The following is a 118,617-nucleotide window of genomic DNA, read 5'->3' as shown; positions in this document are numbered from 1 at the left end:
TCTCAGCAAGAAAATAAATGGTCATAAATTTCAAATTATGTTTTCTAAACATCGCATTAAAGGGGGATTTTAAAAAGAATATTAAACTTTGTAATCCAGAAACAACTCATTTAAAACTAGAGTGCCAATAAACTCTGATCCCGATGTTCCTGAGCCAGATGTTTGAAGTCTAATGGGGATTTGTGGATGTAAATGATAATTTTGAGTTTGAGTGGTCATTCTTTTTACAGTAGCCCTCAGGAAGGGATGCCAAAGTCACCAGAAACCAAACTCGATCATGCCAGTATTCCTAAACGTGTATTTTTAGTTTCACCTTCACATGATACAGAGGTGACATGTGAGTCTGTGTCGAGCTGTCCATGGCTGATGGGACAAACACAGTCTGGTCTCAATGAAAAGACGAGTGGCCTTTAGACAGTGTTCTTTCTTTCCCAGTTTGACAGCCAGACGGTTCACATAATAGCTGAAGGACAATGGTCTCATAATGAAGATGAGGAGAACATGCTCTGCTGTTGGCTTGTCTCTCTGACATTCTGCAGAAATACAATAAATTAATAAATACAGTACATTTTCAACAAATGCACAATGAGCAAAAATTGTATCTTAACATTTTCAGGGATCAAATACATTTGATGTTTCATATTGTTTTAGTGCTTTTATATAAATGCTGCATGATTTCAGTTTTTACTTGATAGACTGAGACTGAAAAGACATTGCTGCTGTTGCCCTGGTAACAAAAAGTCAAATAATATAAAGTAAGATAATTATTGATGTTAGAAATTTAAAGGTATAATCCCTTTTCATTTAGTTTAGCACATGCGTTTTATTTTGCTTGAGTGTGTAATTAATTATCCAGCTAACTTTGATCCATCTGTGCAGCAGCCTGACATGAGAAGCTCACGGCATACATTTAGGATTTTCTGGGTTGGAAGAGGAATATGTTTTAAAATTGAATACATTTAAAGTGTAATTTGGTTCACTCAGGCTTACATATGAGTTGTATTACAGTCATGTCGGGACACATCAATTTGTTTGCTTTGACTTTAATGAGGAATTTAATACCAATCTGTCTTCTGTTGGTGTCAGCAAGACTAGAAAATAATTTGTTTAGGGTTTAAACAATTGGGACATCCACAGCTAAAAGCTTTCTCCCTGCACATATGAGCATGAACAGACACCGTCATCTAAGAAGCTTTGAAATCACTTCACTGCTTCAAAAAGAAAACCAGTTAACCTCAGAGGTCTTTGAGAAACCCTAAAGTTTTTACTGTGCACCTGATCCAACAGAGATTCATACAGTTGTTGATTTTTCCTGTTGGCTGGTGCCGATGTCTGCTCTCTTCCTGTGGGTGTCAACCAGGCTCTCAAGGAGGGTGGAATTGAAGCTGATGTATGCAGACGTGAGCCCCTAAGATGGACACAACACCTGCATGGTAGCTCTGAGCTCAGCACCTCGCCAGCGCTAACTGCCTCAGACAGCCCCATGAGGTGTGTGTGTGTGTGTGTGTGTGTGTGTGTGTGTGTGTGTGTGTGTGTGTGTGTGTGTGTGTGTGTGTGTGTGTGTGTGTGTGTGTGTGTGTGTGTGTGTGTGTGTGTGTGTGTGTGTGTGTGAGTGTTTGAGATGAGGGTTATACGGCGCAGGGCCCATTAAATGTAAAATGAAGGCGAACTGGGAGTGTGACTCAACCTGGGAGTGGATTTCAAAGCTGACAGCTTCCACAGAAGCTTCATGACATCCATTATTTATTGAGTTCTCTTTGACACATTCAGCTGCTTCTTTACCTACTGCATTTAGATAACACAGGATTGTGTTCCTCTCTCTGAACAAATTGTTGCAATCAGCAAAGAATAAAGAGCATAAAAGCTGCTCTAAATATGACAAATTAAATATTATTGTATCATGTATTATGTTTAAATACATATTTTTGGTATTTATTATCAAATGAAAAATGTTTTGTTTTTTTCATCCTAGTATAACATGGGTAATGTGCAATCGCTGAATTTTACACATATATTCTAAGATATAAATATTAATTATGGTTTATTATTCTCTGGACATTGCAGGGGTGCCATTATGGTTTCCTCAAAATATCTTGAATAGCCTCAAATCTTCTGATTTGTCTTGACTCAAGTCTCATATTTCAATACGACATCAATACTGCTCAAGTAAAGCCAAACTAATAAGTAAATTTGGATTATTGAAAATTATATTTTTGTATGGCAACTAATGAGGTAAGTGATCTAATAATTCAACTGGTCTTTGGTTTGTGGAGTGCAACTAGTAAAGTGCTAAATACTTTGACAAAATGTAAAATAAATCATTTCAAAAAGTAGCACACACTTTTCGCACATACCACTGGACACAAGGGTGGCACCACTCAGCATTGCTTCTAATGTTTCCCAGTGGTTACTCACCAGAAAAATAGTCCTGTGGCCCAAAAGACCTTTTCCCCATTGACCACAATTATGGAAGGTTATATAAATGTAGATTTAGATTTGTATGAAATAAGAACATAAAGTTAATATCTAGCAGCCACTTGGGCAGCTTCTATGTAAAATGAATTTGACTTTGTTCAAATGGATGTACTTCTCGCTATAGATTAGTCTTGGAAAAACAAAATTACAGTTACTAACAAAAAGACACCAGCTAACAGGAACACAATGTCAGACTGGATTAAATTTAAAAAAAATGGCAATTTACTGTAATCTTTTAGTACCTGCCCTCTTCTGGGTCTGATTATCACTGTTGTGTTTTAATTCCTCTTTTGATGTCTGTGTTATTCACTGCTGAAAGAATAAGTTCTCTTTATTTTGCATGTTGGAATCACAGTTCATGTTTTGTATCCCCCTTGGGGGTCACCGTAGTTCTGCCTTTCCTGTCCATTAAATTCAACTCCGTCCATTAACCCTTAACTTGTTGAGCTCTGACTTTGTAACTCCTGTCACTATTTTAAAAAAGGTTAAATAAATTACAGTGTGTGTGTGATAAATGGGGTCTCGACTCTTTCTCTAGTGCTCTGTTTACTGGGTCTAATACCAATACATCTTTTGGCTCTTGAGTCTGCAGAGATTTCAGCACTTCATGAATATTAAACCAAGCTCCAAGCTCTGGAATACACATAACGGCAGCTTTAATACACAAGGTGAGGCTTGAAATGTGAATACAGCCACTAATGCTCAAATATTTGTGTTTATTCGGGCAGTTTTGGATTCCTTACACAATCCTGAGGGATTTTACTTCATGGCATATTCATGTAAATCCTGAGGCGTTTTTTCTTCACTCATCCTTTTTCCATTTGGCCAAGCTTTTTAGCATGTAGATGGTGCACATATTTCCTCCAAAAGCAAGGCTGTTTTGTGAGTCAAATGTTCCCATACCCTGGTGAAGACGTACAGGGCTTACACTCAGACTCAAATCTGTCCATCTTTGGGGTTAAGTGGAGGAGAAAATGGACTTGAACACAGACCTACGGAGCCTTAGTAATAACTGTGCATCAAAAGTACATCAAAACACCACAAAGGGAAGGCTACACTAATACTTCATATATTAAACACTAACTGCCTCGACTTGAAAACTGTAAGATGTTCAGCAGTAAAATTAAACAAAACAGAACTTGTTATGTGGTTAGAGCATCCGTCATTACAGTGGCGAAACCACCAGACTGGAAACTGTCAAACTCATCTTTTGTAGCACCAACCTATTCGACGTAATTTGCCTTGACAGGACCCTTCACAAACATTACACCATTACACTTGTTCTCAATAGAAGGAAAGTGCTTTCACACAGTTCACAGAATTCATCACCAGCCAGGCAGGTAGTTGGACAGCCTCTTCCCCTCTGTCTCCACCTGTCATCTCGGTGAACGTGTAGGAAAAATTATATGATGGCAACAAGCACGGCACCATTTCCTAGTTCACTGGATACCGCTTCGCACTCCAGCAAGTCTTTGCTGTTCATTTCTTTTACAATTTTAACTGGCTGCCGCCATGAAGCGAAGATGTCAACTAGCATCCCCGCAGCAGCAGCAGGTGCGCCACATTAAGCACCTCTCCGTTTACTGCCTCCCTCCTGAGGCTAATGTGGCCTGACAGAAACATGCAACACATGAAGAAAGATCAAAGATGAGGAATATTTTCTGCATTATATGTTACAGAAATGGTGCTGATTATTCAAAGAATTCCAAATTTGAAAAGAAGAGCTATAGTTAAATAATTTTGTTGTGTTATAAATGTGTGCAACAATGTAAGGAGTTGTGTGTTTAAATACAAAATAAGCATCATCTAAAGTTTCCTTCCACATAGAAAATGCTCATTATAAGCAAATGACTCAGCAGCCATTAGCTTTGTGATCACTTATATATAAATGCCACTTCAGTGCACTCACAAAGCCTGCAAGCTGGACAAGCAAGATCTATTCTGGCTATTAGAGTGTGCAGTGTTAATACACCCTCATTAGAGCAAGCTTTTCGCACAGGAGGTGATGCAATAGTCTTTACTCTCACTCTCAGCAGCCTTTTACAGCATTTCAGCACAGTGGGCACAGATTGCAGTCAACTGCTTTTTAATCTTCTACCAATTTTCATCAGCACCTCGGGGTCTGGTTTTTCAAGAGTCCACTCCAGCTCAGCAAGCTAAGTGACCAGCGCTTTGATCAGCATAAGCAACAGCAACCCTGACAAGACATGTCCCCCCAGTTGTGAAGCATTTTAGCCCCACATCATTATCTAATTAACTTAACATACACTTGTTCACCCACTGAGTTAGAGGTGAAGATTGACCCCACTCTCAAGTCTGTACACTAAATATGATGCGACTCTTTCCAGTACATTTCCCTAAATGTTGAACTTTAAATACTTAAAATGCAAGAAAGAGTTGAGTTCTGCTCATATATGATGCTTTGTTGAGAACTCACAGTATCATACCCTTGGATTAAGTAAAATAATTTACAACACACTACAATAGTAATTTACTGTTTCAAGTTCCTTTTGGATCTGCCTTTGGAAGAAACCCAATAAAGCCAGTTGTCTTGAAGACAGATATTTCTTATCAGAGATTATTTGTTTTGGATGCAGTGGGCTGCCTGTACATTTTTGATGGAGTGTGTCCCTATTTGAAGCAATTCAGGGAGCTCTGTTGTCACTGACGATGTCCTTTCATATCTCAAGACAAATGAAACAATAGATTTCTGAAACTAAGTTTGAACTTGAAAAATTTCCCCTGGGTACGATGTTTCTTGTCCCACTCAGCTGGCAACCATAAAGCAAACCTCCGTGCACCGCTGAAAAGTGAGAATTTTGTTAACATTTTACCACCGTGACGTGCTGAATACTCCAGCCCTCTCCGTGCATTTGCAGCATAAGTCATTCGGTTTAAATCATGTAAACGTGTTCTCCTGCAGATCGCCAATATCCAATCTCCCTGTTTCCATTCTAGCCTAAAAGTGTGGTGTGCAATATGGAGCACATGAAGAAAGATAGAGCTCCACCTGCCCTCGGCGAGCTACATTTCTTAATTTGTCAGAGGTTTCCGGAGATTGCAGGATACTGTCGTGTGCCACTCTGTGGTGAGGCTCGTGTTCATCAGCATTCCCGAAGACAGAGTGCACCATCAGGGTGCATTATGCAGAGTCAATCAATTTCACATTTGCTTGCGTGTGCAGCTACTCAATTCCATCACCTATGCCCTGTTGTCATGACAACGTTATTATACATTGCCATCACCTTCAAAAGGAAATGAGAGGTTCATCGTTGAGATTTCACAGCTGCTGAAATGCATGAGTTGTGAGGACTGTGGATCATGACAGTGTGTATAGTGAGCATGTATGCCCTTGTATTTTTATCAGCAGCAAAGGTGTAATATAATATATATAATATAGCATACTTTAGATTTTAGAAGACAAACATTTGATATTGTCACATGGTCACATGCACACACCTTCAAACAGTCATATCCAGAGAACCAGCTTCAGTTCCAGTGGACTGGCTTACCGTCAGTCAGTCGTCTAACAGATGGGTTTTTATTACAGTTTCATGTGCTGAGGTGCCAAACTCACCCAATAAACTGGCATGTGCTCCGAGCCGTCCCTCTGGCGAATTCATGCGTCTTACAAACAACAAGGCCTCTGGTGGAGAATGCCAAGCTGTAAGACAAAAAAAATCTGCTTAACTTCAGGGACAGAGAAGTGATCAGTACCACTCCAACTTTATGGTGTTGATTAAACATAGAACAGACTGGGGTTGTTTTATTTCAAGCCTGAAGATTGATGGTTTTTGTATTTTCTCTCAGACACTTTAGTGACTGAGATACAATGCTGCCCATTTTTGCAATGTGATGACCAGAAAGTGGCGTCCTGGAGTTTTACATAATTTTCATGGTAAAGCAAGATTACTGTTCCATATCTTGTATGGTACAGTTGGAAACAATGATTGTTTGTAATGTATGCCCCTGTGTTATGTAAACACAAATCCTAGGCGATTATTGTCATGGTGAGAGAGGTTAAAGAGAGAAAGGAACAATTGTCTTAGCTCATGGAGCTTACACTGCTGTCCTTCCCATCACCACTATGTCTGTTCTATTTGCTTTTAGCTACTCCCTAATCAGAACAATCCTGCTAAACGTAAACTAGTTCCTACTGCACATACGAGCTCAGCAACACCGGGTGCAGCAGTCCTCTGGTTGTTCCTTTATTTTCTTTGATCAATTTGTCAACTATGTGTCGAGATTGGAAAAAACAGATCTCTCGCTGCATTTATGGAAAAAAACAACAACTCTGCTTCAGTTACACTGAGCAAGAAATCATACACATGCAGGGTTACATATGCACCAGGGGGAGATATTAATTATTTATTGTGAGATGTACAATTTTACTGCTGCTTAGCTCATTTTATGCATGCACTGATCATAAAAGAGCAATTGTATAAACTTTCATATTTGGTAGAATAATTCAAGGACAAAAACAATCTTGGTCATTGTTTACCTCTAAGCAATGGAAAAACTAATAAAGTTATCAGTAATTAAAGATTTGACAGTTTTTGTTCCTTTGACATTCCAACAGCGTTGTTTATGAGACAACTTCAATGTCAAATAAAATACAATTCTGTTCATCTTAAAATAAGAACTTCAAAAAGAAAATGTTAGGGTGCAATAAAAAAAGGAGGGGAGGAGGAAGTGTAATTACCAAAGTTTTGTGGGCCTCTGAGGGCAAAACAAAGAAGTAAGAGAGATGATGAGATGCTGGTTTTAGGCGGTAGTCACAGTGTCCCAGTGTAATGAAAATAAATGGTGCAATATGTGCTAAGTGGAACCACTGGGAAGAGACAGAAGGAGAACAGTGAGCAAGAATCCAGGCAGCAAAACGTCTTTGTAATACATCCAGTGAAAAAGTTTTCAATGGGACTCTCATAACCTAACACCAGAGGAAAAGAAACATACGTTGTGCTTCATTGTGTATCACATCTCATGTTTTCATTTTCAGGTGTAGAATTTGTAACCACGCAGTGGTTGCAAAATGTAATAACTGTAGCTGGACTTGAAAGTATTAAATTCATTAAGAGAACTTTCAAAAGTCAGTAAACTTTTCCCGGGGGAACTTATTAGGCGTATAGTGAAAGCATTTCTGACCCTGTTTTTCTCATCATCCTCCATCACACTAATGGAGTCTGACCAAACTCTTGTTAATTTATTCCCCATCAAGCTATTTGCTCTGCTGTATAAAATGCTGAGCAGCATAAATATGGAAAGTTAAGTTGTGCATCTACTGAAAATATATACATCTTATTAGAGAGCATGTAATGATAAACTGAAATCCATGGGGTTTATTTTTCTGTGCTGATTTAGTGAAAAGCAACTGAATTTTCTCATTTATTTAATACTGTTTGTATATTTGTCATCTCAAAGCTGCTTATATTTCGACATGCATATTAATGCAATAATGTTCAATAAAACACAATTTTTATAAAAAAATATAGCACATCGATACACATTCAAATTATGCCTACCTTAATTCTTGATTAATTTAATTTGACTGTAATAAGCCCACATGTTCATTTTAACCGCTTTTGTATTTTGGTGAATTGCACTCCATGCTTGATAATTCATAAGTGTAAACTGTCGACTTTAAATCTTTTACATTACAGAGAACAATATTCCTGGTGGTCCATAAAGTCATGGAAGTTTTTTTCCCCGCATAATATGTTCTTCAAACACCATCATCCTCGGGCATATGCAAACATTCGTGAAGTTATTTTAGCTTTTCAAGAAACTACAAAATTCTAAGATATTCCAGTAATTATTCAATTCAATTCAATTTTATTTATATAGCGCCAAATCACAACATAGGTTATTTCATGGCACTTAACACATTAAAGTCCTTACAGCAAGACTTTACAATATTATACAGAGAAACCCAACAATTCCCACATAAGCTCGGAGGGAAAAAACTGCTCTTTAAGGGAGAAAAACCTCCAACAGAGGGAAGGAAAAACTCCCTCTTAACAGGAAGAAACCTCCAACAGAACCAGGCTCAGGGGTGGGCGGCCATCTGCCTCGACCGGTTGGGGTGAGAATTATAAGAAACAGTGCATCCGGAAAGTATTCACAGCGCTTCACTTTTTACACATTTTGTTATGTTACAGCCTTATTCCAAAATGGATTAAATTCATTTTTTCCTCAAAATTCTACACGCAATATCCCATAATGACAAAGTGAAAATAGTTTGTTTAAAATTTTTGCAAATCTATTAAAAATAAAGAACGAAAATATAACACGTACATAAGTATTCACAGCCTTTGCTCAATACTTTGTTGAAGCACCTTTGGCAGCAATTACAGCCACAAGTCATTTTGAGTATGATGCTATAAGCTTGGCACACCTATTTTTGGGCAGTTTCTCCCATTCTTCTTTGCAGGACCTCTCGAGCTCCATCAGGTTGGATGGGGAGTGTCGGTACACAGACATCTTCAGATCTCTCCAGAGATGTTCAATCAGGTTCAAGTCTGGGCTCTGCCTGGGCCTCTCAAAGACATTCACAGAGTTGTCCCGAAGCCATTCCTTTGTTATCTTGGCTGTGTGCTTCGGGTCGTTGTCCTGTTGGAAGATGAACCTTCGCCCCAGTCTGAGGTCCAGAGCACTCTGGAGAAGGTTTTCATCAAGGATATCTCTGTACATTGCTGCATTCATCTTTCCCTCCATCCTGACTAGTCTCCCAGTTCCTGTCGCTGAAAAACATCCCCACAGCATGATGCTGCCACCACCATGCTTCACCGTAGAGATGGTATTGGCCAGGTGATGAGCGGTGCCTGGTTTCCTCCAGACATGACGCTTGGCATTCAGGCCAAAGAGTTCAATCTTTGTTTCATCAGACCAGAGAATTTAATTTCTCATGGTCTGACAGTCCTTCAGGTGCCTTTTTCTTGTCTAAGATGACGCCGCGCTAGCAGCAGCCTGTTGCAGCAGCTCCCCTCCCCGAGTGTGTTGTTTATTAATATTTTTTAAGCCTTTCTCCTCTTCGGAGTTGTTTTGTTTTTTCTTTCTCTCGTGTGTTAAGTTAACGGTCAGACAATGGACCGTAATTTTTCCACGGTTCTGGTTGGGGGCACTGTTATTGTTTACTCGCATGATCAGCTGATCGCGCTGAGTAGGCCCCTACTGCTGCTGCCCGGAGCGAGGCCTGAGATCCCCGATGAACTTCGGAGAAGACGGCGGGGTTGCAGAGCCGGAACTAAGCTAAAGGCGGAAAGGAGGAAATACAAACCAGCGGTACCGGCGATCTTAATGGGGAACGTGAGGTCGTTGGCCAACAAGACGGACGAGCTCGGCGCGCTGGTAAAGACCCAGAGGGAATACCGGGAGTGCAGCATCATGTGTTTCACCGAGACATGGCTGCACTCACATTTCCCGGACCACAGCGCGGCCGTACCCGGCTTCAGGACTGTTCGGGTGGACAGAGACGTTGTTCGGAGCGGCAAGAAGAAAGGTGGAGGGATTGCAGTCTATGTGAACGAGAGGTGGTGCAATCCCGACCATGTGTGTGTGAAGGAACGTTTCTGTAGCCCGGACATTGAACTGCTAGCCGTGGGGATGCGCCCTTATTATTTGCCGAGGGAGTTCACGTCCGCCATTGTTATCGCTGTGTACGTTCCTCCATCAGCTGACGCAGAGGCAGCAGTGGACACCATCCACTCCACTGTGTCCAAACTTCAGACTAAGCATCCCGGTGCGTTTTTGGCAGTTACTGGAGACTTTAACCACACCAGTCTGGATAAAGTACTGCCAACTTTGCACCAGTATGTGAACTGCCCCACACGGAACAATAAAACTCTGGACTTACTGTATGATAATACCATGGATGCATACAGTACTACTGCCCTTCCCCCCCTTGGTAGATCAGACCACAACCTGGTCCTGCTGACTCCCAGGTATGTCCCCCTGGTGCAGAGGCAGCCTGTGACCACCAGGACTGTGAGGAGGTGGACACAGGAGGCTAAAGAAGCCCTGCAGGACTGCTTTGAGTCCACGGACTGGAATGCGCTGTTTGGACCACATGGGGAGGACATCAACAGCATGACGGACTGTATCACAGAATACATCAAATTCTGTGAACACACCACCGTACCATCCCAGACTGTAAAATGCTTCCCCAACAATAAGCCGTGGATCACCAGTGACCTGAAAGTTCTTCTTAATAAGAAGAAAGCAGCCTTCAGGTCTGGGGACAGGGACGAGCTCAGGAGAGTGCAGCGCCACCTGAAGGAGAAGCTCAGGGAGTGCAAGGACTCCTACAGGAAGAAGCTGGAGGCCAAACTCCAGCAGAACAACGTGAGGGAGGTGTGGACCGGTACGAAGGAGATTACTGGGTTCAAGGGGAGAGAGAGACAACCAGGGGGCTCCATGGAGAGGTCAAATGAACTAAACTGTTTCTTCAACAGGTTTAGTTCACCACCCTCATCTGTCTCCTCCACACCTCACACCTCCCAAACAGAGTGGAGTGCTGCAGAGATGGTTGTCCTTCTGGAAGGTTCTCCTCTCTTCACACAGCAACGTTGGAGCTCTGTCAGAGTGACCATCGGGTTCTTGGTCACCTCCCTGACTAAGGCCCTTCTCCCCCGATCGCTCAGTTTGGCCGGGCGACCAACTCTAAGAAGAGTCCTGGTGGTTCCAAACTTCTTCCATTTACGGATGATGGAGGCCACTGTGCTCATTGGGACCTTCAATGCTGCAGACATTTTTCTGTACCCTTCCCCAGATCTGTGTCTCGATACAATCCTGTCTCGGAGGTCTACAGACAATTCTTTGGACTTCATGGCTTGGTTTGTGCTCTGACATGCACTGTCAACTGTGGGACCTTATATAGACGGTGTGTGTCTTTCCAAATCATGTCCAATCAACTGAATTTACCACAGGTGGACTCCAATCAAGTTGTAGAAACATCTCAAGGATGATCAGTGGAAACAGGATGCACCTGAGCTCAATTTTGAGTGTAATGGCAAAGGCTGTGAATACTTATGTACATGTGATTTTTTTCATTTTTGATTTTTAATAGATTTGCAAAAATTTCAAAAAAAAATTATTTCACGTTGTCATTATGAGGTATTGTGTGTAGAATTTTGAGGGAAAAAAATGAATTTAATCCATTTTGGAATAAGGCTGTAATATAACCAAATGTGGAAAAAGTGAAGTGCTGTGAATACTTTCCGGATGCACTGTATATAATTATGTTCTAATTATCAAAAGAAATTCTATCAATATATCAATACTGTCACCTCTGTACATGTGTGTGACTTTGAAGAAATGAGCATGGATAAAGAATTTCAGGATTAATACATGCAAAACAGTTTTTCATCTGTATAATATAGAAATGGTTGAATGTGAAATTTAAAGTGTAAATGTAAAATATACAAATTATTTTGCGACAAAAATGTCCCCATATTGATGTTGACATGTTAACAGGATGTTGAGTGTGCAGATGTGTCCATCCATGTACATGTGGACTGTGTACTACTCTAGCATGCCAAGAGAAGCATCAAAGTCTGTCCATTATAATCCCATCATAAAGCTATGTGTCTCAGCAGTACACCTCTCAGGCTCCTCGCTCAAGCAAAATCCCTTTTTGCGTGAAAGATTCGCTCCAGCTATTCCTGTCCTCGTGCGCTTAATTTATGCTCCTTTTTATGCAAGAATCTTACAAACGCCTGAGTTATGGACACCTCCGCACAGTGTTTGCATTAGAAATGTGCCATAGGTGGCCGTAAAAATGCCAGCGCTGTGATAACACCATTAGTACAGATGAAGAGTGCTGAAAGGTAAAACCGAGGCAATCATTTTAGAGGTCCTGCTGCTCTGCTGACACTCTGATTAGCCTTAGCTTCCAGGTGCGTAATGACCTGCCACTGCTGCTAATCCATTGCACAGCTGAAGCAGGGTAACCCCCCCCACCTCCCCACCTCTGCCCGCCCCTCCTTCTCATCCTCCTCCTCTTCCCCCCTAAAAGACCTGTTTAGATTTTCAAGTTCAACAGGAATGACATGGAGGCCTCTAGTAAGCACATGATCATAAAAGGTGGTGCAACAACCAGCAATAACATGTTTTATAATGAATATCTGTAGGATTATTAATCCATCAATCTTAAACCTGTGATCCTCTAAACCCGTAATCTAAAATCAGTAAAATGTCAGATTTTGCTTTACAATTGACTTTATTAAAAGCTAGATTTGATGTGAAATTGTTCAAAATGATCGTGTGCATGCTAAGATAACACCACACAGGCCTGAAGCGAGTGCAGTGATGAAAGGCGCTGTAAAACAGCTGTGTGAGAAGTTGGTATGTTGTAATCACTTTAAGTGGTTCCCTCCAGCGAACGCAGAGGAACTGTGGTGAAAGTTGGCAGAGCGGTCTGAGGAAAGAAGAGGAAAAGCACGGCAACAGATTAGGAGATAATCCTGCGGAATAGAGATTGATGAGGCGCTAGAGGAAGAGAGAGGAGGAGGTTGAGTGAAAACAGATGCAGAGATGATGGTAACAAATGGTGCAGCAGTGCAAACAGTGACAAACACAAAATTGACAGCAAATTGATCAAACAGTGGGACTCATTCAGGGATGCAACACAACCGAGGAAAGTTTTCTTTTTACACCACTGAGTATAATGTCATTGGTTATATTTACATTCATTTATAAAAACATTTTTTTACCAAACAAAAAAAAGAAATTTGTCCAAATTCACACTTTTGAAAGGGATCTAGAAAGCCTGAGATATAACATTACGTTTAGGAAGCTGTTTTTTTAGACCTCTTTGGGCAAGTTGACAGTTTTGTTGCAATTATGAAATCATGATGAATATTTTCAAAACATGCAAACCTCAAAACTCCTGGCTCACAACACATTTTTTTTATTTCTCATTCACAATCCCCCAATGTATTTATGTATTTTTCTATAGTATAAGGCTGTGTACATAAATAGAAATTCAAAAGTTTCCAAGGTGTGGATATACGGATCATCTCGAGGGTCCACTGCCATACTGACTTAACATCTAAATATTTTGACCACCATTGTTTACATTACATTATTAAAGCAACTTTTTAATTTCTAAGGAGCACTAACTTTTGAGACATGAACTTTGTTTTGAAGCAGGGTTTAAATGTTTTGGGTGAGTTATTTTCTTGAGCTGTGATTTTGTGCCGCTCTATAGTCAGCTGTTTTGACATGCACCCCTGGAGCTTTAAGTGTTGATTCTGTTTAAAGAAATGAGCCAAAACATAAATGTTACCCCTCATTTCCAAATGAAAAGGTACTTTAAGACAATTAGATTTCTGATTCAGCAGATCTGCGGTGATGTTTTCAGAGGTTTAAAATCTCTGATCAAATATTCTCAAATTGAATTGGAATTACAGCTCATTTTTCCTTATAACCTCGTCACTCCCCACTGTAGTTTGTGTATGATGCTAGAACCGGGACATTCTATATATTTCTTATTATTTTAATTGTCGTTGAGTTTTGTCTACTTTTTCAAAATGAGATTTTAAAATTTAAGTAGAAGAAATTAAAATCTACTGCACCTTAAATTAAATAGTTGTTGTTGTCCTTATTTATCAAGGCTTATACTGTGTAGGCTAATTCACACAGATGTGAAACCTTAAAAACATCTTCCTGCATTCACTGTATTTTTGTTTCAGCTAAAGGAACCGTACAACAATGCACACAGTCTGTGAGACAAAGCCCAGATCCGCCCTGGGCGTGTGAACACAGTAATGTTTCATAAATCCCAGGGGGTGGCTCAGCGGTGAGGTAAGGCAGGGTTGAGCTTCACTCGCCTTCAGCCACTGTGAAATTTTTAAACACAGATTTAAAAGTATTTACATCCCTCTAAAATAGGAGTTCTGTGCCTCTCCTTGCTGCTTTACATCTTTCAAAACAAAACTACCAAATTAAAACTAAAACATTTTTTGGAAAATCTACATAGGATAACATGCAGGATAACTTTTAGTTTTCCCTGTCTCATTTGATGAATAAACCCTTTCTGTACAGACTGCACTATGCCGTGGAATGACAGCAGCTCCTCTGCAGTGTCATTTACAATGTTTTGTAGTCGGAGCTGAAATGCAACAGACTAGACGGAGCAGTAACAGAATAGACTCAAGGCTTTCAGGGAGAGACACATTGTCCCCAAGGAGGACACTGAGCATCTGTTTGTGATCCCATTACAAAATGGATTTGCACAGATTTTTGCCTTTCTGCCATTGAAGAACCAACAGCAGCCATGAAGGGAATGTAGGCACTGAGCAAAATGGACATGCACAGTGGTATTTTAGGTGGAGAAAACAGGTGGGCTGACAACTATGGGCAAAAGCAAAACCAGAAAATAACACAATTTTACAATTTGACCGTGCACTTTTTCACATTTTCCAAACCTTTTCCTTCAGTAATTTTCTCAAAACGATATTTAAGATCATGAAAGCCTGTTCTTTCATGACCGTGTACCTTCCCCTCATTATAAGCAAATCAGCACCGTGTTTAAAAGCTAGCAGTTAGCCATTTTTCCATGTTAAATTCAAATTTCTTTTCAACCAGCAGTTTGGTTGGCACCAAAGCGGGGGTTGTTTATGCATTAATCCTTTCCACCGCTGCCAGTTGTTTTTGGTTTCCTAACCCCAAACATGTGTTTTGGGTAATAGTCTTGTTTTCCTCTAAATCACATGGTTGAAAACATGCATTAGGTTTCACTTTCCTCCACTACAGGAAAACGTGTAACTTTCATGCCTAGACAGCCCTAAGCATGGACATCTGCTGTGGACAAGGCGTGTCTATTTCACACTTTACCGTGATACTGGGTTGCATTAGTTGAATCACTTACTGAGTTACAGTTTTGATTGGCTAGAGGTAATAATGGCACCTTTTACTGACTTTTTCAAATCTCACTCCGTTATCCCCAGGTTGTTCATTACAGTTGTGCAGTTTTACTGAAAACGTCCGAGTGTGATTAAAATGGAGAATTTGTCCGTCCGTGACACCGAATAGGATTCTGAGATGTATCAAAAAACCCTAATCACTCGGTTGCTATGAGAAGCACATTCCTGTACAGTCAAGATCACGAACAACACGAATTAGGGGCTGAGGATCACAGTGTGATGCTTCAATTGGAATACAGTCTGTCTGTCTGCATACCAAACAGCGTATTCTGTGGTGTGCGCGGCTGCGAATTCTCTCACATAAAGACTTCAATCACAGTTTGACCTGCAGTCACTGGAGCAGCTGCTAATGTCAGAGTGTGACTGTTAACAAGAGAAGCCAACTGGAAATTACAACGCCCTCCAGGGACTAAACTCTCCGTCATCTTACAATTCAGTCACAGCAACACTGAGTCGAGAGAGAAAACAATAAATTTTCATTAAAAGCACCATTACTTTGTCTATTAAATGTCCTCAAAACATTTCCTTCAGTAGTTCCTTTGACTTCCAGTTATCTAGCACTGCTAGCTACATTGTGATTAGCATCGGCTGGATTTTATTTTTTCTCTTGATAATCCATACTTCATCTTTGTTTTTTGCTGCAGCGTTTAACGCAATGATTACTGCTGTTTATAGAGAGTCATGACAATCACCTGAACATAGACCATTGAAATAATAGTGGAAAATCTGTGTGCAATTAAAGGCAATGAAGAGAAATATGAATACAGAACATTGTGTGGCAGATGTAATCAGCACAAGTGATAAGTGTGATGATTTGTTGTCTAAAGCAGGTTGATTATTCTCAATTTATGTAAAAAGGTCACTCTTATTATATCCTCACTGTTCCAGCCCACTGAAATGCTCTTCACATATTAGCTCTGAATATTTGTATCGCTCAGTCTTGAAATATTTATGCAGAGCACTTAAACATAAAAAGCAGACATGCTCTTGTTTACATGCAAGTGCACATTCACAACACATGTTGCCCAGCATACACCCAGTAGAGAAGAAAATGTCTTGCACACAGTCTGCAATCCATCAGCAGTCCTCCGATCTGCTCATTTCAGATAAAAGAAGTCAGGCCAGCTCTCCGGGGCATTAAGGGGCGCTTCCACATTCTACCTCTCGATTCCCCAGCATGTAATTCCTGTTAGTGCGTCTCAAAAAAATACAGCAAGAGAGAGCTTAATCCATTAAACCTAACCCAAATGAACTTAACTTGTGTGCTTCCTTTTAAATAATAGATAGCTTGAATGTGAAATTAGCGCATCGTACCTTTAAAAAGGTTTTCAAGAGATACAAAGATTTCATTATTGTTGTCGTCATTATGAACGATTTATAAATTAGATACATTCTGTCTGAAAGCTACAGAGCAAATATGTGTGAACTGGGTTAAAGAGAAATAAATAGAATAATCTTGGTATCATATGAATTAGGCTATATGTATGATAAACACGGCATGGAAACCTTTCCTTTCATTTGAGTGTAGTGTTCTTAAGAACAATCATAAACCACAAATAACTGATTTAACACAAACTAAGAATTGTTTTTGTTTAAACCTGCATATTGATTAGTTTTGGACGAGTAAAACATAGTTTCATATTAGTGTGCATGCAGGTGTGAGTCCACTGCATGTCCTCTTGGAAAAAGTAACAGTACAGTAACATTATGAATGTATTGTTGTTGTTGTTTGCTCAACCACTTCTTTCCTTCAAAAAGTCTGCCATGTTGCCCAAAAGTAAAATTTCCAGTTACAACAACTATACAATCAATTAGCAGCAGTCTGGGACCGCTACCTGCCTTGTCTTTTTTTTTTTTTACTTGCCAAGATGTTGTCAGGGCTCTTTCTCATTTGAAGGTGTGGAAAACAAGTGCTGTCAAACAGATGCATCACTTTCCATTTTATCAAGCATGTCTAATGTTTGTGAGTCAGAGCTGCCGTCTCGCCGTGAGTTGTGCAACATTTCTGGTGCACCTAACCTTGAAAGGAAGACACGATGAGGGAAAGAAGGAGGAATAATCTTTTGAAGTTGAGAAAACAGTTTACAAGTTGCCGAAGGAAAATGTTCTTCTCAAACAGTGTGTGATGCAAAAACACTGACAAAGTCTTATATTTTATTCATAATTCTAGCATACTGAATGGATGAGTATTACTCTTAATAACAAAATACAGCACTGAAAATATCATTTCAATCATTCAGTCACTTGTGACACTTGCATGTGTAACTTCTTGCAGATTTAACAACACTGTTGGACTGAATGATGAGCGACCTCAAGTATTTTATCAATGATCCCTCCCCCTTCTGAAATCTTTATAGCCAAGGTCACTCTCTTTTCCTTGCTTGTCCACATCCATGTTTCTGTTTGTCACTGTTATCTGAACCTTTTCAACATATAGTAAAATCCCAATATAGTATTAATCTAGATATTCAAAACTTGTGATCCATCTATAAAAGCTGGCACTGCTGCTACCTTCTACCTGCTGATATGTTGTTTTGAATTCAGCCTAATACCCTTCACTGATCCATTTTTTTCTCTGAAATGTCATGATTCAGGAAGCTGCAAATCTATACTTCTGGGAGTAACTAACAGAAAGAGGGGCAGTTTTTGTGTAATCCTTCTCTCATATCCATCTCATTTCCTGTCCGAACAAAATGTGAAGTAGTAGCAGGAAATTAGGTCCAGTCATTCTATTCAGTTTCTTTTTAAAAAAAAAATTTATCCGTAAGTAATTGCATTTCATACAAAGCAGAGATATCATAAACACTCTACTACAAGCTCTTAATACCTGATCCAATATTGCATTTGTGAGATATTTGCCATTGATAAATCATTACGTAGTGGCCACGAAGTGCCTACAAACTCTGCAGCCTTACATACAGAACTATTCCAATTCCTTCATCCCTCTAAGTACGTTAAAGTGCAATGTGGTGGCGGGGTGTGGTTAGCTCAGCTGCAGGGGGTAGAGAGTGGGAGGAGTGGTTCAGGGAACAGTGCCGGGCAGGTGTAATGAGCACAGCTGAGCCGAATACGGACTGATGAGCACAGCTGAGCTGGATGTGGACTAACGAGCTCTCCCCTATAAAGGGAGCAGGGAGAAGGAGGACCAGGAGAGGAAGTGGTTACACAAGTGCATGGTGTATGGGCCGGGCAAATAAAAGATTTTACACCTGAACGTACGGCTGAGTGTGTCATCTGTGTCCAGGAGAGACCCCGGTAGCACCAAGCTTGCTACATGCAACATCAGTGATGTCACCATTAGATGGTTTCAACGTACCCAGGGCTCCAAAAAATTTCAAATTCTCTCTGTGATAAGGCAATATTTTTCCTTTTAATTCAGGCTGCCTAATAAGTGTGCTGCTGGTCATGGTGGAAATTATTGCTCTGTTGATTGACACCTTAAAATGACAGGTCAGTCTTCCCACCTCTGACATTTTTTTTTAAGGAATGCTCTTTTAAATTAACAGAGTTTTCTCCAGAAACAATTTTTTTTTGTATTTGTAGTTCAACAAAACTCTCACAGGATGCTGTGATGCAACATTTTAGTGAGTTTATTGTTTGTCTTGATTATGATACATGCCATGTCAGGGCAATGTGGCTTAATTAGCAAACAATAGCTCCTGTGTGGGCTGGTTAATGTTTCCAGTAAGCTAGTATTTGTATTCATGGTAGCAGAGTGTGTGAAAGCTCCTGACTGCAAACAAAAAAAGATGGTGCCGACAATAAGATGCAAGTCCAGCCTTTAAACCAGCTCCAAAGCAAACCAATGGGTGATGTCACCCCTCAATGCGTTTATTACACTTCAATTTTTGCGAGGATTACACAAACAAATAACATGTTCCACAGCAGGCCAGTTGTTTCCATTGCATCCTTTCTTCTGATTAGACTCAAGGAGGAGAGTCGACTTTATTTAGAACGTAACACAAAAGAACATCGTATTCATCGCTCTTCTTTTAGTGCATGAAAGTGTTGACACTCTGGTATAACATACATTTGGATGTATAGTATAGCATTAATACTTTGGTACTGTGAACCATCAATTCAACTGCTTCTCTTTTCCCACAGCACAAAGTATCTACTTTGTGTTCTCAGATGAACTTGTGCCTGCTTCCAACTGAGGAGCGAACAAATTAGAGGTGCACCGTTTAAATTACATCTAATTGGCAGCCCAGGTAACTCCTCAGTGAAAATCCAATACCAGATCTCATTCAGCTGCATCCTTGTGCATCTCCATTTTAACCAGCAAATGAAGTCGCCTCAATCAGATGTGATAAAAACTCATACATTTTAACAAGTCCACTCAGGATACCTCTCTCCTCACCTTGCCAGGTTTCAGATCCATTGCCTGTCCGGCTCCATCAAGCGAACAGCCAGACACTGCGAGGTTAATCAGTGTCACTAATGGAGGCTGAGCTGCCTTGAGACATGGCCATTATAAGTGGAAGAAGGGATCCTGGGGTTTGGGATTGTACAGTCAGGAGGAATTTAAATCAGCAATCTTTCATGTGTCAAAGAATAGGGGAAAGAAAATTACACACTGAATAACTTTCCCTGGAGAGGCTGATCTGAGAGAGATTACAGATTTAATTTATGTTGATTTAACAAGAATTCAAATCTGCCTTCAGGCACTGTAACTGTTACCTTAGTGTGGTGGTGCATAACAATCACACCAAAGTGGACAGCAACACATCGAGGCAGACGTCTGCAGTGCAATCCTGAAGTCAGATTTGGTTTCTTTTCTTTAAAAGCAATAAACAGGATTTAATTTATAAATGAGTAAAAATGCTAAAAATTTGAAACGCCAACCTATAAGCTAACTGCCTCCTTGCTCTAGCTTCACAGTCAATGCACAGTAATGAAAGTGAAAACAACTTTCTTATCTCACTCTCAGCAAGGAAGGAAATACTTATATTTCTCAAAATGTCAAATTATTCCTTTAAATCAAAGTAGAATTACTGCCATGCTGTTGTGTGTCTACAGACCAGTCAGGTTGCAGTTTACATTAATCTGTCCAGAAAAATATAACGTGTAGTGAAGACTTGTTTGTGTTCACATGTTTGGCCATTAGAGCTGAGTGACAGCAGATAAATTGCAGTTTGCTGCAAAAAAGCTACTAATTCAAGGTGGAGAGTGTCACCAATTCAAGTGTGAAATAATCTGCCCTTCTGCTCCTGAGTTATGGTGTTGAATAATAGCCAGACAAGCGTTTGTACAGAACATTTTTATGTCCGTGACCTTTGACTTTTAGGATATAAAGTGTCACCAGTGTCTTCATTTCATCCATTTAGACATACATCTGTGATTTTTTTAATTGTTTTATAATTAGTGAAAATAAATTATTTGCTTATGGCCACAAACGTGATTTGTGAGGTCACTGTGACCTTTGACCACCACAAAATCATAGCAGTTCATTCTTGAGTCCAAGTGAACATTTATGCCAAATTGGAAGACATTCCTTCAGGCATATGAGACATCATGTTTACGGGCATGAGATGTACGGACGTACAAACGGACAACCCAAAAACATAATGCCTTCGGCCACAGCTGTTGTCATGACTACTTTTAGACTTGTAATAGTGACTTATTTGAACTTCTTTTTCATTAAATCTAATTATAGATACAACCGTGGCTTGTATAGAGAGCTTCAGAATCGCAGCAGTGAGCTAATGATGGTGTGAAGCATGGCATCACATCTGTATTCCAGACCTGGTCTGTCAGCAAGGACAGCCATCCTCTAGCAATTAAAATGATGTGTTTTTCAGTTAAAAGGTTATTTTTTTAAAGGTTTTTGAAGGTTTTATTATTATTAAAACATATCGTATTCTTTGGGTGCTCTGTGGTGCCCTGGTTAATAAGCCTCAGTGAGGAGACGGTGCCATTTGTTGAATGTTGAGGGAGCCGTCACTAAGATGCGGAGTGGCAGGAGGTGGAACCAGTAACGCAGCCGTCCGCCTCGTGCAGCTGGTGTGCCGGCAGAGCAGCATCAATCTAAATCAGTCAGGGCCAAATTACCTTTGCCCTGACTTCTTAATGGGTAATTAGGTTAGACATCTGTGATTAAAAAAAAAAAAAGCCTCACCTTCACTGGGGTTTTGCCCTAAAATAGAGTGCAAACCACCTTAGGCAAACTTTAATATCGCCACCACTTTAAGAGTAATATCAATATTTGTCATTGACTATGTTTCATCTCTCCTGTTTTACATTCCTTGTGTTTGACCTGAGTGCGTGTAGAGTTCAATTAGGATTCCTCCAACCTGTCAGATGCATCTCTGCTCACCTGTGATATTGACATGAGGACCAATTAAAATGAACTGACCCATGAAAAAGACGTGTCCTTCATCAATCAGTGGGAAGATAGACTGTGGACAGAGGGAGATGAGGGAATTGGTCGGCTGACAAGGCGGATCAAATAATTTTTCAATACATGTCAGCAAGGTAAAGTAACTGGTAAATGTGTGTGCATAGGGATGTGCATGGTGGGATTTTTTTTTTTAATAATCAAAATGATTAAGGGCACCAAAGCAAATAGTACATGTGTCTTAATAATAAGTAGCATACGTATATATAGTCATACTGTTAGTTCAGTGTAGAAGGTGTCACATGGTCATTGTCAGGAGATAAGCTTCATTCGTCTGTGATCATTGTAATGAAAGAATATGTCACCAGAAGCAATGATATGGTTCTTTTATGTAATTTAATACATTTTCAGCAACAGTGGAGAGCTATAGCATAAATACTTCACACAAAACACTTTAGGAAGACAACTTCTGTTGGTTTTGATCTTTATAGGAATATCAGATCATAAGTAATAATCACATTTTGGTTTATACTGACTTGGAAGGTACTCAAGCGCACAATGGACTGGATTGTGACTTATGGTGCCAAGCTGTGAAGGCACCTACAGCTGTACAGTATTACCAAAATTTTTCCTATAGTGTCAAACGTTTTAATAATCAGTGTTCGCTTGTTGATGCAGGAGAAATGCAGCCAGGTGTTCAGTTTTATTTGCTGTCATTATAGTCGGGAAACCCTGTTTAAATTAATGTTTGCTCAGCCACTCTGGAGGACAGAACAATCAATGAGGCGTCAAGGTGTCTTTTTTTTGTAAATGTACATGTAGTGGGTGCAGAGTTTCAGCCCATATGTTGGTAAATTAATTCAAAATGAGGTCTACGCTCTGTAGGACATTGCCAAACTGCACACGTGTTTACGTCTCGTGCTGCTGCTATTGTTTCACCTGTGCTACAGATGATGACAACACTTGTTACCAACATGGATCCTGAAGACATCGTTTGTGAGGAAATCTCCTCCACACTCGATTAGTTAAAACTATTCAAGAGTTCCTTTTCCAGCCCCAAACTTTGGTATCACACTGTGACACTCCTTCTTTCTCCCACTTTTATTTTAGTACATTCTTCTTGGCTGATAACCAAGATAAATGGCGCTTTACTTATTTTCATCACAAGTCACTATGGTATAGTTCAGATTGATTGGGCAATCCTGGTCAGTACTCATAGGGGAAATGGTAGTTGTGCCTCAGTTCTACTGCATGCTGGAGTCAACAGGAGAGCATGTTCCCTTTTCTGTTCTTTCTTGTGCTATTAAATCAGGTATATTTCCCTGTTATAGGTTGGGTTCTCTGTGAAGATAAGACAACATCACCACACAAACACACACACGCACACACACACACACACACACACGCACGCACGCACACACACACACACACACACACACACACACACACACACACACACACACACACACACACACACACACACACACACACACACACACACGCACACGCACACACACACACACGCACACACACGCATACACAGAACAAGTGGGTAGATCTCCGTGAAAGTTGGCCAGAGGCTGCTGAACTCCTGGTGGACCGGGACTGTCTGTATGACTGATGTTCTGTGGTTGGAGGAGAACAAATGTATTTTCTATATTTGTAGCTGATCACAAAGCAGCACTCAGTCCTCCTGGACAAAGCGGTGCACGGCAGCTCGGTGGCTCTGATCCGATTGGGAAGAGGATCAGCGAGTTGACAGAGAAACTATAATATTTATGCTTAAATGAGTTGCTAAATGAGTATCTAGCAGAGAGCTTTTAATGAGAGTTTTTGGGACTGCTTGTGCAGTGGGCTTGTTACAGAGGAAGGGCCGGTTTCACAGAAATACTTTAGCGTGAATTATGCCCCTTATTGTTTGAACAATACACTACATTATCGGTGTTTACAAAGCAGTTAAAGCCCACCGATGGACGCTGCATCTCTGCAGCCATGATAAGTAAGGCACGTCACTCTAAAGGATAGGAGGAAAATCATTTTTATTTCAATAAATGTGTTCACTTGGTTCTTATTTCTGAGTGAAGGCATTTGAGAATTGGCAAGTAATCTTTTGTTTGACAATTCCCCATAATTTGAATCATACTGTGTTTGAATGTGAAGGCTAAAGCTAAACAAGACATTCATATGCAGACAGAAGATTAGACTTTAACATAAATCATCCAAAGTTGGCTCAACTTAAAAACATACCCTGCTGTCTAAAACATTTAACTGAAATTTGGTTGGATTATGAATTTAAAGTATAATATACATTTAATATATGCAGATAATATAAAGGCATAACCTGCTGCAGGCTCATGAATCCAGCAGGAAATCACATTAAACATTCATGAGTAGCAGCCGACAGTGGTCTAGTAAAGTTACTCTTTCTAAGATTTTTTTTCAATTTTGGTCTTTAGCTCCATCTGATGTTTTTTCTTGTGAAATCACTTGAGGCATTTTATCTGCTTTTTTTTTTGCTGCTCCATCTGTGGCTTTGTACGACTTGTTTAAATATTACTCTCTTGGCCTTGCATAAAGACTTTAATAGGTCAAGTTTTAAAACACAAAATATCAATAAAGTCTTTGTAGAAACAACTTGTGCTGTGTATGGAGTTTAATTGGCCGTGTTTTTATTATAGTAAATGTGGTACATGCTGCATGTAGAGACTTTATCTCCAGCCTTTGTTGCACCACACCTGTCCACTAGGTGTCCTTGGAGACTTCCCTGACTGTAGATCACCTGACTGTCCTTGTAATGTGGCCTCAGCATATACACATATCTACTTACAAGTACATTTTTTTCACCCTTTAGATGATGTTCCTCCTTTGTGGTGACTTTGTTCATGCCTAATTAAAGTTAGGCCAAAAAAAATAAAAAATTACCTTTTAACCTGTCCACTGTGTCTGCTTCAGGCTCAAAGCTCTCCATACCATTGTTATACCCCCATTGAGAGTATCACAGGGATATTGTTGTTAAAATTGCTGGACTTTTACTCTTTGAAACTGTCCCTATACTTTTTAAAAAGTGCATCAGCATGAATACTCAAGTTACAAGCCGTGTATTTCTGCTGCCCTTCCCTCTTAAACTTTATCCTGACCAAGGTAATCATCTCTCCCTGATGGGTGCCAACGCATCGGCCTGTCACTGCCTCTTTACGGTCCCTTCCACCGCTGGCACCTCCCTGCCTGTGACACACTATCATTTTCTCCTCCAGCAGTTTTCAATTTAGATTGTTAAAACCAGCATGTTCTTTATAGACAGCAGGGAAGTAAATCTTAAAAGCTGCTATGAAAGCACAGTGACAGTGTTTTCTGTAAAGCTTTTCGCTTTGACCCCGGGTCACAAGCCGGGCAGATCTGATAGAGTCTGACATCCCATTAGTCTTGCATAACCTCACTTGCACCAACAGCGTTCTCATTTCCAGGGCATCGCATGCTGCTGTTTGGCTAAACTGCTGCTGTAACTGAAAAGTGTGCAAGGTGCCCTTTGGGTGTTAGTGCAGTGTTTACCTGTTCTGAAGAAGGAAGTAAGGTGACGGAGTAGAACGGGATGCCAACACCACACACTGTGATCTGGTTCTTTTGTTTTCTTTTGTTGGATTTGTCCTCAGCTATAAAATTAGCTTTTCCACACAAGAGAGTGCAAATCAGGGGGTCTCCAACCTTTTTTCCTCTGAGAGCTTCTTTGACTAAATGATGGAAAAATAATGAACTCATCATACTTGTCAAATGTTGGTCTATTTGTTGCACAACATGCTCCTATTGTCTCAGACAAGATGTACTCATTTATCTGTTGCACAACATGGTTCTATAGTCTCAGTTACAACGTCTCTGTACCTTTATTTTGTGACCTACGACCTCACTCAGTACTATCTACAAAATCAGATATACAGAGGAAGTGGGGGTGACTGTCAACTGTTTGTCACACTGTATGTAAGCTGAACTACAGAGGAGAGACTTCGAGCAATGCTGGACATCCTTCTTTGAGTGTACATGTATTTGCTCCTTCTTGCAAGAATAAATGTCCGATATGTTTGATTTTGAATACAGCCTCTGAGTAATTTTTCTAACACTAAATGAAAGTGTAAATGTAAGAAACAATGATTTTTTTTAAATTTTTTATAATTTGACAAAGTCAGGAGCTATTGTTGTTATGGCGTTTGCATCCTAAACTGGTTGAGTATCAATTTGGCTATTGTTCGCATAAAGTAAGCTTATTTAGCTAGTTTGGTGGAGCTCAGCTGTGTGAATAAATGTTACAGCCACATGAATAGTTGCTTAAAGACCCCTGTTGTATACAATGTATGGTTTGTCAAATTTGATTCATCATAGGCTGATAGCATTCCATATACAGTGGCAGAATTTTAACTTGGCGCATATTCAAGCTGGTGAGAGTTACAACTAGCAGATATGCATTGTGTGGTGGGAAACTGGTGAGAGATTTTATCTTGTTGCAGCTTGTGGTGGCGGGGTGTGGTTAGCTCAGCTGCAGGGGGTAGAGAGTGGGGGGGAGTGGCTCAGGGAACGGGGTCGGGAGAAGGATAAGGGTCCCAGCTGAACTAAATCAGGATGATTTGTCTCTCCTCGATAAGTGAGCAGGACCTGGAGAGAAGGAGGAGAAACCAGAGACGGGACGGCCGCTCGGAGGCAGGGCAGGAGAGTGTCGGCACAGAGACATTGGTGTGGGGTCAGGGGTGAATAAAAAGCATTTACGTATACCCAAACGGTGTGACTCAGCGAGTCATCTGTGTACAGGAGAAACCCCGGTAGCACACACACCCTGCTACACAGCTATAGCAATTGTTTGTTCCAGTGTGGGAGAAAATTATAAATAGTACTTGTTTTATTTAAGATGTTCTGTAAACATACTTTATAATTGATTTGTTTATATGGTTGTATTTTTGAGGCTAGAAACGTCCTTTCAACTTTTTTAACACACTGCTAGTAAAAAAAAACATGCCATTTCTACAGAAGAAATTTCCCCAGGCCTCTTTAGTCCTGTTACACATACAATCTATTGGAGACAAATCTTTATCACATGAAACACAAGATTAGTAGAAATGTCCTCTCAGTGGTGAGTCAGTGGTGAAGGTGTGTATGCAGTGAAGTCCAGTGAAGTTTTTCTCTTCTGCTGCCATAAAAAATGCTCAGTACAAGAGAGAAGAAAATGAAAACCAAGAACAATTACCCAACTTCCACTATGGGATATCTATTACCTGATAAGGTCAGTTCTCATTTGTCTCCCTTAAACAGCCCGTTTGCTGTTGGCGGGTGGGCGAGCAGGGAGGTTGTGCTGCGATGATCAGACACAGGGAAGAACTAGACAGAGCGCGATCACCGGGATGCCTTAATGAACACTGGGATGTTTTTTATCCGCACACGCCAGGAAAAATCCTCCATCACCGCGACAGACTGGACTCACCTGGGGCTCGCTTGTGAAATGGTTTCTTGCAGTTCATCCTGCAAGCACACTGAGCTTATCCTATTTTGTTGTTCAGTCTGGTTCTTAGTTCAGTGTACCCAGAAGGAGAATTCATTATTTGAATTTAGGTCTAGACAGATGTTTACAGACAGACCTGTGGGCCACATAAAGAAAACAATCGAGACAATACAACTGCAGAAAGTGTCTGACATAATTTTTTAGCTGAATTAATATGGAAATGAGAATTAGTGTGTTTGTGGCCTTTTCACAGATTTAAAAATGGTTGTATAAAATCTTATTGTTGCTATATAGTAGATAAGAGGTTTTCTTTTTGGAAGCTAACAATGTAGAATTTCCTTCACTGTTACTTTTCCCAAACTTGTAGTCTTGTGCACAGTTTGTTACCACTATCGCTCTCGGTCTTGATGGAGATTTTTATGCAACAGATTACAAAGTCAAAGACACCAATCAACACCAGCACGGCCATTGATTTGTCTGATAATGAGTCCATATAGCCACTTTCCAAAGGGCTCCATGGCCCATCTTATCAATACTGAATTTAAAACTTTTTGGGTACACAAACTCGGAACCTTGATAGAAGTTGGAGCCAGTTGTGATAACAATACGTACAATTTAAAGGTCAAATTTGATCACTTTCTTAAGGAAAGAGAACAATCTGCTGCTATAGAGTCATGATTTAAAATGCACTAATATGTTCATGTTCACGAAACATAATTTGACATACAGTAGGTGAATAATGTATTTACATAGTTATCAGTTTGTTACATCAGTAAAAGCTTGTTGGTGTTGCTCTGATGATCTAAAGTGTTTTACTGTGGCTGTAAAACCTAATGGTCAGGACTCATGATGGTGAATGCTGAGATAATGATTATTAAATGGTTATTAAAGTTATTTATTTGACATCAGAATTTTTTTTTATTCAGCTGTTGAGGTACATGTTACTACTGGTAAAAAGATAAGGATCAATCTGTAGTCAAATACAGTGTCCACACTATAAAATGCATTAGACTGATGTCCACTACATGATATCAGTATGGAGGCTGTTTTTTACCCCAAGCATCTCTGTTTGTGTGCAATCCACATAAATGAGTTTGTCTTGGGAGCAGATCATTGATCACAGAGGACTGCTAGAGTGCAGAGTTGTAAGGTGTAAGGTGCTGCTGAAGAGTCCCGTGGCCCTGTACCTAAATCTAAGTTTGGAGACCTACATTATTTTCTTTTGTATTTGTAGTGTTGAGTATTGTTTTAACAGAGAAAGTCTAGTTGAACGGTACATATTCAGAGGAGGAGTTTGTTGTGACCAGAGCATCCATGCATCAGTTTCTTTAAACAGTTGAGGCCACGTTAATCCAATATGAATGTCATTAGATTTGCCCCGTTTGCCCAAAAGATGTTTCTGATCTTTACCTTAAAGTTGACAGACAATGAAGAATCACACTGGGTAAGTACAAACCAGCTGCTGTGTAACTGCTAACATGCTCAAACCCGGAAGGAGGCACACTGCAGTGCAAAAACTTCTGTTAATCAGAATTTAAGAGCTTTGTCAGCTCTGGAAAGATGATCTTTTCCTAAAGGCACAAATACCAGAATGCACTGGGATTGTTACCTTCTTTCTGACTGCTCCTGTTTAGACTTTATTTTGCAAGCATAGGGCTATTACGAATAACAAGTTAGACTTCCCCAACTCCTACAAACAGCCGGTCAGAGCTACTAACGTCAGGTTTAACAGATGCAGTGTATGTGCTAAGCTTCTCTTAAACTGGCCTAATTAAAAAAAAGAAAAAGAAAGAAAAAAGGTTGTATGACCTTGCAGTCTAACATTGCAATGTTGGCTGTCACTATTGCACTTACTGTATGACCAGACATCTGCTGGGTTTGGGTTGGTTTTTTGCCAACCTTAAATATGTCTGTAGCTCATCCCTGTGTGCTGGACGTGACATCTGGCCAACCTCAGTGACATGTGTAAAACCACCTACTGTGTCACAAGCACCTGTCCCGAGCAACTCTTCAGTTTGAATAATCGCTAAAAGTCATCATTATTAAATAAAATTATATGTGTGGCAGTTGAAAGGGCACCAAAGGCATACAAAGAGACAGGTGAGTGCAGGTCTTATCTAGCCCCTCTAGCAGTGCCCCAGTTACCTATCACCGGCTTTGCCAACATAAATTTAGTTCATAGAGTTTAAAATTAGCCCGGGCATCTATCATTTCCCAGCGGCTGGATAGATTGGTGTAGGCGCCCTGGCACGGGCAATCTGTCTCCACACATCAGTCTGTCCCACCTCATGGCAGCATCACTCAAACACGCCGCCTTGTCACAAAGGACAGAGGCAGTGCCGGTGGAGAAGAGAAATATTGCAGTGGCACACATAAGCAAAGACTCAGGGAGATGCTTTAATGCATGCTCTGTGGTGAGTGGCACACATAAGCAAAGACTCAGGGAGATGCTTTAATGCATGCTCTGTGGTGAGTGTCAATAATAGAAAGAGGAAGTATCCCTTTGCATGCAACAAAAAAGAGCTGAAAGGGTGAGGAGGGAGAATAAGTCACAGTTTAAGATGTCTACAATAAAGAGCTACTAAAACATCTGTTAATACTGCACTTTTGATTATTTGAAATGCAAATGTCAAAACTGAATTGCATTGAAATTGGAGGTAGCAGAAAGAACATCTACTTTAAAAAAATAAAATAAAAAAAAAATCTCTTAAAAGTGTCTTTTTCCTCAGGCCAAAGCTGCAAGAGCACAGCTGACACTATTATAAATCTACTCGTATTTAAGAGCTAGAGAGTCTGAACACTGGACAAGAGCTGCAACACATCAGCCGGAGGGCACAGTGCCGCAGCGCTAACACAGAACAGCCCATCTCTCAGCTGCCGACGATGTGGGTTAATATACTGTGACATTACACACGTTCTTCATTTTGTTGTACCAATGGACAACGGAAGAACCTACCTGAGGTCTCACATTTTTTTAAATGCAGTCCCAAAAAGCAATTTCCTTTGAAACTACATCTTTGTTAAAATGGCTTTTGTTCGGTTAGAGCTTTATTCAATTTGCATATTTGAAATTACAGCAGCCTGTTCCTTTTGTGAAATTATTTTTGCTCTATTTGATTAATCCAGATGTATTTTATTTGCTTCAGGAGAATATTACAGGAAACATTTTAATCTCAGGAGATTTCTAATCATGAGGTAATGGTAGTAGAGGTAAATAAACTGACTTGTAGAAAGCAATAAAAGCAAACCAATATTTTTTTATTTATATGCAAAAAGTACAAAGTTGTGACCTATAAACAGTCTGAACATTAAACCAAGTCTTCATACAAAACTGCAATGATTTACATGATGTGGATTTTCTTTTTGTCCCCAAAAGAAAGGGTGTCCCAATAATGTGACTGTGTAAACAGAGTAATACACAGCTGTAATGGTCACAACCAAACATTTGGCACAACCTTTTGACCAACAACATGTAAAGAGGACACCAAACGAGAAGGACCAGTACGAAGAAAGTAAAACTTAATAAATATGATTGGAGTGTGGAGACCAGCGATAAACAATCAAATTATGTGTAGAGGTCAGGTTAGCCACTCAATCATCCATACGAACCAGTGCTTCCTGCTAACCTAATGAATAAAAACCCCAAAAGTGGACCTTTAGGCCTACATCCTCAAGAGAATAAAAAAACACACATAAATGCACAAGTCAAAGGGCTGCTTGCTCTGGGAGAGAGCTCATCTTTCTTTACCTCCCATAAATTGGCTAAAGTGGGCGGGGCCAGCTCGTCACAGGGAAAACACCTGCTGAGAGAGAAAAGAACAAACACACACACATCCACAGTGCCCCATTACCACCTGACAGCGACATGAAGTGATTTGACCCGTACTGACTCATCAGGGTTTCCAACTGTGTCTGCTGATATTCACCAGTATTGGTTGAGGTGTTGGGGTTTGTGGAAGGTGTAATGTTTATTGATGGTGCTGCTGGGCTCAGGTTAAGGGTAAGGTCAATCTTTTCAATCACTCATTCTTCAACCCCCAGCCCAATCAATAGCTCATTAATGCGCTTCTTCACGCAGCAGTAAGGGCAAAAAAACCAAAGGTCATTCTCTATTGAACGATCAGCCTCCTGATAACTTTGCTCCACTATGACTTGGATCACATGCTCACAGGTGTGTTGTCTAAAAATCAGATTTATAACAGTATATATTCTCTGAGTATGAAATTAAGTTAAACACAACAAAAAAGGGCAGATGGAATTCTAACAAGTAGTTAAATTGGATAGTGTTAATTTTTAACGTGAAAATCACCAACATGATATCAAGTTCTAGCTCCTGCTGTTGTGTTTTTTTGTGTTCGTTAAAAGTTTAAAAAAACAAGCTCAGTTGTATAATGCATGGCCTATTTTGCTTCTGTTTTTTGCCCTTTCATTATCAGTGATGTTGTCTGTATGATGTATACAGAAGCAGCAGTGGAAACGATACCAGATTATTTTTTTTAGCTGCTCATCAACGCTAGTGTTACAAAATAAGTTTAAAAATTTGGAAATATGACTTCTTATATTAAAATGTTCAAATTATATTTCTGCCTGTTTTTTCTTCATGTTGATCTTGCATTGGATCTTGTGAAATTGTATGTAAAAGCACATTATCTTGTCTCAAAGAGGCATACAGACAAAACAGTTCACTAGTTGCTCTCAATTTCATAAATTTGTTGCTTTACAAAGAGTTACTTGAAGGTGGATGAATTATTAATATACACTGCATTTGCTGTGTCCCCAACATACAATTTTTCTGTTAATGAAATGAAAACTATATAGGAAAAGTTATTTAATTCAGTCTTGTGAGTTGATCAGAGTTGTGTGTAAAGGTTCGTGTTGGCCACAGATGATTTTCAGATTTCACACTGGGTTGTGGCAAATGTGCAAATAGACAACCGACTGCTGTTGTAGCCTGTCCTCCTTCTCTTTGTCTTCTGTCTTTTGTTTGAGAACATCCTTCAAATTCTTGATCATCTGTGTTTGACTTCATGAAGAGCAGAAAGAAACAGGAGAATCCAGTTTATTAAAGCGACCTCAGGCTTTACTGTGCCTGTCTATCTCCCTAGTTTGTACACTCCTGTAAGGTTGCAGCCAACAGAGGAGGAAAACTACCGGTGTGCTGCGGCTGACAGAGATATAGTTAAATGTAGAACAATAGGACTCGTGTTCCCATTCAGGGACAAACAAACGGCTCATAGACTATCTCTCCAGGGAATGTAATGACCAGCACTTTTCCTTTCTTTGTGCCCCTCATTCTGTCATGCTCAACATTATAGATACAGTCAGTTGTAGATAAATGTTTATTAATCTATTAATTAAGGCTGTCTAAATTGTGCAGACTGACATTGTGCTGCTCAACAGGAAACATTGTGTCTCAGAGGATGATTGAACAAACAGGTATCTGATTCATGTGATAGGTATGAGTTTGAGCCCAGACTGCTGGCTCGTCTGCAGGATGAACACACAGGAAGACTGATCTCCGTCTGTCTTCCTCGGGGCGAAAAGACACATCACCTATAATTGCTGTCGTAGTGATGCAACCGGTTTGATGGCATCATGAACGCCTCCAGCTTTCAGCATTTGGCATATGTCTGGCATCGTTATTATGAACCCACGTAACTTTAATTCCTTTGGCACCAAAGTCAACAATTAAATGCACGATCACTGCCAGCACCGAGAGTCACAGGTGAAGATGAACACCGGTTTTTTTTCTATTAATCTGACAGTGCATACTTCAAAATAAACCATTATGTGTGCAGAAAATAGCACAGTTACATTAAATCAGCATTGTTTTTTTGTTTTTTTACAAATTAAGCTTTGAAAGAATAGAGGTCAAAGCACAAAATCCTGCAAGTACTTCTTGTGCAACACATTTTGGTATGTCAGTACAAGGTTTATTCTAGACTGTGAACGTTAAATTATGTGTCCTCCAGGCTCTGTGTTTTTTCCATCTCTTTATCTTGGGTGCGCAGTAAAAGTAACGTACACATGCACATTAATTGGCTCTGGATGTGAAGCAAGGAGCTGTGTGAATAGGATTTACACCATGCGGTCCAAATCGCACACTTTGTTTTTACTTTTAGTACGGACTACAGCTATCCTTAAAATGTATCTATTGTTGCATGTAGTATGCAAACAATTGGGACATACTACTTCATCATAAATATGCATCTTGAACTTTGATCTGTAGCGTGACACTTATAGTAAAAAGAAAAAGAATGCAATTTGGAATGAGTAGGCTTCCTTTTAATGCCTTTTTTTCTTCTTCTTCTTCTTCTTCTTCTTCTTCTTCTTCTTCTTCTTCTTCTTCTTCTTCTTCTTCTTCTCCATCTTCTTTTTGCGGCGGAGCATTTGCGCCATCAACTGTCTCGGCGGCTCAGCTGCACAAAGGATTGTGGGTCAGAACAGAGCGAGTAGCATGCTGGGCTGCATACTGCAAAATACGACCGGATGTAGTTGGACATCCCAATGCTTTTGGCATCCTACGTCTAACATACAAAGTATTGGGACATACAACATATTTTTTAGGCATACTAAATAGTATGGTAGTATGGATACTGGAACGCAGATACAATCTCTGGCATTTTAGTCAAACAATCCTACTTTCTGTGTGTGTGTGTGTGTGTGTGTGTGTGTGTGTGTGTGTGTGTGTGTGTGTGTGTGTGTGTGTGTGTGTGTGTGTGTGTGTGTGTCATGTGATAACATATCCAGTCATACCTCCACTGACCACTAGGTGTTCTCTTCAGAAGAATTCCCCAAGTTTACCGTCTAATTTTACTATCCACACAAGCAGTTGTAATATAACAAAATCTTCCTTCTCTATCTCTACATGGCATGCTTTGCTGCCAGGTAAGGAAACTTCAGTGGAGCTCATGGTGTAGGGTGATGAATGTCAGAGGAGTTTAAAGGAGGTGTAAATGTAGTGAAGAACGTGAGGCCACATGACAAAGGGCACGACAGTAGATGAGAACGTAAAGCAATAAAGCTCATAATAAATTTTCACATGCTCACAGGAGTGATCAAAATGTCCTCTCTTCCCTGATATTTGAACTGCTTGAACAAAGTTCATTGTAATAATAGCGTTTTTTGTGCTTTTTCCCAGAATGTTTGTGTTTGATCTCTCTGAGTGGGGATGCAATACACTTGTGATGAATCATGGCTTTGATGCTCACTAGAAATCGAACTGAGGAGTCCTCATACAGCAAAACCAAGCTGTAAAAGTAGCACAGCACTGCCCCCATGTGATATCCCAGCAAGGAAATTTAATCTTTCTGTTACAGTAAAAAAAAACAAAGCTTGAAGTTGTCAGACGTTTTCCTTTTTTCTTTTATTCACCACAACAACAATGAGAGTCAGAGGCCATTGTTTTTCATTCTCAGATCCAGTTTATTCAGATTTATTTTGTGTAATTTGCTGCAATATTTTGCTAAGAAGGCTTTTGCAAAATAAATCTGGTCTCCACATACTTTTAGCTTTAAAGTCAAGGGGAGGCAAAACTAAGCAGGGACACATTGGACAGTAAAAAACATAAAAACAAATAAAAGAGCAAACCAGTAACTAATCAGTTCAATGTTTAACTGTAAACATATAAAGTCACACAAATTTCTAAATCTTGTAGTTATCCAGCGATCAGATTCAGTCAGTGACTTGCTCCTCTTTGTTTTAACAGCAATCAAATGTAGACTTTGAGACATCAACTGAAAACAGACTACAGTGCAAAATGTTTGAGTTGACAAGATAGTACAGATGCTCAAATGCTTTCTTGCTTAGTTTTAACTCTCCATCTAAACCTTTCTTTTCCTTTTTTTTTCTTATTTATTGCATATGTCAGTGCAGAAAGAGAAGAGATTTTGCTTTGCTAGCTGACCTGGCCTGTGTGTGTTTAAAGGCTAGCCATACCTTCAGAAACTCCCATTTTACAGAGTGAAAAGTGTCCAGTTTCAAGAATCACTGTTTTTTTGGGGGATATTCAGCTCTCTTGTTGAACAGTATTGCATAGCACCATGAAAGGGTACAGATTCAGACTAAATTTATTTATTTAGTTTTTTGAGTTTCTGAAGGGAAAAGAGGGACGGCTCTCCTTTTTAAAAGACTTCAATAGAACCTATTGGAGCTGGTTGTTGTGACAGAGGACTTGGTGATGGCTCCACTCATACCGCCATAACCGGCAGACATGCTGCTGCCACCGTAGTCATATCTACCGGAGGAGCTGGACAGTGCTGGAACAGAGAACAGTCAGGAAGTGTTATTATACATTTCTGTCCTCTCTGTGTTGTGTACCATGTGTGAATACGATGTATCGAATCAAAAACTTACCACCACCTCCAGAGCTCTGCTGCACATGTATGGTTGCACTGGCGCCTCCACTCGCCAGTCTGGTGGTGGAATAATGGAGAGTTAGTGCCTCATTCAGAGGTGAAGCTAATTCTGCAGCCATGAAAGTGTAAATCATCAAGTCCAGCCCACCTGCTCTCCTCTCCTTCCAACAGTTTCCTGTAGGTGGCGATCTCGATGTCCAGGGCCAGCTTGACGTTCATGAGCTCCTGGTATTCGCGCACCTGGCGGGCCATGTCTTGCTTGGCTCTCTGCAGAGCGTCCTCCAGGTCCCTGATGCGGAGTCTGGCATCCTTCACGGCCAGCTCACCGCGCTCCTCAGCCTCAGCGATCTGTGACTCCAGGTTGGCCCGCTGTGGAAGATTATGTCACAAATTATTTAAAGATCGCACATCTTCTCGAACAATGAGGGGCCATCTGTGAGAAGTTATTGAAATATACCTGTCCCTTGACGGACTCGATCTCATTCTGCAGACGGGCAATCATGCGGTTCAGGTCGGCGATCTCAGCCTTGGTTGAGCGCAGATCCTCACCATACTGTCCGGCAGAGGACTGCATCTCCTCGTACTGTGACGCAAAACACAATGCGTATTAAGAACGTAATCCAGATGGTTGGGAAAGATGTTGCTAGTGTATATAAAAACATGAGGGGATAAACCTCAGCTTCTGACTCACCTTCTGTTTGTACCAGGTCTCTGCTTCGGCCTTGCTGCGGCTGGCAATGTCCTCGTACTGAGCACGCACTTCAGCCACAATGGAGTCCATGTCAAGGTTACGACTGTTGTCCATCTCAACAATGACAGAGGTGTCCTTGATCTGGCCCTGCAGCTCACGCAGTTCCTGCAGAATCAATAGTAGATTATTACAATGTCAGATTTACCTTAGATGGTTGTTGTTGTATTATGAAAGAAGTTTGACATTAGAAATTATACGTACAGCATCATAGACGGCCCTGAGGAAGTTGATCTCATCCTGAAGAGCATCAACCTTGGCCTCCAGCTCCACCTTGTTCATGTAGGCAGCATCAACATCCTGCAAACAAGATCACGTACAAACAAGAAGTGTTATAACTTACTACATAAATCATCAGAATAAATCAAATAAAAGGGCCATTTTTATATTTTCTCACCTTCTTCAGGAGCACAAACTCGTTCTCAGCACCTGCACGTTTGTTGATTTCATCCTCGTACCTGTCGGAACATAAGGCAGTACGTTAAGCACAGCTCCACTTTGTTCTGCTCTCAATATATCATAATTAATGACTGTGTCATGTAAACACTGACTTCATCTTGAAGTCCTCAACCAGGCCCTGCATGTTCTTCAGCTCTCCCTCCAGCTTGACCTTCTCGTTGCCCAGCCCGTCAAGCTGCCTGCGCAGGTTGGAGATGTAGGCCTCGAACATGCTGTCGATGTTGGAGCGGGTGGTGGTCTGATCCTGCAGGAGGCTCCATTTGGTCTCCAGCATCTTGTTCTGCTGCTCCAGGAAACGGACCTGTCGAGACACAAAACCAAGGAAAATTGTTAATCACTAATTTATGAAAATTCTTATTTTAATGAAGGATCAGTGCAAATTTGAAGGGTGTGTCATTTCCGGTATCAAGATGTCTCACCTTAGCTGCATGACTGAATATATAGCTACACGTCTATCTAAAATGCCACACCCTAGTCACAACCATTGTTACTAATGAAGGCATTTCTTGGACTAAATATTGTTCAAGCAGCTTTAATACTTTTGAACCTTTTAATTACACATCTTGCATTTGTCTTTTTTCAAATAATACAGAAGTCCGGTCCAGATGTTTCACAAACGTGTGTGTGGTCTTCAGTAATTTCACCTATTGTTTCTCTTATGTGGTGATGACTCATTCTGCAATCTTTGTTGAGCTATAAAAGCCACTCAGTCTCTCCAGCCATAAAAAAAAAAAAAAAAAAAAAAAAACTAGGTGTGGCAGATAAACTGCAGAAGACAAAGGAGTGTGGTATCATGAGATGAAGGCTTTGTTTTGTGTGTCTTGGTGCCAACTTGTAGTACTTAGAGAGTTTTAGTCTACATAGCGAATCACCCAACAGCTTTCATCAATGCAGGCTGAGCGATAGTAGTGTAAAAGAACAAGTGAAATCCAATTTCTGTACTTAGCATTCACGTTGCCATTAACAACCAGGTGATAGGTGCAATGTGCAAATGACAGACTTTGAACTCTGTGGACATAGTGCAGCTAGATCCCTACCAGTCTACCAAGTGAGGAATGGGTGAGTCACTGCAATATAATCGCCACCCATGTTTAGATAATGGGCAGATAGGCCCCCACAGGTTCAGACGTTGCTATAAGCCACCTGTTATTTAAGGTAGATTCACCAGTTGAAGATCAAGTCTGTCACAGTCATCGACTGACTATAGATTTTTATAAGCTCTCCTAATTCAAAAGGCTGTAAATCATTGCCGAATACACCGCAGAGATCAGATTCACAACTCACTTGCCTTGCCAGCTATTCCACTAAAAAGAACATGTTGGGGTCTCTTGAGCAGTGCTTAGCAGTTTTTTGAAACATCTAAAGCAGGGTGCTGTTACTGCGCTAGATATCTAGTCATTTCTTTACTATTATAGTTAAATATAAAAACTTGTTGCAGCGAGCTCAAAGGAACCAACCTTGTCAATGAAGGAGGCGAAGCGGTTGTTGAGGGTCTTGATCTGCTCCTTCTCCTGGGTGCGGACAGCCTGGATGGAGGGGTCGATCTCCAGGTTCAGAGGGGCCAGCAGGCTCTGGTTGACTTGGACAGCTGTGATTGGTGGTGCACCGTAATTCATCCCTGCTTGGCTGGCACTGATGCCATAACCAGATCCTCCAGACATGCTATAACCACCGCTCAAAGACCCTGCAGACATACCACCAAAACCACCGCTCATAGACCCTGCAGACATACCACCAAAACCACTACCAACACCATAGCTGGTGGTTCTTCTTGTGGAGTAGGAGACTGGTGTGGCAAAGGACTTCCTCATGTTGCTCGTAGAGCCGGAGATTGAGTATGACTTCCTCATGTTTGCAGTGGTAAAGGTTGTCAGCTGTTGGAGCCGAAAAGAGCTGAAGATGAGCGGGCTTTAAAAGGAGAGCCAAGTCCCTCTGAGTGTCTGACAGCAGACTGCAGCCTGCTTTTATGGCTGTGCTGGGCCAGGGGGAGGATCTTCATCAGACACTTTCAACCTGTCCTCTCACTTTTGCCGTCCAGCCTCCCCTCTACCTCGGCCTACACCTCTCCGGCTCTGAATGACAGGAGTGGCCGGTCCTGTAAAACAGGTAGGGAGGGATTGTCAGGAGATAAGCCGCGACACACCCTGCAACAGAGCAGGCTCAGGGGAAAGGGAGAGAGAAGTAAAGACGTGGAGTGAAAATATGATTCCGTATGGGGGGGAAAAGCCTCTTAAAGTGAGCTTAATTTGACACAATTTCACACTTTCGTAGAGGCAAAACGATGAAATTACAATGACAATAAAAAGAGCAAATACATAACCTTCCACATTACCAACACAAAATGTGGCTTCTGTTCTTAAGATGCACAAATCAATTCCTGCTCCAAATCAACATGCCTCTAAAAGACAAGTTGTAGAGAATAAACCGCACGATAAACATGTACTTGTTTATCGTGCGGTTTATTATCTTTGTTTAATCTGCACTTACATCTAATACGATTGCTTATCAGAGTCTGGTAAGGAAATTTTACATTTTATCTCAGAGACCAAAAGTAACATTGAAATGATGCATTCACATTAAACACTGTTAACTCAAATATAATTACAGAAGTCGCAATAGAGGAAATGTGTTTTAATGAACATTTAAATGTTTTCAGCTGTAATGTGATCAGTTTCACATGTCTGACTGTAATAATCCTCTCAAAGCACTATATCAGCAGTAACCTCTCACACACTGCTAGCTTTTCCTGCAGCTTATTCAGACTCTGGTTCTACTTTTAATACAATACACTAATAGGCAAGGATGCATCAAAGAAGTATCAGAAACTTTGCCAAACAAATCTGCTATTAATATGCACCAGTCAATATACTGCCAGCATGTTAGTCTCTCCTGAAGTTTTCATGGTTGTCAGAAACAAACAATCAGCCCATTCATCTACCCTGACTTCTGCTTTATGAGTTTTGCTGCCGTAGTTTGATGTCTCATCACACCTTGCTTTGCTACTGAAGAGGTTATTTTAAATGAAGAAAAAAGAAAATCTTATTTTTTGAAAGGAAGCAAAATAAAAAAATAAAAACATCAACAACACTGGTTCTCATTTAAGTACATGAATATGTTTTTATAACTACAACTTTACATGTTCTGGTAAATGTTTTGAGTGGATGTAATGACTTTGAATTAAGCAATTTTCAGTTGCTGTCAGTTGTTGCTGCCGAGGTCATTACTCAGGAAGCAGTGACATCATCTCACGTTAAGATTTGACCAATGCTGTTATTTCTCTTAAGACAGTAACATCTTTTGTCTCTTCTCTACAGAATCTGTATTTTTCTAGTAGGATGAGTTCATCGTGACTCAAGGCCTACATTTCCCTCACTATACAGTCACCCATAATCATGTCACCATCTGCATATCTCTAAACATTCAGCTGGGTCCATGCATGTGGTGTGGCTCCAAGCCAGGACCAATATACTGCTTAGTCACTGATCAACCCACTGGATCAGCTGAAGAAATATTGATTCAGACCAAAACAGAACAGCACCCTATTAGTCCAAGACAAAAAACATTCTAAATAAGATACCACAAAGCAAATCCAGTGCAGTTTCCTCATGCTAATGACAGTCAGACACGTAGATCACAACAAAAACTGGAAGGGAAACTATTAACTCAACAAAAACGTACTCACTTCAACCATTTAAGAAGTGATGCATGATCATTACACATAAAAGTAAATAGAAAACTGTTTTTACTATTGATTTTCAGACATTCATCAGATTGTGCTAGCAGTTAAATATGCATTAAACTTTACACATTTATATCTGTAACTTCTGCATTGTCTCACATTGAAATGACTAAACCAGACATTTTAAGCCTTTTGCATCAACAGTCAACATAATGAAGCCGAGCATGGATTAATACAGACAAATAACTAAAGTACAAGAATAAAGTATTATTAGAGGCAGCAATCCAAATGCCTTAAGTAGTTAGCTCATTGAAATCTTGTTCCAACAGAGAGCCAAAAAAAAGAAAAAATCGATAATGATGCCAGAAAGTTGCCTCACTAAATTCTATGCTTCAGAATTAAAGTATTTTTTGTCCTTGAGCTGGTGAAAATAGTCTTGCACGTAAAATAATAATGTGCATTACAGCTTCAGTGGTTTGATACATTTCACCACACCCACTTAGTCCAATCACACACACACACACTTGTTTCAGCCGTCTGTACCTTTCTCAGTGAGGCCCGGCATTCTTTTTCATTCTTCCCCAACTTTTCACATGCACATGCCTTTAATTTCTACCATGGTGTGGAACTTTACTCTAAAGCTCAAATCACTGCTGTCCAGCAGCTATTTGGAGAAAATTTATGTTCTCGTCTTGTTTCTCACTTAGTTTGAACTGACGCACTGCAGCCAGTTCAAAACTCTGAATTGTACGACCTTTTATCTCAACTACTGGATTATAGAATGAAGAAAACTGCAATTTATAACCTACTTATATTTTTAGTAGGCCAATAATTCATCCAGTTCACCAGCAATTGTTAAGTTTAAGTGGACAATTACATGTTCGAGCCCTAAATTACAACATTTCACAAGACAAACTTAGAGAGTACTTTTAAAAGGAGAGTAAATGAAAGTGTGAGCACCTCCGCCTATGCCTCTGACATTCCCCCGTGTTTGCTCTCACACCGCCTCTCCACCCACTCTGATTGGCTTCCTCATACCTGTCTCACATAGACCTTCTCTGTGAAGTCACAAATCAAATCGGGACATGGTGTCGGTAGTTATTTTTTAATGTGAATGCTGTCGTGAAAGCTACAAACCCGACAGCTTGATGCAGTGTCAGAATGCAAGTCATGTTTGAACGTTTGATTCACCGGAACAGAAAGCATTTTAGAAGTGATCTAATTTTATATCGGAGATTAAACAAAACTAAGTCACTTAGTGGAACCTACTTTGTAGACTTTCCTTTTGTACCGCAGCAGTATGTGTAAACTGGGTGTGGGCCCTCTCCATCATCTGAGGTGTGGCAGGCTATCCTTCTTTATACTGAATATTTCAATGAGCAGGAAACTTAAATTATAAAAAACGATTCATTAATACAGAAAGGCAGGGAATTTGCAGTGTGAATGAAAACCATGTTTAGTCTATGCGTGGATCACCGTATAGCTCTTCTGGCATCCTTCCACACTGCCTCACAGTACACGTTGTAACAGTTGCCATCCACCTCTATTGACTGCACATCATGCAAAAAAACAACCAGTTGATTACAGGATGCTGGACCTGCAGAGTCTGCTCAGTCATTTTCAAACTGCAGAAAATGAAACTGCTCAAACTGCAGTTTGAGCAGGAGGTTTGTTTTTTGGGAAACACAATGTAAATGTTGGATTTTGTATCGGCACCAGAATTAATCGAGACAAGTCGATATTTAAAGCTGTTCATTTTATGTGTTCCTCAAGCATTTTTCTTGAAAAGTGAGACCGATGTTCCTCCCTGGTGTTTGCAAGCAAGAATGTAAATTAAGTGAAGAAAGAACGTGTTTATTTATGGTTGTCAGTATCCTCACACCCAAAGGCCACTGAAGAAAATGTATGTTAAAACAAGGCCTCCTCCCTGTTAAGTGTCGCCAGCTGAATTTTTCCATTGCTGATTTCACAGCTTCGCCTCTGAATGCAAAAACCTGTCGAACAGCTCCAGTCTGAGATGTCCGGGGGTAATTTACTTTTATTTCTTGTTTGCTTAAATTCAACTGTTTGGTTAACATGAAGAATCCTGTTTAGTTGTTAATGCAGCAGGTTGCTGACACAGGAGTTACCAGAGATCATTACCCAGCTGTTTCTTATTACTAATTCAAAAAAAAGTCACTGATACTAGTAATACCCAAAGTTCCGATATCTTCCAACCACAAGCAGCTTATCTGTCCGTTGCTGTTGATCAGTCATCCTCTTATCTGATGTGCATCGTCTTTGGGTGGAGCACAGTCTTGTCAAAAAAAGCAGGTGGTGAGTCATAAGTCTTCACAAACATGTTCAGTCCGAGACTCTCACTTATAAATGAAAACAGTTCAAACTTAAACGTTTTGGCCGATAACAGTAAAATAATAATAGTAAAATTTTGATGTTGCGCTTTATTTATTGACAGAAAACTATGGCCTTCATCAATAAATTAAATTTTAATTATGCATTTAATGCTATTGTGTTTTTTCATTAAATTATTTTTCAACTACCGGCCTTTACACATGGCTCTATAGCAGCTTATTGTGCATGTAGGCAGGTAGCTCTTGAACCTTTGGGTGCACAAACATGAGCAAGCAACACCAAACTTTAATTTGAGCAGGTTTACATCATTATAGAAGGAAAACTGTGGGAGATATCGCCCTTTAACACATATTGCCTCAAGTTTAGGGGTACAAAAGTAACTGGAAAGATGCACGTGACGTCAAGTAAAGGCACTATATTTAATATTTTGTTGAAAATCCTTTTAGGGGCTGAGAGAACACCACCAGGGAAGATTTATCCTTTGCATGAACTAACATGGAAACAGCACACAACATCCCAAGCAGCCTTGCAGAGTCCTATGTGTAAAAGTGGTGCAGAGTTATTTCAACATTGAAGTAAAACTGCTCAAATTAATATCCTTTTCATTAATTTAGAAGAATTTTTTTTTTAGAACTGCCCAAATACTTACAGCCTGGATTGAATAGCAAGTACGAGAAGTATATAGATATAAATATATTGTTTTCATAGTTATAGATAATCAGCATCTTTCTTTTTATTAATAAGAACATAAACATTTGATTATTAATGGAATGTGCAGAATTGACCACAGAGTGATGGTTAAACTGGCATTTGTGATGAGAACTTTTTACTGCATGAATGTGCAGCGGTTCGTTTCTGACATACAGTATGTGTTTTATTGCTGTAATTTCTTTTTAATGATGCATGTCTCTCATACACACTTGCCTAGTTACTTTAACTCAGCAGTGAAAGAAAGACTTTGATTTGAAAGAGGATCAAATTTCTTCATGTTTCTTCATGTTTCTCCAACCTCTTTGTTCAGTATTACAGTCCAGTGCATGTTCATCATACCCTTTTCCGGGGCATAGAATTACATACATGTATTAAGTGCTCTATAATTTTTATTTGTATTTCCACGGTAACATCACAGAAGGTGACTGTGTTCAGCTTTATTAGAGCAAAGTTAAGAAAAGTCAGAGGGTATAAAGTTCAATCAGATTGAGATGAACATAATCAAACAATGCACTGACCATAAAAGTAATTATGAAAACAAAAGAGAAGATCTAAAACCTTTGGATATATAGACACACCCCTTCCTGCTTGTTTTGGCTTCTTCACAAAACTGTGGATGTGTTCATCATGAGGGAGATATGTCACACTGGATTTTAATCTGGGCCTCACAAATTTCACCACCTGCAGAAGGTACACGCCCTCACAACACAGCAACCCCAAGCCATGTATGGAAACATTTTGTGGAGGCCAAGAGAAGAGAATGTTGTTAACCTGCAATGAACGTGTAAAAGTTAGTAAACACAACAATGAGTTTCTAATGAAACTCTCAGAGGCTAACAAGCTCAGCTGCATTGCAGACTTACTACTATTTATTAATTTACAGCATGGTGGTTAAAGGTTTGTTGGCATGCTAACACGCTTACAAACACATCCACACATCCGAGGAGATTTAACTTAACAGTTCTGGACTTTAACATATTGATAACAGCCCACGCACTCACAGAAGCAAGTTTGTGCCGCTATCCTTGTGAGGACTTTGCATCATCTTCCATTGACTGTGGACAGCGTAACCCTAACCTTATTTTAACCCCAATTCACACCTCATCACTAACCCTAAACCAGGAGTTCAGAAATGTCATTTTTCCTCGTTAAGATGGAGCGCTGGTCACCATCAGGTCCTGACAGGTTGGTGTTTGTACCGGAAAAAGTCCCAATGAGGTAACAAACACACACACACACACACACACACACACACACACACACACACACACACACACACACACACACACACACACACACACACACACACACACACACACACACACGCTGCCCCACTGTGGTTGTTATGCATGGGAACACAAGCATGGACTGAACTGCAGTCCAACTTGATGACTCACTCTTTTTCAGACAGGGGAGATCATGAAAGTTGTCTAGCACCCCAAAAAAACCTAGCAACCGACTCATTTGCTTGTGTGAGTGGGCACTTGAAAACACCTGCTTCTGCATGATGTCACATACGGTGTTTGTGTCGAACATTGTTCTCCTGGTTTTGTTATTTTTCTAAACAGTTGTGCCACACTGATCATCACCAATTTCGTCTGTGGTGACGAAGGATGAACAAATATGTATGTGGGTGTGTGTGAGATCCAGAGATAAATCTAACTGAATTCTACTGACTTTGGTGATCCTGTCTTTTCATAAAGTGCTTCTTTGCCAATTACTTTGTTTTGTGATCAAATACCTGCAAATCTAAAGGCATCAGTCCACTTTGTGTTCAAAGCTAATTAACAAATGTTAGCATGCTAAGAAGTTAAACAAATATTACAAAATTGTTGATTGGGAACCTGTAGCGGAAACCTCACTCCCCCTCAGGCCTGTCAATCAAACAGACACAACCCCAAACACACCCCTTTTTTAGGCTAATCTCATATAATGATGGGATTGTTTTAAGATCTACTGCCAGCATGCTATTAAGAATGAGTGACTTTAGAGAAAAACATCATTATGACTTTTGGAAAAAAATAATTGACACCGTATTTCATGAGAGAAGTTGAATTGGACTCTATGGAGCTGGAGCCTTTTTGAAACCAACTCCTAGTGGCTGTCAGTGGTGTTGCACGTCAAAGCACTTCCACATTAGCTTCACTTTTCAGAACTGGAAACTACATCCACTTTTATATACAGTCTGTGGTGTAACTACATTCCATACCTGCTGACATGGCTCTTAGGCCACGTTCAGACTGAGCATTTAAAACAAGCATCACCCTCATTTATTGGAGTGGCACCAGTCCAGCTACACAGTGGCGGTTGCAGAGGGTTTGGGGAAAATAACTTTGTTGAGCAAAAATGTTCAGGCTCAGCCTTTGTCACAACATCAAACGGGATGTTATGGCCAATCATAAGCTCACATTGCATTACTTTGTACTTTGTATATTATAGTATCTTATTTTATATTGTGTTGTATTTCTGCTGTCTACTTTTAGATTTTTGAAGCCATGATAGTAGAGTTGTAAAGTCCTGTCTGTCAATACTGAACTGAACTTGCTGGATCATATTTCATTGTCTCACTTTAGGCTAAGTCCAAATACACAATTGTCCCTGAGGCTTTTTAAACCGGGGCCATAAGAGTCCCTCTAAACGTAATATTCCTTTTATATGTTGATTATTGTTAGTCCTGTTAAATTCCACCTAAGCTATTATATAACATGCATATTTAACGTCTCACACTGGTCGCTACATGGGCTGTAGTGCTGGGCAGTCACACAACTTGTCTAAGCAGGTGTGTCTCTGCTCATTCCTGGTACACCACCCACCCAATCAGTCAGCAGTTCAGCATTATCACTCACAGTGACTCAGTACAGCACAGTGTAGAAGGCATGCACTGCCTACTTATCAATCACAATCACTGCTCTCAAGAGACATTAGCTGAATTTATACACTGAAGCCGACAGACTAGAGTCGTGAAGGGTGTGGCTATGCAGTCGCTGCTCGGTCATCACAATCAATGGTTCATAAAGGCTCCACCAGGGAGTGAAACCTGTTTAATGTTGCAACCGGGTTTCCCATTCATAAGATTTCAGAGAGTTATAACCATGACATGTAGATTTATAGCTGATTAAGTTGGAATCACACTGGCATGTATTTGTAAGTGTGTCATAGAGTGAAGTCTGAATGTCCACCGAGTATTATTTTGGGGTTTTCTCACTTGAAGCAGGATCTGAATATTCTTTTAACAGGAGTAAAAATAAAAAGTAATTAATGAATGTGTTTCCTGGTATCAAACAGACATTACATTATTTTCCCACAATTCATTCTGACTGATGTTTAGCCATCTTTTGTTATTGTTGCTGCAGTGCCTGGTAACTACTGGCTCGTCATACTATCCACCACCATGAGTCCCTTCTTGTGGTTTGTGGTGGAGTGTGTGTGAGTGTGTGCGTAGTGAAAATATGAAAGTATGTGGGCAGAAGCAATACAAATTTGGCTTGCATCTGCTGCAAATTTCCCAGTAAAAAAGGAGGTGAAAAAAAACAATAGAAAACTGCAGCATTTAAAAGCAGACTGCTTGGCACATACATGCATACCTGCGTGTCTGAACAGGTAAAAGAAAAGTGCAAACGTGTCATCAAACCACCGCACCCTTTCAGCCTCACACCTACAGAACACCACTTTTGATAGTAGGAAATTATTAACTTAAAGCAAACTCTGCCTACAGGATGCAGGACGTTTTCTGCAGAACTCAAGTCACCATATTGTTAGACTCATGGCCATGATTCACATTATGTTAAGAAAATCATACAAAGCATGCTGGAATATAGTTAAAAAGAACTGGTGCAACAAAATAACACAGTGAGGTTGGAATAAAAGAATTAGAGGATATCGATGGGTAGAAAAAATATTTTAAAGCTCTTTTTTTAAAAGGTTGTATGTTAAACTTCATCTAAAACCTAACGTAAAGCTTCTCTCCAAATAAAGAACAAACTCTAATGATGTTTGATATCAACACTGACTATTTTAATTTTTTAATTATATATGAATTTGATATCTGTGAATTAGTGAGTTAAGCTACAAATGAGCCCACAAGCCTCCTCTTGGATGGTAATTCATTCCACACAGGACATTTTTGGATAAATAATCATGCTCTGTGTTCTAATATACTACCATACTATGCAGTATGCCAAAAAATACCATGAGGGCCTTTTGCATCCAGTCATATTTTGCAATATGGAGGCCTTTCTGACCCGCAATCCCCGGTGCAGCGGAAGACACGTCACATCAACTGAGCTGCAGGGAGAACTGGTGGTGGTGATGCTCTGCCTGGTTGCAATTTGCAAAACGACAAAGGAAAGAAGAAGAAGAGACCTTAAAAACAAGTGTAATGTACTTGTTCCAAATCACATTCTTTTTTTTTTACTTCAAATGTCGCGTGATGGACATGACCAAGGAGGTCAAAGTTCAAGGTGCATTTTAATGATGGAGTATTGTGCCCCAATTGTATGCATACTGCATTCAACAGTTCCTACTTCATCAGGCCTGGGACACACTGAATAATTTAGTTTGACACAACTGTGCATTCTTTACAATGAAAGTTAGACATGGAAAACAAATAAACAGTGACATTATTTGTGAACAGGCGCGAGCATCTCTATCAGAGCTGGACATCAGTGATTGAGTTTCAGGACAGCACCCCACCTCTGGTATCTGAGCGATCTGCAGCCAGAACACAAACAGCAACGAACCCTGAGAAGATCTGCACACATGATATGTGGGTAAATATCAGTGACCGTGAGTACCCTGTGAAGACGACTGAGCTGTGTCTCACATTGACAGCTTATGAATGTCTTCTTTTGTCATTTTTATCTTTAATGAGCATTTTCTGTTGACGTCAAATTGAACTGCAAGATACAGTATTTAATGTGGGCACACATCATACTGCATACAAAAATTCCTGACTACCAAGTTTAAAAGATAAAGTATAGACCAAGAAAATTTTAAGCAAAATACAACTATCAAAATATGATCTATATGCAAATAGGTGCAGAACATTTGACTTTTACTTGTATGATTAATTATCAGGGTGGATTGAATTGAGTTATAAAGCTGTGCTGTTACCATCTGTGGAGTAAAAGTTTGACTCTCGAAAGATTATCTCCCATTTAGAGCTACACGCCCAGTGCTTAAGATGTTACTTTCAGGCAAGGCAGCTTCGTTCTGGCAGATCATAACTTAGATACAAAGTACAGCTGAATGATTGGTCCAGCTTTTCCCCAGAGTCAAGCATTATCTTAGCTCTGCAGAGTTTTAACAACTTGTCAATCAGTATCAGCATTGCTAAACCAGCTAACATCTGTGACAGGTCGTCAGAAACCAAACACAAAATGCTTGGAATGGTTACTTGGGGTGGCACAGGGAAGGTGTGAAGAGCATAATTTGCATTTTGACATTTAGACCTTCAGTTTTTTAAAAGCATTTTTGCTTTTATATTTTATATATTTTTTTATTTTATTGCTTTTCTATTATATTATTCTATTCTATTATTATTTTATTCTATTGTTTCTATTATTGCTCCTGTATGTATGCTGCTGTGGTGAAAAAATTTCCCCTCGGGGATTAATAAAGTATATACCTACCTACCTACCTACCTACCTTACCATTGTGCAACTGTTACGGCCTGATTAATGTTGGGGAGTCATGATTCCTCCATTATTTTCTTATTACAATAATGTGCAACCTGTTAAATTTAGAGGTTGTAATTGACTGGCAATTAAGTGCACCTGTGTAGACCAATACAAAAGTTCTGCAATTAATTCTAATAAATGGCCAAGAACGTTTTACTTTATGTTGGTACAATGAGAAAGGTTATATTTCTACTTTCAATTTGTTGCAGAGATTATTGTAAGTCAGTGGGGTTTATCTGATGTGTATTCAAATATTTATATTTTGCCAGTGTGTATGTAAATGCTGAGAATCAATTAATCATTCTAAAGTTATTCAACCAAAATCCAGGCAGCTGCATTTGGCCCAAACGCAGAAGCTACATTTTTGCATTGCAACTTAATGCAACACATTTGTAAAATTGTCATCTAAATTGTAAATCTGTGAAACATAATGTAAAATCTGTAAATTTATACAAATATTGCAAAAAAAAATTTTTTTTTTTCCTATTCTATAAAATCAGATATGTAAAAGTCCTTTTTCTGTTTTGGCTGTGTTGACCATGAATTTGATTTGATCTAAGCAAAGCAATGGGTTATTTCTCTGGTTTAACTGGACAACATAGAAAAGCATTAACTTTTTTTTTGTTATTATATTTTAGATATACTGCAACTGCCCTGCAGCATAACCTAAAGAGAGTCTGACTTCTTTAGACAGCAGTAGCTGTTGTTGATGCATGCTTCAGTTCAAACAAAAGAGGCACACCTCTACCAGGCATCCAGAAAATGAAGTACCCTTTCTTTTTACTGATTCGGAACCTCCATCTGTCAGCATCCTCCGCCCCAAAAGAATTTAGACCTGTTACTCAAGCTAAGTAACAGGGTTTTTTTTTTGTTGTTGTTGTTTTTTGTTTTATTTTTAGACTTGGCAGTCTGGCACTTTTACATCTATCTTGCACAGACAGATTCTGGGTTAGACTAATTGATGTAATGATTATCTGTGTTGCCACTGGGGAAGTTTCTGTGCAGTGGGACAATTAAATCTGACAGGTTCAATCATGAAACCCTGCAGACATGAAGCCAGTCAGATTGTGTCTCTGCTGCCGTTTGATCGAATCAATCAATCACCACTGAAGGATACATTTCCGATTTGTCAAATCATTATTGTGCACAATAGGCAGATTACATTTAAACCACCTGAAACTGATGCCAAAGTGTGTGTCAGACATTTGGATAAGTCTAATAAGACAAAGGTTTGTTCTTCGATGAGCTCATGGACTGACTCATTGCTACCAGGTGCTCCGTATATGCACCTGTTTTCTCTTTGTGTTTGCATGCTTTTGGCTGTGTCCCCTAATACAAACGCATCATAAGGTGCAATGCAAGCCTGACATGTTGCATTCAAATTCAAAAGTACTGTCACAACAATTATACCAAAACAAATATATTGCATAAAGACCTCCATTACTATTAGGATGCAGTTTTAAGGCAATCAATTAAGTGCAGTGTAACAACATTTAGCTGCAGGGAGTTGAATGAAACAGAGGGACTGGCCTTCACTTTGTTTTTTCATTCAGGTGTGAACGTGTTGACTCTGCAGGGAGTTCTAGCATGCAGCAGAAGACACAGGCATATTGTATACGGTAGATTACGTAACATTAAGGTAAAATTGGTAACTGTGTCTACAAGACTCACTGTTAAAACTGGGCAATCAATCAATCATGGTGATGCTGTCAAGTTTCTTTCACTGGGCTCCTTTTAGTTTTGTCACTATAGCCTCACCCCATACCTCACACTTACATAGCTGAAAAAAATGTGTTGTATTTTGTTACAGCCTTTTTTGTTAGGACCTTTTCTGTTCTGTACTTGCTGCTCTGACAGGGTTTATTCACAGATCTGGAAAGGGTGTGCCAGCAAGCATTACATCAAGGTCAATCACAGTGGCCTGTAACATCAGTTCTTCTCAGCAGTAGCAGGAGGCCGCAGGGTCCTGGTTCAGTCTAACAATTACAAAATACTCATATGTACTATACGCCTCCAAGGGGGAACTCACACAACTGGTTGTGAATGAATGGTGCAATATTTCAGTGAATATTTTAATCCTGCAGCTGGGTTGTATTTACTGTAATCAGCAAAACTACCAGCTGCTGCAGCAGCAAGCTGTAGGTTTGAGCATCTGAGGATCTCTATGAACCAGAAAGAGCAGATTCCTGTGGAGTGCAAACAGTCGTTTCATCTCCCATAGGTTCAAGCTTCAGTCACTCAAGATAAGACCCCACCAAAAAATTGCTTTGCTTTAATGAATTAGATTTGAACATCAAAGCCACAGTCTTCATTTGTATACTTAAAACAAAATCAAATAACAAGTTATTAGAACAAATAACATCAGTTAATAACTGAGTTTGGAGGAAGTGTTAGTTGGATTTTGTTATATTTGGACAGAGCCCGCTCCCTTTTGTTTAAAGTCTTTATTTAGTATGAAATTAAGTTAAAACCAATTTATGCTCTTTGCATCCATGTGTGCATCCAAGTATCCCCTGGTGAAATCCCTCTCATTTAATATGCCACCATTACTTTCACAACCGTAGGCCCCCACGTCACCTGTTGTGCAGCCATAATGTGCAGCCATAATGTGCATCACATGCAGCTATAAGAGGAACAATGGAGTGGGTCCATTTGTAGTCGCTGTCAGACTTTGGGTATGCTTTGATTTGAACATGTTTCCATCAGTGACATTCAAACACAATGGGGAAATTCTCCAGAAATCCTGAACTGTGACTCCCTGCTGTGCCTTAAATGGGAAGGTAACAAACCCACCCACAAACCCTACATAGCAGATCCAAGTATACCCTGAAATTTTAGTATGAATGGAATTGTGTACATCTGCTCTCAGGACACACAGACACTGAAACCATAAATTGACCTTTAACTGTCTTCTGTTTTTAGTTGACTATTTTACAGAAGGATATGAGTGGTTTCACTCTTCTTATCTATCTGTCTACCAGAAAACAAATAAATGTGTTTTCCAAAATGCCCAACTGTTGTTGTAATTGCGTGAGAATGTGTTTAGTCTTTTTTAAACTGATGTAGTGTATTTAGCAAAGTAAAATCTGATGCAAATACATTTACTAAATTCTAAAGTGAAAACATTCAGTCTGAGTAAACTCAGACAGCTTTTAGTATAGGCACACTTTCTGTTTTAATATTACACTGATAAGTGTAATGATAAGGCTGAGTTTATTGTTTCTATTTCAAGCCAGCTGTTACCACCTCCAGTGGTGTATAGACTGTATGTGCTCTTTATCATTGCATTTTTGTCTAAAGAAGCTTTCAAACTTGAACATGCTCCAGTCTGTCCCAGCATACGAGAGCAGTAAGAGTGATGAACGGTGGGATTGTAGCATTTGTGTAGTTTTCTGTCTTCAGCGTAAATGGCCTTGGGCGCGGCACCCCCACCTACAACTCATGTTCAAACCTGTTGCTCCATCTGCTCAAAAGGGCTCTTAAGTAACAATAGAAAAATGTCCTATTGCTTTGATAAATCCCATGTTACTTTATTATACTCATAGATTCTCAGGTTTTACGTTGTACATGAGTTGTGCTGGATTCCTCGATACAAAATGTTTTGGGGGTTAGATTGTAAATTGGATTAGTTTGTTTTGTGCATGCTTTGTGTGAACTTTAAATACATACTATTTAAGGTGTGATATGACATTTGCTGACATTTTTTAGGAATGCATGACCTTCAGTTGATTTTGACAAAGATAAACTCCTGCATGCAACTCCTGGAGTGAGGCAGGCTGGGACCTGTTATGTTCCAGAGATTGAGTGCTGTGCTTTTTTTCTCAACGATCTCCCCTCATCCCAACCGGTCGAGGCAGATTGGCTCCCACCTCTGAGTCTTATTCTGTTGGAGGTTGTTGGGTTGCTATCTGTAGTATTGTGTCCTAAGAAGAAGAATGTTGTCATTTGGTCCTGTATAAATCAACCTTATTTGAAATGGAAGGATTATCATCTCTGCCATTTCAGAGTTTGTTGTTGAACTCTGTTGAAAGTAGAACTTGTACATGTTTCACTGTTCCCCTAATTGTTTAATATATTCTTCTAAAGGTACGGCGTAAATGTTCCCGTTAGCTTTAAAACATTTTTATTAAAAGGTGAATTTACAATGGCAACGTCTCACATGAAAAATAAAACAGAACACCATGTAAGTTTCTGTTCGAGGGAAGTTAATTATTGCTCAAACAGGACTCTGGTGTTGCCAACAGTGGCACACCAAAAAGGGGTTTCTCAGTCGAAGTCGTGAAGACTTCAGTGACTTTCATCACGTTTTTTCATTGTGCTTCTCTGTTTGAGTACAGCAGATTTAACATAGTGAGTTAATTGTGGTGATAGTTGATCTCTTCCCATATTATTCCTTTCAAAAGGTATTAATTACATTGTGAATTTTAGGCCGACGTGACAGCAGTGCTTTGTGTTGGGTAAAAGAAGAGAAGGCGCATGTAACAGTTCCCCCTGCTGGCTAAATAAGTGAGGTGCAAAACAAAAGTTTTCAGACACCTAAACATAAACTCCCAACCATTAGCACCACTCTATTAAAGATATCTGATGGACAGTTGTGTTTACACCTCACAGTTTAATCGGTGAACATTAAAGAACTGGATAATAAAGGGTGTGCAAGATCAAAATCATGAATCTGGTCAAACAGGATAAAAACATCACTCTTCAGCGACAGCTTCAGCTTCCACCTGCTCCTGCTCCTTCTTCTCCTCAGCAGCTGGCTCCTCCGGCTCAGCTGCAACCTGCGGCTCCTTTTCTTCCTCCTCCACCTTCTCCTTCTTCTTGTCGGTCTTGATCACCACAGTTTCGGTATTGGTGACTGTGGTGCTGCTCTTCACTGCTGCTCCCTCGACGGCATAGGCGGCACCACTGCTAGCTTTGACTCCATCAAAGGAGCAGCTGACGTAGGACGGAGTGCGGGAACTCTCTAGGCCGTAGGCACTGTAGTTCAAAGCTACAGAAGAAGAAGCTAAATATTAGCATAGGCATATACAGATTCCCACTTTATTAATGAAAGTGAGATTTTTCTGAATGACAAGAACCCAAATCTCTTGTCCAGGTCACTCACTGGGGTCATGGGCCTGTCCTCTGATGCAAAGGTTGTGTTTGTCACATTAACAATTTCAACGAAGGGTCTGACCAGTGAGAATATTACAGAAAGTGTGATGTAATGAAAGTATATAACCTGATGTAAATGACACAAGAGATATTGAGCAGGCAACAGTATCTGTCTTCACACTCCATGTGTGAATTCACATTTGGCTGTGCTGAAATGAGATCTTTTTGCTCTCGTTGATTAGGAGTTTTTTGTAATTTCTATTTTGAAGTATTTCAACTTATTGTATGGAGGGTTGTGTATCGTGTCACCAATCTTAAAACTACACTTTAATATCTGAAAAGTTGATCTTACTTTAAAAAATCAAATCCAATTGCCTTGAGGATGGTAAGTAAATATAACAAAAGTATTAAGTTGACCTTGTAACAACTTAAAAACCTAATTGTATTTACTTAATTTTGTTAAGTTGTTCCAACTTAAAAATGTCAAGTGAAATGAACGTTTTCTTTTGAAGTACAGGGTTTTGATTTTAAACAATCCATCATAACAGTGATATAAACTGCACTTTTCTTTAACTGTGTGTGTCTGGGTGAGCAAGAAGCTGATAGAGAAATCATCATGACTAAATTCTTTTAGAATATAAAATACCGTTTTATGTGATTATGTCAAAAATCAACAATTAAACACTTGCGTGGAGGAAGAACATGAACTTACATGTCTGCTTAGACACACTGGTCTTGATTCCAGTTGCTAACCTGTAGATAGAAACAGAAGAAGTCAAGAAAAATTAAAATAGCATGTGATATATAAAAATGGTATCACTGTGTAGAATGCTGTTATCCTTTCTGCCACAGGAGGGTGCACAACTGCTCTCACAGTAACAGTTTACCTGTCCTCCTCTCCTTCCAGCAGTTTCCTGTATGTAGCGATCTCGATGTCCAGGCCTAGCTTCACATTCATCAGTTCCTGGTACTGGCGGACCTGCAGCGCCATATCCTGCTTGGCTCTCTGCAGAGCTTCCTCCAGCTCTCTGATGCGCAGTTTGGCATCCTTCACTGCCAGTTCGCCCCGCTCCTCGGCCTCTGCGATCTGAGTTTCCAAATTGTTTCGCTAAGAGTGGAGGAAGACAAGCAGGATGAGATGCAGTACAAAAACAAGGCCAGTCTCCAGAAATACTGGAGAATGTTAAGCAATAAAGAAGCTATGTAATCTATCAAATCAACAAAATCCCTTCACAGTAAAATATTTCATCCTCACCTGTGCTTTCACCATGTCAATTTCAGACTGGAGCCTCATTATCCTGCGGTTCATGTCAGCGATCTCGGCCTTGCTTGACTTCAGGTCGTCACCGTATCTTCCTGCGGACTGCTGCATCTCTGCATACTGATACAGACCGACACAAGTCATACTGATACTTCAGAACGTGATGGCCCAGGTAAGATGATGGTGTTATGAATATCAGCTTTAATTTCAAATAACACAAAGCGGGGTCCCACCTTGGTCTGGTACCATGATTCAGCCTCTGCTCTGCTCTTGTTGGCGATGTCTTCATACTGGGCACGTACTTCAGCAACAATAGCATCCATATCAAGATTACGGCTGTTGTCCATCTCTACCACAACAGATATGTCTTTGATCTGGCTCTGCAGCTCATTGAGTTCCTACACATGAATACAAGTAGAGGAAAAATGGTCAAGAAGAAACATAACTTTGGTGACATTCAACTGTATTCACTAGTGTGAAACTAAAAAGTAAAGCAAAGTCATTACAGCGTCATAGATCTGCCTCAGGAACTCGATCTCATCAGACAGCCCATCCAGCTTGACCTCGAGCTCCACTTTGATCATGTAGGCTGCGTCTGTGTCCTTCATTGAAAAAAGATAACATTGAGAACATTCATTGTTGAATATAGGCCCCGACTCTAAAGTAAAAACAGGCTATTGTATGAGCTCATTGAGCATCAAGGTTAAATCTTGTTTCAAGATCAAGCATGTGCCAGAAATTCTGCACCGACCTTCTTTATGAGGACAAAGTTGTTCTCACACTCATTGCGCTTATTGATCTCATCCTCATACCTGGGAAAATAGACAAAACAAAGTTTTCATTGTGCTATTTAAATTAAGCTTTTGAAATCAATCTCTGCCTTTGAATATAACACAAGCAGATTAAGAGTTTACAGTATGGGAAGTTATAAAGTGTGTATGTCATCACATAAGACATGCAGTCAAATACTTCTTCAGCATGGAAAAATGCTTTGATGCTTTTTTCCAACTCCTCCCTGAATGTATGAGGTGCTTACAGCGAGTCAGATATTCAAACCCAAGGTGAGATTGTTTTTATTGTTGCTGTAGCACTACATAGTTCAGATTAGCATTATCTTATGTAAATTATTATGTTTTATAAACTTTGGGTTCCAACTAGAAGTTAAAGTAAAGTTTTGTGGGTTTGCGGAACCTCTCCCAGGTACTTTGGAGCTTTAAGTTAAAATTCTCGACTCACTTGGTTTTGAAGTCCTCAACCAGGCCCGTCATGTGATTCAGCTCAGATTCCAGTTTGACTTTTTCATGCCCCAAGTTGTCCAGCTGCTTACGCAGGTTGGCAATGTAGGCTTCGAACATGGCATCGATGTTGGAGCAGGACGTCGTTTGTTCCTGCAGAAGTTTCCACTTGGTCTCGAGCATTTTGTTTTGCTGTTCTAGGAAGCGTACCTGGAGACCAAAAAGTGGAAGGAAGGATCAGTGAAAGAAAGAGGGAAGTGAACGGTGCTGTACCTTTGCTTCATGTAGAAATGAATGGATTAATAGTGATAGCTGAGGTTCAGACTTGATGGATGGATAAATGGATAAAAATTAAACAGGTGATATTTCTGAAATATCCAAATTATTTTCTTCCCATTGTACACAAAATACTAAACAGCAGTGCATGGAAAGGATGGTCATTGAGACATATGGTAGATGGAGAAGTAATGCATCTAAAAAGTGGGTGGGAGTGACTAAAAAAGCATGAATGGCAAACAACATGAACATCAACTGAAAGAAAAATGACTAATTGAACCTCTCCCACCTCCTGTGACCTCTAAATGTCACATCAATTACTCCTCTTGCAACTTCAATCCATAGTTCTGCACTTCGACACAACGTGGCACTGTTTCCCAGCTGTGACACAATTTGCCCCTTTGCAACTTTTCTATTCAGCGTCCTGACCCTGGGTGGGGTCCTGCTACCACTCAGCAAACAAGATGAGACACATGTAGTTCTGTGTGTGTGTGTGTGTGTGTGTGTGTGTGTGTGTGTGTGTGTGTGTGTGTGTGTGTGTGTGTGTGTGTGTGTGTGTGTGTGTGTGTGTGTGTGTGTGTGTGCACGTGTGCGTGTGCGTGCGTTGGTGTGGGTGTGTGTGCTCCGTATCTCGATGGTATGTAGAGGAGTGAGCTTTGTTTTACAATGTGAGGAATTAGTCTCAGTGTGATTGATTTACCGGTTAACGTCTATCCTGCATTACTCCTGGGTGCCTCCTTCAACAAGAGGACCCATTTATGAGTTACAGTGACAGATAACTGAAGAATCAGATCAGTCTCAGTGCAAGCCTCTGTTTGTTGACTGATCCCACAATGATATTTGTAACATTGATTTATACTATACTGTCAGGCAAATGGCTTTCTTGACCATTATACAGCCTCATAAAATAAGCATTGTTCGGATTACTGGCCATCTTTGGAAGATTTTTTTTTTTCCACTCCACTCAGTCCAGCTTGTCTCATGCACCCTTTTCCTCGACTGCTCCCACTCTTCTTTTTTTTGTGTGCAGGCTGTAATTATACTTTGAAAATGAATGAGTAAAAAATACTTTGCAGAAAAGTATTCTTTGCAAGAATGCAAGAGGACGCCTGCAACTTTGTTTACTTTCATCATTTTTAAGGATATTGCTCATACAGCTGCACCCCTTCCAGCTAAATTGCTCTGCTCTTCATCCCAGTTCTGTGTGCCCTCTGTATCCAGGTTAATCCTCCTATCTGAGCTCCTCAATCTCACCTCAGAGGGAAAACATTTGCTCATATGGCATTACGCAAAACGGGCAGTATCTCTGTGTCATCTACACATTGTTGTTTCAGGGTTCATCTGAGAGATCTTTTATTTTCACTTGTTTTTCATGCAGTACACTTATTTTCTCTGCAGTCCCTGTTATTTTTCTAGTGTCATCCCCTCAGTTGTCAAGACAAATGAAACCCAAGTTAGACATGTTTGGATTGTTGATTATTACTATTTTTTACCATTTTTATGTGGCAGCATAAACTTTAAATACAAAACTTCCTGCTGGAACAGTTAAATTTGTCTTTAATGTCTCTGATTAAATATAAGCGGACTGACCTTGTCGATGAAGGAGGCAAAGCGGTTATTCAGGGTTTTGATCTGCTCCTTCTCCTGGGTGCGGATGACTTGGATGGTGGGGTCAATCTCCAGGTTCAAGGGTGCCAGCAGGCTTTTGTTGACGGTCACCGCTGTGATGGGGGCCAACATTTCATGGGCCATGCCACCTCCAAGGCCTCCACCAAAGCCGCCATAGCCATACTCCACTCCACCTCCTCTTTGTCCAGCTCCTCCAGCAACAAACCCACCCACCACCTTGAACCCCCCAGCTCCCACAGCAGCACCACTGCTGCCCACTCCTCCATAGGAGCTGCGGGCAGCGTAGCTCTGCCTGCCGGCCCCCACACTACGGCCCCCGTAGCCTGAGAAGGAGCGGCTGCTGAAGCCCTGGCTTGGGCCCCTGGAGGACGACACATTGGAGTAGGTGGTGGTCTTCATGGCTCTGACAGACATGGTCACTGATGGGAGTCTGTAGCACTGAGGTGGTGTGAGAGGAGAGACTCTGCTGAGGAAAGGAGAGTCAGGCAGATGGACCCTCCCTGGTCCTCATTGCTATTTATCCGGGCAGGGGAGGAACCCTGCTGAGGTGCGATTGGCTGGTGGCCTCAGTAGGGGAGTGAGGGATGAGGAGGGGGAGAGAGCAACAGGGGGAGAGATGAGGGAATGTCAGGGAAGAAAATTGCATCATGTTACTCATTTACAGCACTTTAGGAACACAAGAATTACATAACAACTAGTGTGGCAGCACCTATAAATCTACTGCAGGAACACTGGAAAAGTCAGGATTTTGTCCACTTTTAGACATTCGTGATATGGCATTTTTCATAACTCTTAGTGCCTATTTTCCACCTCTAAAATTATAATGTACTTCAAATGCATGATTCACACCGGGTCTAAAACTTTCCCTCGGGGATTAATAAAGTAAATACCTACCTACCTACCTACCTATATTCCCGATGCATTTTCTATACACATACACATTCACACACGCACACAGCACCAGATTATAAAGTCAAACCTTGGTTATAATGAACAAGCATATCATTTTATGACCTTCTCTTCTCCTTTACAACTGTTCTCATAGAAGTGATATATTGCAAAGTAAATTGTGGTTGGCCAGTGTGATGCCTTTTACTTGTTGGTGGGCAGTGACTGTCAGTCTCATGACTATGGGAGTAGCAGATTTACCCACTGAAGTACCACTACCGTTATGTGTTTTTTGACAAACATTACACACAAAGCCAAAAAGTGCGGTTGATTTTTCCTTCATGCATATTTTAAAAGGAAAAATCTGGATTTAAAATAAGCAGCGGTGCAGTGGGCTGGATGTTTCTATTATCAGCTATGATCGACAGACCAAACCATAATATGCACACGTACATACACACACACACACACACACACACACACACACACACACACACACACACACACACACACACACACACACACACACACACACACACACACACACACACACACACACACACACACACACACACACACACACACAATGATTATTGATAAGCATCCCTTCCATATCAGTCAAGTGAAGAGCAAACGTAGTTTGTCTTTTTCTTTTACTCCAAACCCCACCTTACCTTCATCAGAGTTCATCAGATAGATAGATAGATAGATAGATAGATAGATAGATAGATAGATAGATAGATAGATAGATAGATAGATAGATAGATAGATAGATAGATAGATAGATAGATAGATAGATAGATAGATAGATAGATAGATAGATAGATAGATAGATAGATAGATAGATAGATAGATAGATAGATAGATAGATAGATAGATAGATAGATAGATAGATAGATAGATAGATAGATAGATAGATAGATAGATAGATAGATAGATAGATAGATAGATAGATAGATAGATAGATAGATAGATAGATAGATAGATAGATAGATAGATAGATAGATAGATAGATAGATAGATAGATAGATAGATAGATAGATAGATAGATAGATAGATAGATAGATAGATAGATAGATAGATAGATAGAAAGATAGATAGATAGATAGATAGATAGATAGATAGATAGATAGATAGATAGATAGATAGATAGATAGATAGATAGATAGATAGATAGATAGATAGAGGGGGATAGATAGGCCTCATCATTTTGTCTTATTTAAAACATGGTACTCATCCACTATCTCTCACTGTGGAAATCCTGATTCATTTATCACTTGGCAGATTTATGACCCATGATCTTTTCTGAGCATTTCAGTCACTGTTGCCTAATTTAACCTACACAACCCCCCAACCCCCTCTTTTTTTTTTTTTTTTTGCTCCTGGAACCAACATTTTCACTGCACCTCTGTTCTTTTGTTTTCCCAGGTTTTATGTGTTAATGAATAAAAATACTTCACCAATTTGCCAGCTCATGAAAAGAGTCCAATCCCATTGTGCACTGCTATGTGCAAACTAAACACTGGCAGACAAGACGGGGGCACATATTGTAGAAAGTACAACAACCTGAAAGAGACTTTCAGGCTTTGGACCAATCAAAAAATGCATGTTCTCTTTGGCTAGTCTCAAACAGTGACGTGATTCTTCACAATGGAGCTCTTGTGCCGAACTTGGAGGCAACCATATATGTACAAATCAACTAGTTTTTGCTGTTGGAAGTAACTCAGTCTCTCTGATAAACACCAGCTGGTGAACAGAGCTGCATTTATTGTTTGGTGGCTTAAACATGATTGAAGTTTCTTTTCTTATGTATCCAGATAATTCCTCATTCTTTCTGTGTGAGGAAAGTAAGATGGTAATTTAAGAAGCTAACCCTCCCCGACCTTAAGTCCCCGAAGAGGCCCATGATGTTTTGGTTTGTGTGAAGCTGCTAGATGACACATCGGAAGAGGAATGTGCTGAGAGAGACACGTACATGCTACAAGTCAGAGTGGAGGGGTGGTGAGAAGATGAGCAGGTGGGGTATATGAGAAGACAATTAGCAAAGATAAGAACCAAACCTATTTCACAACCACTGACAGACTCGCTGGGATGTTGGGTGAGCACAGGGCGGAATGCATGACACACATATGCATGCACAATAATTTAAAGTAGACTGAATAACTTGAGTATACATTTCACATGAATGACCTGACAATACAATACAATACAATGACAATACAAAACATTATCATTTCATTATTAAAATAAAAAATAACAAAAGAAATTAAAATAGAAACAGAAATTTCGAAATGCCATAAACTCTTTTCTGTGTAAAAATAAAAAAATATATATTTTAAGGCATGATAATGTTGGTTTCATCTTTGGTCTGGAATTTGGACTTTGTTGTGTTCAGGAGGGTCCTGCCAAGCCTTCAAAGCTATCTGAAGTATCTGCTATAAAAGTCACATCCTGCTTCACCCTTTGATGCCTGTTCAAACAAAGAACCTCCACAACAGACATGAATGAAACCTACAATGAGGCATGGAGCACCGAGTTAAGTAAACTCAATGTACATAAACTCTCTGTAACAATGCCAAGCATGAAGAGCTCCTCTCTCGCTGCAGCAGGTTTGCTTGCTTTGAGACTACTGTCCCCTAGTGGCCGGATCATAGAGGTGAATTCAACAAAGCAAACTGCACAGGAGGAAACACCACATGATGTGGTGACATACAGTGTTGAATTTTTTTTTTTTTAGGGAATTGGCTCCAGAGATGACAGTGTTGGTCAGTCCATGTATCGCTTTGTACTGGACTAAAATAGCTCAACAACTATACGATGAATTGCAACAGCATTTAGCAGAAATCTTCATGGTTAGCCTGGTGTTACCAGATCCACATTCACTGTGTGAATATATGGGTCTGGTCTGGTTCTGGTCTGGGTATGCTCCATAGGTAATCCTTCACAGTCGCTGCATCCTTCTGGGAGTAGACTTTGGGGTAGTTTTGAAACGATTGGACCAGCTTTAGCAAATGGGTATGCACAAAGACTATCACTGCTGAAAATAATTTTTTAACAGCACTCGACTTTAACATCATCATACTTTCCCATGAACAGTGGTGGCTGATCGGTCCTCCCTTCAGAGTGGTTGAGCTAACGTAAATGTGAGTCGCATTTTCAGACTATGATCACATAAAGAAAACTGAATCTGTGAGCAATACTCTGGTAGAGTTTTGCTAATCCATAGTGCCCAGAGGATTAAAATCGATCATACTCTGACTTTTCCTCTACTGCCACTATGAGGTTATCCAGTGCAGTCTCACATAAAAATGTGTGAAAGTTGGTCCACAGCACATAACAAATTAGTTTCACAGAACAGGTTAGGCAGTCATATGATGGAGTACGACCGGCAAAGTCTACATTAGGACAGTGGAAGTGGCTGCATTGATGAAACTGAAGATTTTAATAAAGACCAGTGTTGGAATCTTTGTTAAAGTTGCTGTTAAACAGTTTTACTTCATTAAATGAAACTAGTAGGAAATGGGTGAATTGGTGACTGTCCAGAGTATCATTTCTAACAACTAGCTCCAGCTTCTTTTATGTCTTCCTGTGAAATGTCTTTGTGCTAGAAATGGACATGACATCACACAGAGAAAATGTCTCTCAGTCAACACATTTCACTAACCTCTGATGTGTGACCCTCGCATTCTGTTAATGGTCCTGGCTGGAAAACTATATAATACATCCACATTGCCTAAATGATAAATAAATTGCCTCTGCCTTTGGTGCCATTGAGCATTGTGGGTGAGTCAGCTAGGGAGGGATAAAGAGGAAGTGAGAATGAAAGGAAGGAAGTGAGTGAGTAAGAGTGCATCACACTCACATGCATGTTAGCATTCCTTCATGCATCTGTCAGAGGGCACAAAGTAGGTATAATATATATGCATGTATGCAAATGCATTTGTCTGACTTAGTATATAAGTGTGTGAGAGCACTCGACCTGCACTGAAAGCAAAAAGAAAGAGGGAGGGAAGTGAACTCCACCGAGGGCCACACCAGGCTGAGAACGGTAATCATCTGACAATGGTCCAAGATTTGTGAAGCACATAAACTCCTGTAGTAGTTTCCAGATTCCTACTGTGTGTTGCTCTGACTCACAGACTCCAGCTTGTCCAGTTTTCCTCTTCTTTTTTTTCGTATCTCTGGGGAGAGGCCACAAATTCAGATCCAAATGACTGTTTATGGAAAGAAACATCTGTGGAAAAAAATCTTCATAGTGACACATAGTGAAAGCAGAAATTCAAAATCATTTAATTTAACGCCAGCGGTATGTGCCCTAAAGATGCAACCAGATATGTTATATGATTTGTTCAGTTCCTGGTTTGAGTCTCTGCGGTCAAAGCCACATGTTGCCAACACACATTCAACCAAACAAGACAGTCATGGGGTAGGAGTCATGCCGATTAAATTTACAGTTCCTGTAATCTGTCTGTGTTGGTGTTTCCTTTGCTTTTTTGCTACTCTCTACAGTATGAGCTGTTTTTCTTTTTATTTGAAAATTACAAAAAGAAATAAGTAAAAAAAATTCACAGTGAACGACAGGGAGGAGGTGGTGGTGATGCGTGAGAGACAGTGAAAGCTGATCAACCATGAGGGTGAGGTAAGATCAGAAAAGAAAAGAACTAGGTTGTATAAGAGCTCAGGAGGGTGGTGGAGTCTTTGGAATATCTCCCTGTGGGTGGTTCACTCGGTTTTATTATTCGTTCTCTGGGGGCTCAGTTTGAAAATCCTCTCTGGCCACAACTTTGAGCACACTTAACCCTCTCCAAGTTCATGCTACACTGCATATTGACATTTCTTTCTCGTATCTTTCTTTACATGTTGAAAACATGTTTTGGGGACTATTACATTAGTATAATCAAGATTAGATTACATTTGTTCTGTGGTATCAGTGACAAAAGAGCCCTTTTTATTCTGAGATATCAAAGAGATTTCCTGAAGATACAGCTCAAAGATAATAGTTCAAAATTCTCTGTAGACTTGATTTGTGCAGACAATTGCCTGTATAGTATGACTGGTGAACGAGGGCAGCTTTTATTTCCTTTCGATTATACTCTGAGCTGGGTATCAGCTAACCTTTATTTTCAATGTTTCTCATCTTTGCAGAGCCTTTGAATATACAGTATTTGAAGCTCGGTTGTCCCTGACTTTCCTTTTAAACACGTCAGGTTTCATTGTTAATACTGTTCATCCTGCTAACTGTGCTGAAATTCGATCACACTTGGATTATGAGTAAAACAGTTCAGTCTTACTTCTAACGGCTTTCTTATTAATCTGAGTGACATTATAAATGTAGCTGTTGTATCTCATGTTTGGTTGAGTCCAGATAGAAAGGCTGGCAAAATCTGTTTGTTTTGGGGCCTGGCTGACCACAGCCTGAGAAACTATGCAGCAAATGGTAGCCATTAAGCCTTTTATGGGCAAACCAAAAGAATTTGTTGCATACTTCCGAAGTGAAACTAATTTTGCCAAGAATATTTTACCCTTTAACTTCTAGTTTTTTACCTCTCTCGATTGAAGCTTGAACTTTTTTCTGGGCAGCATGGCCATTAATGCTGTCTTCTTTTGTGAGCTTTGTTTTATGAGATTTCTGATGTTCAGTAAGAAAGTTTTTAAGTGTTTACAAAACAAAATATGTTTCACCCGTTTCCTTGGAGACAGCAAATATATATCGTAGTTAAAAAAAAAAAAAAAAAGGGAACATGTGAGTGAAAGAGTATATGAGAGAGCAGTGAGAGGGAGCAGGAAACAAAGAGTCGGGCGATGTTGAAGTGGGCAGGGTCTGAGAGACCAGCTGTCATTGGGGGAGAGAAGCAGGAGTATAAGTTCCCCACTTCCCACTGCGAGCGTCACTTTCTAAGCCAGCCAGCAGTGAGTCTCCACATCTCATTTTTCACTCCAATCTCTGCCGTGCCTTAACTTCTCCAAAATGAGCTACAGAACTACCAGCATACCTTCTTCCCGGATGTCCTTTACCCGCTCTGCACCCCAGTACCGTGCTGCCAGCATTTATGGTGGTGCTGGCGGACAGGGCTCCCGCATCTCCTCTGCCTCCGCATCTTCCCTGCGTTCTGGTGCTCCAATGTCATCTTCCTCATCTGCCTTCAAACTGAGCAGTGGAATGGGTGGTGGCATGGGCGCAGGCTTTAGTGGTGCATCCATGGCAGGTAGCAGTGGCTCCGGTGCTGGAATCCCGGGCAACGAGAAGGGAGCCATGCAGAACCTGAACGACCGCCTGGCCAATTATCTGACAACAGTGAGGAACCTGGAAAAGGCCAACAGTGAGCTGGAGATGCAGATCAGGGAGGCCCTGGAGAGGGGGGGGCCCGACATGAGAGACTACAGCAAGTATGAGCCCATCATTGAAGACCTGCGCAAAGAGGTAAGAATTACAATGAATGTTGAAAGTTGAGTATGAAATGATATATTAAAGTGGGAAGTTGTAGTTCTTTTTTGATACTGCTTGATGAGATTGACAATAAAAAAAGAAGAAGATTTGAATGTTTGGATGCTTTAGATATGCTTTATTGTGTCTGAAGTATGAGAATCAGTAAGTACATTTGATCTCACACATCACTGTGTGTTTCAAATGCAGACCTACCTCACCTAAAGTTTAAGATTAAGATTTTGAATGCCTCTGCAGGTACAGGCACCATTTCCTCTGTAAGTTATCAGATTTCTTGCAGCAGAATGAAGGGTGTGGTTGCTAAGCTCCAGCCCTCCCCCATATAAAACCCTTCAGTGCCACAAAGTGGCCTGAACTTCCTCTGATGACTCACCAACACAAGTGTATCGTCACGAGAGACAGACTGAAAAACTCTCAGACAACCAGCAAACAAAAGCATTTCCAAATGGTTCTGATTTTAAATGGCGATTCTACAAGCATGCAATGGTGTAGGAGGGCCTCAATGTGAAACAGATGTGTGGTAATGACACACACACACACACACACACACACACACACACACACACACACACACACACACACACACACACAAAGGATCTCAGACGGACAGAGTGCGTGCGCACAGAGATGCGTGTGAGTGCAGTGGTTGTATAACAATCAGCTCAGTAGGCAGAGTCAAATGTCACATTCTTCTCAAGAGTCACTGTCACATAATGACACATTGATGGTGGCACTTTGTTTTTCTTGCCACATAAAGGGACAAGAATTTCCCCCCTTTTCTCCGTGACAGGAAATCATGAACACATTATATAAAAAAAAAAAAAAGTAGAAACTCACAAACACACTCGCACATAAAGAATTCCCCCATCTGTGCACACATAAACACATACAGTGAAGTACACAAAGATAATGACAGACAGAGACATGTAGCTGCCTGAAAATTGGAGAGAAGAAAAAACTTCTCTGCATGACTTTTTCAGACAGGAAACTCATCTCTCCAACAACGCTAAAACAAACCAGATTCTATTTTGGCACAGGAACATCTCCTCTTCCTGTTCTTCAGTTTGTGGTTCTTCTTTTATGACTGAGCGTTACTATGGATGCAACAGTGTTTTGGTCCAATTGTGTAATTAGGGTTTGTGATGTTATAGAAGGGAAATAATGATTCTAGTCATATGTTTCATTCTAACTCAGTGGGAAAAATACTGTTTCAAGGCACAATCATTTGACCAGAACATTAGATTTGGCTTTGAATGCAGAGGCTTCTAGGTAAACAACTGTGTTGTCTCTAAAAACAAAAGTTCAAAACTTTATGACTCATACTGTTGAAATAATGTTTACTAATAACAATAATGTTTTTAATAAATATTTTTTTTCTGTGCAGATCTTTGATAAGATTTTGGAGAACGCTCGTTTTGTGCTCCAGATTGACAACGCCCGTCTTGCTGCCGACGACTTCAAAGTAAAGTATGTGATTATGTGTTAGTAACTCTTCAGAAGCTTTAGCGGTTCCATTTTGTAACTTTATGCCACACAGTATTGTGTTAATATTGTGTCTGTAACAGTTTGTGTTTGTTTACTCCTACAGGTTTGACAATGAGATGGCAATTCGCCAGTCTGTGGAGGCCGACATCGCTGGGCTGAAGAAAGTCATAGACGACACCAACATGAGCAGGATGAACATCGAGAGTGAGATTGAGGCTGTGAAGGAGGAGCTGCTGTTCCTGAAGAAGAACCATGAAAATGTGAGTTTGCGGTACATCCAAATTAAGAATCTCACTTTGCTATATAAGCAGCATATAGAGTCACAACTCTTGAATGTTTTGGGTAATTTTGCTCTTTCTTACGACTCCACAGGAGGTGATGGAGCTGAGAAATCAAGTCTCCCAGTCAGGCGTGCAAGTGGACGTAGATGCTCCCAAAGGTCAGGACATGTCCCAGATAATGGATGAAATGAGAGCCAACTATGAGAAGGCTGCTGTGAAAAATGGAGAGGACCTCAAACGGTGGCATGAAAATCAGGTAATGTCAAAAAAAACTTTACTATACTTGTGAACCATCTTGTCTTGTTGCCAATAAAAATTCAACATGTTTGTCCCATGTCCCTGCCAGATTGCAGATGTGCAGGTGCAGGTATCACAGAACACAGAAGCTCTCCAGGGAGCCAACATGGAGAAGAGTGACTTATCCAGACAGATACAGAACCTCCAAATTGAACTTGCATCTCAACAGAGTTTAGTAAGTATTGAAAAAAATGTATTGACCAAATATTTTCATTAGATTATAACATCACATCATTGCTACCAATGTTATAGTTCATTGTTTATTTTCTTATTTCAATAGTTAGAACTGCTTGCTTAGATTTTTTTTGACAAACTTCTCATTCCTTTTCTTAAAATCCTTTATCAGAAAGCTGCTTTAGAAGACACACTACACAACACAGAGCTCCGTAACAACATTGAAACAGAAAAGTACAACGCCATCATCGTCCGCCTGGAGGAGGAGCTGACAAACCTGCGTGGAAACATACAGCAGCAGACCCAGGACTACGAAGCGCTGCTCAACATGAAGATGAAACTGGAGGCCGAGATCAGCACTTACAAGACTCTGCTGGATGGTGGAGACTTCAAGTAAGAGTAATGATGGTGGTGGAGGTGAATACGAACATCCCTTGTTATCATGGTTTGCATGGTCGAGTATAACTGCTTCATGAAGTGAGGCGGTAGTTGCCAGTGAACAGTTCAACATGAATATTTTGATTTGTGTTTACAGGCTCCAGGATGCACTGGATGAGCTGGCGGCCACAAGCTAATTTGGAACAAAGGATCATCCCAACAATGAAAGCAAAACTGCCCACTACTATCAATTATGGAAAACATGTCACGCTGGTCCCGTCAGCTAAAGCCACTTTGTGCACCAAGACCACATGCCATGTAAACCATAAATGATTCAAACAATTCTAAATGAAGGCATTCCACACCACAGGGCTGTTTATCGCAACCACTGCCTGACAGCAAAATATAAATGAATAAAACCACTTGTTGACCCACAGCCATGGAGTGTGTGCATTTGTTATTCCAGATGTTGCATCTTGTGTTTTTTAAGAAATACCCTGAATAATAATTTAAAAAAAGAAGTTCTAAAGGAGCCTACTACTTTGATAGCTGAATGATAAGATTATTTTTATTGACAAGAAAAATTCACACCCTCTGAGAATTAGCTGGCAAATTACATGATTTTATTGGTTAGTTGGCTTTATTTTGCTAAGTAATATTATTACTGTTTTTTTGCTGGGTTTCTCATAGTTTTGATGAAATCAAAGCCACACTGTGAAGTAGCATCCTGCTAAAGCTAAAGTCATCCCTGTCCACATTCACTTAAAGAGGACTTGTTATACTTTCCTGTTGTATATAATGTTGCATGGTTGTATGTTCATATTAAACATGGGTAAAGTTACAAATAGTTAAGTATATAAAAGTAATTCCCGTGAGGAAAAAGTTCTAGTTTCAGACTGCTCTGAACATTTGGTTTGCAACAGTCTTTACTGGTCATCTGCTCTATAAACAGCAGGGACACACCCATCAATCAGTCTGTCCATAATACCAAAAGCGGTTACGCTCAAGCGATGATGTTCCAAACTAAAAGCCTGTCAGACTGCAGTTTAATGCACTTCCCACATGTACAACTTTAAGAGGGGCATTTATAGAAATATATATATATATATATATATATATATATATATATATATATATATATATATAAGGCTTGTGCTTAGAAGACTAAATTCACGAGAGAAATAGTACCCAATGTCCTGCAGTAATCTTCGATGTTGCACATTTGTTGCTGTCCACTCTCATACTCCGGATCGGATCCGAGCTCCAACATGTGGATCAGGCAAAGCTACTCAAGTGGAGTCACACAATAAAAATATAAACCTGAAAATTAACATAAAGGGTTTCCTTTAAAGGTGCATTGATCAATGTTTGGCCACTAGGAGGCAGAAGAATGACAAAACTAGGACGTATGGAGTCCTGACATGGTGTTAGGATAACACTAAATCATTTTCATATTAATTTGCCTCAGTACTCAAAATACCTTTTTCTGGGTATAGACTTATACAATATTAAGTTGTAGAATAAACAAAATACCTAATTGGCAACTAATAGCTCTCTGGCCTTGAATTTTATGTTTTCATGTAAAAAATAAACCCATTTCCATGACTCTATAAAGCTTACTAAGAACAATGTATATTCTTGGAGTAAAGTTCAGGGACTTGGGCTGGTGCTTTTGCTGAAACTTACTTTAATACGTTATTTTTAGGAGTTCACAATTCTGTCTCTCATTTCTGGGTTTAACTCAGAATTTAAACAAATAGCCTAGATGTGATAGGAGGGCAGGTTTTTTTAAAAATATTTTTTATCCATTGCATAATTTCTACAAAGGAAAAACACATGAACGACAGGAGTTCAGGGACACATATGACAGAAATTAAAGCTCAGAGGAATCTTCAGTCATTCAATGAGTCGATGTGGGTCAGTAAGTAAACAAGGGAGGAGACACAGGCCCGTGAACGGCGATGCGCGCTCCCGATAATAAACCTCTGACGCTTTCATCCGGGAACTACTACGAACTCGCTCTCCAACATGGCGGCGTCAGGTGAGGTTTATGTGGGTGAAAGATCTGGGTCGGTTGGGGGGAAATTTCAGAGGATTTTACCTTGATTAAATGTCGCACATGAAGTTTGAGGATGGCTATTTCTTCGGTTTATCAACCCGCGTCGTTGTCTTGTGTGTGGAAATGAATTTGTCGGTTGTTTTGGCCCGGTGAGGACGTAACTGCAAGAGGAAGGCAAATGAACGAAGCAACGACTTGCTAAAATCTTAACATTTTACCTACAAATTACACGCTAGCTTTTCCGTCACAATTGTTACGACTGTATCTGGCGTGTTTGCTTTGGGGTTTATACAGTATTTCAAGTACCGGGCAGCGGGTACCATGTTAAGAGGTGTTGCTAACTGCGTGCAGAGCTGGCACATTGAAGTCCGCGGCGGGCTCGCCGTGGCGCTCAGAGCAGATCAGCTACCGGCGCAAGCGCGATTTGTGGAGGAGGGGTTGGGCCGAAGAGTACGGGCTGCCCGAGGAGGCTCCCCCACGTGTGCGGCGTGGCTTCCCGGTATCAGTGTTTGATAAAACGGGGCAGCTGGGCCCGGTTGGGTCGCGTCCCAAACACTTCTCTAGTAGCTTCACAACTTTGAGCAGTCTTTTCTATCCGGCTAAGTCTCGCTCCGTCGATGGCGCACTTGGATCCTGGCGCTGCGATGCGCACTAGGCCCTAAACCCAGCCAGCTAAGCAGGGATACTTCCCCCGTCAGCAGTCCTTTGCTGACTAAGCCCGCATAGGCACAAAGACAAAAGCGATCAGCGTAGATAACAAATCAACAACCTGTATGGTTAGCCCAACATTTTGCAGCTGTTATGCATTTATAGCTTTAGCCGGAGTGCCTTCTGCCAAAACTTGCTGTTACGCAGCTCTTAGCTTGCTAATGTCACATTAATGTGGAGGGAAGCTACCACAGGCTGTATATGGCGATCTGCTGGTAAGGAGCACAAGCAGTTAAGGCCAGTTAGTTTGGCCTGATAATAGTAAACAATGACAACCTTATGTTGTGTGACCCAGGTGTAAACATTGTGCTGCTCCATGTATGTTTTATATCGATGTGTAAAGAATGTCCTGACAGCTGGGATTTTCGCAATAAAGGTCACAAGCCAGAGTCTGCTTTGTTGCACCCCTTTTTTTTCTACCTCAGACCAAAACAAACCAGACCTGTTCTGTGAAGGGTGTGAAGCCCCTCCGTCGGCAGCTCGTGGTAACAGACAGCATGAGGAATATTCTGCATGTGGGTATATGACTCATAAATGCAAACTTCATGGTATATTCGTCAAAGCACGTAGCAAACATGCAGTCTGATGGTTTCAATATGTCACAGTTCTCACCAGTCTTGTGGAGCTGAACAAATGGCGGCAGGTCTTTTCTGGCCTGCTGCAGAGTAGCAGTTGGACAGACCACTCCCTGTGTGTGTGCTTTCCAGTAGGAAAATAAGTGTGTTTTGGTTATCGCGCACACACTTCGGCCCCCTTATCTGGCCTGGCTGGACAACATCTCACTGCTCAACCTTAAAAATAGTGTTTGTCTACACAGAGAAGTAGCTCTGCATGAGTGGAGGAGACACACTCCTCAGTCCTTTTATTTTATTGGTGTTTTATAAAATACGTCTTTCACTGGTGCAACACTCCACTGGTTAAGTGCCTGTGTTTTGTAATGTTTCAAATTGCAGTGAAGCCACAGCAGTTTCTGACTATAATTATTATATTTTTACAAGCCTATTGCAACATCTGCTGCTATTCCCCCAAGCCAACAGTGTATGTGTGTGCTTATAATACTTCCAGGACAGGCATCCAAATGGGCAACTAGCTCATTGCCTCGAAGTTCCCTCCATGGCTGACTATGTCCTAACTTCTTCCTTTTAGCTAAGAAGAAGAATAAGAAGGGGAAGACCCTCACTCTGACTGACTTCCTGGCGGAGGACAGTGGAGGCAGCACCCCGGCCCCCAGCTACCCGACCAAGTCTACAAGCTGGGCCGATGAGACTGATGACCTGGATGGTGATGGTGAGCAAACATTAAAAAAAAAAAAACTATGGTAAAATCGGTATCATGTCTCTTTAGCTCAGACTGCATTTTAGATTAGGGGGAGAAATAAACATGCAATGAAGAATGCAGTCAAACTTGTTTTGTTACATTAGATTTTATTTTTCCCACAATAGGGAAATTTAGTCGTAATAGCAGCATGTACGCAGTATGAACAAATTTACGAATACGTATGAAATAAACAAAATAAGAGATAAAAAAATATATATTTTAGAAAGAAATGAAAGAATAAATACACACAGAGACTATATACACAAATATATGTTGTCACCATATGTGGTCTAACACATGACTGAAGGTAAAATGAACCACTGGGAATTTGTACACATTATTATAAATGTGTTCGGGCAAAGTGGTATAGGCTTTTATTTTGATTAAACAAAAGCAAGAAAAGGTCAGCCAACCATATAATAGTTTTTCTGTAAAAAATATGGTGTGTGTCTGCCAGGGATAAAAAGGTTCCAAGTAAAAAAAAAATCCAGGCCATTCAGTTCGGTGCTGACGGCTCGGGGGCCGGTCTGTTTCATTGGTTCATTTGAAATAGGATGAGGCATGTGCAAGAAAGAAGAAAGAAAAAAAGTGCTAATAACGCAGAGAAACATCCGCCAACATCGTTTGGGTCTGCTGTATGGCAGCATTACGGGTTTAGTGTAACCTTTTGAAGATGATGGAAAAAAGTAGTGGATAAAACAGGGACTGTGTGCAAGCATTGTAGCACATGTTGCTTATGCTAGCACCAGTAAGACAGAATGATTTCCGTGACAGTGCAAGAAGGAGAGTGTCAGGTAGGAAAGAGCATTGGGGGTGTTAATAAAAAATGATATGCCTCTATATGCAGTTGTGGATGATGTCCAAAATTCAGCATATCATAAAGGGAGGTGGAGGTAAAAAGCTCACTTTTGCAGACCCCATTCCCTTCCCACAGGATCATCTCGTTGATCGCTCACTTAACGTTAATGCCATTTATATCTCCAATTCCTTTTTTGTGGCAATTTAAACAAAAGAAAGCTTTTACTTTGCACTAATTAGATAACATATTCTTTGAATTAACATGACAATGAAGAATGTTTATGTTCCTTATCTTTGTAGCCATAATTTTGTTAAGGCAAACAGTTGTCAATTTGTTTTTTTATTTTTTGTCAAAAGTTTGTAAAAAAAAAAAAAAAAATCACTGCGACAGAATAACAAACCTGTTCTATCACCTGAAGCGAAAGCATGCAGCGAAGTGTGCGTCTTCATAGATTTAGGTACGAATAATCTGTACCGTGCCGAGTACGGTAGCTTTACGGCTGCTTCTGCTTTGGATGCACAGACAAGGGAAATACACTCGCCAGTCTTCAAACCTCAGCTGCAATGCGAGTGTGTCTTTATATGCAAATTTCTGGGCGAGGCCGTGCAGAGAAAACTTTTTTTCAGTAATGTTGTCATATCACCATCAGTGGTACAATACCTGATTTTGGCTCAACTTGCTTTCACACCTGATGTGTACCACACCTGGGTATGCCTGATCTGGACCTGAGTAGGCCAAACCTTGCCCGCGTACTGTATACAGGGTTCACACTTATCAAACATAATATACTTTTGGTTCAAACGTACTCAAGTCTGGAGCAGAGTACTAAGTGTAAAAGCACTCTCGCATGCTAACTCCAGTTTCGGTTCAAAAACCACAGCAACAAAGCTGTTGATGGCCGCTGATGTTCACTGCCTCACTTTCCATTGAAGAGACGGCGCACCAACAGAAGGACTTCACAGACATTTTATATCACAAAATACATTTTACCTATTTAGACAGTCAATAGGTCTGGTTTTACTGGGACTTCAAATAAACAATCATTCCCAGGTATGAACCATCAAGCGTCAAAAATTTAGTACAGACAGCATTGACCTGTTTGTTTATTCAGTTGTTGAGGCCAGCTGTTTTTAGTGTGTTCTTTACAGTGCTTATGATATGTAAAAGGATAATATCATTGCGAGCATTGATGTGTCACTGTGGCTCCTGGGGTATAGTTAAATTAAAGGAAACTAATTATTTTTTAGAGCTCAATTCAACGACTTCAGGAATTGAAGAGAAAATAATTGGTTGTCTTAAGGAAAGTTTTGTTTTTAGATTTAGTTTGAACATTTTCCTTCTCCTTACACTTCAGTCTCGACTTCGTGGCACACGGAGGAGGATTCGTTCCGGGCACCACCCATCGACCGCTCCATCCTGCCCACAGCACCCCGCTCGGCCCGCGAGCCCAACGTTGACCGGTCCAGGCTGCCCCGCAGCCCGCCTTACACGGCCTTCCTGGGCAACCTGCCCTACGATGTCACCGAGGACTCCATCAAAGACTTCTTCCGTGGCTTGGCAGTAGGTGTTGCAAACACATACACAAAGTAGAGGATATAACATTTAGTGCAGCTCTTTGTTTTGCAAATCAACACAACAGTGAAACTGAAGTGGCGGTTTGAGTTTAGCTTGTCCGAGTCTCATCAATATCAAGTTACTTGTGCAATAAAGATGTTATTTCTGAAGTCTTTCAGTCTACAGTGACAGCTGTTTTCACTGCTGTTGTTTTCACTGCTGTTGTTTACACACTGTAGGCAGAGGGAATTTGTTTAGTAATAAAGGAGGCAGAAGGGAATTTGTCTAGTAATAAAGGACAGGACACGCAGGTCAGCTTTGTCCCCCTCCCCGCCCCCCCTTTGTTTGTATAGACAGATGTTTAAATAGCATCCTAATGTTGCTGAGCTGGTTTATGATATTGCAAGGTTTCAAAAGTAATACTCAAAGTTCCATTGTTTTTTGTGTGTGTTTACTAATGTAGCTTCCAAAAGCCTCACTGGTCCGTCCTGTATTGTAAGAACTAAAAAGTTTTAGAAAAACGGTTAACCTACCAATTAAGGATGCTTGGTGTTTCTTAAACACATACCACATAAATTGAAATATTGGCCTCTTCAGCCATAGCTGTTAAGGTCCATATTATGTTGAATAGTTAAAACCATGCAAGACAGCTAAAGGGGGAAAGATAGATTTCTACAGACATTGATGATTTGTCAGACTAATGTTACCTGCAGCAGTGTCAGTCACAGTCCCGACCTCGCAATAAAGAGCAGAAATCCTTCTCGTTTATATGTTTGGCAAAGTCGAGTCAGTCTCACTCATCTGGTGTTTCCTCTATTCCATGCACTCCTTCCCAATTTTATATTTACATGCTACGCTTAGCTGAACGTGGCTGTCTGTCTGTTGTCTGCACTCAAATTAGAGTATTGACTTTCATATGTTGCTCTGTCTTCAGATCAGTGCAGTGCGTCTGCCTCGAGAGCCCAGTAACCCAGAGAGGCTGAAGGGCTTTGGCTATGCTGAATTTGACGATGTGGATTCCCTCCTGAGGGCCCTCAGTCTCAACGAGGAGGTGAGAGGAACAATTGCAACATCAAACTCAACCAAAGCATGAGTCTATGAAATATTTTGTAACAATTGCATTTCATAAAAAAATATCAAGTGAAAGCTTATTTTATTGTGTTGGAGATGGCAAAAACAGTTTAAATCTTAATGAGAATTAATTAATATTCCTCCTCTGTTCATGCAAACAGAACCTAGGTAATCGAAGGATTCGTGTGGATATTGCAGACCAGTCTAATGATAAAGGTAAGACACCTTTTTTTTTTTTTTTTTCTGGACATTTTGAAATGCTCCTCTGCCTCACTAGTTACTTACCATTCAGTCTTCCTTGTTTAATCCAAAGAGTTTCATAATTAAATGTAACATCTTCTCTGCTTCTTCACATCTCAGAAAGAGACAGTGGACTTATGGGAGGCAGAGACAGGGGTGGACGGATGGCAGACATGGGTCCTGACAAGACAGACAGTGACTGGAGAGCTCGGCCGAGTGCGGACTCTGATGATGGACCGCCCAAGAGAGATGATGCCTTTGGAGAGAGTGAGTCAGAAATAGCTTTGTCGACGCTTTATTGTCCTTACTAAAAGTCTTCCAGACATGTTGAAAAATGCTTTGAATAAAAAGCTGCTTTTCTACGGCTTGATCTTATGGGTAAAAACCTCGGGGAGAACATTTTCAGTGCCACTTTAACTAGGTTCCAATGTATATCTTTTATGTCCTTCAGAAATACGAGTTGAATAAAACATTTTTAACGTATACTCACTATTCTAAAGTGTCTAAACTTGCTGCTTTTGCAAAAATGTACATTTTATTGATTTTTGGTTCTGGGGTTGAGAAGGCTTCAATTTCCAGCTGTAAAACATGCTAACGTGCTATTTATACAGTTTTGTAAAATGTTGACAGACCAGCAGTTATTTAGCAGAGGACTGACGTGTCACACGGCATCACTTTTGTCCTGTTGTAGGATCAAGGGACCGTTACGAGTCCGATCGCTACAAAGACGGGCCGCGGCGGGACAATGATCGTTACGACGGAGGAAGAGACCGCTACCGCGAACGCTATGACGATAGGGACCGCAGAGACTACGATAGAGGAGGTAAGCAGTTGTCATTCTTTAGGGCCTGTGTTTTACATCACGTTGGCTGCTTCCCAATCTTAATAGCCAAATTTCTTTCATAAAATTCCCATGCTAATCAAATTTCAGGTTTACATGACACTCCCCCCCCACCCACCCCCCACCCCCCCCCCCCCCCACCCACACACACACACACACACGCACACACCCGATTGCATAGCTGCAACTTGGATTGGGCTTGTGGTGTCATTTCCTGTTTATAGCATCATGTGTCCAGGTTTCTCTTGTCTCTTAACTCTTCTGTCCTGCTAGGTTTTGACTCCCGTGGTGGTGGAGGAGGAGGAGGAGGTCGTCGTGCCTTTGGCAGTGGCTTCCGCCGTGATTATGATGACAATCGCGGTAGCAGTGATCGCTATGGGGACCGGGACCGGGATCGTTATGGTGAACGTGATGACCGGTACGATAGGCGGGATGAGAAGCGTGATGAGAGAGGTGAGTTATTTTCTATGAATTGATGTTAGGAAATAATTCTACATTTACTTAAATGAAGTTAATATGATGTATATGGACAGTCATGTTTACTCTCCTCTTGGGATATGTAGATCAGAATTTTATCTTCTGATATTAACTATTTTCTTTCAATGTTTCCGTGTGCTGATCCCTCCGAAGCTCCTCAGCAGAGACCCAAGTTGAACCTGAAGCCCCGTAGCGTACCCAAGGAGGAGGAAGGTACCGGCGGTGGCGGTGGCGGCGGTGGTGGTGGCGGTGGTGGTACTTCCCCTGCCGCTGCTCCAAGCTCTGGCAGCAGGACCTCATCCATCTTCGGTGCAGCAAAGCCAGTTGACACAGCAGCCAAGGAGAGGGAGGTAGAGGAGAGGCTGAAGAAGGAGGAAGAGAGGCTGCATAGGCAGCTGGAGGAGGACAAAGGCCGGGGACCCGACAGGAAGATGAGAGACAGGTCAGGGGGTGACTTCTAACATTTATATTTTACGGTCATATGCAATGTTACATATTTTGTTGATTTTTTTAAAATAAAAGAAGGGAATACAATCCGTGCAGAAAAGACATTAAAGTTGAGCCTTTTTTCAAATGTTGATGCCAGTTGTGTCATGTGAAATGGTTCAGGCGTCTACAAGGCAATACTGGTTCAATACCATGGTTTCCAAATGCTACTTGAAGCCAGCTAAGAGTTTATTTTAATTAAAGAATTTTTCCTTTTTCTTCCTTCCTGCTCACTTCAAGTTCTGACATGTTTGTAGCATTTTGAAGATGCACCGATAGATTCTTAACGATGTTTAAGTCAGGGGAAGGCGAGAGCCGTGGGGAAACCTTCAGCTTGCAATTTTTGAAGTAGGTCATTCTGAGGTATGCTTTGGATCAGTGTCCTTTTCTGGATGTCGGTCTTGTCAGTGACTGGTTAATACAGTTTTACTTTTACTAGGGTGCTAAAACTTGCACGTTACTATTGCTGTTTCCCCCCCGTCTGTTTAAAGTTATAATGTAGAATGTAACTCCGCAATAACATTGAAAGAGAGGCTCATTTTAATGTTATTTTTCTACAAGGATTGTGTGTACTATAGAATGATTAAAAAAAAAAATCTGCTAAAATGTAATTTGCAAAGATACCTGCACATATTTAGTGGTTTTATTAGCATAAGGTTTACACATTTTAGTTTTTATATTAATATTCACTGTTCTGAGTGGAGTTTGTTAATTTTTTGTTTTTAGGGATCCAAGCTGGCGCAATGAGGAACCTCCTACTGAGCGATCCCGCACAGGAAGCGAGTCTTCACAGCAGGGAAGCTCTTCTGGAAGAGGTAAATTTATGGTCAGGAATCTGGTTGTTTTATACCAGAAAGCCAAAGCTTCTTTTTTCACTCGGTTTTATATCAGATTTTTTTTTAAATCTTTCTACATACACATTTTTTACCTGTGTTCTTTAAGTTAGGGACACAGGGGACTGAAATACTGGCCTCTTCTGCACGCAGAGCAACTTTTATTTTCAGTGTTCATGTTAAAAACATTGAAGTATTGTGATTTCTTTTTTTTTCCATCAGTGTCACGGTGTCGAGATAATGAGCGCTCTGGAGAGAATGAGGTTTTCACTGGGAGAGAAGGTAACACTTCCCCTGTGCCCTCACCCCGGGCCCCCTCTACCAGCTCCTCCAAAGAGCCACTGAAGGTGATGCCCGCTCCTCCTCCTAAGGAGAACGCATGGGCCAAGAGAAGTGCTGTCAGCACGGGCTCTAGCGAGGGCGATGGACGGCCTCCAGTCTCCCCGGTCTCCCCAAGTGATTCAGCTCCTCCCAAGTTCAGGTGAGAAGACAAGAGATATACGGAGTGTCTGGAAGCCTTTCAGAAATGTGATGTTCATTTAAAAACAGTATTTTTTAAATGAATAAACAAAACTTTTATACCCAGAATTGGCTATTAAAGGCTTATAGAAAATGTACACGTGTTTTTATACCCTTCTCTGACTGTTGCTTTTCTCTTTAGCTCCTCAAATTCTGCTGATGAGAGAGGATCTGAAAAGGGTAAGGACAGCGAGTGAGTGCCAAACATAATGGGGATTTTACCTAAACCAAACCTTACTGTTAACAAAACTGAACATGTCTGTGTGACATGACACAAATGTAAAAGGACTCAACAAAAATGAATAAAAGTGTGAAAGAAAACACGCATTCACAGCATTCTCCAGTGATAATGGAGACTTTGAATCTCAATAAAACTGAAAATCTGTATCTACATCAGAAACTGTGCAAAAAATGGTGGATAAATGAAAAATATCACATGATCTTTTCTTAGATCCATGTTGTTTTCCTTTAATCAAAGCAGTCTAACCTGCATCCTGTCGCTGTTTTCTTAACAGGCTCTGCTTTACATTGTCCAATGATGTTCAGCTTTCATCCGCCTTTGTTATGCTGTAATTGATTGATTAATTACTTAATCAGCCTCGGTTGTACTTCCTTATCTGTGTTAAGCGCTAACATAGGAATGTTAACATGCCTGTCCACGACTATTGTAGCTAACATGCTAACAGCATGTTGAATGGTGACGTTGTAATTTGAGCATATTAAACATCAGCAATAATTGGGGAAAAAAATCCTCTATACTCAAACTGTCAATTGTTTCTGAAAGTGTATTTTTTAAAACATCTGACAGCCATATAAAATTGGGCACCATAGTCCAAAACACAGTCTACACGGTGTCTTTGTTTTTTTGTTTTGTTTGGTTGTGGACTTGTTTTGATAGCTCTAGTCAAGTGTGCACTATACAAGAACATCACTGAACGATTTCGTCTTGTAACTATTCACACGAGACAGCTGAAATCAGTGATTTTCAAGCTCTTGATTGGTCTGGGAATGATGAGGTTCGCATGAGAGCAAAGATCTGGGTTGTTCAAATCGTTCAGAAAAATCCATAAAATGTGCAGAAACAAACCATAAGTTGAATAGTTGAGGACCTCATTCATTATGATACATGTGCAGTGTTATTGCATTTACAGATTATATTAGTGAATTCCTTTTTTTTTTTTTTTTTTAATGGATGCTCATTTAGTTACATAATTGGGTGTCTCCACTTTCTACTCTATTTCTTAACAAACATATTTGGCAAATGGAGAACTCAGACTCAAGGAATCTGTCAATGTGAAAACTTTACACCGATCAGTCACAATGTTAAACCACTGACAGGTGAAGTGAATCATATTGATTATCTGGTTACAATAGCACCTATGAAGCAAGTGGACAGTCAGCTCTTGAAGTTGATGCATTTGAAGCAGGAAAAAATAGGCCAGCATAAAGATCTGAGTGACTAACAAGGGGCCAAATTGTAACGTCTAGACGACCGGGTCAGTGCATCTCCAATGCGGTCTTGTGGGGTGTTCCCTGTGTGAAGTGGTTCCTACCTACCAAAAGGGATCCGAGGAAGAGATAACCAGTTGATGCGTGTTGGGAGTGATGGCTGGTCTGCTTCGATGCTACAGAAGAGCTGCTGAAACATAGATTACAGCTGTCAGAACACACCGTACATCGCAGTTTGCTGTGTGTGTGGTGCTGCATAGCTTCAGACTGTCCGTGCTGACCCGTTTACCACCAACCGCACCTACATGTAAACGTCAGAACAGAAGGTGGCCAAGTCTGATGAATTACGTTTTCTGTGTGTGTGTGTGTGTGTGTGTGTGTGTGTGTGTGTGTGTGTGTGTGTGTGTGTGTGTGTGTGTGTGTGTGTGAGAGAGAGAGAGAGAGAGAGAGAGAGATGTCAGCAGGATGCACTGGGGAAAATACTAGCTGGCGGAGTTAGTTTGATGTTCGAGGAAAAGTTCTGCTGGGAAACCTTTTGGGTCCTCATCCATGTGGCTGTCAACTTTGACGCTTACGACTCAGCTAAACATTGTTACAGACTTCATGGTAACGGTATTCCCTAATGGCAGTGGCCTCCAAGTTTCCCAGATCTTATTCCGATCAAACATTTGTGGGATGGGCGGGAAAAAGAAGTCCAACTTCCAGGACTTAACTACTACCTAATATCGGCCAGATGGTTTTAACGCTGTGGCTGATCGGTGTATCTACATGACCTGCAGTGCTGGATCAGAAGAGCCCTTTTTATCTGATTGTTTTGGAAAAGTTTGGTGCATTAGTAAGCCACTGTCAAATTCAAAAGAAAACTGTTCTGCTGTAGAATCTCAGCTCACAGTGAAGCAGTTGTGCACCTCTCATTTGGCCCTTCTTCAGTGACTAACACACTTTGAATCCAACCCAGTGGCTTTTCGTGCTGCAGTGTGTTGTGAGTGTAGTCTACTGTACAAAGTCCACCGAACTTCCCTTCACTCAACTGTCTGGCTTCTCCTTTAAGATGAGAACAAGGCTGAAGGTGTGCGTCGGGACCGGGGGCCCCCACGGCCTGGAGCTGGGCGGGGCCGAGGAGAGGGGCCCAACAAAGACCGAAGAAAGGAGGCCGACAGGTCAGCCATCCAAAGCTAGCAACTGCAAAGCTCTTAATGAGACGGGGAGGACATGTCCTGGGCATCTGTAAAGAGTGGCCTTTGCTCACTTACACAACTGATGTTGTACTTACTGTTTCTGGTGTAGTGGACACTGGGAAGCTTTGGACCCGCGGGTTTTGATGTGCACATTAATGGCTTACCCTTTCCACCCCAGATCGTTACAATCGCCATGATCTAGCACACAAAATGTTCAAAGTCTGAGCTAAGACGTCATCCAGCTGAAATTAGACTTGAAATTTGTGAATTTCACGTGAGGTTTGTCTTCTGACACCGAGGACTGAGCACAGTGTGAACTCGGATGATGAAAATAAACAGAACTTGTGGTCCTTAAATGTGTTGTCTATTTGTGTGTATGTTTGAGTGTTGGCTTTCCAGTGTCGATATATTTTAACCTGACTATTCCTTCTGATTGTAGAAAGGACAGCAGAAGAGACCGAGAGCGAGACCGAGACTCCAGACCACCTCCAGAGCCAAAGAAATACGAAGAGTCCCCAACCCCCGTAAGTCTTTCACCGGGTGATTTCAAAATCTGCCAAAACTTTTCTAAAGTTTTATAATTCAGTAAAAAGTTTAAAGTGACTCACCCTGTATGTTGGTTTTTAACAACATCTCTATTTTACCATCGATAGACAGCCCATCCACTTTTGAATTTTCCAAAGCTGCTGTACTGATTCTTTAGCTTTCTTTTGTTTTGCTTTTTTTTTTTCAGAAGTTCAGCTCAGCCAGTAAGTACGCCGCTTTGCTAATGGACGGAGACCAAGGAGACGACGCAGAAGACGTCGAATAGAGGAAATAACCAGATGAGGCCTGAGAGCACAAGAAGAGGAGAAAATGACGAACGCAGGAAAAAATGAAAAATAATCTCACATAGCTTATGAAAAATATCCTCACATGGAAGTGGCTCCTGGGAGGACCTCAATCCTGCCCTCCTTTTTCTTCCCCACAAACCTGTCCTTTTTACTCTCAAACCCCACTCCCCCGCACCCCACTCCCCGCACCCTCTCATCCTCCTCCTTCTCCTTCTCCTCCTTCTCCTCCTCCTTCTTCTCCTTCTTCTCCTTCTTCTTCTTCCCCCGCCCCACCTGCAGGACTTTTCAGGTTCTAAGGAATAGTCACATACTGGACTTGTTTTAAATGGAAAAGAGGAAAAAGCTGACACATGGAAACGTGATGGAATACATGAATCAATTGTAATAAATAAATGGAAAAAGTGGGGAAAAAAATGAATTTGTATATTTGTGGATGAAAGGGGTGGTTATATGGGGTCTAATAATATGTAGCTTACCGAGTGGAACCTTTTTGTAGTTAGAAAATAATTTGGTATTATAAAGCCCATCTCTTAGCAAATTTATTGATGAAATTTAATCATGAAAATCCTGTCTTCCAATAATCTTGAATGTTGAGACTCTGCTAAAACCATTTTCCAATCATGTATTTGACAAAATCCTTGTTGAATTTGTTCTGATCTGATCTGAATCACAGTATTAAGAGAAAGAACTTTCTAATACAGACAGCAGGATTGATTTGTATGTCGTGACTGAAAGAAAAGCAGCCACCACATGTTTCTCCCCGAGAATCCAAGTGCCATTACAATTTTCCCCTGTCACTGTACACATGTCCATCCACTGCTCCACCTTCTGATGAAGTAATCACATCAATTATAGGCTCATAATGCTCTTGTTTCCAGCTGTGTTCAAGCTCTTTCACAGCTGTCTAAATCATTCATTCTTCTTAAAGTGAGGAACACAAATACATAGAGGAAGTCTAGTCTTGCCTCCAGTGGGGTTGTGAGGATTTTATGTGAGATTACGTGAACTTGTCTTCTGATTTCCAATAAATTGGGGTCATTATGTACAGTCACATAGTATGTGGTCATTGTTTATATAGGTGTTAGTATTTCAGGCCAAAGGTTCAACAAAACCCGAGTTCAAGTGTGTAAAATACTCTTAAAGCAGATCTTCTGTTTATCTTTTGACAGTTTTACTTACAGGCCAAACTGAAGCTGCTCGTCTTTGAGTAAACCCGACACATTACTGTGACAGCATGGCATTTTAATTTAACCATGAAATGTTTGCCTTTTGTAGGATGGCAAGTTGCATCATCAGACTTTATTTTTGATGTACATCAACAAAGTATTTGTCCTCCTCTAACTGTCGGTGTGGTCTGAGACAGCAGATTTCCTCAGTGTTTCTTCAGTCTCAGCCCCCTGCTGAGAGCCGGACTCCAGGTGGCAGCTGGTCCGAGTCCTGCTGAGCTTTACATCCCACACACACACTCCAAAGGTATGCATTTTAACGTCAGACGGGTTTCTCTACTCTTCTCTAAAGCAAGCTTTTCTTCGCAGCAGAACACTGATTGACAGCATTTGTCTGTGTTGATGGACGAATACATTTACAAGTGTCTAATGTATTATGTAACAACTACACACAATGTAGGAGTTTTGCTAAAAATGAGATTCAGAGATGAGGAAGAGCAGGAAAAATAAATCTCATTTCTTCTGAGTATGTTATTTAGTCTCAATATTACGTGTATATATATGTGTATATACATGTATGTATGTATATATATATGTATGTATATATATATATATATATATATATATATATATATATATATATGTGTATGTATACAGTGGTGTGAAAAAGTGTTTGGCCCCTTCCTGATTTCCAATTTTTTTTTGCATGTCTGTCACACTTAAATGTTTCAGATCATCAAACAAATTTAAATTGTGAAAAAGTGTTTGCCCTCTCCTGTTAAAACATAACTTAACTGTGGTTTATCACACCTGAGTTCAATTTCTCTAGCCACACCCAGGCCTGATTACTGCCACACCTGTTCTCAATCAAGAAATCACTTAAATAGGACCTGCCTGACAAAGTGAAGTAGACCAAAAGATCCTCAACAGCTAGACATCATGCCGAGATCCAAAGAAATTCAGGAACAAATGAGAAAGAAAGTAATTGAGATCTATCAGTCTGGAAAAGGTTCTAAAGCCATTTCTAAAGCTTTGGGACTCCAGCGAACCACAGTGAGAACCATTATCCACAAATGGAGAAAACATGGAACAGTGGTGAACCTTCCCAGGAGTGGCCGGCCGGCCGACCAAAATTACCCCAAGAGCACAGCCGAGAGGTCACAAAAGGGGGACCCCACAACAACATCCAAAGAACTGCAGGCCCCACTTGCCTCAGTTAAGGTCAGTGTTCATGACTCCACCATAAGAAAGAGACTGGGCAAAAATGGCTGCATGGCAGAGTTCCAAGATGAAAACCACCGCTGAGCAAAAAGAACATTAAGGCTCGTCTCATTTTTACCAGAAAACATCTTTATGATCCCCAAGACTTTTGGGAAAATACTCTGTGGACTGACGAGACAAAAGTTGAACTTTTTGGAAGGTGTGTGTCCCATTACATCTGGCGTAAAAATAACACCGCATTTCAGAAAAAGAACATCATACCAACAGTAAAATATGGTGGTGGTAGTGTGATGGCCTGGGGCTGTTTTGCTGCTTCAGGACCTGGAAGACTTGCTGTGATAAATGGAACCATGAATTCTACCGTCTACCAACAAATCCTGAAGGAGAATGTCCGGCCATCTGTTCGTGACCTCAAGCTGAAGCCAACTTGGGTTCTGCAGCAGCACAATGATCCAAAGCACACCAGCAAGTCCACCTCTGAATGGCTGAAGAAGGAACAAAATGAAGACTTTGGAGTGGCCTCGTCAAAGTCCTGACCTGAACCCTATTGAGATGCTGTGGCATGACCTTAAAAAGGCGGATGGTGCTGGAAAACCCTCCAATGTGGCTGAATTACAACAATTCTGCAAAGATGAGTCGGCCAAAATTCCTCCACAGCTGTAAAAGACTCATTGCAAGTTATCGCAAACGCTTGATTGCAGTTGTTGCTGCTAAGGGTGGCCCAACCAGTTATTAGGTTTAGGGGGCAAACACTTTTTCACACAGGGCCATGTGGGTTTGGATTTTTTTTTCTCCCTTAATAAAAACCTTCATTTAAAAACTGCATTTTGTGTTTACTTGTGTTATCTTTGACTAATATTTAAATTTGTTTGATGCTCTGAAACATTTAAGTGTGACAAACATGCAAAAAAATTAGAAATCAGGAAGGGGCAAACACTTTTTCACACCACTGTATGTATAGATATGTGTGTGTGTGTGTATACAGTGGGTACGGAAAGTATTCAGACCCCTTTAAATTTTTTACTCTTTGTTTCATTGCAGCCATTTGCTAAAATCAAAAAGGTTAATTTTATTTCTCATTAATGTACACTCAGCACCCCATCTTAACAGAAAAAAACAAATGTAGAAATTTGTGCAAATTTATTAAAAAAGAAAAACTGAAATAGGTAGGTAGGTATATACTTTATTAATCCCCGAGGGGAAATTTTTTAATATCACATGGTCATAAGTATTCAGACACTTTGCTGTGACACTCATATTTAACTCACATGCTGTCCATTTCTTCTGATCCTCCTTGAGATGGTTCTACTCCTTCATTGGAGTCCAGCTGTGTTTAATTAAACTGATTGGACTTGATTCGGAAAGGCACACACCTGTCTATATAAGACCTTACAGCTCACAGTGCATGTCAGAGCAAATGAGAATCATGAGGTCGAAGGAACTGTCCAAGGAGCTCAGAGACAGAATTGTGGCAAGGCACAGATCTGGCCAAGGTTACAAAATAATTTCTGCAGCACTCAAGGTTCCTAAGAGCACAGTGGCCTCCATAATCCTTAAATGGAAGAAGTTTGGGACGACCAGAACTCTTCCTAGACCTGGCTGTCCAGCCAAACTGAGCAATCGTGGGAGAAGAGCCTTGGTGAGAGAGGTAAAGAAGAACCCAAAGATCACTGTGGCTGAGCTCCAGAGATGCAGTAGGGAGATGGGAGAAAGTTCCACAAAGTCAACTATCACTGCAGCCCTCCACCAGTCGGGGCTTTATGGCAGAGTGGCCCGACGGAAGCCTCTCCTCAGTGCAAGACTTATGAAAGCCCACATAGAGTTTGCCAAAAAACACATGAAGGACTCCCAGACTATGAGAAATAAGATTCTCTGGTCTGATGAGACCAAAATTGAACTTTTTGGCGTTAATTCTAAGCGGTATGTGTGGAGAAAACCAGGCACTGCTCATCACCTGCCCAATACAATCCCAACAGTGAAACATGGTGGTGGCAGCATCATGCTGTGGGGGTGTTTTTCAGCTGCAGGGACAGGACGACTGGTTGCAATTGAAGGAAAGATGAATGCGGCCAAGTACAGAGATATCCTGGAAGAAAACCTCTTCCAGAGTGCTCTGGACCTCAGACTGGGCCGAAGGTTCACCTTCCAACAAGACAATGACCCTAAGCACACAGCTAAAATAACAAAGGAGTGGCTTCGAAACAACTCTGTGACCATTCTTGACTGGCCCAGCCAGAGCCCTGACCTAAACCCAATTGAGCATCTCTGGAGAGACCTGAAAATGGCTGTCCACCAACGTTCACCATCCAACCTGACGGAACTGGAGAGGATCTGCAAGGAAGAATGGCAGAGGATCCCCAAATCCAGGTGTGAAAAGCTTGTTGCATCATTCCCAAGAAGACTCATGGCTGTACTAGCTCAAAAGGGTGCTTCTACTCAATACTGAGCAAAGGGTCTGAATACTTATGACCATGTGATATTTCAGTTTTTCTTTTTTAATAAATTTGCACAAATTTCTACATTTCTGTTTTTTTCTGTCAAGATGGGGTGCTGAGTGTACATTAATGAGAAATAAAATGAACTTTTTTGATTTTAGCAAATGGCTGCAATGAAACAAAGAGTGGAAAATTTAAAGGGGTCTGAATACTTTCCATACCCACTGTATATATATATATATATATATACACACATACAGTGGTGTGAAAAAAATATATATAAAATTAAACAACAGTTAATGAAGTGTTTAATGGCTTCACATCTCCCTGATACAACATGACACCACTGCTTACACACACATGCTGCTGAATAAAACACTTTTGATAGTAACTTCATTACCTGTGATGGAGTATGTTTCTCATACTTCAGTGAAGATGTGAATACCTATTTACATTCTGTGTTTCATTGAAAGTAGGGCTGCTTCCTAGACCTAAAGCATGTGTGCCTCCCCCACCTCTCCCCCTGTTACTATTTGAATCAGCAGCTGGTCCACACAGGAGGGTCCTCTCTTCTTTCACTTCCAGCCCCCCTACACGACTGCAGTGCAGTGTCATTCATGTCCCAAGGTGATGTATGTATTGTATGAAATTTGCAATACATAATACATAACCTGTCATGGTCATCCTCACCTCTGCGGATGTCTTCTCACGCTCGCTAACGCATGTTGATGGTTTGCGGCTTAATTTAGCTCCCAGTTAGGGATTTGTCTCCCTTTTACACCAAGGGGTGCTTTGTGTAGTCTAACCAGAGGCTATAAATGTGGGTTTAGAAAGAGCTTATTGTTGGAGATTTTCCCCCTTTCAACCCTAAAACCTCCTGCTTAAAGCAGTATTTTGTCTGGAGAACCCAGTTAGAGGAAATACAGTTATTTGTGTGTGAGAGAGCTGCAGTCTGAGGGAATTTAACGGGTTAGGGGAGAGCAGATCTAAGATTTTAGTACAGGGCCTGTCTTTGTTTTCATTCAGTGGCGGGAGAAAGCAGGAGTGCAACTGAGGGAATAAAAGGAGGATATTAGTGATGTCATGTGTCATATCTAACAGGGTTGTGGAGTTTGGTACATTCAGCATTATTAGAGGTGAAAGATATAAAAAAGTACAAAAAGTAGAGTTCTAATCTTCTGCCTCTTTGCTCACGTTGCTTCCTACAAACCCAAGCAAGGCTAAAAGCCTCTTCAACACAACAAGCCCAGAGGAGGGAGAAGTGGGGATCAGCGCTATCAAGTATGTTCTCATGTGCAAAGTTACACTAGAGGGATGACGTGTGTGAAAGAAGTTTCTTCTAATCACTCCCCCATGAGGAAGAGGAGCATGAGAGGGGCTGAAGTGAAGCCAGCGGATAGGGGAAGGGCCTGACATCAACAAGCCAAAACAGCTGCCCCTTTCTCCCCTGTGGAGAGACACCGAGAGAAGCCTGATGGAGCCAGAGAGAGAGGGGAAGACTGGAGGGCCTGTGAGTGCAGAGCAAGAGAGCGAAGACATTTGAGGGCCTGTGGAGGCTGAGGAGAAGAGAAGGAGGTATTGGCAAGTGGGAAAGGGGGGGGGGGGTGTGTGCTTGCATGCTTTCAGAGTGAGGATAGCCAGGGAGCAAGGGACATGGAATAGTGTAAGAGGAGTGGGTGTAGAGGGGGGAGTGGAGGGTCAGTTCTTGGTGACACTTCTTGGAGGGGAGAAAGAGGGGTGGTAAGAGGAGAGGTGGGGGGGGGGAGTAATCTGGGGTAGATTTGAAGGCAGGACAAGCTGTCAGAGAGAAGGGTGAGAGGTGCGAGGAGCCACCGGGAGGGAAGACATAACATCCAAAACATGAAGCACTAAGAGAGGGAGAAGAAAAGGGACTTTGAGAGTGAAGCACTCGTCTGGATTTAAGGAAATTAAAGACACAAGACTAAAGAGGTGTGTGCTGGAAGCATGGGGTGCATTCACAGCACGAAAGCAGGCGGCATAAAGAAGCATGGACCTGATACAGACCCTGGAGGAATCCCCATAAAGGAAGACCTGGAGGTGCATCCTGAAATCCTACAACTCGCTGAGGTAAGTGAGCGACTGCTCTTTAGGGAAATGTAAACATGCCAGTTGAACACAGCAGAAAACCTGATCATAGTTTTTAAAGTCCATTAGCAGCTAAAGGAAAGCAGCATTTTGAGTGAGGATAAACAGGAAGTAAAAGATCATATTAAATGTCTCACTTTAACAGCATCCTTCGACATGGCGTACATGATCGTTGCAGTTTTTGTCAGTTGACTCAGCAGTAGAGGCCTAACTATTTAATTGTTATACACCACACTCATCACGCAGTCATGGGGAGCAACCAAAGGAATCCAAAGAATTACCACTACGTTTCGAAATTAGATGAAGCCTGGACTTCAAACCAGCCGTGTTTCTCTTATGAAGTACTGTATTCCTCCTCCTCTGCATTAAATAGAACAGCAGCATGTAATGCCATACACATACCGGAAGGCTAAATGAGCTTCGCAGATCCCATTTTTAGACCAGCCACATTGGTTGCATGTGCTGCTAATGTTTACAGTCAAAAGTATTGGATTGTTAGGGCCTTATATACTATTTAGTTTTTTTTTATTATTACATATAAAGATGTCAGAAGCAATGAACGAGGAGAAAACAAGGTACCCACTGCAGTGGATGTTTGACTTGATCACCGTTAATGATGTCCCTCGGGTGTCAAGGCTCAAGAGGAAGTGGTATAAGTTACTGTGTGGTTTGGACCCACCGCCTGCCTGTCTGCGGGCTCTATTTAGGAACATCTATGACGATTAAGACGAGAGCCCCACTTCCACATGCACCAAGTCTCTGCTGGACTTTTATAGAATCTAAAATAAAAGGTGGCTGTTGATTCAACGCCGAGGATGCACACTAGAACGTGTTTGTTCTCACATGTCGGAGTAAATCACACCGCGGCATGCTGTATGTCAGTATGATAGAAGGAGGAGATTGGAGGAAGTATTGAAACACATACAGGACTTTTCATTTGTGCAGAAAAGTTTCACATTGAACTTCTGGATATTGCTGGAACAAAAATTGTTTTCAGTCAGATCACATGTGGTCTTAGATCCCCCAAAGCCCTGTGTCTGTCTGCGTTTGTGTGTGTGTGTGTGTGTGTGTGTGTGTGTGTGTGTGTGTGTGTGTGTGTGTGTGTGTGTGTGTGTGTGTGTGTGTGTGTGTGTGTGTGTGTGTGTGTGTGTGTGTGTGTGTGTGTGTGTGTGTGTGTGTCTCTCTGTCTCTGTCTCTGTCTCTGTCTCTGTGTGTGTGTGTGTGGGGTCAGGCCAAATCATGATACCATAGTCCCTGCTGAATGGGTGGACTCCAATGCAGGGGAGAGGAATGAAATGTGTCATACATGCAAACAGTCTCGGAGTTCTTTGTATTGTTTGTAGTGTCTAATTATCTTTCCCCCTTTCTTTCATGCACACATAAGCACACACTCATTCTCGTAACCTATTTTCAGCATTTTCATGGCTGTTTAGAGGTGACAGTCCCGGCTCATGCAGGTTATAAATACCCAGCCAGAACTGGAGCAACCTCCAGCTCGCCACCTGCTCCTGTCCCTTTCTGAATGTGTGTGTGTGTGTCTGTGTGTGTGCATGCGAGAGGTTGTGACTCTGCAGCGTATCATCACTTGTGAGGTGCCACTGAAAAAGCCAATGAGGCATTTAGTGCCAAGAGGGGGGGTTCATGTACTCTGTATTCACTTAGTGTGTGTTGTTGCAGCTGTATATTTTGAATGTAGAGGCAGAGAGTATATTTGTGTGCTCAGAATAAAACCTTGATAATTAAACCTTTGTTACTGAGTCATATGATTTTCATGTTTAAATAGCATTTTTAATTTCACTATGGGTAAATTATTTTGAAATAACGCCCTATAAAATGCTTCTGCTGCCGTCCCACCAGTAATAAACAGCCCAAGAGCCGCAGTCATAAAGAAATCCATTATGCGTCTGAGCCTCTCTGCATCTACATGTTAGATGTGGAAGCACTCTGCAGTGGTCAGAGATGCTTGGAGAATGACATAAACTTTGGCTGTAAAGAACCTAATGGGGTGGGGTTCAAATACTGCAATGCAACACTGCTGATAGTCAGCACAGCCTCTGGAGACTGAATGTCCGTTTCAAAACTTCTTCTTTACTGGTATCAAAGCACAGAAGTGAGTGGACATGATCTGACAAACACCTGTGGAGTCTAACAGTTCATATTCAGTCTAATTATAAAAAAAATAAAAACTCTATGGGAAGCTTAACATTTTCAATCTCACACAACATTTAACAAATAATAACAAAAATATTATTTGTTTACACCTATTTAACTGGGTCATATTATATTGCACATGTTCTAAAAAGTTGTGTTCAGTCTTACTGTATTTTTGTTCTTTGTCTTTAAATGTAGTGAGACAAGAAAATTTTGGGGGAAAAGTGGTAGCATTTTGTAAAAAGAGCCCTCCACACTGAGTCATGAGTCATTTTATCCATATAAGTTTTAAATTTAATGACAGTTCTTTATTTGATGTCATTCTTTGACACATGATCAAATCTGCTTTAGATTAAAGTGCGATCTCACCAGTGTGCAGCTCTGGTCACATGTTGTGATGAAGCTTGTGCTGCTTGGAGTTTTTTTTATTTCTATTTGTCAATAGAGTAGGGACAATTGATTACCAGATTTTCATCAAATGAAAAGTTGTTTGCACCAGAAAAAAGAGTCCCTACACTAAACATCTCAAAATCCCCTTAAACCTTAAATAGATTGAGAAATTACTTATTTGCTTACAGAAAATTAGTGACATTTTGGCCACTCTTGGACATTAAATAAATGTCAGTTGCAACAGAAATATTATTACCAGATTCAATACATCATTGAAAAAAAGTTCTGATGCTTGAAAATCACTTCTCTGCAATGTTCATCACAATTTGTAATGGAAGAAATAGGTTTCCTTCATTTGAAACTGCGCTGCACTACTATGATTTGTCCACCGGGCTGCGCCCTTTACTAATCCTGAGTTTTTAGTTTGAACTTAACTGGCATCAAACGGTGAATGATTGCAGGAAGGTTTCAGCACACAAACTAATGAAATGGTGCTTTTCCAAGGTGAAATGATAAAACTGTCATCTGACGTGTTTGACTTTTGAAATCATTTGCAGGCTGTTAAGGAGAAGTAGATGGTGAACTCTGAATCAGTATCAGCTTCGGTGGAACTCACACCTCATGTCAGTTTTGTGTCATCTCACTTGCTTGGATGTCAAAAGCTATATTTTTTATAAATTTTTATGTAACTGTGCTAAAACTTGGCAAACATGTTCAAAGACAAAACCCAAATACATCTATAAACATGAAAACATCTGTAATTTAGTTGATCCAAGACAAACAGCAAAGAACAAATCTATACAACGTCTGTAAGGCCATTTTAATGTAATTCACCCCCGTTAGTGAATGCCACAGTTTAAAGCAGCAGTCATTCATCATAACTGCAGAGGACATATATATCAATAGTCCAATGACTTGTTACTCTGCTGCTTTTGTTATTAGATCAATACATGCAGCATAGTGGTAATATGTTTCATCCTTGTCAGGGAGCCTGAATCAGTCCCGGTCAGCGGCCAAAACAAACACTGCGAGTTCTTGTAGATATGTCCCAAAGGATATATATGACCTTTATTTAACCAGGTAGAATCAATTGAGAACCAATTCTCATTTACAATGATGACCTGTCATTTTTTTTATTTTATTTTTTTTAATTTTTTTTTTGTTAGACCTGGATATTATAGTGACTTTATCATATAACAGACTTCTTTCATTTGGTGGTGCACACCCTATAACAGTTTTAAACACCTGCACCACTGAAATCTGTGGACGCTAAAGTTAAGCTATTGACAGCAGTCAGCTTAGAAATAAAGAGGAAACAGCCAGCCTGTCCAAAGGTAGGCCTGGTAAAGTCTGCCTCCCAACTCCTAACTTAGAAACATAACCTGGCTATTATCTCAATTTCTTTAAATGACCATGTGAAACTGGCCTCTACAAAGAATTCTCACCTTCATCTACTGTTTTACTGAGTTTTATTGTGAGTTTCACCCCATTAGTCGTCCAGCCCACAACTTTACTGTTTTTGATTGTTTATCACTGCTCTTACAGCATTTTAAAAGATACATTTTCAGAGAAAAAGCTGTAAAAACCCACTTTACCCACACCTGTCCCAAATTTAACAGCAGAAATTCACAGTTAGCAACTAGCTAATGAATATTACTAGGATGCTAATGAGTATTTATCTGCTAAAAAGCACGATATTCCCCACAGGAGTCGGTGAATACCAAAAACAGAAACAAAAGAAAAGTGAGTGTTGGACTTGTAGGCGAGGTGGACCAGAAACACAACTGATAATATGTGATAATATGTTAGTGCAGGTATAACGAATTATATTACGTGTATATTTTGCTGTTTCCATCTGCTAACATGCTTGTCTTTGTTTTCTCATAATATAAATCTATAAATCTCCTTTAAAGCTCTGACTTGACTGTCAGTGAAGTTGTGGTGTATGAAAGTGCTTTAATTGTTGATTCAAATTTTGCCACTTGATAAACCTTAAACTATCAGCTGCATTTGCAACTGCAAGTCGATTTAAGACACTTGAAATTATGTTGTAGATACAAAAATGCATTTGGGTTTCTTAATTCAGCAGGTAACAAAATAATTTGGAGCTATTCTGTTAAGAGTTTATGAAGTCTTATCTGAGCAAATCAACTGCATTAATGTGCACATGATGTAGCCACACAGACAGTACGTAAAACATGAATTATACATTTCTAGTCATAAAGGATTCATTCAACTTGAGAGACACAGCTTTTATATATATATATATATATATAATACATTGTGGCTGAGTGAATAAGTTGGCTTCCACAATTTTAGATGGTGGAAGAAGTGAGACTCCGCATAGTCAATAAGTAGCCTATTTGTGAAAGTGTGTCCAAACTGCTGTAAACACACTGTCACCTTCCAGAGTTAAAATCAATGCCACTCTTGTTTGGAAAAGCCAGGCACCAGAAAAAAAAAAAAAGCTCAGCTGAGAAATGTTTTTTCACGACCAGAAAAATGCATCAAGCCATTAAACAGGAAAAGACACCCTGGTGTGTGCAGGTACTGTACGGTGTTTGTTCCACCGCTCCGATTGCATCATGCATACCACACACTTCTCACGTCGTACAAACGGCGTCTCCCTCCTGATGTTTCCAGGCCCCACCTTCTGCTCTGCTCAGGGAACAATTTAATGCTTTAATGTGACTCACATGCTGTCAAAAGGCTTTGCTTTGGGAAGGCGTTACCATAACTTTATATAAACACTGTCCCACTTCTGTCCGGGAAAACTGAGTCGTAGTTTATTAAAAGAAAAAGTGATGGTCATGACTCAGCACATATCCTCTCCATGACTGTTTGTGAATGTATACAAAACATGCATATTAAGAGTTTTCTCCTTTATCTTGTAAATTTACAGATTAAATATCATCCTGTGCATTTAGGTCGTCAATAGTATATTCCAGCTTTTAGCCATTGATATTATATAAATTTTAAGTTCAGTATTTGGTGACAGAGAGGGAACAGTTAGAGTGAGTCTCTCAGTGTCAGATTCACCTTTTGCTTTTACCCAGAGAAGCTCGTTGTGTGATGTGTTTACACAGCTGCCGTGACTGCCCAGTGTGGTATCACCTTGCACTGTTGAAAGAAGACGAAGCTCGTCATCAGGCAGGAGAAACCGCAGCTACCTCAACCAAATAATGTTCAATATTAAACAAACCTGCTACAAAGCTGATTCAGGTTGGCTTGAATCTTTAGTTGTTTTAAATGACTGACCAATATAACTGTGCTGTTGTGAGGTTATATTTTACTGTATTATTTGTAGTCATTTTTTAAACAAAGTCAAAACTGTACAGGCATGCTGAACATGAAGAAAGGCCATGACTGAAACAAGGAAATCATGCAAATAAAACACCCACTTATGCACGTAATCTATGTACTCGGTGACATTCAGCGTTACATCGGAACTAGCGGTAAATAAAACTCCCTATTTTCATCAATTTCGTTGCCCCACACACTGACACAGAATAAGGACACATAAAAAGACAGCAGGATGCCTTGAAAGATTGATGTGATGTGGCAGGTATTTTTCGTGGAGGAAGCTGAATGTAGCAGGTGGTCATCGGTGCTCATGCTGGTGTGTCACTGAGCCGGCACACATGTGCACTGACAGCAGCTACAGGGGGTACAGGGGAGCGTCCAGTGCCTCCGATGGAACAGTGCTGAAATCAAAATGCCTTGGGACACACTGATCAAAACTGCTAATCCTAAACATGTGACAACCACAAATGCCGTGGACAGTAGATGGTCATGGGGGAATTCATGGTTTCAAAAGCACACAGTTGCTGTGATTAAATGATTTCCTTGGAGGTGTGCGGTATTGCTTTCACCTGCTGTGCAGATGATCAGTTTCACTTGTCCTGTGTGTCTGCAGCTCGCCAAAGCCAGCAGCCACGCCTTCACAGCGAAGAGCTTCAAGAGGAGACGAGCATGCAATGTGTGCAAGCAGAACATTGACAACCCTGCGGCTTTCTGCAAGGGTGAGTCTCCATCTCAGTCCGGTCCGGTAGCTGATCCAGAGACACAGCTGCTCAGGATGAAGACACAGACAATCTCACCCTGACCGTCCTCTTTCTTTCTGTCTGTGAGTAAAACATCTTCTTATTTGTTTTTTTGTTTTCACAGAGTGCAAGGTTGCAGTTCACAAGACATGCGAGACCAAGGTAAGCCACACGTTCCCTCTGTGAATTCAGCACAGAGCACACGCCTTCCTTCCTGAACAAATTGTCCTCCTGTGTCAAAGTGTCTTGGGCAGCGATGTAAATATGATGTGAGGCCTAAGTGGGGTAAGCCATGTGCACTGACCTAGATGTCTTGTAAAAGAAGGCCTCCCCTCCCTTGAACTGCAACCAGCCAGGTTGCTATGAGTAATTCAGTCATGTGGTAACGCAGCAGCGCTCTCCTGCACCTGGGAGGTCTCACTTTTATTTCCAAAAAGTGACTCCTTAATACAGTTTGATAAGAAGCATTAGAGTGTACAGCTTACAGTAAAAATACATCATTGTGGGAAGTGCTCTCAGGATCATCAATGGGGGGCAGCAGTAAGCTGTCGGTGGTCTGTATCCCCCAGTGAGGGAGCAGAGGAGGAGAGAGCAGCAAACGCTCAGGGGAGGATGCACTTTGTAAATATATGCTGTTCGTCTGTGGATCAGTTGGTGTGTGTCGTAAGAAAGGCAAATACAGCGAGAGAAAAGGGGCTTCTGAACTGGTAGGAAGGTCCTCGTTTGCAAGAAGTCACTTTCAACTGCACATGCCTGTACAAAAGTTAACAGTTGCTGCTCTCAGCTTCAAACTATATGCTCTGTTATCGTATAATCTTTATTTGTCTGTTGGTACCAAGAAGGGAAACAGACTATTAAACACTTTCAGTCACTATATTGTCTCATTAAAGTCCACTAAATTTTGTCATAGCGTCCCTGACAGCCCTGAGAAATACTATCAGCTACTAAAGAGGACAATATATGCATGAGAAAATCCACCAATAGTTTGACATGTGGTTCCGAGTAGAGGTGCTTGACCTTTATGGTGTTTGGACCAGGAGTCATTCTAAGATGCCATGTTTCCACTTTGTGGGAGAGGAGCTCTCTCTCCGTCCGCAGCTTATGTCAAACCGTTGGCAGCAGTCGCCTCTGCTCTCATGTGACCCTGCTCACAGCCGCTCAGTATCACACGCCGCTGAGGGAGTTCATGACCTTGCCGTAACTGGGCTGTTATGCCTCGCTGTTTAGTCTAGCAGCACAAATACACTAAAATAGAAAAACAACAACAACAGTAGCACATTTCTGCTCTGTCACAAAGAGAGATCCATCGCTTTTTATTTACCTTGAGGTCGTCAAGGTGTGCGGTGACTTCCTGTCTCCTCCTGTTCCCGCCTCCACACGTACACGCCCACACGCTGTAATGGTGTATCTCTGAGCACTACCAGCTGTTGTCCCTTAGCACCATGTATTTAAAGAGGATTATTATTTTTGTCATGCTCATCCCCCTGGTCATCACGGCAATAGTTCAAAAAAAGAAAAAAAGAAAAACAACCTCTGAGGCTGCAGGAGAGCGGGCGCCATGGACGAGAGAGAACATCATCATGCAGGACGATGATCAGTCTGGATAGGAGAAGTCTTAGTGGGTAAATATAGAAAATAACAAGAGTGCCGTAGATGCCTGCCAGTGAGTGATCTTAGGGGGACACAAATAAGTGAGAGGCAGCTGGGGAGGCAGACTGTGTCTCACTTATTTGTGTCCCCCTAAGATCACTCACTGAGATCACTGAGTATTCAGTCCCATTTGGGGGTATTCATAAATAAAGAGGGAACATTGGGTCAAGGCTGCAAACTCATGTCTGCTTCATGTCATGCTGTCCCTTGTTTCTTCGATGTCTTTCTAACATATAACAGACTTACTTTTACACATCTTGCTTCTTGCTGTCAGCATCTTGTTTTACTTTTAATCTTTTTTACATTTCTCCTTTTTATGATGTTTTATAGTCACTTTTTTTTTTTTAAACATCTCGCACCTCTTAGTTTTTTTTTCTCCAAGTGTTTAATGCTTTCATCAGTGTGATATGCCAGCCGTCACTAAAGATCCACTTTTTTTTCCCTTTTTTTTCATCTTTCATCCTCTGTGCATCTTCTTGTCTTTGTCTATCTCATCGGCTGCATCATGTGACATCATGCCTTCCTGTCATCGTGCCACTTCTATTCTGCCTCTTGTCATCCCTGCACCTCAGCCTCTTGCCACAGAAGATGTCACCGGACATCAGCACCCTGTGACTCTGCCGGGCTGCCCCTGCTCTGCATGGTGGCGTATTGATGCTTGTGTGAGTGCACGTGCGAGGGGATGCATGTGCTCTGTTGCCGCTGCGCGTATGGGAGAGGGAGGGAGGGAGAGGGAGAGAGAGAGAGAGAGAGAGAGAGAGGGAGGGAGAGAGAGGGAGAGAGAGAGAGGGAGGGAGAGAGAGGGAGAGAGGGAGGGAGGGAGAGAGAGAGAGGTTATGTTGCATGTGCTGCTGGCACACTGTGAGTTTGTGTGCGTGTTATTATGAGAGAGGGAGGGAGGTAAAGTGAGTTGGTGAGGGAGAGTGAGCAGAGGGTTTGAGAGAGGAGGGTAGGTAGTGTATCACAAGCTATACACAGGACTGCTCAGAGGCAAAGGGGAAGACTGAAGCTGCTTGTTGAGAGGTAAAAAACACTCTGCACTGTATTTACTGAGGACAGCTTTGGGTTTTATTTTGCCTGTGTATACTTAGCACTTTACTTTCCACTTTTCTTGTGCCTTGTGTATTTTATTTTTATTTATTTTTATCTCCTCCCGAGTAACAATCTAGAATCTCTAAACCCTTTCCACAGTATTTCCTCTGATAATGCGGCATGTGATTGTGCATATTATTCCATTAAAGCCGTAGCCCGGAAAGAGGATTTCATTCACTGTGATTAAGGCAAGTGCAGAAATTGAAGCGGAGACTCCTGCTGTGACCTACAAAAAAAAATACACAGATTTTAATTATTTATCCTGTAGAAAGAATTCTTAGGGTTTACTCTTTAATGAGACGGTTGTTATAAAGCAGAGTATGGGCACAGTGCCTAAACCTTATTCTATAGGCTTCTGTACAGGCCTGTAAATGTGAAATACATGCCAGACTTTGTATGTGTTTGTGGCTATGTGTCAGTTTCTCTGCCTGTTTGCTGGAGTCTGTTTATCTTCGTGCATCTGTGTCAATCTTTATCTGTGTGCACTTCCATGTGCCACTTTTCTTATTTTCAACTTTTATCCAAATTGATACTCTGGAACTTTTTCTATAACTTTCTGCTGTCAGAACACATTTTCCCACAGTTTCTATCTATTTACCACAAGTTTCAATGCTGTGTGTACATATCTCTGTCAGATTTATATACGTAGGCAATCATCTCTGGCAAAAGTACACCTGATGGAGACACACGGCTGTATCCCCAACCCAGTCAGCTGTCCGGACATCATCGGTTGGATATTAATGTTGTGTAGTGAAGTACAGATTGTTACAGCGTGAGCTCAAACCCACCAGCTGCTCTTCTAATGTTTCATGCTGATTTATGAATTGATCGAGCCATTGTGATGCTCCATGGGTTTGTGTTGTACATAATAGTGTTGATTTGTCCTAATTAGTGCCAGTCACGTTAGAAAAGGCCAACATGTGCACAGTTGTGAGAGTCTTTGTTTAAGGAACCTCAGTTTTCTAGTAGCTTATAGTCTGATAGTGGAAACTTGAGGCAGATGCTGATTACCAGCCCAGCTATAATCCAGACTTTATAACTTTTGCTGTTGCTCGTGTCCGACCTCATAAAAGGGGACTGGGTGTACATACTGGTGGCACCATGTGTCACATCCCAGGGGAGATAACAGTTAAATTGCTGCAAATGGTTGAAGTGGATGTTGTAGATAAAAAAAATTTAAAAACGACATATCCTCCAGATAAAAATCTTTGTGACTTGATTAAGGCTGTGGTTTATCACCATCACATTGCTGTTGCTATTTATAGCCATCACTGGCATGATTTATTGTTCATAAATAATTATCATGGTTTATTCAATTGTATCACTTTACTTATCAACAATCAGTGTTACAAGGGACACACACACACACACACACACGCTCAGTGTTTATATTTACTCTTTGCTTTCAATTTCCTGAGTCTAAGCCAAGTGATATGTGCACAGCATGCTTTGTTTAATTTAATACACTTCCTATTTTGGATTTTTTTTTTTTCACCGACTCATAACTATGTCTTTTAAGACTGTTTCAGCTTAAAGGATGTAATTTGTAATATATCTTGTTGACAGTGGATGGATATGGGCAGTAGGCTTTGATCAATTCATTTAATTGATATTTTTCAGCTATTGGGTGTTAAATGTTGTTTGGCAAAGCGTCGCTATAGGACCACGTTAGTTTATGACAGCCATGAGGCAACCACATGATGCAAATCAATCCACTTCTCTTCGGAAAATGTGACTTCCCCTGCTACAGTAATTGCAAGTGGATTCGGTGGATGAGTGACAGACCAAAAGACAAAATGAGCCTTTAAGTGTTCGGAGGGACATACGATCTAAAATAAGGAGCTCTATCAAAATAGCTCTGTGAAATCTCTCTGCTCTGTGTCAGTGGTCAGGAGGCATGTTCAGCTGTTGACATCTCTCTCTCCCTTCCAGCGTCCTCTTTCCTCTTCCCGTCTTTGCGTGTATTTTTTCCCCTTGTAGCTCTGCCCATTATATTTCTACTCCCCAGACAGTTTTTGCTTTGAGCCTTCATTCCCTTCTCCTCTTCCTCCAGGCCAGTTTGTCGGTGACGTGCCGGGGCTGCGCGTGATGCTTATCGAGGTGTTCTCTGTCATCTGATGTTGTTTATTCGGAGGGATGCATACTTGTATCTCACGGCAGGGATGATTGTGGTCATCTTGCCCCCCGGGTCAGTAAGTAGAGAGTGTAAAGTCAAAGGAGAGGGGGGGGGGGGGGGGGGGACATTGGGGATAGGACATAAAGAGATGAGGGATCAAAGATGACAGAAGAAGGAAGACAGACAGATGTGATAATGAGAGAAGAAAGACACGGGGACCCTGACTTTCAGCCTCCTATGAATCACTGCACCTACTTCTATATTTTCCCTCTGGTGCTATGAATTGAAAAGTTGCAGAAAAAGAAAAGAAAACCTCAGATTTTTTTTTATTTTGGGCATTCGTGTCTTCTTTTTTTTAAGGCTATGGAACTTTGAATAGTTCATGGTTTATTTTGCTTTTTCCACTTTCGGATAGGAAGGCTTACTCATTTCTCCCTCTTGAGTGTTATGTCAGCACTGAGCTGACTGTAAGAATGAAACTGTCTCCTCCTGGATGCCATACTGACGCCCGTGTCTCTAACACTCACATCTATCTCCTGCTTTTGCTGCTCTGACAGATCTCTGTGCTGGAATTCCTCTCCCTGGCATAGAAAGAGATGATTTAAGATGTGGCAGTCATCGGCTCACATTCAGATCCCTGCAGTCATTCTGTAGTGGAGCGGATTAGCTGCCAGGAAACTCTGAAAGTTTAATGTGGAACTGCGTTTAATATTAAATAATCAGTCAGTATTTTTTTCATTGATGTTGATTATGTAGAGTTTAAAAGTCAGTAACTATTGAAATACGCCTTTCATTGTTTTCCATAAGATCAAGGTTATATCTTAAAGGAATAGTTCTACATTTTGGGAAGTATGTGCATTCATTTTCTTGCCAGGAGACATGTCTGTCTGTTAAAGCTGGAGCTGAGGAGCTGATCTCAGCTTACTGGAGTAAAGATGCTGCAGACAGGGAGAAACAGCGACCCTGGCTTCCTTTGAAAATAACACAACCAGCACATCTTAATACTTTAGGCTACTGATGGTTGCTGGAGGGCTGATTGCTTTTAACCTTCAGATAGAGACAATCTCTGTTCTCCCATTGTAAGTCTTTATGCTAAGCGAACCAGCTAATGGCTGTAGCTTCATATTAATCCTATATACATGATACAACCATTAACAATCAGCAATCTTGTCATCTAACTCTCGATTTATCAGTTGCCTGTTTTGTCCAACAGTACCAGCAGATTTACTGTTCGTTTCTCTGCCTGACAAATGAATGAAAAGTTTTCCTTGATGATGTACCGAGGGAAACCAAAACCTCGAAACAGATCGGGCATCCAGAGTCCACTAACGGTGAGCCTGTCCCTGAGGGTGGGATCGAGCGCTGTCATTGGCACCTCAGTAAATGCTAAGTGATGAACAAGACAAACGGAACCAGATGGCTCCGTTCCCTGTGGCTCCAGCTTACAGCCCACATGCATTAATGAAGACCCCCAGGCTGGCAGAGCTACCAAAGACACATGTACTCTCTGCATGTATTTCTGTGTGAGTGTGTGTGTGTTTGTATGTGTAAACCTGGGCCGAGCAGCACTGACATCCTGCTGCAAATTGCTTCCTGTTGACTCTGGTGCCTTGCTCCTCTGCCTTAATGCTGCATCTCTGTTGCTCTCTGCTTCTACGTCCAACCCTGGTCTGCTTTTGTCTGCATGTGTGTGTGTGTGTGTTTATACATGGCTACACATGTGTGTGTTGTGTCAGTCTCCTACTGTTCCTTCCTGGAAGCGACTACTTTATCCAGTTAACTACCATTATTAAACCTGTTAAGACAAGAGTTTTCCCCTATGGCTGAAACTCCTCGTTCTTTCATTTCCTATTGGAGGTTTTATAACTTTTTGTGATCCGTCCTCGTGTGCTTAGACACTCTGAAGTACACACAATGGATATTACAATTCACTCTAGATTAAAAAAAAAAATAGAGTACTATTAATACAAATTGCCAAATATGGACGCATGACAATAATCAAATAATTACATCATCTTGTCATTTCAGTATATTTGGACTTTTCTCTGCTATGAAGCAACAAATTCTACCATAACTTATCCCCTTCACTCCCCCTTTTACTCATTCCTCCCTGGATCACAAGCCTGTTTATGTTTCCCCCTTTTTCCTTGTCACACCCTCCTAAACTTTCCTTCAGATTTACTCTGTGTCCCTTCTGCAGCGCTGTTTACCGTCTCTCACACAGACTGTGAGTTCTATGAAACAAGATAGTTATAATTTGGACAAATGCTCTTTTTATCAAAAAATAAACTAACTAACAACAATATAGCAGCACATCAATGACCATAGTGACAGTACATGCAAACGTCAAACTTGCCTTTTAATGAACTTAAATGATCTGCTGCTTGTGTCTAATGTCAGATTGGGCACCTCCAGGAGTCAGAGGTCGTCGATGCCTCGGCTGGCGGCGCACAAAGGACCAACACCACAGCAGACATCATGTTTTGTCTCATCAGTCTATATTATTACCATCTCTTTCTGAAGTTGCGTGGGGGTTATAATGTTGCAGCTGCAGCAACCCCTGACGGTGGTGACAGTAATTTGGATTCACATTTTTATCATCACAGCATCCTGCTAATGCTTCTTACCTGAAGTGGCAATATGCCAACACAACATGCAGCTACGCTGAACAAAGACAACACCAACATAACAAAATTAAATGTCTCTTGACCTGCAACAAAAACTTGGAAAACACTTGAACCATAAGTTCAAGCAAGGATAAATTCAGTTTCACATTTAGTCATGAAAACATCCTGTAGCATTGGTATTTCCTCTGCCTGCAGTTAACCTAAAACTGAAGAATGTATCTCTGCATGGCTGCTGTGGTTTTCCTCAGATTCCTTCAGTTGGTTGTGACTGTCAGGACTGTGACTTGTTAACCTGTTGCCTGACGCCTGTCAGCACTTGCCAGCGTTCAACCACAGAGGGTGGCTCACCTGCCAATCAATCTTACGGGAAAGTTCAAAGGTCAAAAGCTGACGTGGTGTCACCTGTCAAGGTTCACCATTGGAACCTGTCGCTGGACTGGAATAGTTAGTTTGATTCAATTTATTGGCTTACCTCCCTCATTTTCCATATGAGTGGTGTTATTCATGCATTTCTATCCTTATTGTTTTTAATTATTTTATGTGACTTACACCATAAATTATAATTCTCGTGAGAGCATCCAAAAGAGTCGGACAAATACAGCATGCCTTGACATAGCGGTGTGAAGAATTTTCCTCATAATGAACGATCCAAAATAGAAGATTGCTACAGAAGCCTGTTGAAGTTTATGCGTATGATAGTCGCTCTGTTTGAATGACCTCATCTTCACTCGGTTTCTCTCCATACGTGTTTGTGGTTACTATTGGCCCACTGACAGTCAGAATACAAGCACTGCAGGCCACATGTAGAGTCCTCCTCCAGTAAACTTTCTCCGCTTCTATCTTCTTCTCCTTTTTTAAGGGGCGCAATCAATCATTTCTATTGAGCACCTCTTGATATCCTCAGCATCGCTTCTGCTTATTCAACTGCCTGCACAGCAAAATAAACACCAGCCAGTCGTTCTGCACTTAGAGAGAATTGAAACAAGGCTACATTTACTGTCCTCAAGTTTTTTTTAGGTCCATGTACACAAAGATGTCAGTACGTCTGTGTTTGTTAGTGTGTATCAGTGTGTGTTTCTGAGTTTGTGAGTCCATTGTCTCACATCATGAGTCACTAGTCCATTATGTGGAGTGGCCAAATCTGTGCTGACAGACCCTTCTTGAAACCAGCTGCTGCAGATGACAGAACAGTGAGAGTGAATTTTACCATCAGCTCTTCATCCTTCCTCCTCATCCCCATAGCCTTCCATCCCTTCATCTGGTCTGCTGGAGCAGGACCAAGAGCATTAACTCAAACACATGACCTGACATGTGCTGGTTCATCCCAGTGTGTGTGGTTGTGGTTGTGCGACCACTGAAAAATCAAACCATATACTTCTTTCCTTTTTAGGTGACTCCCACCTGCACCTCAACGCCAGACCTGGTAAGTTTTTTTGTTTGTTTGGGATTTTTTTTTTTACATGTTTTTCATAGAAAGATGTTTCACATTATGTGATACTCTGTGTCACTGCAGCTTTGTGTCTTTTTCCATTTTCTCCTCTCAGCACAGTTTGACCAAAACAACGTCTCAAAAGAAGAGAGGCTCCATACCGAGGTACCACAAATCAAGAATCAGACACACGCTGACAGAAGAAAATGACATTTTTATATGCAAAAAAGCTACAGACAAATAAAAAGCACAGTAAAATCAACATTAGGGACTTTAACTTTGACTCTCTAATGGCTGTTTTGGCTCCACTGAAAGAATGCATTTTCACCATCACCAGAAGTAAAAGCGTGGAACAAGTGATGGAGCATGTGATGGAGCGCCACTACGACTTTGACCTCACCTACATCACAGAGCGGATCATCTCCGTCTTCTTCCTGCCGGACCTGGAGGAGCAGCGGTACGGCAGAAACCTACAGGAAGTGGCCTCCATGCTAAAATCCAAGCATCAAGATAAGTTCTTGGTGAGTCTGAAAAACTGAAATGATAACAAAAGTAAACTTAATTATTGACTAAAAATGTATCATGGCCATAGATAGGGACTACTAAACAACCAAATTCTTCCTTTCACTGTTTTCTTTGAAACATTTTATATTAAAATATACATATATATATATATGTTTGTGGTTGATTTGTAATTGTCTTATGTATCTCTGCCTTTTCCAGCTTCTGAATTTATCAGAGAAGAGACATGACATCACAAGACTAAACTCAAAGGTACAAGTACTTTCACTTGACAAGGTACCAGGTGACACATTAGACACCAGTGAAATTCATATATATGTGATATATGTCACTATATAGTTAAAGTTAATGAAAAGATTTGACTCGACCAGAATTTGAAGCATCAATCTCTCTCTGTGGTTCAGGTGCAGGACTACGGCTGGCCTGATCTCCACGCACCACCGCTGGACAGGATTTGTGCCGTTTGTAAGGCCATGGAGACCTGGCTGACCTCTGACCCCAACAACGTAGTGGTCCTCCACTGCAAAGTCAGTGTAGCATGAACGCACATCTGCTTGCTTTAGTGTGAAAAAAATCTATTTCACGTTCACTTTGATGTGTGTTCGATTCAGGGAAACAAAGGAAAGACGGGGGTCATCGTGGCTGCCTACATGCACTACAGCAAGATATCAGCTGGGTAATCTGCATCATTATTAGTCTACAAGACACTCAATATACCAACATCTGAATGTACTCCCTGGTGGACGTGTATACGGACATCTGCAGACACCTCAGACATTTCATATTTCTTCTTGTTTTTGTTTTTTTACCACTGTCTGGATGTTATTTGGGGGACAAACACACAATTTCCTCTTTTCCAAAGCTATGAGTTATTTCCCCCCACGAATAGCTGCATATATGATTGTCTTTACCTTTTTTATATGCATGAATGCAGGTCGCAACAGACCTCTTCACGTAGCCTCTCCTCAAATTCAGCATCCATTTTTGTTTTTAAGCACATGTGCGTTTGGTGCCCTTGTAGCGTAAAGGCTGCTCGGACAAGTGTATGCAGCCACCACAAATTGGAGGTACGCGCATGTCGGCACAGAGCCTATACCTGTCCAACCAGAGGGCCTGTTTGGGTCTTGTTAGTTGTAAATATACTATTGCCTTCAGGATCCGTTACTCACATAAATGTAACCACGTGGACCTGACATCGAAGTTTTATTTTAAGATGAAAACAAAATGTACTCAACAAAATTTTGTCCAATTCAGCATATTTCTCTTAGAGTGAAATCAAATCAACTGTAGAACACCTGTAGAACTTTCGCTTATCGATATCTTCTTTGTTCTTAAAAAAAAAAAAAAAGACAATTTTCCTCAGCCAAAGTTGACAAATTACTAGTTTTTTTACTAGTTAACCACAAAAGATAAAGAAAATGTATTTGGTGTAGATTTACCTCATTACCTGTGTAACCCACAACATTTTGCATGTACATGAATGTACTAAAGCCTTAACTAACACACCTCTGGTTGTTCCAACAGAGCGGACCAGGCTCTCACCACGCTGGCCATGAGGAAGTTCTGTGAAGACAAAGTCTCCTCTTCCCTGCAGCCCTCTCAGAACAGGTCTGACACACTCATGTATCTTCACATCTCCTCTGCCATTCCTTCTTCTTGTAACGCTGCTGTCAGCCCTTTAGCCGAACGCTTCTCTCGTCACATCATTTCCTCACCTCTCTTCAACAGATACATCTACTACTTTGGTGGTTTGTTGTCAGGTACCATCAAAATGAACAGCAGTCCCCTGTTCCTTCACCAGATCCTCATTCCTTCCCTACCAAACTTCCAGGCAGGAGGAGGTCAGTTTTACACACAAACTAATGTTACTCTAATAACTTGCAGGACTTTTATGGTCATTCTGAGTGTGGAACAGTGAAAAAAAAAAAGTGTTTCACAATGTTGAAGGAAAAAACAAAACACAATAAAGCCTTTGTGTGCAAACCCTCACCGTTTTTTATTGTTGTTCTCCTCAATTTATTTGCTGCATTTGCAGGTTTTTATCCTTTCCTGAAAATCTACCAGTCTCTACAGCTTGTCTACACCTCAGGCGTCTAGTAAGTACCTGGTCAGTTGTCCAGTTGTTGCCCGCTGTGTGTGTTTTTAGCTCACCTCCTACGGTCAGACGGCTTTCCTTCCCTCAGTCCCGTTGGCAGATGTCGACTCTACCGGCTGCTGTCTGTGTTTAGGTGTCACCCGGTCTGTGCTTATGTTAAAGTTAATGTTGTGTACCGGTGCTTTACCCGACTGAGACATGTTTTGACTGGATTTAGTATGTTTTAAGCTGGTGTGCCTAGTTTGTATTCTGTGTTTTAATCAGAGAGAGCGTGTGTGTGTGTGTGTGTGTGTGTGTGTGTGTGTGTGTGTGTGTGTGTGTGTGTGTGTGTGTGTGTGTGTGTGTGTGTGTGTGTGTGTGTGTGTGTGTGTGTGTGTGTGTGTAGTGATCCCCAGAGCTCCAGGGCGAGGAAGCTGTGTGTGACTATGGAGCCAGCGCTACTATTAAAAGGGGACATTATGGTGAGAAATAGTTCATTGTGAACTGTATGTCACTAATTGAAAACGTTACTTTGATTCCACACATTACAGTACTTCACTGCAATACCTGTTATTTTTTTGCCTAAATCCTGTAGTTTCCATTCCCACTTACTAAACTACTCAGTGAAACACTTTTTTTTTTTTCTCCTGCACTCTTGTACCCTTAAAAAGTACTTGATTGTTTTTTAACAACTCAAGCTCTAAAACCTCTATAAACTATGCACACATGCTTTCTGACACTGTTTTGCATGTTTCAAACAGCAAGCCCTTAGCAGCCAGAGTGGTACGTAGGTGTGTTTTTTAATTGGCTGCCGCAGCTAAACATGCCCTGAAGACATATAATAAAATGAAACACTGAAACAGAGCAAACATAAGTTCGATGTGCTGTGATGTCACGCCTGTCCACTTCTCTATCAACACTGTAAGCCTCAGTGTTTGTAGTTCATGCATCTCTTTGTCTGCAGGTGAAGTGTTTCCACCGGCGGAGCCGAGCAGCAGAGAGGGAGGTGGTCTTCAGAGTCCAGTTCCACACCTGCACTGTTCATGGAGCTCAGTTGTGGTTTGGCAAGGCTGAATTAGATCACGCTGGCACAGGTATAGAAACACAGGATCAGCTGGTTGATTTTGAAAAGTTTTCCAGTTTCATGAAAGCATTACTGAAGGCAGTGGAGGGGAGGGTATTTTAACCCTTTGTGCTGGACTGGATGAGGGTGGATCAAAACGTTCTACGACTGCTTCTGTCAGCTCAGCACCACGGCATGCATGTGAACTAGTATTTAATGTTTTGTCGCCCGATTAACATCAGCACCTGAGATACACATGTTTTTGTGACCATCGGATTTCTCCACACACCTGAAATGAGCAGAGGGCACAGATCAATGTTTGTGTCTAATTTTCGGGGAACTGAAAGAAGTCGTAGGAAACTAAATCTGGTGAGCAGTGGTAGTAAGAAGCAAAAGGTTTGGTGTTGAGGGAGAAAAACTTGTTTTCTTTCAAACAGCTGTAAGTGGGCGCTTTGTTATGGCAGAGAACAAAGTGCCATCGCGCCACAGTTTGGATCATTTTCACCTAATGTTTCCCTCAGAGCATCACAGTTAAACTTGGTGTTCACAGTCTGAGCCTGTGGGACAAATTCAATGTGCTCAACTCCACGAATGTCAAAAGAAAAACCCACCTGGGTGCGCTCCAGACCTGATGAGCCTTTTTACAACTTGGACAGTGACATTTTGCCCCTCTTGAAATTAGAATGTCTTTTCTTGCTGAAGGCCTTTTAAAGCATTCTGTAGACGAAATTTGAGTTTGACACTAAATTTGGTAAATTTCTCTGCTTAAGTCTGTGAAGAAATCACAGCGTAACTACCAGTGGTCACAAAAACATTTGTAACTTCTGAAGTTGATCAAGTGACAAAACCTGGAATACTTTGTCATGAAGGCTAAAGCTTCCCCCTTCCCTGTGAATGTCACGTGCCTCGCTAAGTTTGTGCACAACAGGAGCGGTCTCTAAATTTGTTGATCCACCTTACTGCAACGTGGTTGTTTCGACTATACTTCTGCTTCATTACACTAAAATCTGAATATATCAAAAACATATGAATTAATAAATGAGAAACCTCCTGCTGTATATCATGTTAATTCCTTGAAGTACATGGCTGTACTGTTGCTGTATAATTCAAGACCCATTTATTCCTCAGACCATCGTGGTGTTTGTGTCTTCTGAGACAAATAGCAAATGACAGTGTCAGTTTAGATGAAACAGAAATGTCTGTGCACATAGCTCACGAAGCAGCAGTCTCATGACAGCTGCTTCAAGTGCTACAAGCTGACGCATGCATACAATGTATAAATAATATTATCCACACTCATGCATGAAAGTAAAAAGAAAGCTCATGTCAGATGACAGATTTCTTTGATGTGTTCTGCTTTTTTATTTGAGCCAGTTTCTGTCTTTTTGGACTATTTCTTTCCATTATGAGAAGAGTGGAAGCGAGTTTCTTTATTTATTAAAATTGTTTTTTCTACTTCACAGATCACACCTTCTTGTGGATGTTTTTATCACTCTCTGTAGTTACGGTCTGGATATTTTAGTCACTTCTTTTATGCTTACCTCTCTGTAGATGACAGATTCCCTCCAGATGCTACGGTGGAGTTTATCTTCTCCAGTGGACCAGAAAAAATGAAAGGTGAATATTTTCAGCTGTCTGCCTGTCACTGCATCCTTTGAACCATTTCATGCACAAACTATCTCTTTTTTTGTTTTTTGTTTTACATTTGAATGTGTTTTAATATCAAATATCATCTGCTTTCCAAGGGCGAGAATACCGCAAGAACGACGCCGCCATCAAAGTGGACTACAACACTTCGGACCCTGTGGTCAGATGGGATTCCTATGAGAACTTCAACCTGCACCACCAAGACAGCATAGACAGTAAGAAAAGAAAAACACAGGTTTAACAAGAAAACCTAATTTAAAAGGGTGTAAATTAAACATCACGTCACATCCCCTCTCCTTTCTACCAGACATCTCTCATACGAGGGGCCCTCTGGATGGCAGCTTGTACGCTCAGGTGAAGAAGCGACGTGGACCGGGCGCAACCACCTCAGTGGCATCACTCAATGGATGTCTCACGAGCAGCCCGACAGTGAAGCCCCAAACTCCCAGCCAGCCCCAGCCTCTCGCCTACACCTCTAACTCCAGCTGCTCCTCAGTCCCGTCGGATCGCCAGAGTGACGCCTCCCCGTCCAGTAATGTTTTCGACAGGGAAAACCCAGACTGTCCTTTGAGGAGGGGAGACGGGGAGGACGGAGCAAAGGAGAAGACGAGAGGGAAAGAAAGGGATAGAGAAACAGCAATTTTAGATGACGGAGACCCGTCGAGTCCCGGGGGTTTGAGGCGAGAGCACTCATGTTGCGGTCGAGCGAGTATAAAGTGTGGCGATGTGGGACGGGAGAGGGACAGAGAGACGTGTCTTTCCAACGGTCACTGCCTCGGCCGTTGTAACAGCAATAAAAAACATCCAAAAAGCCAAACTCTGCCAGCCTTACCTACTAAATCTGTGTCCCCTCCTCCTCCTCATACAACTCATATGGAACTCTGCCATCGCCATAGTGCCCATCCTTTACCAGAGTTACCATGGGAACGCTCACCCCCTCCTCCACCTCTGCCCTGTCTCCACAGGCCATTCTACCCTTATTCCACCCCTGAACACGCGCGGCCACACAGCCACACCCTGCCGGCCTCAAATAGAATCTGCGCTGGTGAAGAGTGTCACCTCTTCCATTATCCGAGCCACGGCCCCGGCTCTCACCTCTCCCACCCGTCGCAGACCTCAAGCCCTTACAGAGAAATGTTCTTTGGCTCTCCGACACCATCCCCTGGCTGCCCCTGTCAGGACTGCTCCAGCAGGCAAGAGCACCATTCAGCCTCAGTCAGAGCATTCCACCCACTGCACACGGACCCATCGGAAAACCCACACTGGTCCCAAGGAGCGGGGCTACAGCGAGCAAGAGACCCACCTCCACTGTGGGAAACTGAAAATCCATGGGAGTTGGCAAGAGAGGCCGAGTTCTGGCAGTGCAAATCAGCCGTGCCTGCGTTTCGCCTTTGCCACTCTGCTTCGGACCAGGGTCCAAACCCAGAGCCGCCTAGATTTGCCCTCACGCCTCACCAGAACTATCCCATCCCCCAGTCGTTCATAGATGTTCGGGACGGAGCCAGCAGTGGGTACCACACCCCTCCACAGCCCCACCACTCCTGCCCCTGCTCTCCTTATCAGTCATCCCCAGCTGAGAGTCACGAGAGTCGGGGTTATGCCTCAGGGTATCACTCCGGATCCGCCTCGCCTCTGCCTGCTAGTAGCCCATCCCCTGGGAGAGGAATGCTGCCGGAGACCCCCTCGGGATTTGGAGACCAGTCGCACATGGAGCATCACAAAGGTGAATGAGGAAAGGGCGAGTGGGATGGGTTATGTTAGCATGCTTTCATAATTCTTGTGCCACTCTTTGTTATGCCTTCATCTCATGTCTTTTAATGTCTTCTGTTAAAGTGGAAAAGGTCAAGGCAGATGCCGAGGATGACATATCCCAAAGTTCAGAGAGTAAATCTGACTCTAATGGTCAGTCCAGCACCCCTGCTCTGGACTCTGATCATGACTATACGGTTATTGGTAGCAGCAGCCCCACACACACAGAAGACAGGTGGGTGAAACTGTACTTTTTGACATTTACTCATCTGGATGGATTTAGCTCTATTTCCAGCATATGTAGACATTTTTTTTTCCCATTTTGCCTTTTCATTAGTGTAACTGCTGATAGCCCTTCTCAAAGCCAAGAACCCTCGACACATCTGGAGTTCAACAGCAAAGCTATCACACCAGTACCAACAGAAACCCAAGCGCAAAGTTCAGCCGTATCTGTGAACCCCACACAACCATTAACTGAGTCCTCTCAGGGTTTGAGTCTTGATGGGAAGATTGGAGCAGCGAAGGCCACAGGAAGTGCAGATGGATCTAACCAATCGCACGCTTCAAGCTATGCTACCGTCATCATCACCCCAGTCCAAGTGCAGCTCAACGGGTCTGCCCTTCCTGCCGATACCCCATCCAACTGCAACAGAGGTTTATCCTTGAATCCTTTGGCCAGTCTAAGTTCTAGCCCTTCCACCACTTCTCCAAACTCTCCTGTTGGCTCCCCGGAGCTGCAGTCCTCCCCTCAGCGCTCCACGTCCGCTACAGACGCAACAGGACAAAGACTGACTCCGGACAGAGACAGCTTGGCCGACACCAAACCTCCGTCACCCGTGCCCGACGGCTATCACACGCCGACATTCCCCTTAGCATCCTATTACTACTCCCTACTTAACGTCCCCCATGTCCCGTACACCGGGTACACTGCGGTCACCATCCCCGCCATCCAGCCGCCGCTGCCGGAGAAGAAGCGCTTCTCCTCCACGGCGGGTTCCCTGAACGGACACAACTCTCTACTCCGGGCCTCCTCGGCTCCGTCCCCCACGCACCACGTTTCTTTCTCCCCTGCCGTGGCAGAGCAGAGAAGGGGGTCGGCACAACACAGCTGCAGGGAGGAGGCAGACATCAGGGTGAACGCAAAGTTCGTCCAGGACAGCTCCAAGTACTGGTACAAACCAGGCATCTCCAGAGACCAAGGTGAGGGTGGACAACGTTTGTAACTATCATTTCAAAACAATCCACTCTTCACACGTCACCATATGTAACTTGTATGTTGTCATCGGCTAATTTTACACTGCAACACCTCCACTCTGATGTGTCTGTAGCCATAGCCGCGTTGAAGGACAAGGAACCAGGAACCTTCCTCATTAGAGACAGCAATTCCTTCCAGGGAGCCTATGGACTGGCCCTCAAGGTGGCCACTCCTCCTCCTAATGCCAACACCACCGGGAGCAAAGGTATCCTCAGCACCTTTTTCTTGCACATCATTTTTAGTATTTGAGAGCCTTTGAAAACAGTTGTAATATGTTTACTGTGGCTACAGAGGGAGCACCCTAAAAGTCGAAAATTCAAAAAATAATCCTGAATATGTCATCAGGGTTATCTTGACCTGAGTTAAGAGACTTTGGATTTTTAATGGAAAGCCACAAACTGGACCTTAAAGTTCAAAAGACAGATGCATCTGCAAGGCAGAGAGGGTCTAAAGATGCACTAGTTGGATCCTGTACTTTTGGAGCTTGAGGCATAATTGAGACTGAAAGTATTTTCTAACACAAATGAGGCACTATTGTGACCAAAGTAAGGCAGGTATTTTGTGCTGTACATAACATACAACACATTTTATTATGCTGTATTTTTATACTTTTGCTCGTATCCTTGGCAGCTTGATTTTTCATCCTCCCTCCTCCCCTCTCCTCTGTCCCAGGGGATCCTCTGGAACAGCTGGTGAGACACTTCCTCATCGAGAAGGGACCACGGGGAGTGAAGATCAAGGGCTGTCAGAATGAGTCCTACTTCGGTTAGTTATATGGCAGACACGAACCGCCGCAATATGTTTCACATATTCAGTTATGGATGAGATCCTGAAACTGACTTGGGGAAAGGGTTTTTGATTATTATTTTTTTTACTTCCCCTCCAAATCCCCTATTTTCTTTATTTTGATCCCCTCTAATCCATCAGTCATAATCTGTTTTACCTCTTTTTTTCTTTTCTGTCTTTGTGTTAGGAAGTTTATCTGCCCTGGTGTACCAGCATTCAATTACTCCCATTTCTCTGCCATGTGCCCTTCACATCCCAGAAAAAGGTAATATCACCATCATAGATATTAAAGAACATTAAATATACAGAATTTCATTACACAACTAAATATTAAATATCTTTTCAAATAAGCTATATCCATGATTAGAGACCAATTAAATACGGTGAATAGTAGGTTATTACAGCCGTTCCAGGCCTTGATCATTTTGACAGCATGTAACTGAAGTCCATGATCTTTTAGATCTGGTTGGGGAGCTTCAGGAGATGCAGAGCGCAACAAATACAAGCACAGCGGCTGACCTCCTCAAACAAGGAGCAGGTACAACACAAGCTTTTTTTCCACTCTCGTGGGATGTATCACAGAGATGCAGTTCCTACTTTCCACCAGCGGAGACTGCTCAAGCCTCATTATTTTGATAGCACTGATCCTGAAAGAAAATCTTTTAATATTAATCCACATATTTTTCATCTCTCTAATGAGTCAGCCTGCAACGTGCTCTACCTGAACTCGGTGGAGACTGAGTCGTTAACGGGGCCCGAGGCGGTTTCCAAGGCAACCAAGTGCACTTTGGCTCTGAGTCCACGCCCGATGGCAACAGTGGTCCACTTTAAAGTGTCCTCTCAGGGCGTCACGCTAACTGACAGCAAAAGAAGGTACTTCTTAGGTGCTCCAATCTTACTTATTGTACTACTACTCTCCAATAGAGTCATAATATTGTTTGTGTTTGCACAGGCTATTTTTTAGGAGACACTACCCAATTAGCAGCGTCACTTTCAGCAGTCTTGATCCCCACGATCAGAGGTGGGTCACAGAGACATCAGATAAAAATATACTGTGATTTTACATGTACTTTATGTGTTTGTTCATGTTAGCGCTAATTATCCTCAGTGAAGGTGATAACAAATGTGTTCTTGCTGCTGCTGCTGCACAAATACTTGTTAAATATACTTATATTTTATTATAATATAAGGTCTCTTTGTGAGTTGCTTGTCTGCTTTTTCACTGTGAGGTGAGTGTAGATTGCTGCAGTGCCAAGTCTTACATGTTATTGATGTATTTCTTCGTTCTGTCTCTGCGTCTCTGTTTGTGTGCCCGTGCTTCAGGTGGACTAATTCTGATAGCACGTCAAGCAAGTAAGTGCTTGTGTCAGTGTGTGTTTGTGTGTTTTTTCGTGAGTGTCATCTCCAACTGGTACAACGTGCTCCTTTTGCATGGCAATCGATTTACAACGTCTGGAGACAAACTTTTGTTTTCTGTGGCTGTTGAATATTGTTTCCTCCCCGTTGTTTTGACCTCTCCCATCTCCTCCCTGGTGCAGGATGTTTGGCTTTGTGGCGAGAAGGACGGGCACCGCTACAGAAAACGTGTGCCACCTGTTTGCGGAGATGGACCCCGAGCAACCGGCTGTGGCCATTGTCAACTTTATCAATAAAGTCATGCTGGGACCACAGCTGCGCAGATGAGAAAGCGGGAGAGTTGGAAAACTCTGGACTTTTAGGGATCTGGGGGAGATATTAATATCATTTTTAAAGTATTTTTTAATGAGGTGTGTATATAGCTACATTTTGTGTTTGCATTTGTGCAGGTGGCACGACTGTGCTCAGCTGTACGACCGCTTTTTGTAAAGGAATCCGGTGCTCTGTAGAATAAAGTTTTGTTTTGGTGTCAGTTTACAGAGCAAGAGGAATAGTTTGAAAAGCCAAAGAGTGACCTGACTTTGGTGACCTTTGCCAAAATGAGGTTGAAATTTGATTTGGTTTGTTATGTTTTCGTTGCTGCCGATAACTTCAATCATGTTGTGTGACATTTATGTTTCAAACGGTTCACATGATATACAACAAAGTTCACAAACTGCATGGGCAAAAATCTTCACCACGTTTTATTTTTAGAAAGGTTTGTCTACATTACCATCCAAATCTAAAGTAAAAGGGTCTCAGAAAGTCGTAACAATGTGGGAGGATGTAAGATTCATGTTTTAAGGTGTAAAGTAACAGTAAGTAGTTATGTTCCTAATGTGAGCTGAGAAAAAGGAAAGTACGTGATTTAATGAAAGCGATTGTGTACTTTAAATATACATTTTAACTTAGTGGTTACATGCATATTTCCAACAAAGACTACTTTGTCCCCATCTTATCTTTACTAATAAAAGTGTATTTTTGTTCTCATGATAACCACAGATGTAAAAGAGTATTAAATTAAACCTGACAAGAATTTCAAACACAGACAGGTATACAATTTTCCAAACAGAAATCAGCTTTAAACAGGATTAACACATAGTTTTAAAAAGTCATGGACACTCACAAATGTACTACTGCTACAAAAATTTAAACACCCAATTTTGTAAAGTTAAACTTTTTTTTTATGGATTTAAGAGATCTACAATATCACATGCCTTGTCCTCATTTCAGAATTTAACCAATAGCTGTGGAAGCATGTCAGGAGTGTCTGAGAAATGTTTCACTTTAAGCCAAAGATTTATTCTGTAAAGACATTTTTAAGTTGTTTTTTTTTGTATGTATATCTTTTTGTTTGGTATTTGTGTGTTTTCTATAAACTGAGACCGTATTTACACAGCTTCAGCACAATCGTCATTTTTTTTCATATAGGATTTTTATGTAAAAGAAGTAATATATTTTAGGCCTCTGAGGTGGTGGAAAGAATGTTGTATGTCGTATTTGACAAGAAAATTAAACCAAGAAATTCAAACCAAGTGCAGGTGGATGCCTAAGGCTTTGTGTGATGTATATCTTGTGATTCACCAGTGCATGTGGACCTGATTCCATCCAGAGCAAGTAAAAGGCTGCTTATTATTAGTGTGGATTTCCACAAAAATAAACAACTTCCTGAATTGTACACTTGCTACAAAATAAACACTCATAGTTGTGCGCTCATGACATTATGGATAAAAGGAAGAGGTCCCACCGAGATTTGAACTCGGATCGCTGGATTCAAAGTCCAGAGTGCTAACCATTACACCATGGGACCAACCGCGCACATTGACACGGCATATTGGTATTTATACGCACATGCGTCTCATCAGCATCACATTCAAAAATTTCGTCTATGATTACAATCAGTAGCTCTCCAGTTGTACCTTACCAAAACGACACGCTACAACGTTAGACAACAACCCCGCGTTCCGTCATTGCTAGTTAGTTGACCAAAGCTAACCTAGCTAACTGTGATAGCTCAGGAAACTCGCTGTCAAAGCGGCGTCCGCGCGTGAAAGCAGCGGCAGCTAGCTCCTTATTGGCATGTAAATATACAGACAGTCGACCACGTCCGACTCACCCAGACGATCGATATAATCAAGACACAACTGGGAAACCCTGTCAATTATTTTCAGGAATGTAGTCTGCTAGCTAGCTACTCGTTGTCCGAGTCGTCTTCGTAGAGTAGTAGCTTCGTTTTCAAAATAAAAGTTGCCTCAGGGTTCATTTGACTACTTCCGTTTATGATTTGCTGTTTTATTTTATGAGTATGTGAACTACAGTGCAGTGCAGCTACATTGACAAGACACTAATGCTACTTTTTTTCCGAGTTCCCATAGACAAACGTATTGGCTGCTTGGGTTGGATTTGAATGTGCTTCATGTTCATGTGAATGAGGAACAAAACACCAAAGACTTCAGGAAATAGGTGTCTTTGAGCAAGGCACACAACTGTCTTAGTGAAGCTGCAAAATGGCCAAAAGATTTGTTTGTTTTTTGGGGTTCCAGAGCACCTGATAATTAACCAGATTAATATTTATTTTTAAGCCCCTGGCTGGTTTGTAAATTCTCAACCCAACTCTACTCTCAACATTTGGTCCAATTGACTGGGTAGAGGGATTTAATGAGTTAAGCACCTATGCAATGGCAGGCTTTTTTGT

General features: G+C 41.1%; 5 protein-coding genes and 1 non-coding gene across 14 annotated transcripts; 3 read left to right on the top strand and 3 right to left on the bottom strand.

The window, feature by feature from the left end:
• Positions 1–34,615: 34,615 nt before the first annotated feature.
• LOC138628240 (keratin, type II cytoskeletal 8-like) lies at positions 34,616–38,722 on the bottom strand. 3 transcript variants are annotated; one of them, XM_069711164.1, is made up of 9 exons: positions 38,236–38,722; positions 36,871–37,079; positions 36,717–36,777; positions 36,524–36,619; positions 36,263–36,427; positions 36,029–36,154; positions 35,720–35,940; positions 35,570–35,628; positions 34,616–35,472 (listed from the first exon to the last, which is right to left on the bottom strand). In XM_069711164.1, the coding sequence occupies exons 1-9, from the start codon at positions 38,626–38,628 to the stop codon at positions 35,348–35,350; spliced, it is 1,455 nt and encodes a 484-aa protein (XP_069567265.1). In that variant the 5' UTR covers positions 38,629–38,722; the 3' UTR covers positions 34,616–35,347. The 3 variants fall into 3 exon arrangements, with proteins under 3 accessions (XP_069567265.1, XP_069567274.1, XP_069567282.1); XM_069711173.1 differs by having other exon boundaries at positions 35,573–35,628; XM_069711181.1 differs by having other exon boundaries at positions 35,576–35,628.
• A 14,666-nt stretch (positions 38,723–53,388) lies between these two features.
• On the bottom strand, positions 53,389–59,341 carry LOC138628234 (keratin, type II cytoskeletal 8-like). The gene is made up of 9 exons (XM_069711151.1): positions 58,655–59,341; positions 56,790–56,998; positions 56,305–56,365; positions 56,060–56,155; positions 55,787–55,951; positions 55,548–55,673; positions 55,180–55,400; positions 55,005–55,045; positions 53,389–54,188 (listed from the first exon to the last, which is right to left on the bottom strand). Exons 1-9 carry the CDS (start codon positions 59,105–59,107, stop codon positions 53,893–53,895), a joined length of 1,668 nt encoding a protein of 555 aa, XP_069567252.1. The 5' UTR covers positions 59,108–59,341; the 3' UTR covers positions 53,389–53,892.
• A 6,120-nt stretch (positions 59,342–65,461) lies between these two features.
• Positions 65,462–69,077, top strand: LOC138628220 (keratin, type I cytoskeletal 18-like). 2 transcript variants are annotated; one of them, XM_069711129.1, is made up of 7 exons: positions 65,462–66,002; positions 67,411–67,493; positions 67,615–67,771; positions 67,884–68,048; positions 68,139–68,264; positions 68,436–68,656; positions 68,799–69,077. In XM_069711129.1, exons 1-7 carry the CDS (start codon positions 65,550–65,552, stop codon positions 68,836–68,838), a joined length of 1,245 nt encoding a protein of 414 aa, XP_069567230.1. In that variant the 5' UTR covers positions 65,462–65,549; the 3' UTR covers positions 68,839–69,077. The 2 variants fall into 2 exon arrangements, with proteins under 2 accessions (XP_069567230.1, XP_069567238.1); XM_069711137.1 differs by having other exon boundaries at positions 68,436–68,680.
• A 1,559-nt stretch (positions 69,078–70,636) lies between these two features.
• eif4ba (eukaryotic translation initiation factor 4Ba) lies at positions 70,637–83,419 on the top strand. 3 transcript variants are annotated; one of them, XM_069711102.1, is made up of 16 exons: positions 71,007–71,199; positions 71,834–71,923; positions 72,555–72,695; positions 74,879–75,084; positions 76,013–76,129; positions 76,311–76,365; positions 76,510–76,656; positions 77,081–77,212; positions 77,504–77,683; positions 77,861–78,149; positions 78,920–79,008; positions 79,249–79,507; positions 79,688–79,725; positions 82,046–82,154; positions 82,612–82,696; positions 82,906–83,419. In XM_069711102.1, exons 1-16 carry the CDS (start codon positions 71,022–71,024, stop codon positions 82,981–82,983), a joined length of 2,193 nt encoding a protein of 730 aa, XP_069567203.1. In that variant the 5' UTR covers positions 71,007–71,021; the 3' UTR covers positions 82,984–83,419. The 3 variants fall into 3 exon arrangements, with proteins under 3 accessions (XP_069567218.1, XP_069567203.1, XP_069567211.1); XM_069711117.1 differs by lacking the exons at positions 71,007–71,199; positions 71,834–71,923 and adding an exon at positions 70,637–70,682; XM_069711110.1 differs by lacking the exon at positions 82,046–82,154.
• A 6,193-nt stretch (positions 83,420–89,612) lies between these two features.
• On the top strand, positions 89,613–117,443 carry LOC138628180 (tensin-2-like). Of its 4 annotated transcripts, none has more exons than XM_069711073.1 (27): positions 89,613–89,915; positions 96,391–96,496; positions 96,642–96,679; positions 105,393–105,425; positions 105,547–105,596; positions 105,772–105,952; positions 106,155–106,205; positions 106,358–106,480; positions 106,565–106,629; positions 107,478–107,561; positions 107,682–107,794; positions 107,989–108,049; positions 108,434–108,509; positions 108,992–109,121; positions 110,642–110,707; positions 110,836–110,952; positions 111,045–112,460; positions 112,571–112,721; positions 112,824–113,686; positions 113,815–113,946; positions 114,414–114,506; positions 114,715–114,792; positions 114,988–115,065; positions 115,232–115,400; positions 115,480–115,548; positions 115,851–115,880; positions 116,066–117,443. In XM_069711073.1, exons 1-27 carry the CDS (start codon positions 89,793–89,795, stop codon positions 116,208–116,210), a joined length of 4,641 nt encoding a protein of 1,546 aa, XP_069567174.1. In that variant the 5' UTR covers positions 89,613–89,792; the 3' UTR covers positions 116,211–117,443. The 4 variants fall into 4 exon arrangements, with proteins under 4 accessions (XP_069567174.1, XP_069567162.1, XP_069567182.1 ...); XM_069711061.1 differs by having other exon boundaries at positions 105,769–105,952; XM_069711081.1 differs by lacking the exon at positions 115,851–115,880 and having other exon boundaries at positions 105,769–105,952.
• A 217-nt stretch (positions 117,444–117,660) lies between these two features.
• On the bottom strand, positions 117,661–117,732 carry trnaq-uug (transfer RNA glutamine (anticodon UUG)). Its single transcript has one exon. It is a non-coding gene; the product is annotated as a tRNA-Gln (tRNA).
• Between the last annotated feature and the right edge of the window lie 885 nt (positions 117,733–118,617).

Source organism: Brachyistius frenatus, unplaced genomic scaffold (assembly GCF_029030835.1).
Source record: "Brachyistius frenatus isolate BFR_SWC_R1_liver_20210118 unplaced genomic scaffold, ASM2903083v1 Contig_4, whole genome shotgun sequence".
NCBI lineage: Eukaryota > Metazoa > Chordata > Actinopteri > Embiotocidae > Brachyistius > Brachyistius frenatus.
Note: the sequence above shows the minus strand (reverse complement) of the source record. Positions and strands in the feature narration are given on the sequence as shown.

Coding starts and splice junctions, on each gene's coding strand:
- LOC138628240 (XM_069711164.1), bottom strand. CDS start 38,628: ATGAGGAAGTCATACTCAATCTCCGGCTCTACGAGCAACATGAGGAAG. Junction 36,155..36,262: donor AGACCTGGTACAAACAGAAG/GTGAGTCAGAAG, acceptor TTTGCGTCACAG/TACGAGGAGATGCAGTCCTC. Junction 35,941..36,028: donor TCGAGTCCGTCAAGGGACAG/GTATATTTCAAT, acceptor AATCTTCCACAG/CGGGCCAACCTGGAGTCACA.
- LOC138628234 (XM_069711151.1), bottom strand. CDS start 59,107: ATGTCTGTCAGAGCCATGAAGACCACCACCTACTCCAATGTGTCGTCC. Junction 55,952..56,059: donor TGAGGCAGATCTATGACGCT/GTAATGACTTTG, acceptor ATTCATGTGTAG/GAACTCAATGAGCTGCAGAG. Junction 55,674..55,786: donor AATCATGGTACCAGACCAAG/GTGGGACCCCGC, acceptor GGTCTGTATCAG/TATGCAGAGATGCAGCAGTC.
- LOC138628220 (XM_069711129.1), top strand. CDS start 65,550: ATGAGCTACAGAACTACCAGCATACCTTCTTCCCGGATGTCCTTTACC. Junction 67,494..67,614: donor GCCGACGACTTCAAAGTAAA/GTATGTGATTAT, acceptor TTACTCCTACAG/GTTTGACAATGAGATGGCAA. Junction 68,049..68,138: donor AACGGTGGCATGAAAATCAG/GTAATGTCAAAA, acceptor TGTCCCTGCCAG/ATTGCAGATGTGCAGGTGCA.
- eif4ba (XM_069711102.1), top strand. CDS start 71,022: ATGTTAAGAGGTGTTGCTAACTGCGTGCAGAGCTGGCACATTGAAGTC. Junction 77,684..77,860: donor TGAGAAGCGTGATGAGAGAG/GTGAGTTATTTT, acceptor ATCCCTCCGAAG/CTCCTCAGCAGAGACCCAAG. Junction 79,508..79,687: donor TCAGCTCCTCCCAAGTTCAG/GTGAGAAGACAA, acceptor TTTTCTCTTTAG/CTCCTCAAATTCTGCTGATG.
- LOC138628180 (XM_069711061.1), top strand. CDS start 89,793: ATGGGGTGCATTCACAGCACGAAAGCAGGCGGCATAAAGAAGCATGGA. Junction 108,050..108,433: donor GTCTACACCTCAGGCGTCTA/GTAAGTACCTGG, acceptor GTGTGTGTGTAG/TGATCCCCAGAGCTCCAGGG. Junction 114,507..114,714: donor TCAGAATGAGTCCTACTTCG/GTTAGTTATATG, acceptor TCTTTGTGTTAG/GAAGTTTATCTGCCCTGGTG.